The following is a 144,179-nucleotide window of genomic DNA, read 5'->3' on the forward strand; positions in this document are numbered from 1 at the left end:
TGTCACCTGCAGGCAGAGTGAGAGGAGGATGGGCTACAGGTGTGCTTTATAACCGAGCACACTGAGTGACGGAGACACAAAATAATGTGGACTCACCTTTAGTACATGCGTTGTTGTGTGAAGTAATTTGTGTTGTTTCACCTTTTTGTGTTTTTCCCAAATTGATGTTTCCCACACTTGATTGGATTGATACACACACACACACACACACACACCACACACACACACAGGCCTCTCAAGCATCTTGGTATAGCTATAAGCTGAACTTCAGGAGGGGAGCCAAGTGTGGTTGTAGGCTGATGGGTAGAACACCTGTTAATAAGGATCTGTCTTACAATGAGAGAGGCTGAGGCTTCAATTCCTGCCTCTAACACAAACTCAGGTGTTCAGTGGGCTTCATGGCTTCCTCATAGGTGTTTTAGCTTTACTGTAGGATGATCTAAACATGATGACATATAACAGAGAGCAGCTCTGTGGCTCAGGTGGGAACACACCTGTCCAGGGTGTCTGAGACTCAAACCTCCATCCTGTGATGGAAAAACTACACATTCAGTTCTTTTTATTGCTGATCACCTCAGAAAGCAGGATCTGTCTGGTCCGGTCTATAAACTGAGCAGCAGGCACTCAGGGGGCTGTACAGATAGATTACCAGCTCAGTCTTCCAGTGTTAGAGGTTCAGAGTTGGAACCTCATAGTGGACACAACATAGTTGTTAATGTTTTGCCCAACTTGAAGGGCCTGTAACCTCAGTGAAATATTCACGCCTTCATCAAGTTTATTATTGTATTACCCTGAAAATATACTGATCCAAAGTATCCTTTACACATTTAAACAAATGAAGTAATATTATTCAGTGGCCAGTGTTGGGGAGTAACGGAATACATGTACCGGCGTTACGTATTTAAAATACAAAATATTAGTAACTGTATTCCATTACAGTTACCGTTTAAAAAGGTAATATTCAGAATACAGTTACTTTGTTGAAATAAATGGATTACACTCCGGGATTTTCCTGTTTCATATGTTAAGCTGTCCCCTTTCTATTTGTGGTAATTCCACTTGTCATGGTTCGGATTTTGAGGAAGAGACTACGACTGGGATATAGTTTGGGTCAGCACAGATCATTTTATTAAAACACACATTACAGTGTGGGAAGAGCCGGACTTCTTCTTCGTTTGCACAAAGACAGAAAGCTTTATAGTCATTATGACGTCACACAGTTAGACCTTACTGGCAATGATAACAGTTCCTCGCACTCAAAAAGTTCTCCTTATATGGACATCAACTGCTACTTTAGAGAAAAACAAGTGTGTAATACATTGTGCATTTTGTGATAGTGTAGCTCTCAGAGAGACTGTCCTAAGACGACCTTTCTGTTCTTATTAAGTGTGTATGTGAACGTGCGTGTTTTACATAACTCTGTATGTGCATGTTTGTGTAAGCCTGCAAGTGACTGCAGGAGGCCCAACTGGACCCTCTAGCTCGAGAGGTGCTTTCGCCACATGATAGAGTATTACATCTAGAATGGGTTTTATCCTACGTGCTCTGAAATAAACAATAAATGATACATGATAAACTGAAGATAAGTAATACAGACTAATGAAGTAATGATGAAATAATGACAGTGCCTGTAAATGATAACCAAGTAACAGTAAAATAACAGGTTTTCCTCGACACACTCCAGTGGAAACCCAAACAAAACACACATTAAGAGGCTCTAATGCCTGTTTCTCAATCTCACGCCCATGTCACCCCTACTTGCGGCTCGCATTATGACGTGAAGAAATATTGTTTAAAATTATTATTCAAAAAATTATTTAATATGAAGGCAATAGGCAGAGTGTTACAGGCATATAGCCCTATACCCGTTATGTGCACACACAAAAAAGGAGAGTTGAAAAGTACAAGTTGGAAATATAATGATAGCCACTGCAACCAGAAGGAGTGCCTGACGAGCCCAGTTGTAAGTAAGCTATTAAGACTCGACTGTACACCGTGTTCGTGTTTTCCTCCGAAACAATAAGTTCCATTGGAGCAGTCTTTCAACGCCTCTCTCTGTCTCTCGCTAGCAAAGTTGACACAGAAAACAAAGTAAAGCTAGTTTTCGGCTACGAGCTGGACACAGAACCCGACGTATTAGCCAGAGGTCCCTTTACTACGGTTCGGAGCCGCAGACCTGTTTTATATACGCGCCGAATAGTTTTCTATACGATATCGCTGCAAAAAGTGCAGCCTTACCTAATGTCCACCTACTATTACTCATTTATATTAAGATTTAAAAATCTAGTTGGTATTGGTATGGCGAGTAACCTTCTGTAATAGTAATAAATCACACAGCAATAGGACATTCATGTAGTTGTAAAAGCATGATAATATATTAAGTAATCCAAAGTATTCAGAATACGTTACTCTCATTGAGTAACGTAAATGAATACGTTACAAAATACATTTTGAGGCATGTAATCTGTAATCTGTAGTGGAATACATTTAAAAGTAACCTTCCCAACACTGTCAGTGGCAGACTCTCGGGTCTGAGGTTCTTCACGTTTTGAATGTTTTCTGGTTTTTCTAATGTGAGCCTGGGGCATCGTGACAGGCGGCTTGAGCCAGCTATAGTTGCTGTCTTTATCTAAATCAAAAGCATCCAAATATGTAACTTGCACATGGAAGTCTGTTATAATCAGTGACACCTAGGAAGGGACTAGGTGACAACCAAGAATAGTTTGGTTACTACTAGAGAGACAGCTGACAGTACGGAAAGACAGCACCCAGGGCAGGATGGGCTAGCACCCCAGCTACAGAACAGTCCTCAGAAAGATACCCCCAGGAGGTCCCGAGGGGGGACGGGGGATGAGATCGCCACTTGGACAGACCAAGCGGTATGTACCCAGGCTAACGACATGACTATGAGATGTTTCTGCTGCAAGTTATGTAAGAACGTACATGGCCTTAAAGTCCATCAGGCCAGAATGAAATGCAGTGAGAAAGAGAAGGTGGTGCAGCCTGGCCAGGAGTCACCCCACAGAGCTCGTTCCTCCACGCACTGCAATCCCCAGATCCAAGCAGAATAGTTCAGCAACGACAACGGATCAAGTGTGTTGTGTTTTTATGTAACACTGGAGATGATGGCTCATTTTTAGGCACACTTTAATGTTAGTTAAACTGTTTACATCGCACACTTCCACTTCTTCTCTCTCCTCCTCATTTACCTGTTACACAGCGGCACCTCTGGCCTGAAGAAGTAATAGCACCATAGAAGCACATAACATTCAGATTCAGTCTATATAAGCTTGTAAACACAACAAAGTTGGCCCCAGCCAGTAAGGGAGTCGAATGGTTACAGTTTGACAGAGACATGATAAACTTGATCCAAACTACAGCAAAAGGAGATTTTGACTGCCGAGAGATTTGGCCTTGTCATGAAAGGTAACACCAAGCCCAACTAGACTATGAACCAAAGAGCCGCTAAAATCCACCAGCTGAGACAAGAGCTCCGCACTCTCAAGAAAAAATACAAAGTTCTACTGAGGAGGACAGACAAGCCCTAGCTGAACTTCGTGACATTCTAAGGAATAGACTGGCAACTGGAGACAGGTCAAGAAAGTGTACTGCATTCATTGTTAACCCCTTTGGTTGTAGAAAACAACTGCTTGGCAATCAACGTAGTGGCGGCTCGACTGCTCAGCAGAGTAAGTTCACGCTTTCCTGCATGACTTATTAAGCAATCCATCGAGAGAACAGGAGCTCAAATCCAACAGAGCGCTCATTAACCCAGCTTCCCCAACATCAGTGTTTGATCTGCCAAACATTCTGAAGGAGGCTTAGAAGGTGGTTAAGGCAGCTCACTCAGCCTCTGCTCCAGGCCCCGGTGGTGTGCCATACATTATATACAAACGCTGTCCTCAGCTCCGGCGTCACCTCTGGAAAATCTTGAAGGTGATATGGCGAAGGGGGAGGATTGTTGATCAGTGGAGGTATGCAGATGGAGTGTGGATCCCTAAAGAGGAAAACTCAAGGCACATTAGTCAGTTTCGGTCCATCTCACCACTGAGTGGAATGAAAGGTGTTTTTTAGCATCATTTCCTGGAGGCTCACTGAGTTTCTCTTCACATGTTTTGGATGTTTTCTGGTTTTTCTAATGTGACCTTGGGATGATCTGACAATGAATATGGTGGCCAATTCAGCTGAGGTGGAATGCAGTGGTCCTCTAACCAGGTCTGACGTGTTGCAGCCCCCCAGAAGAGCCCTTATGGATGTTACAACAACATCAGTCCCAGGAGGAAGGTGGATATTGCAAGGTCTCTAAAAACTTGTCACCTGGGCAAGGATGGGTTTCAAACCTTCCAAATCGAGATCTGTGGTGTTAAAAAGAGGGACAGTGGAGGACAATTCAGTTTTTCCTTGGCTGGAACGATCTAGAGATGGCACGATACCACTTTTTTATGTCCGATACCGATTCCGATATCATAAATTTGGATATCTGCCGATACCGATATGAATCCGATATAGTGTTTTTTAATCAACAAAACTGTTTTTTTAAATATCTTGCTACATTTTGTATAAGTTCATGCTCAAGTTTAAAACAACAACTACACTAAAGCTATTCTGTTATACCTGTATGCAAAAAAAAATATTTCATAGTTCAGCAATACTGATCAATCTAATAAACTTAAACCTGCACCATCCTCCCTATTCTGGTATTTTAAAGAGTACTTAGCGTAAATATTAAGCAACCTAACTAATAGGGTTCCAACTCCCAGCAACAACAAAAATAAATAAATAAAAAATAGGGAACCACCCCTCACGCTCCACCTCATGATGCTTAATCGACGTAATCAACCTTAATTTGATGCAGTGTGAAAAAAAATGCACAGAAATAAATTATTTTTCAAGAAATATTAAATAGATTCAACATCTTTCTTCAACAAAATTGCAGACTGCACAGATGGTACCTTCCCAAAGGAAAAAGTACTATAGCTTACTAGGGTATATATATTAGACTTAATAGTCACTATATACAGTAATTGACTTCTATTCATTTTACATCAAATTAAAACTTTGGGTGTAAGATTCGGATAATTATTTATTAAAAGCTAGACATTTTAAATGAGAATAAGAAAGAAAAGTATGTCTTTGTGCCCCCTTTTCCCAGTTAATGCCCTATCGGCCCCCCTGGCTAAACTTTGCTAGATCCGCCCCTGCACAGTTACCAGCCGTCAGCTATGTAGAAAAAGATCCTCGAGTAGAAAGTAATATTAAATAAATTCTAACAACAGCTTATCAAGCTTAAACGTGCTGCTGTTGTTCAGCCACTGGTTTCCTCTTTCTGGTGCAAAGTGAGCCAAAAACAAACCAGAGAGACGGACTCGCGACAGAAAAGCCGATCAAATCAAATCACTTTTATTGTCACATCACATGTGCAGGTACATTGGTACAGCACATGTGAGTGAAATTCTTGTGTGCGAGCTTCACAAGCAACAGAGTTGTGCAAAATACAATAACGTAAACAATACCATACCAGGTGGTGATGCATCCAGTGAGGATGCTCTCAATGGCACAGTGATAGAAGGTCCTGAGGATGCGGGGGCTCATGCCGAATCTTTTCAGTCTCCTGAGAAAGAAGAGGCGCTGCTGCGCCTTCTTCACTGTTTTGTTTGTGTGTACTGACCACGTAAGATCCTCAGCCAGGTGTACGCCAAGGAACCGGAAGCTGCTCACTCTCTCCACAGCAGCGCCGCTGATGGTGATGGGGGTGTGTACTTCTCTGCACCTCCGGAAGTCCACTATCAACTCCTTTGTCTTTGCGACGTTGAGGGTGAGATGGTTGTCTTGACACCAGTGGGTCAGGGCGCTGACCTCCTCCCTGTAAGCCGTCTCATCACCGTTGGTGATAAGACCCACCACTGTAGTGTCGTCCGCAAACTTCACAATGATGTTGGAGTTGTTAGTGGCTGTGCAGTCGTAGGTGTAGAGTGAGTACAGGAGAGGGCTCAGTACACACCCCTGTGGAGCACCAGTGTTCAGTGTGACGGGGGATGAGGTGATGCTGCCCAGTCTGACCACTTGGCGTCTGTCAGACAGGAAGCTAAGGATCCAGCTGCAGAGGGAGCTGCTCAGTCCTAGATCCTGCAGTTTCCTGTCCAGCTTCGAGGGAACGATGGTATTGAATGCTGAGCTGTAATCTACAAACAGCATTCTCACATACGTGTCTCTCTTCTCCAGGTGTGACAGGGCAGTGTGTAGTGTCAGGGCTATGGCATCATCAGTGGACCTGTTGTGGCGGTATGCGAACTGTAGAGGGTCCAGTGAGTCGGGTAGTGCAGAGCAGATGATCAGCAGATCAGCTGATCATTAAGCAGTTTCATGATTGAAGTAGCAGCAAGAAGAGGCAAGGCAAGGCAAATTTATTTGTATAGCACAATTCAACAACAAGGTGATTCAAAGTGCTTTACAGAGACATTAGAAACAAAAACAAATAAAAAGCATGATTTAAAATTGATTAAAACAAGCAAACAAACAAACTAACTAAACACACACATTTCACACCTGTTCGCGCGATCTGAACCCTTATCGTAAGGGGAGCTACCAGTCCTTCTGTGGACGAGCTACTTTCTATTTTAAATTCCCTGAATTTAAAATACTCTCTAGACCAAGTCTAGACCCAGCTGGGGAGCTACCCAGAGCTCTAAACCCACTTAACAAACAAACAAACAAACAAAACAGTATATAAAATCAAAACAGATAAAATCAGAACAATAGATAAAATCAGTAGTTAATGTAAGTTTTGAAATTTAAGCTTAACAAACAAACAAAACAGTATATAAAATCAAAACAGATAAAATCAGAAATAGATAAGATCAGTAGTTAGTGTAAGTTTTGAAATTTAAGCTTAAAAGTGTGGATTTGGTGCTTTATTCAAATGCAGCTGAGAACAGGTGAGTCTTCAACCTGGATTTAAATAAACTGAGTGTTTCAGCTGATCTGAGGCTTTCTGGGAGTTTGTTCTAGATATAAGGAGCATAAAAGCTGAATGCAGCTTCTCCGTGTCTGGTTCTGACTCTGGGAACTGATAAAAGACCGGATCCAGATGACCTGAGGGATCTGGAAGGTTCACACTGGGTCAGGAGGTCACTGATGTATTTTGGTCCTAAACCATTCAGAGCTTTATAGGCCAGCATCAGAACTTTAAAGTCTATCCTCTGACGGACAGGCAGCCAGTGTAAAGACCTCAGAGCTGGACTGATGTGGTCCACTTTTTTGGTCTTAGTGAGGACTCGAGCAGCAGAGTTCTGAATGAGCTGTAGTTGTCTGACTGATTTTTTAGGTAGAACTGTAAAGATGCTGTTACAGTAATCAAGCCTATTAAAAATGAATGCATGGACTAGTTTTTCCAGGTCCTGTTGAGACATCAGATCTTTTATCCTTGAAATATTCTTGAGGTGATAGTAAGCTGATTTTGTTATTGTCTTAATGTGTTTTTCTAAGTTTAGGTCTGCATCCATCACTACACCCAAATTTCTCGCCTGGTTTGTGGTTTTTAGATGTATTGATTGAAGTTCTTTGGTGACCTGTAATCGTTTTTCTTTGGCGCCAAAGACTATTACTTCAGTTTTGTTTTTGTTTAGTTGGAGAAAATTGTGGCACAACCAGTCATTAATTTCCTCTATGCATTTACCAAGAGCCTGTACAGGGCCTTGGTCTCCTGGCAGTCGCTTGTTAAGCTTAAGGCAGGAATGCTTTACAAACATTCAGAGATGAACTTACACACTTGCTTTACTTCTCTCGGGGATAACTTTGTCGGAGATGAAATGCCGGGTTGCTAGCGAAGCTCCACATGCTATCCAGACCACCGACAGGTCCCGCATGCCACAACCGCTCTATCACGTGATGCACACTGCTCCGACGTGCTAACATTCTGAGGTGAGTTACGGCGTGTTGCAAGTTTTGTGAGGTGCTTTCGTGATATTTAATGGATCAGATTACATTTTTTATTTTTCTCCGATATCCGATCCAGTAATTTAGGTCAGTATCGGACCGATACCGATACGTAATATCGGATCGGTCCATCTCTAGAACGATCATCCCTTCCATCAGTGAGCAACCAGTGAAGAGTTTGGGGAAGCTTTTTTAAGCATCTCTGAAAGACTCCACCGCCTTCCACAAGTCCACCAAAGAGCTGGATAACTGGCCCCCTAAGGTTGACAAGTCAGGCCTGCCAGGTAGATTCAAGACCTGGATTTACCTGCACTCCATCCTACCGCATGTCCCGTGGCCTCTACTTGTTTTCTCAGTTCCAGTCTCAGCTATGAAGTCCCTCGAGAGGAGAATTACTAGCTTTCTGCGCAAATGGTTGGCCTTCCCCCGCTGCCTCAGCAGTGCAGCCCTTTATGGAACCAGTAACACCTTACAGCTCCCATTTAGTAGTCTCTCAGAAGAATTTAAGATGGCACACACTAGAGAAGTCCTTCAGTATAGTGAGTCAAGGGACCAGAAAGTGGTATTGAGGTGAGAACAGAGAGGAAGTGGAGAGCGGAGAGAGAAGTGGAGGTGGTAGAGTCACACCTCAGGCAGGAGCAGCTGGTGGGGACGTTGGCCACTGGGAGAGCTGGCTTGGGTCTTTGGGAGAAGTCTTTGGGAAAAGACCCAAGCCTTTTCCCAAAAACCCAAGTGGGGAAGGCCCAAGGGAAGGAGAGACACCAGCTAATTCAGGAAGAGGTCCGAGCAGGCATGAAGGAAGAGCAAACGAGTAAGACTGTGGGGCTCAGGCAAAAGGAAGTATGGACAAAGTGGGAGAATATCTTACAGCGGAAAGTTACGTGGACAAAAATCATCAAGGCAGATTTCCATCGTTTCCATTTCCTTGTTCAGGTTGTATATGATGCCTTGGTAAGGTGTGGGGCAAGAGCTGGAAAGGAGGTCCTGTCAGCAGTGAAGATTACGGTCAGGTCTCCTCTATACACCTCGGACTAGCAGCTGTAAGCTGACCTAGGGAAGCAGTTGAAATTCCCTCAGCACATCGCTGAAACATCACTTCAGCCAGACATAATTATTGTCTTGGAGGCAGCAAAACAGCTTATTGTCCTCTAACTCACCGTGTCCTGGGAAGAGCATATGAAAGAAGCAAATGAAAGGAAACATGCCAAGTACAAGGAGTTAGTAGAGAAGTGCTGAGGAGGGGGCTGGAAGACGTACAGGGCTCTAGAGTGCGACCAATTTGGTCGCAAATGCGACCAAATTTTTCAGTGGTGCGACTTAAAAATTTTTTTTGGTTGCACCTGTGCGACCAACTGTTTGGGTAGCAAAAAAAAAAAAAAATCTGCAACCTTCCCTGTGGTCAACAACAGACACACATTATGCCCCTATCGTGGACTAGACCAATCAGAGATCATAAGGGGAGGGACCTCTCTGATTGGCCGTGGTCCAGTTGAAAGTGCAGGTGGAAGTGGGAGGTGAGTAGCTTGAATAAAGCGATATCAATTCATTAAATCCTGAATCGACTTTTAAATATAACCGTGTTTTGCCAGAAACGTCAGATTAAAGCTCACAAAACCATTTCAACAACAACCAAACAGCAAATGAGAGCAGGTACACGGATTGCACACAAAGACGTAAACACAGAACGGACCGACGCATCAGAATCAACTTTGTCTTTCTTGGCTTTCTCACCTGACGGCCCGTAGACGGACACGCTGTCGGAGCTTAGCGATCCTGATGCGTCCGGTCCGCGCTGTGTTTACGTCTTTTTGCGCTGATTCTGAGCTGCAGGTTTTGTCTCTCCAACCAAAATTCACCGAGCCAGCAGCAAAAGAAGCAGCAAACTGCGCTTCACATTTGATCAATGTCGTCATGAATTTTGCTGTTTTGCTTCCACGACTATTAAAATCACACTTCATGCACAGCTAGCTCTCTCTCTGTACTTCAAGAACAGTTTCCTGTCTCCAGTCTCTGTTTTCTGTATTATTCATTCCCTTATTACCCACCAGTCTACCGTTGTTTACAGCGCTGTGGCTGCTGTCTTTTTCTTTTCTTTTTTTCACTTAAATGACCTCGGACAAGAAAGCCTGTTTTTTCTGTTGTTCAATACTGAAGAAATTTAAACTTTATATGCAGAACATTGTAGAATATTTTTAAGGTTATCTGCTATAAAAAGCCAGACCAGGAAAATCTCCTTCATGTTTTTCTGTGTTTTATTCTCAGTTACTTTCACGCAAAGGCATCTGCTGTGATGTTCACAATTCTGATGAAGTCAGTACTGATAAATGATCAGAATTATAATATTTCTGACTGTCTGAGGCTAACTTGAATCGAATCGGGACTTTGAAAACCAGAATCGAATGGATTATAGAAATCAGTGATGATACCCAGCCCTAGTGAGCAGCCTAGGCACGACAGAAGTGGATGTAGCTGCAATAGGAAAAGAACTATTGCTAACTTTTCTGTTATGTTAAGGCCTGATCCTTCTGAAATTCATAGCCAGTGCTCTGACACGGTGTCATTAATCTTTGAATGCTGAAGAAGCACAGTGTATCCAGAAAAACACATTATATTATATAAATTATTATAAAATTTGTGTGCGCCTAACTTTTGTGCCGGTACGCCTAACTTTAAAAAGTTAGGCGTACCGGTACGCCCATGGCAAAAAGCTAGTCTAGAGCCCTGACGTACTATGAGCCAATAGAGGTGGGCTGCAGAGGCTTTGCAGGACGCAAACCAAACCAACTGAGCCTAACAGGAGTGGCTAGGAAGAGGGCCATCTGGTCTGTATGTGAAGCCACAGAGAAGGCCACAAGGTGGCTGTGGATAAAGAGGGCTGATCCATGGGCAGCTGGTGCTTGGGTCTGATCAACCTTAGCTGGGTCGCCTGGACGATGTTGAAAGATCAGAAACACCCATTGACCCCAGGTTAGATCATTGATGATGCGTCCCAGCGCATCCAAAGATGTATCTTGCACACACACAAACAAAATGGAAGAACATGTGCACAGCGTTCACTTTATTCAGGTCTTTCGGTCAGAGAAGTCTGTCTGTGTAGTGCTGACATTATTATAATACATAATATTTACCCTCAGCGACAAAGAAGCACGTGCACACTGTGAAAATGTTTCTACATACTGCTTGTGCTTCATCCTGCTGCTGTTTTCAGGTGATTTTATTAATGTTGCACATTTAAAAACATCAGGATTTGACCCAAAACGCTTCCCAGTCATAAAGTATACAAATACTGAAAAAAACACATGCATACAAGGTCCCTCAACGGGATTAATGCGTTATTGAGCTGTGTCAGACTTTTCTCTTTGTACCTGCTGAATCACCATGGTAACCAATGCTAAACAAGGAGAGGAGTGTCCAATCAGAAGGCTTCTTCATAGATTCACTGAGGATGGAGAGGTTCAGCCAGCATTTTAATGTGTCAGTTCAATCTGTCACAGTCTGACTGTGGCAGACTGTATGGAGTGACGAGGAACATGCAAATCAACAGGTGACCTGACGTCGAGTGACTGTAAACACACAGACTAAATGCATACAGGAGGTGTTCAGGGTAAGTGGAAACACATGGGGAAACAGCTGACACAAATGAACATAACAATGTCACAGGGGAAGAGTAAAACTAAACGCATTGACCATAGAGCACAAGACCTCTTCAAAATAAAAAAAGGAAACATAACCAGACGCAGACATGATAACATGAATTTGACAACATAAGACACACAGACATGAAACACGTGAAGGGCGAGGGAGACTTAAACATAGAGGAGAAGACACGGGAACTCTAAGAAACAATGAACTATAGCAACAACCTAGGCATGGCAGGAAAGAACTTAGATAACCTGAAGAACTTAAATATAAGCCATAAACATCAAAATATATTAACATTCAAAACGCTGGGCCAAATGGCCCAGGATCGTCACACGATCAGTTCAGAGTGTCCTCAGGTTTGTGCCCAGGAGCAGCACTTGAAAGGGCACGAGGTCACCTGACCTTTACGTCCAGAATTATCACTGCTGATGAGCGGTGGATGTGTGGCTGTGACCAGCAGTGACCGGACGAGCCCGTCAGCTCAGGAGTACAGCCATCGCTTCCAAATGAAACTACTCAGTGCGGTGAACAGGGGTAAAATCCTTCCACATGAAAGAAAATGGCCCTTAAATGCTCATTGTGTTCACAAAAGAGGCAGAGCGCTCCTGAGCAGCATCTGTATGAGACAAGCTGAGCACTCTCCATCAACAGTAACATGAAAACAAAAATACCAAAAACATTTCATAAATCTGGTATCAAAGCAGTGACGCAAACACAGCTTCCTTTTTATCCTCTGAGTCATTACATGAACCAACATTGAGTTCAAATAAGAAAAACACAGACTATGCTTCACCGAATGCAGACCTGCCAAACACGAGCGCTAACGTCAGGTTTCTGATTTCATGGGGTTTCTCTCGTGTTTACCTCCTCCTCAATCAATCAATCTTTATTTATAAAGCACTTTTCATACAAAAAATGTAGCACAAAGTGCTTTACATAGTTAAAAGCAGCCCACCCCACCCTCCAACTCACTCCCCACACTCTCATTAACATAAATGATGTGAATGCACACATATCCCCCCCCCCCCCCCACACACACACACACACACACACACGCGCACTTAAAGAGTAAAAATTGGGCTGGGTTCACATGAGCTAAGTGAGGAAACACTATAACAGGGAGCCGTCTGCACCGGGAGCTGGTCACAGACCGCAGCCTCCAGGCTGGGCACACAGCAGGAGGGAGGCAAAGAAGCCCCCCAGCCAGGCTGAGAGGACCCCCAGAGACCAGCAGCCACGGTCGATCACAGCCCCGGTGCAGAGAGCGCCCTCCGAGGAAACACTGGAGATATGACACAATAGGCTATATACAGGGTAAAATGATAAAATAAATAAGAACGGGATACAATATAAATATAAATATAAATAGAGTAAGAAGATTAAAAAAATGGATAAGACTAAAATCAATAAATATTAGGTAAATCCTAAATTAATAATAGAATAACAGGATAGAATAAATAAGCATAAAAAATAAATAAACGCTAAGTAAAAGCTAAATTAAAAAGGTGGGTCTTGAGCCTGTTCTTAAAAACATGTATGTTCTCTGCGGCCCTGAGCTCCTCCGGCAGGCTGTTCCACAGACGAGGACCATACCACTGAAAAGCTGCCTCTCCGTGAGTATGTGTCCTGACTTTAGGGACAATCAAAAGGCCAGTGCCAGAGGACCTCAGGGTCCGCGAGGGTTTGTATGGTAAAAGCAGATCTGAGAGATAAGAAGGCCCAAGACCATTAAGACATTTAAAAACCAATAAAAGAACTTTAAAATCGATCCTGAAACACACGGGGAGCCAATGCAGCGATTCTAAAACCGGTGTAATGTGGGCCCGCCCTCTGGTCTTCGTCAGCACACGAGCTGCCGAGTTTTGCAAGAGTTGTAAAGTTGAAATATTCTTCTTAGGAAGACCAGAGAGCAGGGCATTACAGTAATCAATGCGACTGGTAATAAAAGCATGCATCAGCATCTCCGTGTTGGCCCGAGAGAGAATAGGGCGGACTCTGGCTATATTTTTTAGATGATAAAATCCAATTTTGGTTACATGTTTAACATGTGGGATAAAACCAAGCTCAGAGTCAAAAGTAACACCCAGGTTTTTCACTTGTAGTGAAGGACATAGTGAAAATGCCTCTAATTTAGACAAGAGTTTCTCTCTCTGAGCCTCAGGACCGACGATTAAAACTTCAGTTTTGTCCTGGTTAAGCTGTAAAAAGTTTTCTGCCATCCAAGATCTTATATCCAAGATACAGTTAAAAAGGGCATCCATTGGTCTGGTGTCATCAGGAGACACGGAGATGTACAGCTGTGTGTCATCAGCGTAACTGTGAAAGTTCACTCCATGCCTCCTGATGACACCGCCGAGAGGGAGCATATACAAATTAAAAAGTACAGGGCCTAGAACCGACCCTTGAGGCACACCACATGTCATTTTATGGATTTTAGAGGAGCATGTATCCATACTCACCATAAAAGTTCTGTCAGAGAGATAGGAAGTGAACCAGTTGTGTACAGCACCAGAGAGGCCCACCATGTATTTCAGTCTGTTTAAAAGAATAGCGTGGTCTGCTGTATCAAAGGCTGCGCTTAGATCCAGTAGCACCAGGACTGAGAGCTTTTGGGCGTCCCAGTTACATCTAAGATCATTTAAAACCTTTAGGAGAGCAGTCTCTGTGCTGTGGTTCACCCTAAATCCAGACTGGAATATCTCCAGGATCTGTCTATCATTTAGAAAATCAGTAATCTGAGTAAAAACAAGTTTTTCTAAGATTTTACTTAAAAATGGTAAGTTGGATACAGGTCTGTAGTTATTAAAATCATTACAATCCAAATTGCTCTTCTTCAGAAGGGGCCTCACCACCGCCGTTTTAAAGGCAGCAGGGAAGACACCCAACTGAAGAGAGCAATTCATCATGTATAAAAGCTCAGCCTCAAAAAATCCATAAAGTGTTTTAAAGAGTGAAGAAGGGATTGGATCTAAAAGACATGTGGTGGGTCTCACTGTGGAGAAAACTTTCTGAAGGTTCTCAGCATTAACCAGGACAAAGCTGTCCAGTGTCTCCTCAGGTACAATCGAGCCCTCAGATGTGTTTACAATCATATCGCAATTAGATCAAATGTGTGATGTGTGACTCTGTGTCACCATTCATTCAACTCTTCCTCCAACATCACGCTCAGTTCCCTGTTTGTGATGTTTTGATCCAGAGACGGCCGTCTTTAATTAAGAGATGTGACGAAAAATTCCTGCCGATCAGCAGCTGGAGCTCTGATTGGCCAGCTGCTGCAGCAGAAAGAATAAGGATATAAATCAGCTGAGTAGCAGTAGCAAATTTCATTTCTCATCTTTCATCTTTTAAAGAAAATGAATTCTGAAATTCAAAAATTTAAACCCACATTTAACTAATGATGTTATGAAGCTGTGTTTGGACACACAGGAACATAAAGATCACAGCGCCCCCTCTGCTCAGTTCTGATAACACACTTTCACAACTACAAGTAAAAGTCCGGAATGCGGCAGGTAAATAATCAAACTAACAGTGCATATTATGTTAGTCCGATTTGCCTTATTACAAAACCTGCCATTATTGTGCATTTAGGTGACCATGATGAGAGAGACAGACAGAGTCTGGCTCAGATGCTATCAGTTCTCACTGCAGTCTACCGGTAGCATCTCCTTTTAGTCCAGGATAGACGAATGTCACCGAGCAGTGACTCAGTTTGTGGTAAAAGGCTTGCACCCATTTGCCACAGCAGATGCCCTGATTTTTGGTAAGTGAATGTGTTTAATTGTAGGCAGGGACATTACTGGATATTCTTGTGTAATTGCTACAGAATAATTTATGTTATACTCTGTTATTGCTACAGAAGAATATTTATTTTATTATTTTACATTTACAATTTTTTTTTCCTGGGGACCCTGTGACACCCCATTGAAGAGCCATAGGCTGTGGATCTCTTAAGATCTCACTGTTGGGTTTGTAAGGCCATGTTACTCCTAAATTTCTATCTTGTTCAAAGAGAAACTATAACACAAAGTTCTAAGCTAATCTACCTTAGTGTTCTCCTTTTTTAAAAAGAATCGATAAGAGAATCGAATCGTTAAACAGAATCGAAAATGGAATCGGAATCGTGAAAATCTTATCAATACCCATCCCTAGTGGTGACCTGACAAAATGTCTCTCCTGCTTTGTACGCAGCGCTCTTCAACACACATGACACTGTCGCTATGTCAGTGCCGCCCCTTCCTTGGATGGCTCTGATAGTTCCCTCCCCCTGCAGACTGAGAACGCCCACAGACCTACAGAACTGGAGATTTTCTGATCCAGTCGTGTGTTACATTCAGTTCAATTTTATTTATACTGCACCAAATTACAACAGCAGTCGTCTGAAGTTGCTTTATACTGTAAGGTAAAGACCCTACAATAATACAGAGAAAACAAAAACAACCATATGACCAGTTATGATCAAACGTTAGACCCAGTAATTTGAGTTTATTATGTTTTGGTTTACTTTTGCATCATGGATTATTCTTTATCTTTCTCTGGTACTTTGTGTTTCAGTTATCTTGGTGTTTTGGATTGTTTTCTCATTCTCTTGTTGTGATGATGATGATGTTTATTATTAGAGTTTCATGTTTCTGTTTATCCATGTTTTAGGAATTGTGGTTTCATGTATTGTTTGAGTTTCATGTATTATTTTCTGTCCGCCCCTCTGTGTCGAGTCCGTGTCTTTGAGTAGTGATTCATGTTTCCTGTTTTATTGTGAAAGTCTTTGTCTTATGTTAGTGTGTGCAGCTTTGTTCCCCCTGTCTCGTTAGCCCTGATCTCTCCCAGCTGTGTCTCCCTCCTGTTGCCCACTCCCTCATTACTACCCTGTGTCTATAAGCCCTGTGTTTTCCCGTGCTCGGTGTCGCGTCGTACCATCAGATCATGCCCGTGTGTTTTTGTGTCAGTTTATGTTCAGTACCATTGCTCAGTTTCATCTTTTGTTTTATGCCAGCAATAAAGCTGAGGTTTGAGTTACAGTTCAGTGTCTGAGTCCTGCATTTGGATTCTCCTCTCCGCCTGCCCGCACACAGAGCCCTGACAGCTTTGGCGACAGTGGGAAGGAAAAACTCTCTTTTAACAGGAAGAAACCTCCAGCAGAACCAGGAACAGAACTACAAGTTTTCAAAGTCACTGAAATCCTCATGCTCGCTCATTTTCCTGATTCTCACATCACCTCTGTGGACATGTTCACCTGCTCCCTGATAGATCCCGCCCCAAGTAACAGGTGCCATGATGTAGAGGTAATCAGTACTATTCACATCACCTGTCAGTGCTAACCCCCCGTGTCCATCTAGTGCGTGATTGGTTCTTGCTCCCAAACAGACAATTCAAGCAGCTGGTAGGTGTGGTTCATGCATGGCCGGTCCCCTCTCTGTGACATCATACAGAGCAGGGAAATAAAACTGTGATAAAGGCAGTGGCGGCTGGCCCATAGGGGGCGCTCGGGCTCCGCCCCCCCAAATGTGGAGGAGTAAAAATATATATTTTTAAAAAATTCATCAATGATAGTTTTACTATGTGTGTGCCCATATACAGCCAGGCGTATTTTAACATTTTCACCAGCTGACTCATTAAAGTTCAACCAACAAACGGTGTTTTTCTTCTTCTGGGGCGCTCGTCAAAGCGCCCTTGATATGCAGCGAAATAGCCTATCATTAAATGGTTGCCAGGGGAAAATAATAAATATTTGACCTATCAGCGTCGCTGAATTAAATGGTTTGGGGGCGCTTAAAATTGCGCCCCTGCAGAAAACGTGAAAGCTCACGAGTTCATATGGACAACAGTGTAAAGCTAGCTGTGCTAGGGAAAACTAGCATAGCGGCGCAGCTAGATGATGGACATCGGATTGCTTTAAGAAGGCACAACAAAGAGGTAGATAAAAACCGTCATATTTTATCTAAAATCATCGATTGTATTAAGTTTTGTGGTGCTTTTGAGCTAGCAATGCGGGGACATGATGAAAGTGATTCCTCAGACAATCCAGGGATTTTTAGAGGTTTAGTCGACTTGATGGCATCAATTGATCACGACTTGAGGCAACACCTTGAAAATGCTACTGTATTTAAAGGCACCTCGAAAACAGTCCAGAACGAGATCCTGGATTGCATGTTGGCAGTTCTGAGAGAAAGGATCGTGGAAGAAGTAAAGGCAGCGAAGTTTTTAGCCATTCAAGCTGATGAAACCACTGACATTTCTACACACTGTCAGTTAGTCATGGTGCTAAGATACATTGACCAACGAAACCGTATTCAAGAGCGTTTTTTTGAATTCATCAAGCTACCCAATGCTTGTGCAGATGCAATAGCCAGTGCCTTATCGGAGAGGCTGCGCTTCATCCTCCCCCAGGGACAAGAGAGAAAGTTGATCGCCCAGGCCTACGATGGGGCCGCTGTAATGAGGGGTACCACTGGAGGAGTGCAGCGTAAGATACAGGACATTTATGCTAACGCTCACTACGTACATTGTTATGCCCATCAGTTAAACCTGGTAATGCAACAAGCAACCTCCCACATCCCTCAAATCAGTCACTTTTTTCCCGACATAGCAGGATTCGCTTCTTTTTTTACTAAATCGAGCAAGAGGACTGCAGTGCTTGACGAGGTGGTGGCGCACCGACTTCCAAGTGCATCGGCAACCCGTTGGAACTTCAACAGTCGTGCTGTGAATACAGTGTATGAACATAAAGACGATCTGGTGAGGTGTTTTCAGACCATCCGTAACAGTGAAGGATTTGATGCCCCTACAAAGAGAGATGCCGGTGGTTTCGTGAGAATGCTGGAAGACGAAGCTTTCTGTTTTTTCCTGGCCTTGTTTCACAAGATAATGCCACATGTAGACATGCTGTATAACCACCTACAGAAGAGAAACATCGATTCTGTCACCATCGCAGGGATCACCCAGACATTCATCAGCCGCATGCAGGCTATCAGGTAGGCATAAAAGCATAAATATGTAACCTAGAATAAATGTTAATTATCTATGCATAGATTCTATCAAATTCTCTGCATATATTCTGTGTTCTGTGACTTAAATGTTTAATGGAATTCAGATAATTTTGATTTATATCAGCCTTTGAAGTAATTTTATGAAAAATATTTGATTAAGTATATTTGATGAAGTATATTCCCAGTAATGATTTGATGTAGCCTATACCATAGGCTATTTCCTGAAATTATGGCCAGGGCCTTTATTTACTTGCACTGGTTTTCCCCCAGCCATTAAACCAGGTCCGGTTATTAATTAAATCCGGTAATTCCCGGTAATTAGAACACAACCTTTGTTTGGTTTGTGTTTGGTTAATATATCCCTATTCAGTTTTCAGAAGCCATTAATGAAACTTATGTATTGGATCAGGGAGGCACTTCCTAATCTGGTTGTGGATGAGGAGTACAGGGGACCTGTTCAAGACCCACCCACAAAGAGACGGAGAACATTGGGGGAAGACAGGCAACACCATTTGGCACTGGAGGTAAGCACTAGCTGCTTGGTCTGATTTAAATCGGATCATCAGATAAAATCTAATGACGATGCTGTCAGATGTCATTTGATATAGTGGTCATGACTGTTTTGTTTTGTTATGGACAGATTTTTTTTTTCAGAATAATGATTAACATGAGACATGTGCCAAAGTCTTACCACTGAATCTAACTCTTACCAATTATATATTATTGGATAGGTGTGCGACACCATTATGAGCCATGCCAAGGAGAGGTTTTCTTTCACCAAGCACCTTGTCAGCGCCACTCTGTTGCAAGGAGACTTGTTCCAACAACACAGCAAAAATTTTCCAGATGCAGCACTACAAACCACAGTGGAAGCCTATCCCTCATTGGACAAAGCCAGACTTAAAACAGAACTGTCCCTGATCTACGACAACGAGGAGTTTCAGAGTTGTAGTGGTGCGCTGGCGCTCTATCAGGTTCTGATGGAAAACAACCTTCAAGACAGATTCACCGAAACTGTAAGTCTTCTTAACATCCTCATCACCACACCAATGACAACATCAGAATCGGAGAGGTGTTTCTCTACTTTAAAGAGGATAAAAACTTTCCTGAGAAACAATATGGCTCAGGATCGGCTCAACGCTCTGGCTATGCTGTCCATAGAGAAAAAACTCACACAAGAACTTCCTGATTTCAACACCAGGTTCATCGAGAAATTTGCCACTCAGAAAGACAGACGAGCAAAGTTCTTGTACAAATAAGAACCCTTAACCATATTTACTCTCTTTCTCCATCCCTCTCTCTTTCTCTCTTTAGCCCACCCCCCCAATCAGTTTACAGTTGTTGTTTTCAATAGTTATTTTTCATTCATTCAAAAAAAAAAAAAAATCTGTTCATGTTCATTTTTACAAATCTATACAAATGGCCAGAATATGGTTGTTCATTTTAAATTTAAATTAAAATTGTGTTGTTTGATGTACTCATTAAATGGGTCATTTTAGTCGATATCATAAAAATTGCCCCCCCTGAGATTTTTTTCAGGAGCCGCCACTGGATAAAGGGTTACTGTACACACACTGAGCTCATTATTAGAAACTACAGACATGTTTAACATGAATGTCCCTGTGGCTCTGACTGTTTGACTGATGGGCTAAAGAAGCAGAAGGAGCAGAGCAGGCTGCAGACCGAGTGTCAGATATCAGCCGTCATGTTCCTGGTTTCTCCTGATAAGTGGCCCTTGTTATATTTTTATACACACATTTGCAAAAACCCAGAAACCCTTTTTTTCTGAAAGTGAAAATACTGCTGTGATGGCATCATTAGCGTTTCAAATATATTAGTTCCCCATCTCACAGCCCACGTACTGTCATCCACAGTGTTTCCCGTAGGCTGGAGTGACACTGAGCACACATACAATAAATGTCAGTACTCAGACTGCCACATCAAAGCCTGAGAGTTACTTTCTGTCTCTTTTCATCCTTGTTTTATTAGATCTCACACAGTTTCTGCGTTTGTGCAGGGGTGGACAAAATGAGGATGTACCCAGCACACAAGGTTTAAGATAAAACTTTTAGGAAGCTCTGAGTCATTTCAAGCACAACAGAACAAAGTCAAACATGAGGAAGGAGCTGCTCTGGGCCTGGAATGAAGAAACGTCATGCTTATTTCCTCAGATTATACCAATCCACGTTCAACAACTATGCTAAAATCTAAGATCTGCTTCTCCTGTGGAGCTTAAACTGTGAAGCAGAGGAGTACAAAGGTGTGATGGTGGTACGACTGCAAAGAAGAACTGCTTTATTGCATTTGGGTTCAAGGAGAGTGACAGTTTAAATATCGTCTTGATAAAATGGAGCCTTAGATTGACCGACAGGGCGGTGCAACTTTACCAAATAATTTGGGTAAACAGGAAGGCAAAGGTTTTGATTCACGGGTCAGTAAATATGCCAAATTTCACTTACGGAGACAAGCTCCTCCGACTGAAAGAATGAGACTCCAGATACAAGAGGCTGAAATGAGTTCCTCCAAAAAGGGAGGCTAGACTGGCGCTTAGAATACAATGAGCAACTCAAATACTGAAGCATGTTATTACCTGTGTGCCCATGGCTCTGATGGAAAACAGATCTCTGGTCTTGGACTCAGGGTTTCAAGTTTTTGTATGAAAATGTTTTGAAAAGTAATTTAAGCTCATGTTTCCTGTTACTAGTGTTATTTTATATTTTATTGTTGTCCTTTGGCACCTGGCACTGGTTCTTTAGTTACCCGGACTTTTAGCTCTTAGTGTAGCTGTAGAGGACTTGTTTCTACAAAAATCAAATCAGGCATTACCGACTAACAGTACCACTCATTCGACCACTGATAGTCTGCTTTCTCTGTTCAACTCAGCTTGTCTGGAAATACTAGATTCCATTGCTCCTTGCACCACTAGGTATCTAAAACCTAAAACCCAACCGTGGTTAAATAATGACACCAGGGAACGCAGACGGACATGTAGAAAAGCGGAAAGACAGTGGAAAAAGGACCGTCTCCAAGTGTCATTTGAGGCACTTAGAGAATCCCTGTCAAGTTACCAGAAAGCTGTAAGAGCAGCAAAACAAAATACTTTTCCAAGATCGTGTCCAACAACTGTCATAAACATTGGATTTTATTTGGTATTATAAACTCAGTTTTTAATCCTCCCACTGCTGATCCTCATATAGCAGTGAACATGTGAGAATCTAATGAAATTCTTCATTAATAAAATTGTAGATACTAGATCCCACATTATTCCTCCCATTTCTGACCCAGGTTTTTATGCTCCAACCTTGGCTGTTTTTGATCTCTTCGAGCCAGTATCCCTTTCATTACTTAATGAAGTAGCCCTTCAAAATGTACCCTGGATATCATTCCACCTAGGTTACTGAAAGATGTTTTTGACACTGTTGGTACATGTCTGCTTTCTATTGTCAAAAGCAGTCTTCAGTCTGGGTCTGTTCCCTCTGATTTTAAACATGCTGTGGTGGAACCCATCCTTAAAAAGCAGAGTCTGGACTCAACAGTTCTATCAAATTACCGCCCAATCTCTAAATTGTCTTTTTTGTCAAAAGTTCTGGAGAAAATTGTCCTTCTGCAGCTCCAGACCTTTTTAGACCAACACGACATTGGTGAACTATTCCAATCTGGTTTTAAAACGCACCACAGCACTGAAACCGCTCTTTCAAAAGTTTCTAATTACCTTTTAACTTTTACCGACTTGGGAGACTCTGTTATTTTAATATTATTAGACCTCAGTGCTGCTTTTGGCACAGTAGATCACAGGATTCTTATCTCTCGACTAGAACAATGTGCCAGAGTTAAAGGGCTTGCTTTGGAATGGTTTAAATCCTACTTATCTAATCATACTTTCTCTGTTAGATTCAGGGATAAATTGTCTCCAAAGACGACCCTTTTTTGCGGAGTCCCCCAGGGCTCTATCCTTGGTTCAGTCTTTTTTTCAATGTATATGCTCCCATTGTGATCTATTTTTGAAAAATATGGAATTTTGTTTCACTTTTACGCAGATGACTCTCAGATTAACCTTCAACTAAAACGAAAATCTGTGAATCCTCTGAAGGGACTGTTTGATTGTCTAAAAGATGTCAAGGCATGGATGGCTCTAAATTTTCAAAATCTAAATGAACAGAAAACTGAGGTCATTCTCTTTGGTCCTTCTGACCATTATGACCTTGGCCCCTTAGGAAATTATAAAAAACCATTTGCAAGAAATTTAGGGGTGATTTTTGACAGCAATTTAACATTTGACAAATAGATAAATGTAGTCAAAACCAGTTTCTTTCATATTCGCCTAATTTCAAAAGTTAAGCCCTTTCTCTGTTTCAGAGATTTTGAGAAAGCGATCCATGCCTTCATCTCATCTCACCTCGACTTCTGTAATAGTCTCTACTCTGGTGTCACCTCTTCATCAATTGGCTGACTGCAGCTAGTTCAAAACGCTGCAGCACGGCTCCTAACTGCTCCTTGCTCCTCATAGTTAGAGGATGAGTTGCTCCCCTGACCAAATGCGGTCGGGAAACTTGGGGTCTTCTTCATGAAGGCTGGGACGGAGTGGGGAATGGAGAGGAGGGCAGTTGTGGGATTGATTGTGTTGTTGTTGTAACTGATTATCTCTTGTTGTTTATCATTGATGCATCACGTATGTTAATGAGCTCTGAGTCTGGATCTAAAGAGCAGGACTGTAGGCACATGTGGATGAACTGAGCCTTCGAGAGAAGGGCTGAGGAGCTGCAGCGTCCTGGTGGAACTCCGAGATAGACTTGAGGGATTATATTTCTTATCTACACCCCTTCTTGTCAGGATTCCCAAGGAAGAAGATTGGGATGACAAGGCCTGGCAGAAGGATGTCTGTGATACTCTTGTTAGCCTGTTAACTGAAACCTGACTTTCTGAAAGAAAAAATATAGTCAGTGAATGATGAAGTCAGTGTAGTTACAATGATCTTTATATTTGTTGCATGTAGAGAAAAGGTCACTTGTAACTGAGTGTTTTTTGTTTGTTTGTTTGTTTGTTTGTTTGTTTTTTTCAGATTTGACTGATGATTCTGTTCGTGCAGTTTTCATGTCATGCTGAGCAATGCTTGGCTTTTTCTCCATTCATTCACACAGGAGCTTCAAAATAAAAGCCCAGAAGCTGCAGAGCAGTGAGACTTTCCTCTAGAAGGATTTATAGTTTGTAGACATGGAGTAGCAGTGTTTAAGGTTCAGCTCAGCATACAGGACACAACCAGACAATTGACTAAACAAACTGGACAAACCAATGATGTCCATTTCTGCCCCATGTACCTTTGTGGTTTAGAGTCTAAACAAGCAAGTAGAAAACTTAAGAAAACAATCACGCAAGACTCAGTGACACAAATCCCGCTCTTTGATGAGCCATCAAAGCAGAAATCCTCCGGTTGGTCTGAAAGGTTTGACTAAATTCATAGTGCCAACAAGACTGCACAGCATGGCAACGTTTTTAAATGAGTCTCTAAAGAAAGACCAACAAACAAATTCACCAAAAAAACAAAGTTCAAACCAACATTTAAACCAACGTCCAAACTGTGAGAGGCACTTGTGTCTCAGAGGTCAGTTTGATCGGCTGTCTGAGTAGAAAGCACTTCTTTGGGTTCTTTGGGTTAAGAGGGGTTTGAACACAACCCTTAGCCCCTGATGAAGATGCTGCACTGTACCTCCCACATTCTGCCTGCCGATCAAACCTCGACCTGCCCGTCTTTTTCCTAACCTTGAGGCCAGCTCTGCCCTCTTGCTCTCAGGTTGTCACTGTTCGTTACACCGATATAGCTTGAAGTGCTCTTTTGTCTCGAGCAGCTTTCACATGTGTGAATGTGTCTGAAAACCAGGTCCTTCCTGAAAAAGAGAGCATTGCTCTCAGTAGCTGAGGCACTGGGGTGAGAAAGTTACTGCTGACCGTCATAGTCATCCCTTACCCAAACAGAACAAATGACGCTTCACAGACCCCCTTAGATCCATCATGAACATCCACCTTACTGAGGAAGAGACGGCCAGGCACACTGATAATTACCCAGAGGTCTCTCCCTCTGTGCTGAATGAAGAATTAGATTCCCTCTTTGTGCACGTTTGAAGGTGACTCAGCCATGCTGCCATGCAGGAAGCATGCTTTCAATTTGAAACCACCCGGGCTTATTTCATTGTTCCCTAAAAGTCAAAACACGAGTCGGCTTTGACAACGTGACAAAAGAAAATCCAAAGCAGAAGTGATCTTACAACACCAACGCAGAGTCCCCAGCAGACCTCAAATTTACCCTATTTTAAGGTTTCATCATCATTCATCAGTGAGCGTCACATCTATCAACATCTGTTCCCATCCATCAGCTGCATGACTGCAGAGCTGCACATGTAACCAAGCAACTGCAGGAGGGCTCTGTGCGTGACTGATCGTAAATGACAGAAGCCCAAACAAACATCAAAAAGCTGCCAGTCCACACAGAAGCTTGTCAGGCATCTTGAATGGAGCTGAGTTGAGCAGGGAGTGAAAACGCCACAGAGTGCAGTGTGGACCGGAATTGAGTTCTGGACCTGCTGCAGATGATCCGAAGGTCAAACTACAAATGTGAAAAGGATATCTGTCACTATGGGGACTTACCTGTACCCGTATGATCTCTACCTGCTGGAGGACAGTCTTAAAGCTCTGTGCTGTACTCTGTTCTGCACCTAAATGTAAAACTTACCTTTGAAATATCGATGTGTGATTGGGTCTAAGGGTGACGAATGATATTTGTACAGGTGAACAATGAGTCACCACTCCGGCTCTCCAAGCAGGTGCTCACAGGTAGCTGGATGACCTCAGGAGGTGTGTTTATCCCTGGAAGGATGTGCTGATATTTCTACGGCTGGGCGTAGACTCTGTAGTTCTGTTTCAGAGAAGAAGATGTCTTGCAAAGTTGCTCTCCTGTATTAATGGATCTGAGAGTTTTCACTGCCACCTCATGTCTGAGTTGCAGGGGAGAGTTGAATGCAGAGGTGCGTATGTACCCAAGCATCTGAAGGAGGGTTCGTCACACAGCAGATCTTAAACTACAAATACCTGCCGGTCCGCACAGAAACTGTCAGTAACTCAGAAGCAGAGATGCGATTAGACAGGAAGTCCAGAGACAGCAGTGCATTCTGGGAGCATCAGCAGTCATCAGAGCAGACAATCTCAGGAATCTGAATCGGTCCAGAACCTGAAATTTCTTCTTCAGCTAGTCTGCTGATGATTTCCTCATGTGCTTGTGACATCAGCCACCCTCTCTGAGCTTCAGCTGCCAGACTTTCCTCCCAAAAACATTTTCATCCACGTCTGGATTCCTTTTCCCAGCAGTAACTGCTCAGAGCACAACCCCTCATTCTTTCTGTACTGTGGAGGAGGTGCGAAAACTTTTTGGTGTCATTGAACTAAACACACACACCCGCCCTCTCACATCATCTATAATTGACTGAGACAGGACTCTTCCAGACACTAAACCAAGGCACAATGTACATTTCAATTCCTTTAATTTTAAATATGTTTATATTGTCTATCCTGTAAAATAGTCAGATGTCTATTCATATTAATGTACAGAATTCACCTGCTTGCTGCTACTACTGCACATTCACCCAGTGTATATACTATATGTCTGTATATATATATATATATATATATAATGTTCTTCCTCTACACACCCCCCCAATTTTTGCACATGTCGAGGAGCGTGTCAGGCTACATTTCACTGTGTGTTATACTTGTATAACTATGCATGTGACAAATAAAGAACCTTGAACCTTGAACCTAATATGTGAGTTTTTCTCCTTTCTTCACACATAATGTTGTTCAAGTGCACGATATCCAGCTGCTCTTTTTCAGTCTGTTTCATTGTTTCTTTTATAACAGTGTGTGTGTGTCTGTGTGTGTGTTTTACTAACTTGTTTGGAATAACTTTTTCCAGCTTTTGCATCCTTATAAACCTCCTGCTATAATCTTGTAAATTTATTGTGAACCATGGCTCAAACCATCCAGAGTGACTGTTAAACTTGCGTGTATGCCATCATTATAAAAGTCAGGCCTTTTTGAAACACTGCAGTGATAAAAAATGTATGAGCTTCCTTTGAAAGATAAATTCTCATTTCTTTGGCTACAACAAACCCCAAATGTGATCCAAGACAGGTTTCTGCTGACCTGGTTTAAGTCAGGTGAGTGTGAGTCACATTAAGTGTACAGAAATATGAGTAACTCTAAAGGCTACTCTCACTGTATCAGCGAGCAGCAGTCAGTTCGATGTCTCAGGTGGGCGTCCGTCTGCACTGCCAGGGTTAACGGGCTCTGTGTGCTTTAGTCACGATCTGAAACCCCTTCCATCATCCAAACTTCCCTCTGGATGCCAATGAGTGCAAAACCACAAATTCCATCATTTGTTTATTACTCCTGATCTTTCTAACATGGTCATCTGCCACACAAGGAGCTCTCCTTGTGTGACAGACTGCTGCATCCTCGATGCATAAAAGAGCGTTTCCACAGGTCCTTCCTGCCTGCAGCTGTCAGACTGTACAATCAAAACTGCTCCCAACAAACATAGATGTTTACATCAGCGCTGTAACTTGCACTATTTTATCAACCAATTCACACTATAACCAGGGTTTGCATCTTATCTGTATTTAATTTTATTTAACTTATTAACGGTACAGTACTCTGTTTTTGGCAACCATTGTCCTTGATGTCAATATGTAAAAATTGTGCATGTTTCTGTTCTGTCTTGTGTACTGTTTGTATATGTGTCTTTCTTGCTGCTGTTACACACGAATTTCCCCTTGTGGGACAATTAAAGGCTTCTTCTTCTTCTACTTCTTCTGAAACAATTTACAGGTCAGAGGGTTTTCCAGTTATCCCAAAGTAAAAAACAGTACCACTTTTTTTTATCACTCCTTTGTGTTATCAGCATGTACTCCCACTCTCTGAGTGGTTATTCAAGGGAAAGACTAGCATCTGCATTTACAAGAAGAAATAGCAAAATCAGCAGGCTGAGAGCCGAGGCAGCAAACAGGCACACGAGAAACCCACAAACAGACACACTAGGGTAACTGGCCTTATCCTGCTCATCAGTGTGAAGTAGAAGATGAGGTCAAAGGAGCGACAGACACACCGAACGGAGAGAGGACAGTGAAAGGATGTTTGAAAAAATTAAAGGTGAGGGAGGAAAGAAGAGGTTGATGGAGGGGGAGGAGAGGAAGGTGGAAATGGGAGTAGGTCCATATTAGTCATTCTGTCCATGTTAATTGGACTGCAATTATATGGCTTTTGGCCTTCTTAGTGCTTCTAAAGATAGAGCGGGGGGCCATCCATCACACTGTCTGTCTGGGCCTGCAGACGGCTGCTGTGATTGGCTGTGCAAAGAGAGTCTGAATAAACAGGCAAACATCAGCTCACTGGCACGTCCACAACTTCACAGAGACACAGAAACCTCCAACAACACCAACACCAAGGACTCAAAGGTTGAACCTGGACCTCGTGTAATTCTGACTGCATGACGGTTAAACAGAGGATGCTCCAGGGTCTGTTTGAGACCCCGGAGGGGGGGCCAGCGTGGCTGGGGAGGGTTAAACAGACCATAACAGAACACTGTTAACTTTATTTTATTCAGGCTTAAAATAACAGAAAAATACTGTTATTATTTTGATTTATTATGAGAGTTTATGTCACGGCCGAGGCCGCCTCAAAAGAGAAAGGACTCAAATGCTGGAAGCCGAACAGCACGTAAGTAGTTTTAGAGACAACGTTTATTTTGTCAATAAGTGTTCATAAACAGGAAACTGGAATGTGCGTTTAACAAGTGCAAAATGCCACAACTAAACCAAAGGGGTTTTAAGCAGCCTGGGCTAAGTAAGCAATCTGGTGTTGGTCAGTGGAAACAGGAGTTCCGGGGGTTGGGCTGGAGGGAGAGTCAAACTGGGTCCGGGGTTAGGGTCAGAGTCACTGTAAATAGAGTACAGACGTTCAGGTATGGTTCAGGAGGAATATGGGCAAACTGTTCGTTCTGAATTTTCCTTAGCACTGCGTACTTGCCGCGGGTGGTCTGTAGTGGCGTGGAGGGGTGGGTGGTCTGGGTGAGTGGTCCGAAATTCCTGGCGTTGAAGCAGGGAGGCAGGCAGGTGAGTCGGGTGAACAGCCAGTGGGACTGTCAGGTGGTCCAGCGTCCGGATTGGAGCTCATCGGCGGAGATTTGTGTCTGGCAACTTGGTGCGTGGCTGTGAGAGAAACACACAATGAGACAAGGCAGTTTACAAAGCGTGTGTGACCTCATAGTGGTGGCCTGCACTAACCAGGGTTAGCTGAGAATCTGGCGAAGAGAGGTTGAGTGCGCTGGCCTTATGAGTCCCCGGCTTAATTACCCACAGGTGTGAGCAATCAGCAGAACACTGAGGCCCCTCCCAGGGGTGGAGATGCCAACTCGGAGGGAGACAGGACACACCCGGACCATGACAGTTTATGTGAAACATGTTGCACATTTAATCTATAGTTCATGTCATAAAATGATATACCACCCATAAAAGGTCAAATACTGCAGTAAAAGCAGTACACAGGTATATAACTACACACATCTACTGTTCTACTGATGACATCAGCTGTACAGAAAACCATCAGATATTTAATAAATCTTTACTTTTAAAATGGTTTTCTAACTTAAGGAAGCTTTTTTTAAACAGCCAGAAGATGTTTTTGTAATTATTTCATACTGCTAATTACAGATCTCGTCGAGTATCAGATATGACTCCACATAAAATCACGTGTAATGATGTGACTGACTGAATACTGAATACTAGCTGTTGTGTGCTGGCAGCTTAAAAGGTGAAACATCTGTTCTTATAGATTTAGATCCAGTGTATTATATGTGGAAGCTGATGATCTTTAGTTTTCCTCCCACTGATTTTCCTATTTGATAAAAGTCATCACCTCCTCATCCAAAGAAAACTCCATGCACTCCCTCTGCTAACTCAGAGAGGCCACCCCGCACCACCACCCCAACACCACCGCATCACCACCACCCGCATTTCCATTTTTCTGAGTTTCTGCAGAACGGTTCCTGATTTAACTCCTACTGATATTTCTATATTAGAAAAAACTGAATAATGAAACAAAATATTTCTGAATGTCACTCTTATAAACTTTATTTTAAAACAGGTTTTTGTGAAATTATATTTAATGATATTCACTGAATTTTAATGATGCAAGCATTTAATTTTACAGGCATTTAACATTTATTGTTCAAAGTCATTAAATCTGTGAATATGTAAATAATAACTATTCATTTCTATTATTATCTTTCATTTAACCAGTTTTGGTCAATAATCCTACAAGTTACACAACCACTGTAAAATTACATCTTTGACATAATTTCAGATGTTATGTACTTACACAGGTATTAAAAAACTTCCATAGTTACACAACATATGTGTTAATTAACACACAGATCAGTGTGAATTTCACAATCCTTTTGCTATTTGTCACTTTCACTCAATGCATCAGATTTTAGAAATGCATTTTATTCCCTGTTACAGGTTTTTTATGTTCATTCACATTAGACGTATTCATTTACATTTTCGATGTACGGTTATGCTAACAGTAATCAGTGTACCTAATATTTCTAACACCACTGCACATGTGATTGAAGCTGCGCCTCAGCTGACCCCGATCTGTGGTTTTACTGCTTCATGGCCAAGTTGCTGTCATTCCCACTCACTTCCACTCTGTTTTAATTCCACTAACAGCTGACTGTAGAATATTTAGCAGAGGAAATTTCACGGCCGAACTTGTTGCACGGGTAACATCCTATCACAGTATCAATGCTGGAACTCACTGAGCTCCTGGAGAGGGAGCCATGTTGGTAGAAGCAGTCTACCTGTGGCTGTGGAAGTGATTGGAACACCTGAGGGTTGGCCGAGACCAAGTGGAGACGAGACCAAGACCGAGACCAAGTCAAGAGGAGACCAAGACCGAGACAAAAAAGTCTTTAAACTGCAGCCAGGTGCTGCTTCATTTATGGGTGTCGGGCATATTTATGTGTTTTTGCGATGCACTCGCACAGCCCTCCTCACCGCTGTCTCACTCACTTACTGAGAGGACAGACACACGCTCCACTTGACTGTTGTGTCTCTCACCCTCTCTGTTTTCCACATAATGATATTATCCTATATCCTCGCATGTGATTGGCCACAATATGGAGGGATTGGAGCATGGTTGAGCCACTGTGTGAGAGCTGAGCAGCGAAAGGAAATTAAGTGAGGAGCCGGCTCTCGCTCAATGGGAGTCGACTCTTCTGATTCACTACAAAGCACTCTCTAAGCACGGCTCTTAGAGCTGATGCTTTTGAAATGACTGAAAGATTTATTAGGCTGTGTTTTGAGTTTTGTTCAAAAAAGAATGACTTCATATAGGAAAAAATATATATATGACATATGCAGGACACTTTAAACTATTTTTTTTAATTAAGCAGCAAGGCAGAACAAAGTTGGGCTGTATCAAGACACGAGGACTAAACTCCAATTCAACCAGACCCAGAACTGATCCGGAATTAAAACAGGACTACAACAGTAACCAAGACAGAACCAGAATCAGAACTAGATGATAGTAGCACTAAAAATCATCATATACCTGCACTACACTTATTGTTTAATTCTACCAAAGTCCACTATTTAGATTCAGAAAAGTTTACATAATTATTTAGCCTTGTTGTGCAAACAAGCCTGCAAAACTTAATAAATGTAGAATTTGAAAAGTAACAAATGGTATCTAAAAAGAATCAGAATCAGAATCAGAATACTTTATTGATCCCTGGGGGAAATTATTTTTTGTTACAGTGCTCCATTTTAAACCAACATTAAGACAAGACAGACAATACACTAACTAAGAATAGTACAATATATACATATATATACATACATACATACATAAGCCACTCATAAATAAATAGTTGGAAAAGAAACATGTGTAGTTGTAGCAGCAAACAGTGTGTTAAGTGGATGCGTTGTACAGGGAGATGGCCACAGGCAGGAATGATTTCCTGTGTCGTTCAGTGGTGCTTTTCGGTAATCTCAGTCTCTCACTGAACGTGCTCCTGTGACTGACCAGCATGTCATGGAGTGGGTGGGAGGTGTTATCCAACATTGTCTTTATCTTGGACAGCATCCGCCTCTCCGACACCACCTTGAGGGAGTCCAGCTCCATCCCCACAACATTGCTGGCCTTACGGATTAGTTTATTAAGTCTGTTGGCATCTGCGACCCTCAGCCTGCTCCCCCAGCATGCAACAGCATAGAGGAACACTAGGTACTGGATTCATGTTCTCATGAGTTTTGACTAACATGTGTGTCTCACCTGCTCTTGTTCCCTCTCTCTCCCTCTTTGTGCTGACAATCATCAAATATACAGCTGAAACCAGATATTTACTCTTCAGATAAAAACACTTTTTTAATTGTAACATCAAATCAGACTAAATGTTTAATTTTGTTTTAGATTGATAAATATAAAAAACATATTTGTTAACTTTAAGAGTAAAGAGAGAAACTGTCTGTATTTCTTAATTGCAAATGGCACCAAATTGTATTCAAAAGTGAGCCACACTTATGGAGCTCCACAGTTCTTTTCCTGGTGTTTTGGTTGATATCTCTTGATTTTCCCATGTCACAGAAACAGGCTCTGTGTTTTGCCTTATATGCATCCACAGGTGTGCCACCAGTTTACTCACATGGACTCTACTGACCTATCAGAAGCTTCTTCAGCTCAGAATGGAATCGTCTGGAGTTTTCTTATTAATTAACAATAAACTTAGTGTATATGTACTCCTAAATTTGATGAAAGTGATAAAAAAATAAACAGCTCTGTCTCTCTTTATTCTGACATTTAACTAATTCAAAAGATATTTCAATATTTATTTATCTAAAACCAAACAAGTTTACTCTAAATTGATGTTTAACAGTAGAAAAATGTATTTTTCCATAAAGCCTATGTAAATATCTGGTTTAAACTGTGAATATACTGCTGTGTATTGAACTTCCTCTTGTTTTGCATAGAAATATACTGAACAACATACAAAGCACAATATATAAAATACTACCAGAGTTTTTTCTTTGAGAGAAGCTCCTTATGTCCATTCTTGTATATCAGTGCATTAATGAAACCGATTTATTTAGCCGTGGAGGGAAACAACTGAAAATATGAAATAAACACACATGTAAGCTAAGACTCTAAAAAACAGCATTGTTGTTGTTCAGTTTTTCATTTCGCCATTTGTTGATTCACTCGAAGAACAAGTAACGTAATATGGGTCAAGTGATCAGTTTGACATCAATCTTTCGTGATACACCGTCATATTTACATTATTTGTACAGTACGAATGATTTGCTTTGGTACCTGCTCGAACTTCAGTTCTCCTCTGTCTGCCTGGCTGTGCTTCTCCTACAGTAAACTCACAGGCAGCAGCTTCTCCCCCCTCGTTCACATGTGTAAGTGCTGAGCTCAGTCACCTAGTGTCTGAGCTCGGATCATACCAAATTGAGGGGGAATTTATGACTGTGCGCTATGTGCTTCGAATAATATGTGTAGTTTTTATTTTATACAGTTGTCAGTCAGGCATCTAACTATGAAACACTCCAAAAGACCCCATGCTTCTGAAAAAACGACGCGGGCTTAAGCCCAGTAAGCCACCCCCCCACCCCGCTCCGCCGATGTTTGACTCCAAATCTCCCAACCACTATGTCGATCTGAGAAAGCAAGACCGAGACAGCGAGACCAAGACGTGACCAAGACAAGACCAAAGTCCGTCGAGACCAAGATCACGTAAAAGTGGTCTCGAGACATCCAACTGTACTAACCAGCCACACATGCTCGCCATGGCAGCCCAGAAGGACCGACGGTCTGAGCCCAGCGTCTTCGTCTGTGCTGGTTAAACGCACAGCTAACAGAACAGCTGCTCTATAGACATGAACAAGGACCTGCTAACTCAGGTAAATTCCTCTGTTTCATCTGTTCTCCTAACGGTCATCCATTCAGGGTCCAGGTGTCCCCCACTCTCCTCAGTGGACAGATCGCCAGAGGTGGGTTATCTATGGCTCGCCCCTGGTGCTGCACACAAACACATCCATCAAGCACATGTCCAATCACAGCAAAATGTCCACAGCAGGTCGCTCTGTCATGAGTGGATCATTTAAACAGACAAACTCATGCTTATGACTCTTTAAACTCTCACAGCTGATCACTGATCACTAACACCTGGATCCGCTTACTGTCTTTAATAATAGGGGACCTCCTGTCTCACACAGAGCCATCTGTACGACCTGAACACTGCAGCAGGATGCCCTCTCCACTGCTGCCACGTCACTAAGGTGGTCCAAGCAGGGCTTTGTGGGGTTTTCTTAAATATTACAGCGTGTGCAACACGTCAATCAGCAACACCTTCCTACTCCACTCAAGCACTCAAAGCACTCCATACAGCATGTTTCAGGAAGTCATGACCAGAGATGGGCAGTAACGCGTTAAAACGTGTTACTGTAATCTGATTACTTTTTTCAAGTAACGAGTAAAGTAAGGGATTACTATTGCAAAAACGGTAATTAGATTACCGTTACTTTCCCATAAGCACGCTGCGTTACTGCGTTACTAAAACCGTCATTTTTTTGCGAGAATGTCTCATGACAGTGACGTAAACGAGTGCGACGTTCGTGGCAACAGCTGTGTGCAGATCAACAATGGATCATATATCGAGTGCGGGAGAGAGTATGAGCGTGCAGCGTTTAAAGCGTGGACGTACTGACCTTACTTTGAGTTTGATTCCATAAAAAGTGACAAAAACATTAGCGTCCGTTGTGCGTGGGAAGGAAACTTATTTTTACAGCGAAAAGAAAAAACCCTAAACTTCCAAGCAAGCACCGAGTGCGCTACGACGTAATGGGAAATTCACAGAGAAACTCGCGGATTCTTCCACTGACCGCTGTGGCACACCTGCACCAGGGTAAACCTCCGCCTACCCCACACCTGCTTTACAGGTGAAAATAGAGCAACAGGACCGCTAGTCTTTGATTTTATTTATGTTCTGCTGTGTTTTACTTGCATCTATTTGAAAGACTGAGTGTAAACACAAAAAATATTTTATTTTATGGGCTGGAATGTGCAGAAAATAGGTTTAAATGTTAAACTAATTTCTTCCAGTCAGAGAATGTTGCATATAATTAAATTTTTGCTTGATGCATAAAGTTAAAAGATTAAAACTAATAAAACAAGTTTTAAAAGGGGACCTTTCCATTTGATTACATTTTGTATGATGGATTATGCAGAAAAAGTAGAATTGGGCTGAAAGATCTATCACTTTATCACCTCTTCAGGTTGTAAATCGTGTTTTTAAAAAGTAACTAAGTAACTAAGTAACTAAGTAATTAATTGCTTTTGAAAATAAGTAATCAGTAAAGTAACAGGATTACTTTTTGGGGGAAGTAATCTGTAATTAGTTACTGATTACTTTTTTCAAGTAACTTGACCAACACTGGTCATGACTCCCTCACAGGAGGAAGTAACCTCACTGAAGCTCACCTGCTGATCCCGAAAAGCACAAAATCTTCATTGCGCTTTTACATTCTTGTGTTTTTAAATAGTCCCAAACTCTAACATACAGAATATTTCCTGGTTTTAAGAACTGTGTGTGTGTGTGTGTGTGTGTGTGTGTGTGTGTGTGTGTGTGTGTGTGTGTGTGTGTGTGTGTGTGTGTGTGTGTGTGTGTGTGTGTGTGTGTGTGTGTGTGTGTGTGTGTGTGTCTCCAATGCATCCATCAGAGTATGAATGTGTGAATAGAAACAGCATAGAAAAAAGTGCTGGTGTGAATGAGGTGCTTTGAGTGTTCAGAGTAGAATAGTGTTAGAACCAGTCCATTTACTACTTACAGGCCCACACAGGCATGCACTGATTCATCCAAACATGTTGCGCTCTCTGGAAGCTGCTGTTTGAAGCAACTGACACAAACGCTCGCAGCGTGCAGACACACGCCGGCGTAGAGGTTCGTCTGAGTGCGCGCACACCTTCACTCTTACGCCTGTTAGCCCTCTCAGAGCGAGCCGTGACCGGCTTTGACAGTGAGTGTTCTCCATTTATGTTTTATTCACAGTTTGGTCACCTGGAAAGCGACAGCCAGGAACAAACAAACACTTTAGGAGAGCTTTGCAGTAACCACAGGCTTCACGCCGCGCCGACTGACGTGTCATGCCGACCAAACATTCATCAGGGAAGTGCATCTATACACAACTGCTGCCACCATGCAGCATCAGTGACATGTGACAAAATGTGGCAACAATTAGGCTGTCTTATTAAAGGCAGAAACACAAAAGAGTTCAGGTCTTTAGTCTCAGGGGTTCGCCATCATTTATAAAGCGCCAAATCACAACAACAGTCAGTTTTATACTGTAAGATAAAGACCCTACAGTTATACAACAAAGAAAACCCCAACAATCACATGACCCCCTATGAGCAAGTGCTTTGGCAACTGTAGGAAGAAAAAACTGCCTTTTAAGAGGAAGAAACCATCTGCTGCAAACCATTTCACAAAAACAGAGGGAGCATGTTACAGCATTACATCATGTTACACACCTGGACTCACCTGAAACTTTCATCAGCCAGTCACATGATGACTGGTTGACTGGTGATGTCACAAAGCCCCTGTTTTATGTACAGCCCATGACCTAAACATGTCCTCCTCTCCCCACATGTTAATTGGCATTTCTTTATTTCCTTGGTTCCTTTACTTGTCTGCACTCTATTTGTTTCCTCTCCTCGTGTCCTTTTCTAGCTTCCTTATCTCTTCTTTTTTCTCCCTCTGGTTTCCTTTTCTCGTTTGCTCTCTTTGTTTGCTCTGCTCCTTCCATGTAAAGGAGACATGCAGACAAATAAGTGACATGACAGAGGCTCTTTCCATCTTTTATATACAGTGTGTGTCTTCCTGAGGACATGATCATAAATGAATGGATAAATTAATTAATGAAATGTCAGAGCAGTTTTTACTGATGATTTTTCCTTCAACCTGAAACGCATGCTTTTAGTTTCTGTTTTCAATGAGCTGTGAAACTGCAGGCTGACCCCACAGTGCCCCCTGCTGGCACCGTGGGTGGGGTCTCTTCAGGCAGCATGAAGCCCGTGTGAGGTGATAGTGACTGGACGTGGTTATGGCAGCAGTGATGCAAGCGTGCGACTCCTCAGAGTGAGCTCTGATGGTTGGCGAGCGTTCGTGCAGCATGTGAGGCTCACAGACTGAGAAGTGGAGAAGTAACAGGGAGCTCGGCGCCTCCATCATCTCCACTCCCCTCTGGCGGTCCTCCTGTGAGCCTCCAGTAGAAAAGGGCTGTTTGTTGTGACAGCCTCTGAAATTCGTTTGTACTTCCTGTCACACTCTGCTGCCGCCTTCACCTCATCAATTTCTTGAAGCATCTGCACGTGACAGGAAGTCCAAGTGCACAAACAGCGGACCAGGTCCTTGGGGACGAGCTGTAAAAGAGACCTCGTTAGCAGAACAAACCTACAGGATGGAGGCGAGCGAGGAGCAGAGGGAGGCCGGCATCGCGTCCAGGACCCCTTGATGAATGACTCTCGCCTCATTTCTTCCTTTCCTATTCTTGCTTCCTATCCTCTCTAAACTTTCTCTCATCTCCTTCATTTACCTCTACTTTTCTTTCCTTTCCTTGTCTTCTTTCCTCTTCTAGTTTCTTTTTCTTTCCTTTACGTGTTTAACTCTTTACTCTTTTGTTCCTCTCCTCCTTTCCTATCTGTCACGGCTGCCGGCGTGAGCCGTGTGGTGTAGGAGGAAAAGGACCCAAAATGCAGGCAGTTGACTGGTGATGAGAATGAAGTTTTATTTGCAGAAGTGGAGCGACTGAACAGGTAGTGAGACAAGACGAATGACTGAAAAAACCTAGACTGGGAAAACTAAATAACAAACCTAAGCATGAAACGGGGAGCGGAGACTGCAGAGAAACGTAGTTACACCGAGAAACACAGACGATCCGACGATGAACAGAAGCCAACACACACTATAAATACACACTAGGTAATGAGGAGATGACATGCAGGGGTGGACACAGCTGACACTAATGGACATGATGAGAGGCAGACCTACAAAGTAAAACCGGAAACACCCAGACTGTTTTGCAACAAAAACACAGGGACCTGAACGGAGCACAGAGGGGAGACACAGGTAGGGATAATAAACACGACAACCAACCCAAAGAATTAATACAGAATCAGAATAAACACCAAACACAAGATGAACCCAAAAAGAAACACAAAACGCTGGGTCAACGACCCAGGATCACGACACTATCCTTGTATCTTTCTTCTCCTTATGTCCTAGCCTGGTTTCCTTTGCTTAAATCATTCCCACCTGTGGACATCTCTGTACACCTCCTCCATCTATAGCACAGTACACAGTGCAACAGTTACACCATTTACACACCCACTGTGGAGAAAATAACAAAGTTTACTGAAATATATTTAATCTCTGAAATATTCTGTATATTTGTAATTGAGCTGTTTCTATATATTAGAATTGTTTCTTATATTTTGTAAACTTTGTAATATTATGTATTATTTTATTCAGTTCAGTCTGTTACTGTTCTTATTGTCGAAGCGACTCCAACCACATAATTAATATAGTATTCTGATTCTGATGTTTTCCCCATCCTTGCGTCCTGTTCGCTCAGTTCCTCTCCTCCATTCCCCTCCTTGTTCCCTTGCCTCATCTCCTTTTGTTGATTTCTTTCTTCTCCTTGTCTGTGAAGGTTCTCAGTCAACCAGGTCATTTCAAGTTACTTGAAAAAAAGTCCAGACGCTTTTCTTTGCAAGCTCCTTTGACTTTCTTCTCCTTGTTTCCCATCTTCAGATTCAGAGGAATGCTCAGTTATCAGCTGTGTACACGGCAGAAAGACTTTCACTTTCAATTTTGTTTAAAATCACATCGCTGCATACTGTCCACCTAACAATCAAAGAGGCCCCGCCTCTAAGGTCTCAAACTTTAGTCCAGTTTAAACAGGTGACTTATAAAAACATTGTCCCCCTAAAGGTGTTATAAAGGAGGACATCTACAAATTATCCATAAAGACCAAACAGTTTTTGTATCAGGCTGGAAACATTTTTATTTCTGATTTTAACATGGGAGTCTATGGGGACTGACTCATTGCTGCCTCTGCTGGACGTCAGAGGAACTGCCTCGTTGAAGGACACCCACCATCTCTGGCTGGGGATTTAGGTTTTTTTTTAAAGCCAGTTGATAATGGACATGTATAAATTGCTTCACAGCAGACCCTCTGGTATAATCTCAGTTTCTCTTTCTCTTCTTGTCCCCTCTTTCTTCCTCTGATAGTTTGCTTCCATTTCCTGTTTCCTGTCCTTGTTTTCTGTCCTTGCTCCCGGCCCTCAGCGGGTCTCCTTTATATTCCACACATCACCTGCTCACAGAGCTCTTTGACAGCTTCTGACAATCCTGCTCATAGAAATGCTGCACTTGGTCCCTTGTGGTTCACGCTAAGGCCAAGCATCACCCACATTCCCCTGCTGGATCTCTCTCTCACAGACACACAGGAAATGCAAAAATCCTACAGACCTGTGGGGAAAGACAGTGAGATCACTCCGTGAATAGAGAATAAGGAAATTTGAGCAGGATGGAGAATTTAGGCTTCATTTCGACCTTCCCACTGTTATTACAGACAGTGAAATATCTACAGACCCACAGCTCTACTTTTTCTGCCTCACTGATATTCTTTTAAACAGCTGAGCAGATGCACTGGCATATCTCAGGGTCCTTTCAAAAAACCCTTAATGTAAGCTTAGTAAATGCAGTGTTGCAGGTTAGTAAATGCAGTGAGTGTGTATGTTTTTCTGTTGCTGCATGCAGATAGGTGACAAATGACCAAACCATACAGAGTAACAGAGGAAGGAGAAAGTAAACTGGCACTGATGCACAAGCACCTGCGGTTCCTCTTACAACCACCAGGGGCTCCAGCATTGAGTCGGTCCCCGATAGAGTCACATGTTAAATGTCCAACTTTACAGCAGAAATAAACATAAAAAAAATTTTAAAAAACCTTTAGAGTTTTGTTCAGTTCCCTTAGTGCCTTCAGCATCTTCTATCCATTAGTTTTCATAAATGATGTTTTCACAGCATGCAGACGACATAAATTATTACTGCGTCTGTCACAGGACTTCAGAAATAATTCAGCTTCTGAGACCAGCAGTGGGAACAGTGGAGTGATACTGATGATAGCTGTCAGTTTGGATGTATGTGCAGCTGTAATCTATCAGTGAGGAAAAACAGAAACGCCTCACAGTGTGCCAGAACATCATCAGGACTGATTCAGGTGTCTCTGAAAGGATAGGCTGGCTGTGCTCTTTGCTTCATATTAAGGTTGAATCTGGAGGTTGGACCTGACACATATCAAAGGTCAGTGCTTCCTATATATGAAGACAACATGGCAGTACCAAACAAATGCAGTTTCATCCTCAGTTTTCCTCTGTGACCCGGAGCTGAATACTTATTAGAATAGACCCATGCTAGCCCAGCGAACATCTGGATGGGCTGGTGTTTTTTTGTCAACGTGTAGCCATCTCCAGAAATCAACACACTCGGCTAACAAGTGAAATCTTCCAGGTTTGATCCTGGGAGGAGACACACACGACTTAGGTTGGTTGCCCCTGTGACCACATTTTTGACACCAGGAACATGAAAAACACATTGTTGTACAGAACAAGTATTTTCATAGGAGTTACGGTCTTGGATTTAGTCAGCAGTTTTTAAACGGGTGCACTGAGGCAAATTGGCGCATTTGTCAAATCTCAGCAATTGGAGTCAGTTGATGACTTTTAGAATCATCTTTTGTGACAGGATGATTAGAACTGAAACTTTACATGTCTAGTGGATTCTCCCACATTTCAACTCATCTAGCCTAATTTCATGTCCCTATTTTTAATCTGTATAGTTTATCTCCCCACTATCACACAGTTAGTCTCAAAAAAAAAAAAAATCAAACAGTTAAAGATTAAAAACTATTTTACCTGCTCATTTGATGCCAGTTCCCCTCTTTCTCTTTATGCCACTTACTCACTGATACTGTAGCACACACACAAACACTCACACACACAGCAAATATTCAGATTTTTCATTTGAGATTCTTGAGTTTAGATATTTAAAATACTTAATTCCACTCTTCAAGTGATATAAAGAATATGAGCTTTCAATATCCATTCAGATTTTTTTGCTGATTCTAAATTTTCTTTTGTCATTAGTCAATTTTTTCTAATGTATATTTAAAGATGTTCAGCTACTATCCAACTTTGAAATTTCTTCTGCTGTGTGAACTTTAACTTTCAACAGTTCTTCACTTTGTCTTTCAGGTGAATGATTCGGCGTATTTAATATACACACCAGTGTACAAAATTAAACAATTATAAAAATTCAACTCAAACCATTCAGCTGTTAGCATTCACATTACATTTTCTTCAGGAAATGTATTCTCTAGTTTCATACAGGGAGTGCAGAATTATTAGGCAAGTTGTATTTTTGAGGAATAATTTTATTACTGAACAACAACCATGTTCTCAATGAACCCAAAAAACTCATTAATATCAAAGCTGAATGTTTTTGGAAGTAGTTTTTAGTTTGTTTTTAGTTTTAGCTATTTTAGGGGGATATCTGTGTGTGCAGGTGACTATTACTGTGCATAATTATTAGGAAACTTAACAAAAAACAAATATATACCCATTTCAATTATTTATTTTTACCAGTGACACCAATATAACATCTCCACATTCACAAATATACATTTCTGACATTCAAAAACAAAACAAAAACAAATCAGCGACCAATATAGCCACCTTTCTTTGCAAGGACACTCAAAAGCCTGCCATCCATGGATTCTGTCAGTGTTTTGATCTGTTCACCATCAACATTGCGTGCAGCAGCAACCACAGCCTCCCAGACACTGTTCAGAGAGGTGTACTGTTTTCCCTCCTTGTAAATCTCACATTTGATGATGGACCACAGGTTCCCAATGGGGTTCAGATCAGGTGAACAAGGTGGCCATGTCATTAGTTTTTCTTCTTTTATACCCTTTCTTGCCAGCCACGCTGTGGAGTACTTGGACGCGTGTGATGGAGCATTGTCCTGCATGGAAATCATGTTTTTCTTGAAGGATGCAGACTTCTTCCTGTACCACTGCTTGAAGACGGTGTCTTCCAGAAACTGGCAGTAGGACTGGGAGTTGAGCTTGACTCCATCCTCGACCTGAAAAGGCCCCACAAGCTCATCTTTGATGATACCAGCCCAAACCAGTACTCCACCTCCACCTTGCTGGTGTCTGAGTCGGACTGGAGCTCTCTGCCCTTTACCAATCCAGCCACGGGCCCATCCATCTGGCCCATCAAGACTCACTCTCATTTCATCAGTCCATAAAACCTTAGAAAAACCAGTCTTGAGATATTTCTTGGCCCAGTCTTGACGTTTCAGCTTGTGTATCTTGTTCAGTGGTGGTCGTCTTTCAGCCTTTCTTACCTTGGCCATGTCTCTGAGTATTGCACACCTTGTGCTTTTGGGCACTCCAGTGATGTTGCAGCTCTGAAATATGGCCAAACTGGTGGCAAGTGGCATCTTGGCAGCTGCACGCTTGACTTTTCTCAGTTCATGGGCAGTTATTTGGCGCCTTGGTTTTTCCACACGCTTCTTGCGACCCTGTTGACTATTTTGAATGAAACGCTTGATTGTTCGATGATCACGCTTCAGAAGCTTTGCAATTTTGAGACTGCTGCATCCCCCTGCAAGATATCTCACTATTTTTGACTTTTCTGAGCCTGTCAAGTCCTTCTTTTGACCCATTTTGCCAAAGGAAAGGACGTTGCCTAATAATTATGCACACCTGATATAGGGTGTTGATGTCATTAGACCACACCCCTTCTCATTACAGAGATGCACATCACCTAATATGCTTAATTGGTAGTAGGCTTTCGAGCCTATACAGCTTGGAGTAAGACAACATGCATGAAGAGGATGATGTGGACAAAATACTCATTTGCCTAATAATTCTGCACTCCCTGTAGTATAATCTTCACATGCTTTATCCAAAGCACATTATCTGTTGATTCCCTCGCTAATTATATTCACAGTATTCCCTCTGCGTCTTTAGGGATTCGCTAGCTTAGGTTAGCTTAGCTCATAGTTAACTCACTAGCAGCATGGCCTCTTCACCTGTCCCTCTTGCACTTTCCTGCTCATTGTGACAGGTGTTAAGTTAACCCTCTGCCTCCTTTAGCAGCAATGGTGCTTGTAATAAATTTAGCCTATTTGCAGCTCTGGAGGCTGGGATAACTGAATTGGAGAGTCTGCTTCACACCTTCGAAAAACCCGTAGCTAACCATACCCCTGTACATCCCAGTACATTACCAACCCATTCATCTGTCTCCAAGTGTTTTTCACCACTTTCACCACATCCGCAGGGTATCAAACTCCATAGTCAATTGTCTTCCAGGAGCCAGAGCAGGCAAAATTGAGGGAAATTTAAAACTTTGGAAAATTGTAAAAATTGATCAACAAACAAATGTGCTCTGCCTTATTGAAACAAGGTTACAGCAGCAACACGATACTGATTCGTTTAAACTACTGTCAGAATCCTCAAAGCACAGGCAGAGGAGCGGGTGTGGCAGCAATCTTCCACTCCAGTTTATTAATCAACCAGAGACCAAGACAGACTTTTAATTCATTTGAAAGCCTGATGCTTAGCCTTGTCCACCCTAGCTGGAAATTTTAAAAAACAGTCTTATTTGTTATCATCTATCAGTCAGCTGGGCCTTACACAGAGTTTCTGTCTGATTTCTCAGACCTTTTATATGATTTAGTGCTCAACTCTGATGAAATAATTATTATGGGTGATTTTAACATCCATGTAGATGCTAAAAATGACAGCCTCAACACGGCATTTAATCTGTTATTAGACTCAATTGGCTTCTCTCAAAATGTAAAGAACCCACCCACCACTTTAATCTAGATCTTGCTTTAACATATGACATAGAAACTGAACATGTAACAGCGTTTCCTGAAAACTCTCTCTTGTCTGATTATTTCCTAATAACATTTAAATTTACAATAATGGATTCCGCAGCAGTGGGGAGTAGATTTCATCACAGTAGATGTCTTCCTGAAAGTGCTGCTCGTTATTGTTTGTTACAGGCCCGTGTCCTCGGGTACCAAATGCAAACGAGAGTTCGTTAGCTGAACAAACTGACAGGAAAGAGGCGAGTGAGGAGCAGAGGGAGGCGGGTCGAGCAGTGTAATATCAAAGATCCCTCAATGAATCAGGACAAGCTCTCTCTTCTCCTGTCCTGATTTTATTCCTATCTTCTTTCTCCTTCACCTTATTTCCTTTTCTTTTCTCCTTTCCTATATTTGACTTCTTTCCCCTCCTCATTTGTTACCCTGATTTCTTTTGCTTATTCCTTTTCTATCCTGGCTTCCTTTGTACTACTACCACCATTTCTTTTTTCTTTCCAGTACTTCTTTCTATTCTCATGTTTTTCCTCTGTTCCTCGCCTTGTTTCTTTTCCTTATTTCTTGAAGGCTACTTGTTTGCTTTCCTAGGTTCCAGTGCTCCATTCCTATCCTTGTTCACTCATCTCATGTACTCATTTCATTTTTTGTTCTTTCCTCTCTTTGTTTCCTGTCTTCTTATTCATATTCTCATTTATTAGCTGTATGTCAGCACAGATAGATTTATAGTCCCAAATCACCTGAATGCACTTTATACTGTAAGAAGCTGTCATGTAGCTGTTTGCAACCATGCTCTAACCCAGGGGTAGGCAACTCCAGGCCTCGAGTGCCGGTGTCCTGGAGGTTTTAGATGCGTCCAAACAAATCAGCTCTGTAGTTAAGGGATCTTTTTATCATTTACGGATTTTAGCCAAAGTCAAGTCTTACCTTTGCAGGAACGATCTAGAAAGAGTGGTCCATGCTTTTATTACTTCACGGCTGGACTACTGTAATTCCCTCTATGCTGGCCTAGATCGTTCCTGTCTACATCGCCTTCAACTGGTGCAGAACGCTGCCGCTTGCCTGTTGACCGGTTCAAAAAAAAGAGACCACATCACTCCGGTTCTCTGCTCTCTCCACTGGCTCCCAGTTGCTTTTAGGATTGATTTTAAAATCTTACTGCTGGCTTTTAAGGTTTTAAATGGCACTGCACCTTCTTACCTGTCAGAACTCCTTAGTACTTATCGCCCCAGGAGATCTTTGAGGTCAGCCGATCTGATGCTTTTAGATGTTCCCAGGTATAAATTAAAGACAAAGGGAGAGAGGGCGTTTGCTGTGGCTGCACCCAGACTGTGGAACAGTTTACCTCCTCACGTCAGATTCTCCAAAAGCCTAGAAACTTTTAAAACTGCTCTTAAAACTCACCTCTTTTCATTGGCTTTTAGAAAGGTTTAATTTATTTGTTTATTTATTTTTTATTTGATCCGCGAGGTGTTTTACGAAATTGTGTTCTATTGTATTTTTATCTGTATTTACTGTACAGCACTTTGGTCAGCCTTGGTTGTTTTTAAATGTGCTCTATAAATAAACTTGACTTGACTTGACTTGACTTGATCCATCACAGCTGATTTAAAGGGCTAAATGACTCCTCAGCATTCCTTGAAGTTCTCCAGCAGAGGCCTGGTAATGAACTAATCATTTGATTCAGGTGTGTTAACCCAGGGTGCGATCTAAAACCTGCAGGACACCGGCACTCGAGGCCTGGAGTTGCCTACCCCTACTCTAACCACATTAGAAAGAAACACGTATGTAATTCATCCATTAAATAATAAACACCTGATTGATATTTCTCGCACTGTAAGAGACAGTCTAACTGGACCTGGATTCTACATGAAAACATCAACATCTACACTTCGACCAGATATGAAAGAATCGTAACTGTGCAACAGACGTCAGTTTGTTCATGTAAAAGTTCCACTGGGGTCAGTGCTAGGACCAATTCTGCTTCTCTTTGGCAGTTCATTAGAAGACATAGCATACACTTTCACTGCTATGCAGATGACACACAAATTTCTCTATCTATGAGGCCAGATAGCACACACCAATCAGTTAAAGTGCAGGAATTTCTCAAAGGCACAAAGACCTGGATGGCCTCTAATTTTCTGCTTCTAAATTCAGATAAAACTGAGGTTATTGTACTCGGCCCTGGAAATCTTAGAAATATGGTATCTAACCAGATTCTTACTCTGGATGGCATTACCAGTAACAATGTAAGGAATCTTGGAGTCATTTCTGTCCTTCAATGAACATATTAAAAAATATATAGGACTGCATTCTTCCATTTGACACTGAATCCTCCTTAAGCTAAGATGCAATAAGCTAAGGTCGCTCCTAAACTCTAAATTATTGACAGCTGTGGGAAAAGCCAAATTTCCTGATCGATTTTCACCCTCACCTCCTTTTTATCCTGTGAAAAGGACAAAAGAACAGAAATAAAGAAGTGACTGTCAAGCTTTTAACCAACATCATAACAAGTCACAGAAGATTAAAGTTTGGGAACAGCTGCTCCTGATATGAAGCTGCCAGTAAACACTAAAAGTACTTCTTATTCTAAATGAGCCATTCCAGTCGCATTAATCTCAGTTAAGATAGTCTGTAGCAGCACATCATGATGAGTTATTTAAACTCATCAAATATGCCGTAAACCATAAATGCTCTGCAGCATTTTCCTCTGAAATCAAGTGATGGAGCAGAAAAGTAGTCTGAAATGTTTTTTTTGTTCTGTTCTGTAATCTCAGACCGATATCTGATGTGAAGTGCTGTTTTTAAAATCCCGACACTTCACCGTGAGGGGGGATTCCTCTGAAGTGCCTGGCCTTGAGTGCAGGTTAATAACTTACACACACTCCCACTTCAGATCATCAGCCTAATGCATAGTGAAGAAAAACACGGCATTCTGGTTAAACGTATGGACTCTGACAGGAGGTGCGGTAGGATTTGTTCCCATGGAAACGCTCTGAAAGCTTCGTGACAACTACTGACGTCATCTGAGCTGTTTCTACTCTTTGAGGTGTCCCTTTTTTTTATTCTTTAATCTTCATTGGGTTCAAATCCCATTTATCCAAGCTGAACAGCAACAGGGTTGCAGCAGAGTGGAAGCAGTGGAGCACTGCAGCAACCTGCAGGTCTGAAAACAGTTTGCATTATTAAGGGTGTGGCCTCTCAGACTGATAGGTGGATGATGACACAGATGGTTGCAGCTGCTAGTTTCACCTGAACTGGGCCTCTGGACCATGTTTGTCCTGTTGGAGCCTTTTGGAGCATTTTTAATGACTTCATGTGACCAATAACATGGCTGCTACGAGGTTACTGTACTAACAGACTGTTGAAAATGCTAATGCTGAAGCTTCAGACTGCGACATCAGTGAAACTCATGGTGGCAGGTCTGTGATTATCATACTTTTCATGTTTCAAGTCTGGCAGAAATTCTGCAGCGGTCGAGTTCTTCAGGCTCTTTATTCTCTGCAGTGAGCACTTTTCACATTTCACAGATGTGGCGAGCTTTTAACTTGTGAAACAATTACCAACTCTTATAAGATTGTTGGAATAATAAAAAATACCTGCTCTTTCCTGTTACATCCTTAAACTGACAGAGGAGTGAAGGAGTGACAGACAGATGCCATACACTGATTGGACCACATTATGCTGCTATTACTGCAGCTCAACAATCATGAGCAGAAGATCAGCCAGTAAACTCTGTTTACTACTCTCTGTGTGTGTGTGTGTGTGTGTGTGTGTGTGTGTGTGTGTGTGTGTGTGAGAGAGAGAGAGAGAGAGAGAGAGAGAGAGAGAGAGCATGCACAGGTATTTTCATTTCACATCGTTATTTCAATTATACGTGTGTGTGTGTGGTGGGGAATACACAGTGACAGCTCATGAATAATTCCCCCCCCCCCCCCCCCCGTGCAGGAAGCCTGTGTTTATCTACCCTTTAGACTGCTTATTGACACAAACACACACACACACACACAGAAATACATCAGAATAAACACGCTGAGGCGGCCGGGTGGGAGTGCTGCAGACATTTATCAGACGGGCTAACAAAGAGAAGTCAGAGTGATGCTCCTGAAGATTAACAGGGTGGTTTCACTGCAGTCAGTGTCAGTTTACTGCCTGATGCATTCACTGACATCCTGTTCACAATGAAGTTTGAATCCACTTTCCTCTTTGAGGCTGCGTTTCTGTTCAGAAAAAAAAATTCTTTGTTTGTGCATCTGCGACAAGCTCAGATTGAACAACAGAGGCCTCGCAGGTGACGGGGGTCAAGTACGCGAGCACGGACTCGTGATTTGTACAACTGGAACACCAGCGTACTTGATGATGTCACAGGTCCGGAGTTTTTACTTCCGTCCCCTCTTAATTTAACTGTGAGTAATATGTTATGAAGCTTAACTTTAATCACAGGCAAACCGATTTACTCAGGAACAAATAAAACACTGAAATAAACCAAACATTAACATTTAGAAGTGATCTAAGTTACTTATATATCATGTTTAACCTCAGTAGTGAAATCTTTATTAATAAAAATAGTGTACATGTACATACATGTACATACCTTAATAAAAACAAGCAGGTGAGATGTTAGAACGCTTTTTATTTTTATTTTAGTACAATAGACAGCTGCTGGGGTTTGGGGTTTGTTTAACCTGAGTAGCGAAAAGACCGCGGGGGGGTTGAAAACGATGTGCCGAGAGTCCGCTGTTCTCGCCGGCTCTAATGATCCTCGACCTCGCTGTCTGCTATGGAGCTGGCGGGTCACAGACGTCTCCAAAAACGTCGGAGCGCGTTTGGAAATATATGATATCTTGATAAATCGAGCAGATATTTGAAGTTTACACAGCTACATTCTCGCTTGAAAATAACTTAAAAGTTTATTTTGTGACCCAGAAAGAGTAATATTTAAAAGTTTTTAGCCGCGCTCCTCCATCATTGCCGCGTTTGGGTTTTGGACGAAATGCATTCTGGGATATTTAGCTGTACCAAGTCCACACAAGTTACCACTGATGCATGCTAAATAAAACGGGCGGAGCGAGAACACATCCGGGACTTTTTCACGTTCTCGGCTTGATGCGTACTTTGAATTGGAACAGTACTTGGTCTCCGACTGATGACGTATCACGAGTACACAAGAACGCAAGTACGCACAAGTACGCATATTGAGAAAGGCCCCGCCTCTCCAGTCCCACCGTCCCACTGTGACATCACCATGTGAATACTCTGTTCACCCCTCCCCCCTTACACATGCTGTGTGGCCCAAACAGGGTTTAGTTACATGAAAGTAGCAAAGTGTGCTTTAACAGCCAGCCTTACCCAGCACTCACATCTCCAAAACACTGATGTCCAGAAACCGGTGGGTGGGTGATTGAGCGGATCATGCTTTGGATATAAAGCCTATAAAACAGAGAAGAAACTGTCTTTCCTATTAGTGATTTTTATTTAGTGATTTTGTTGACATCAATAATCATCATGGATTCATTTTTAAATCAGTCATTGGTTTATTTCTGTTATTACTGTTGTTGTGTAAAGTGCCAGAGATTCCTGTTTGATCCCAGGAGGAGACAATGATCTCAAGTGGTGTAAATCGAATACACACCCCTGCCGTGGGGATCTCTAGTGAATAACAGAGCGGCCGAAAGCAGCTTTTTGTCTCGCGGCTGAAGAAGTGTCATGAAAAGTCATTTGTATCTGATCTGCAAACATCCTTTGTTGTGTTTTTTGTGTTAAAGTTTCCATAAACTGCTGCGGTCAGTAAAACACTCAGCCGAGGGCACCACGAAGCACAGAGATGCTCTGAGGAGACGCCCGACCCTCCAACACCGCCGCCACACACACACTGACACACACACGTACAGACACACACACGTACAGACACACATACACACACACACAGTGACAGGGTGGCAGGGTTACCAGTCACTGTGAGCAATCAGAGCAGTGTGCAGAGACAGAGATGCCACATACCTGCCACCATCCATCAACATCACAGCCTCACACTTGTCCATTTAAATTCATGTCAACAGCAGAAGAGAAGAGAAGAGAAGAGGAGAGGAGAGTCAAACTGAAACCATGAAGCACTTTAATAAAAATGTGGTAATTTAAACAGGAACTCTTGTAGCAAAATCTGATATTGTAGTGGAAAAATAATAAACCCAGTTTTGTTAAAAGCACCAGGATTACAAGCAGGCCTCATTCTGTGCTGGAAATCACTGCAGGTGCTCAGAAATGCTTTTGAAAACCATCGCAGCTCATTACTGCATCCACACAGGAAGTTCAAACCCCACCATGCAAAGAACAAACAGACCCCCAGAAACGCTGCCCCCTTTCTCTGAGGTCATGTCAGATGAGGCTGAGTGGAGACCGTCCCACACTCTTCAGGCTAAATAGAGAAGAAACTATCCTGCCTGGTGTAAGCACACAGGTCAAAACGCTCTGTTAGTACAGTAACCTCACAGCAGCCATAGTGCTGGTCACATGACGTCATTTAAAAGATGCTCCAAAACGCTCCAGAGGTCCAGTTCAGGTGAAGCTAGCAGACAGCTAGCAGCAACAGCTGCCTGTGTCAGCATCCACCTGTCAGTCACAGAAGGCACGCCCCTAATGATGCAACCTCTAAGCATTAATGCAATTTAAACAGGTGAGTTATAAAAACATCCTCCCTCCATAATTCATAAGTAAATAACAAGGAGAGGATTTCCCGTCTGTCTGCGGCACTGGGAGGTGTCAGCTTAGTCCCACGGGGAGCTGCATGTAAATAAGCCTGAGTCTTTGGGCTGACATTTTAACAGGCCGGCTTCCTCGTCCCTGAGGTCAGTCGAGTCTTCGCTTTGACAAAGAGACATGCAAATAACTGCAGGCAGAGACACAAAATGTCATCTCTGTCAGCGCTGCATTTATGTCTCTGTGAAAATACAGAGCACACGTTAAACGGCAGGGAGTCAGTGCCCATAGACTACATTTTAAATCTTTACAGCAGAAATAAACATGTTTACAGCCTGATAAACAAACTGTTTGGTCTCTGTGGATAATTTAAACCTTCATAACACCTGTAGGAGGATATAACTTTTTTATGACTTACTTGTTAAAAGTGCATTGAAGTATAAGTACTTTAACTGTGGTAAAATATCTGGATATTTGATATGGTTCAGAGTCAGATAAAAATACTAAAGACACTTTTGAGTTTCACACAGAGAAACAAAAGTGTTGTGGATCAGTGAGCCCCAGACCTGCTGTATGTATTAGTGGATGATCCGATATCGTCGTGTTGGTGTTGTTCCCAGATCATCATGAAAATGTTGTTCCAGGTTCAACATTGCAAGTGACCAATCACATTGTTCTGACGTTATTCTTTTGCGCGCCAAGCCATTTGTGCATTTATGAAATTCCAATGTTGCAAGGACAATATCAGTTCGTTTATTAAAGGGTTACGGTTAGGGTTAGGGTCAGGGTCCGTTGATCGGCGGACAGAAGCGGTTTCTCGCAGCTTAAGTACAGTTTTTTGTTTTAAGGCGGTTTTTCCAGGAGTCGCAAAAGTATGACGTCACAACATTCTGATTGGTCACTTGTTGATCCTGGAACAACATCTAGTATGATGAGCTGGGAACAACATCAACACGAGGATATCAGATCGTGCAGTTTCTCCAGCCTCTGCCCTCCCACCCCCCACCCCCCGCCTGCACTTCCTCCTCTAGCCCTCAGTTTGATTATTCTGTTAAATCAAAGCATGTGAAGTAACAGAAGATAACAGCGAGTTCCTTTCATCAGAACAAAGCTGGTTTGTGCCTGGAGGATGGGAAACTGAAGATATGCAGCGGTCATGCAAAGGCACGTGTGAGTCTGCATAAAGAAAAAACCCTACCCTCTAACCCTCTGCTCAGGCTGTCCTCCTGGACATCTGCAGACCTGCAGGGCCACAAACACGCCTACAAACACACAAGCTGATTTTAAATTCCCAAACTTCTAAAGACATGATTATTTCTCACTGATTTGGTGGTAAACATATAAAACAAGGAGATGGAGCAGAGCAGCAGGAAACTTCAGGTGAAAAAAAAAAAGACAAAGATGTTTTTATAAAATCCTTAAAGCCACTCACAGGAACTAACGCAGGAACAATGGTTGCCATCATGTTGATGTTAATGACTGTTTGTCCTGTGAGAGCTGAGAGAGCGCACAGGTGTGGGAGGAAAACACAAACCACTCTTTGTCTGGCTGCAGGAGGATGGAGAAAGATGGAGACCGAGGACAAGAAGGATGATTGACTTAGATTTAAATATACTAAAGGGGCAGGGCCAAGAGATGGCCACTATAGACTGTATATGAAAGATATGTATATGTAGGTAGCTTCCAGGTGCCTGAAATGTTTTCTAATGACCATCAGGGGGCGCCTCCTCTGAAGTCTGACGTTGTTGAGGTCTGTTAACCATCATATCCAGCTTCCTAACCCCAACACACAGCAGTTAAAGTGCTAACTGATTGGTGATGTCACAGTGCCGTCTTTTATATACAGTCTGTGTATATTACTTTCTCTCCATGCTGAACGTGGAAAATACAGTCACTGCTCTCTCTCGCCTGCATATTTCCCCATTCGGACAAATGTCAGCATGTGTGCTGTAATGTGCTGTGATTGGTCAGTTAGGACGCCTGTTTCTTCACCACAGGAAGTGCAGTGTGGTCAGAAGCAGCAGCAGCTTGTGGTGGTTTAAGGTGATGCTCTCAGAGGGATGCAGGCAGTGATACTGGAGGATCACGTACAGGCCAACAGCACCTCCCTGTGGACCCCTGAAGAACTGCAGGGACTGAGTGGAGCACCAGCAGTTGATTCGTGTCTGTCACTGTTTTTAACGTGGGTGTTTGCTGCCGTGACGTCATCGACCTCTCCTGTAGCTGGTCGGCGTCCACGGGGACTCGGTGTGGATTTTTTTAGGCTTTAACTGGAATCTTCTGCTCTGACTCTTTTACAATTTTGCAGCACTTTTGTTCCTGCACTTCAAGCTGTGTGTTTGTCGTGCGCGTGCTCACAGAGCTCTGCATGAAGCTCCAGCTGTTCCCCACACAGTCCTCCACGGCAGCTTCAAGCAGTGCAAAGCATAAAGTTCCTGTTCAGGCTGTGCTGAGACTGAGGTTTAAGTTCAACAAACCATCTGGGCGCTTTGATAAAATCCTAAATTATAATGAAATAAGCAACACAGCAGGTGATTCTCATTCATTAAGAGAGATAAATTAACTTTTGTGGATTCATAACTTTCCCAGACACTTCCAATAACAGGTTCAAGCATCTGTTGGACTCCTTTAATTAAAGGAGTTCACCTGTCGCTCCCTAGGTAACTTATTGTGACTTATTGTGAATAAGTGATGTAATGAGTCTCAGGAGCTTCAGTTCATCAGTAAGATGTAAAAACAGTTTGATGGATGTTGATGGAGCTCTGTTTTGGTGGAGGTCTGGGCTCTGAGCTGCTGCTATGCCCTTTGTGTTTTCATGCACTTTACAGATTTCTGTGAATCTGCAGCATTAATAATGTGCAGCTGTGTGGACCCATGAGTGACGCATCCACAGGAAAGGTGACTCAGGTGTCTCAGCAGACTGAACTATAATTCACTTAGTGTACTGGGTTATAAAGCACACCTGTAGCCCATCCTGCTCTCACTCTGGCTGCAGCTGACGCAGGTATGTGGGAAACAGACTCACCTGGGGAGCAGCTGGTAGCAGCACTGGGCTGTCCTCGTGTAAACTTCCTCCCAGCTACCTGTGCTCACCCGGTGGTTGAGCTGAGCTGCGTTTGTGTGGATACACACACATATGTAGTGAGAGGAGTTTTCTGGAAGAAGATTCATGAGTTTAAGGATGTTTTTAAGAGGGTGTAGGTGTTTCCATGTCACACCATCCCGTGCTCCAGCCGTCCATCCACCACGACCTCCTTGCTGCTCAGACTCCTTCATGTTAACCCACAGCTGTGTTCATACACGGCATTAAACACACGACCACTCAGGAATGATGACACAGCAGCTTTTATTTCAGACTGCACTTCAGGCACCAACAGGAAACATTCAGCGGCGATGCATGCAGTTTGTACATCCACCAATGAGCACGCAGTGCCTACAAAGAACACACACATTCATCGTCACATCAAGCTTTTGGCATGAGAAAAAAAAAAAAAAAAGAGTACACTGAATCTAAAGGAACCACAAGAACCGCACAGAACGCACAGAACCTCACACCTGATTTAAAGACACAATAAAAATGGAATTTACACTTTTCTTTGGATGTGTTTGAATTATTATTTTGACCTTGATCAGAAGACATCAGCATTTCTAATGCGGCATGAAATGAGCACGACAGAACATCTGGATTCAACATCTGTCTCTGCTGAAGTTCTGCAGGTCCTCATAAAATAACCTCTGACGTTAAACTGACCACAGAGTGCAAATCATCATCATCATGAACACGCTGATGTGCAGGCTCCTCCTCCTCGTCTCCTTCCTCTCTGAGTGGAAGCAGGACATGAAGGTCATGAGTGTGAGAACGTCACAGCATCACATCACTACACTGTACGAACACAGCGAGGGCAGGAAGCAGTGTGTGTGTGTCTGTGTGTGTGTCTAGTTAGTGTTTGGCCTCTCGGGGGTAGAACTCGGCCAGTGTGCTCTGGGGGATCCTCTTAAGCATCTCTTTGGGGAAGATCCTCATGAGCTGCCAGCCAATGTCCAGAGTCTCAAACACGCTGCGATTCTCATAGGCACCTAAACACAAACACAGGGACAGGTGAACACCAGTGTCTGACATCACAGCAGTTTGATGTGGGTATCGGGTGGACAAAGAGTCACATGACCCGTGAAATGCTCCTCCTAATGTGAGGGCACTCAGAGCCTGAAGCAGATAACCCGGGTTAACAGAGAAAGCTGATAACCATCATCATCGTACCTGTCATCTCTGACTGGGAGTTAGGATTTATTAAAGTTTATTTAAGTATCAAAAGTCTGTTAAAGCTGCCAAATCTGCCTTTTTGTCTAGCATTATTATGACTAATAGCCACAACCCCCGAGCACTTTTTAATACTTTTAATTCTGTGATAAACCCTCGCACTACCACTTATAGGGATGCTTCCCCTGCTCTTTGTGATAAATTCTTAAAGTATTTCTCTGATAAAATCTCAGCTCTAAGGGCTTCTCATCCATCTCATTCATCATCAGTTTTAGACCCAGTTCCAGCTTCTGAATGCTTGACTGTCTTTCAACAGTTTGAGCCAGTGTCTTATTCTGCTTTAAAAGATATAATTGATCATCTCAAAATCTCTGGTTCCCCGCATGATATTCTTCCTTCTCGTTTCTTTAAGGAAGCTTTACATGTTATTGGTCCTTGTATCTTATCTCTGCTGAATGCATCATTGTCATCAGGTTGTGTACCGTCTGTCTTTAAGCATGCTGTTGTGCAACCTATTATGAAAAAGCAAAATCTTGACCCTAATGGTCTCACTAACTACAGCAACACTCCTCGGCTTCTGCCCCTATTTATTGTGGTGTGCCTCAAGGGTCCGTGCTCGGTCCTGCTCTTTTCTCTTTGTACATGTTGCCCTTGGGATTAATTTTTAGTAAATACAACATCTCCTTTCACTGTTATGCCGATGATATCCAGATTTATTTACCTTTGAAATCCAATGTGACTGCTTCTTTGCAACCTCTGTTCAACTGTTTGCATGAAGTTAAAATTTGTTTATCACATAATTTTCTTACATTGAACGAAGACCAAAATCACTAGACCAGTTAGCTGATGCCCTAGGCCCTCTCGCTAGCCATCTTTCGTCCACTGTAAGAAACCTCGGAGTGTTCCTGGATGGCTCTTTTAAACTCGAGAAACAGGTCTCCACTGTGGTAAAAAACAGCTTTTACCAGTTGCGTCAGATTTCCAAAGCAAAGCCGTTCTTTCCTTTAAAGGACCTTGAAAAGCTTATCCACGCATTTATCACATCCAGATTGGACTACTGTAACTCCCTCTACTCAGGCCTCCAACACTCTTCTCTTTGCCGGCTCCAGTTAATTCAAAATGCAGCTGCGCATCTTTTAACAGGTACGAGAATTCATGAACGCATAACTCCAATTTTAGCCAAATTACATTGGCTCCCTGTTAAATATCTCATAGATTTTAAAATTCTTTTGTTCACTTTTAATATTTTGAATAATTTTGCGCCCAGTTATCTTTCTGATTTACTCCATTCATACAATCCCAACAGAGCACTTAGATCATCCAACCACAGGCTCCTAGCACAACCTAGGTCTCGAATGAAGTCGAGAGGCGACCGGGCCTTGGCAACCGTGGCACCCAGACTTTGGAATAACCTCCCTGTTCATATTCGTACTGCCGAGTCTATCCAGTCTTTTAAATCACATCTTAAAACGTATCGTTTTACTTTGGCTTTTGATTCTAACTAGTTGGCTGTTTTAGCTTGTTGTGTTGTTACCTATTGTTTGTTGTCCTCTTTTATTGTTTGTTTTAACTGTCTCATGTTTTTATTGACTGTGAAGCACTATGGTCAACACTGTTGTTTTAATATGTGCTATATAAATAAATTTTGATTTGATTTGATTTGATTTTGATTAAAGCAATTAATAAATCCTAACCAGCTTTCCAAAGAAAGCTGGATATGTTCAACGTAGTTACATAAAGGTGAACAAACAAGCAAACAAAGAGTCCAATGGCACCTTGAGAGATGAAGTTTTTCTCAAACTTGGTGAGGAACTCCAGGTACAGCAGATCATCGGCCGTCAGAGCCTCCTCTCCCACCACTGCCTTCATGGCCTGGACATCCTTCCCTATAGCATAACAGGCATACTGCACACACACAGACACACACACACTTAGATTAAGCAGGAAGACAGGAGCGTGCAGCCTGGAGCAGGTGTATACGTACGAGCTGGTTGGAGACGTCAGAGTGGTCTCTGCGGGTCATTCCCTCCCCGATGGCGGACTTCATGAGACGGGAGAGAGACGGAAGCACATTGATGGGAGGATAGATCTGAGTGGAGGAAGACGGGGAGGACAGGTCAGGGTCACCTGATGGCTCTGACGTATGCCAGGTTGACTGACAGAGCCTGGCATTCCTCTACCTGAGGCCGGCTACAGAGCTCAGAGCTCCACAGGTGACGTCTGAAGGTGGAGCTTTGTTACCTGTCTGTTGTGAAGCTGTCTGTCCACGTAGATCTGTCCCTCAGTGATGTACCCGGTCAGGTCAGGGATGGGATGGGTGATGTCTGCGAGAGATGAGAACTTGCTGTGAAATCCACAAAATTCCAATCCTTTGTATGTGAGATGAGCACGTGTGTGTCTGAGTATGTGTGTGTACCGTCGTTGGGCATGGTGAGGATGGGGATCTGGGTGATGGAGCCGCTGCGTCCCTCAACCCTGCCGGCTCTCTCATAGATGGTTGCCAGGTCGGTGTACATGTATCCGGGGAAACCTCGGCGTCCTGGCACTTCCTCTCTGGCTGCGGACACCTGGCGGCGGGGAGCAATCACATGATCATTTCCAGTTTCCTGCAGCGATTTGGGGTTACGGTAAGTGAGAGTGAAAGAGCAGCTGACCTCTCTGAGCGCCTCTGCGTACGAGCTCATATCGGTGAGGATGACAAGCACGTGCTTCTCACACTGATAGGCCAAGTACTCGGCCGCCGTCAGTGCCAAGCGGGGGGTGATGATCCGCTCAATTCTGCAACACAATGGCCCGATAATCTGTGAATGTGGGCCGACCCCCGGTGCAGGTTAGCCTCAGCCATCACTAACTCTTAGAAGAACACAGCTCGACCTGCAGAGCACACCTGTGTGTTCCTGCAACGTTACAAAACTGCTGTTTGAGTGCCTGAAGGTGAACCCCCAAACACTTGACCCGCTCCCACGGCCCATACAGCAAATCTGACATCATCTATGAAACACCTGGAAATCTGCCTTCAGCTCTGTCTGTTTGTCTGTGTGTGTATGCAAGTGTGTGTGTGTGTGTGTGTGTGTGTGTGTGTGTGTGTGTGTGTGTGTGTGTGTGTGTGTGTGTGTGTGTGTGTGTGAGCTTTGTTCTTAATGTTTTGTCCTACGTCGGGTCATTGGCCAGGTTGAGGAACAAGCAGACATTGTCCATGGAGCCGTTCTCCTCGAAGTCCGACTTGAAGAACCTGGCTGTCTCCATGTTCACCTGAGGGCGGAGAGTAGATCACTGAGCTCTGTGAGTGGGAGTTTGCAGGTGCTGAGTGTGTGGGGCAGCTTTAAGACATCAATAAACTTGCTCTCATATTCAGAGGCTTCTGATGAGGAAGCATCTGAAGAACTCACCCCCATGGCGGCAAAAACAATGGCAAAGTTGTCCTCGCTGTAGTCCATCACGTCCTTTGACTTCTTCACCAAACCGGCCTGCCGGCAGATCTGAGCTGCAATCTGAGACAGAAGAAGAGGGATCTGATTTCCTTTTCAGTCATTACATCACAATAATGAAGAGGAGGTGATGTGTTTACCGACCCTGCCCCCTCTCGGAGTAGGGTGCGAGTACCTCGTTGTGCGGCAGCCCGGCAGCAGAGAAAATGGGGATTTTCTGCCCTCTGGCGATGCTGTTCATGCCATCGATGGCAGAGATGCCAGTCTGGATCATCTCCTCAGGGTAAATGCGGCACTGAGGGTTTATGGGCTGTCCTGAGGAGAACGTGGTTACAAACACATGTATGAAGGAACTGAACACGTGATCCACTGCAGCAGATAATAACAACTCCAAGAAGTCAGAGACAAGTACACGGAGATTCACAGGTGCAGTTTATGAGGACTCGAGGAAGTCAACATGAAAGCTGAAAACTGAATGTATTTTTCTATTTCAAAACTACAATTATAATGGATTGGATTTATATAGCGCTTTTCAAGGCACCCAAAGCGCTTTACAATACCACTATTCATTCACTCTCACGTTCATACACTGGTGGAGGCAAGCTACAGTTGTAGCCACAGCTGCCCTGGGGCAGACTGACAGAAGCGAGGCTGCCATATCGCGCCATCGGCCCCTCTGGCCAACACCAGTAGGCAAGTAGGGTAAAGTGTCTTGCCCAGGGACACAACGACCAGGACAGAGAGCCCAGGGATCAAACCGGCGACCTTCCGGTTACAGATGCGATTCCCAACCCCCTGAGCCACGGTTTAGCGAAATAAAGTTCCTAAAAATAAACTCATCATGACCCACAGCACAAGAGACTCTGCCCACAACTCTACGTCCTAAAACACATCCTTTAAATTTATTCTAATCACATTTTACTTAAAAACTCATAGAAAGCTGTTTTTATCGTTTCCCTCCTTCTGAAATCTGACTTTTCTCCGATTAAACCTCCAAACTTTTGATTCTGTGGGTCGTTCTTTGACCTGAACCGCATGTGAGTCCACGCGATCAAGCCCAGCTCGAACCCTGAGTGACGTCAGTGTGTAACCACATGTTCCACACTGAGGTGAGGTATTAATGAGAAGGTGGGCGTTACTGTGACTGCGAGTCAAACATACAGACAGAGCCTGATTTTGACCACGCGTGTCTCTATAAAACATTAAAACTGAGATCAGGTTAAATCTGCTGTGTTTTCTCTCATTTCTGACATTTTTCCTCCGAACAAGTCGAAGAAACTTTACTGCCTGTTTCAGATGTTTGCATCAGACTGCTGCACCAATCAGATCATGGCAAGTCTCCTCGAAGCAGAGACATACCCATGATGTCCAGGAAGTCTTCGGCCAGGACAGCGGGTCCTCGGTCGATGGGTTTACCCGACCCGTTAAACACACGACCTGCAAACACAAAAACACGCCTCAGCACACATCTGAGGACCTCATCACACATTCAACAGCGGACGGGGATTCATGAGGACCTTTGTGAACCTCATTCTGTCACGTGACGTACCCAGCATGTCCTCTGAGACCGGCGTCCGTAATATGTCACCTGTGAACTCGCAGCTGGTCTTCTTGGCATCGATGCCTGCAGTCCCCTCAAACACCTGCAGAAGGCAGAGCGGAGGAGGAAACAGTTCATCGGGGTCCTTCTGGAAGTGCCCACATTGTGTCAGACTGATGTGAATACCTGCACCACAGCTTTGGAGCCGGTGACTTCCAGCACCTGGCCGCTCCTCCTGGTTCCATCCGGCAGCGTGAGGTGGACGATCTCGGCGTACCTTGGGAACTGTGAAGGGAGACCACGAGAGTTACCAACCTCCACTATACACGTGTCAGAAAACATAGCACAGTTCACCATTTATTTGAGGGAAACTACATAAACGGATTTAAACGTGGTGTGAGGACGCTCCGACTGCAGGATCTGCTGGTTTTATTGAGAGACGCTTAGTAAAGAGGACGCTGAGACAAACAGCTGAGGAGGTTTTCCTCTTACCTTAACCTGGTCCAGGATCACCAGCGGCCCGTTGACTCCAGACACTGTTTTGTAGGCTGAGGAGACAAAAACAGCACAAGTCAGTACAGCGTGGGTGGAGCACAGGTGGAGCACAGGTGGAGCGCTGCACAGCTGCAGATCTCCACATGACAGCACCGTTTCTCCAACATGTGAAATCTTCTTTTATAAGCTCAAAGTCTCCACCTGCTGGAAGTCACATGAACCACAGTCTGACGGGAGATACGAGCCTTAGAGACTCTGCAGTGTGCAGAACCTAAATATGAATAAAAAAGTTTCTGTTCAACACGAGCCTCTGAAGAGCGTTTCCCTCTCACTTTAAATCACATCACACTGAAAGAACGGGTGTAATGAGCTCGCACATGTTCACCTGTGCAGGTGAGCCTCATCGCTAACACTTTAATCCTGCTCTAAACACTCCGTTTATCGCGTCTGTGCTCCTCTCAGGTCTATGTGATGTGACAGAGAGGAGGCCCAGGATCAGACACAGGAGCATTATTCTGAACTGTGACTGTGAACTGCTGTGAAAGAGTGCAGAAACAGATATATAGGTGAGCTGTCAGGAACATTTTTAATGCTCAGCATGTAATTTACAAGCCGACAAAAGTAAGAGATTACAACGCCAGCACCTGAGAGTTTTTTTCAGCCTCCATCATCGCCTGGTTTATTCCATTAACCCTCATCCTCCTCCTCCTGCTGCGGACCTCAGTCTGCCTGATAATGATGATGATGATAATGATGGTGGTGGTGGTGGTGGTGGGACTCACTGAGGCGCGGCTGGGAGATGTAATCCCGTTTGACGGCCATCACATGTTCCCGGGCGGCAGCGGTGGCGGAGGTAGGAGCGGCGGCCGGGGCTCTGCTCCCGCTGACGGCCGAGGACAGCTCGCTCATCGCCCCGTTCACCATCCCTCTGAGCGCCTTCATCGCCATGTTTCCCCGCAGCGGCGTCCGAGTCGTGACAGCAGCGGCGCATGCGCACGAAACTTCAGCTGCATCAGAAAGGACGCCGAGGAATGTGTCTATGGAACCTCAGCGATGCTAAAACAACATTATTATTATTATTATTATTATTATTATTATTATTATTATTATTATTATTATTATTATTATATAACAATGTGAATGAATAAAAGAAAAGCTGATGTTTGAAAATATTACATTTAACTGAGCTTTTTGTCAATAAATTATTTTTGTAATAATATTGCACTTTTTATCTAAACTTCTCATTAGAATAAAAACAATAATGTTATAATTAGAATACATATAAATGTATGAATTTATAAGACACGATGATAAGAGGTATATTTGGAGGAGTAAAGGTGAGGCTTCCAAACCGAAGAGCACTGAAGCATGGTGTTGGTAGCATCATGCTCTGGGCTGTTTCGCAGTCAGTGGCTTGAATAATGAAGGAGGAGGACTGCCTTCAAATTCATCAACTTCACCTCAAATCAACAGCTAGATGTTTGAAACTTGGACACTAAGGGTGTCCAAATTCATAGGCTGCATCCTCCTGAGACTACATTTGTAGGCCGATTATGTTACAGCGACGTGACGAAGGCTGTCCAAATTCATAGACTCCTCCAAATGCGGCCAACAAATGCGTCCTCCTTTTCCCCAGATTTGAAGGATGGGTCGGGTGTATCCTTGCTGGCCCACCATATCCCAGAATTCACAGCACAGCCCAGCCAATTCCAGTTTCCAACAATGGTGGCAGTTACTTAGTTTTAATTTTGCTCTTATTACTTTTTCTGGGTTACAAAATAAACTTTTAAGGCGAGAATGTAGGTGTGTAAATTTCAAATATCTGCTTGGTTTATCAAGCCATCACATATTTGCAAAAGTCCTCAGACTTTTTCTGAGACATCTGTTACCCACCCGCTCAATAGCTAGCCGGGGTGAGAACAGTGAACTATTGTTTTCAGCCACCATCCCCGCGGTCTTTCGCTACTCAGGTTAAACATGATACATAAGTCACTTAGATAATTTGAAAATGTTTTTGTTTGGCTTTTTTCTGTTTTATTTGTTCGTGAGTAAATCAGTTTGGCTGAGATTATAGTTATAGTTTTCACACAGCTGAATAAATGTCAAACAGAAAACTGATTAAACAGAAGTGTGACATGATCGAGAATTTACGCCAGTGTCCTGTTATATTTTACATAGCAAGGAGCAGGCAGCTGAGTTTTTATTAAACTCTACCAAGACACAAAAACTGAAGGCTAGACTATGAATTTGGGGCGATCGTGGCTCAAGAGTTGGGCGTTCGTCTTGTAATTGGAAGGTTGCCGGTTCGAGCTCCGACAGTCTCGGTCGTTGTGTCCCCTTGGCCAAGACACTTCACCCGTTGCCTACTGGTGGTGGTCGGAGGGCCCGGTGGCGCCAGTGTCCGGCAGCCTCGCCTCTGTCAGTGGGGCCGAGGGCGTCTGTGGCTACACTGTAGCTTGCCAGCACCAGTGTGTGAATGGGTGGATGACTATGTATAGTGTAAAGCGCTTTGGGGTCCTTAGGACCAAGTAAAGCGCTATACAAATACAGAGCATTTACCATTTGGACACCCCCACTGTGTTCCAGCAGAACAATGATCCCAAACGCACATCCGAACTGGTTTTGGATAAAGCAGGATAACATTAAGCTTCTGGAAAGTTCTTCTCAAAGCTCCGACCTCAACCCTGTGGAAAGTTTGTGGACTCTGGTTAAAAGCTAGCTCTGTGCCATGAAACTAAACAATTATCTTTGTCCTGTCTTCCTCCCCTCACTCCCAACCAGTCGGAGCTGAGCCTAATTCCCTTCCTGTTGAAAAGGGTGTTCTTTCCCACTGTCACCAAAGCGCTTGCTCATATAAAGTGCCTTCAGGTGACTGCTGCTGTGATTTCATGCTAAATATATCGATAAAACTGAATTGTGAACTTTATTTTGAAAATCCCAAATAAAGTCAAACTTGTTCTTTAAAGTCAGTAAAGATGTTGGACAATCATTCCAACCTGGAAACATAGCCACTCAAAGAAATCATTAAAAGCCCAAAGTGACCCTGATGTTGATGAGTGGATGGAAACTTTGCCCTCAGAACAGCTTCAGACTGTCTCACCCTGCTTTAAAAGTTAGCCTAAACTACGTTTTGTCCAGTTTTACAGTCTTCACTCAGAATTTTAACATGATCACACAGACAGACATTTCTCCATCAGACAGATGGATTATTACGCAACAAATTATTAAATGAGTTTATTCAAAGTGGGACACAATAAATGTTTCGCACACGCTGACAGCTTTCTTCTTCACAGACAGATGCAGAGATTTCTTCTACCTGTTCAGGTGCTACAGCCACAGATGTCATGGAACTGACTGTTTATGCACATGTTTGGCCACCAGGGGGAGCTGGAGCATCAGTGATGTAACCTGATGTCTTGCCCTGTTGCTGTGGGAATCAAACCATCAACTTCAACATTTCCTGCGCTGTGTCTGCGTCTCTGAGCTCAGAACCCAGCGTATCCTCTGAACGCCTGAAACATGTCTGATGTCACTTCCTGAAAAACTGCTCTGTGGTGAACAGACCAGACGCGCAGCTGCCGTGGACTATTTTAGGTGGCGGGTGTATATGGGTCTCCTGGGGCAGGCGGTCAGAGTATGTAAGAGTGTTTCCTGTGTGTGACAGCACAGTGGTGCTGACATCGTGGGGCAGAGTCTGACTGCAAGGTGAATAATCCCAGCTAACTTCAGCCTGCTGTGTCTGAGTCTGGCTCGCACAGCCCGCTCACAGCGTGTGCTTAGGGATGAAAAACGACGCGCTTAAACGTTTTTCAGTCTGACTGAAGGAAACATGAAATTGACTCGAGTCCAAATTTGAACCTTTTTAATGTTCAAATTTTGTAAAACATTAAATTTAATCGAATTAGATGAGTACTAAATGTTCAGTTTAATGTGAGCACATTTTTCTTAATGATTGATTATTTGGACAAATTCAGTTCAATTTCAATTCAATTCAATTTTATTTATTTAGCACCAAATCACAACAACAGACGCCTCAAGGCACTTTATATTGTAAGGTAGGCCCTACAATAATACATACAGACAAAAACACAACAATCATATGACCCCCTTAGAGCAAGTACTCTGGTGACGGTGGATAGAAAAAACTCCCTTTTAACAGGAAGAAACCTCCGGCAGAACCAGGCTCAGGGAGGGGCGGCCATCTGCTGCGACCAGTTGGGGTGAAAGAAGGAAGACAGGATAAAACACATGCTGTGTAAGAGAGACAGAGGTTAATAACAGATATGATTCAATGCAGAGAGGTCTGTTAATACATAGTGAGTGAGAAAGGTGACTGAAAAAGAAATACCCAGTGCATCATGGGAATCCCCCAGCAGCCTACAACTATTGCAGCATAACTAAGGGAGGATTCAGGGTCACCTTATCCAGCCCTGACTATATGATTTAACAAAAAGTAATCTTAAAAGTAGAGATAGTGTATGTCTCCTGAATCCAAACTGGAAGCTGGTTCCACAGAAGAGGGGCCTGAAAACTGAAGGCTCTGCCTCCCATTCTACTTTTAAATACTCTAGGAACAACAAGTAGGCCTGCAGAGCGAGAGCGAAGTGCTCTAATAGGGTGATATGGTACTACAAGGTCATTAAGATAAGATGGGGCCTGATTATTTAAGACCTTGTATGTGAGGAGCAGGATTTTGAATTCAATTCTGGATTTAACAAGAAGCCAATGAAGGGAAGCCAAAACAGGAGAAATATGCTCTCTCTTTCTAGTCCCTGTCAGTACTCTTGCTGCAGCATTTTGGATTAACTGAAGGCTTTTCAGCGAGTTTTTGGACATCCTGATAATAATGAATTACAGTCGTCCAGCCTGAAAGTAATAAATGCATGAACTAGTTTTTCAGCGTCACTCTGAGACAGGATATTTCTAACCTTAGAGATGTTGTGCAAATGGAAGAACGCAGTCTTACATATTTGTTTAATATGTGCGTTGAAGGACATATCCTGGTCAAAAATGACTCCAAGGTTCCTCACAGTGTTACTGGAGGCCAAGGTAATGCCATCCAGAGTAAGAATCTGGTTAGATGCCATATTTCTAAGATTTTCAGGGCCGAGTCCAATAACCTCAGTTTTATCTCAATTTAGAAGCAGAAAATTAGAGGTCATCCAGGTCTTTAAAACTTTCCTGCAGTTTAACTAATTGGTGTGTGTTATCTGGCTTCATGGATAGATAAAGTTGGGTGTCATAAGCATAGCAGTGAAATGTGTGCTAGACCTTCTGATGATACTGCCTAAGGGAAGCATGTATAATGTAAACAGAATTGGTCCTAGCACCTACAGCACGCTCTAATCATTCTAATAGAATATTATGGTCGACAGTATCGAACGCTGCACTGAGGTCTAGCGGGACAAGCACAGAGATGAGTCCACTGTCAGAGGCCATAAGAAGATCAGTTTTAACCTTTAACCTTAACCTAAAGCTGTTTCTGTGCTGTGATGAGCTCTGAAACCTGACTGACACTCTTCAAATGAGAAAGTCTGCGGGTCTCCGTGTAATCGGTTTACTGTTCCAATACTTTTAGCCCTCACTGTACTTCCATCTGTGACTTCACCAACATGTAAGAATAACCCGGAAGTGTGAGTACGCCATCTGTAATAGTGTGGTGAGCACATGAGCAGAGATTTCCTCCTCTTTGTGTGTCCTTGAATTGCATCTGCAGATGATCTGTTAGCTGTTTGACAGCTACTCTTTCAAGAATTTTTGATATGAAAGGAAGGTGAGAGAATGGCCTGTAATTAGCTACAGATGGCTTTTTAAGTAACTACAGCCAGCTTGAAGGCCTGTAGTACGTAGCCGATTATTAGAGAGAGGTTGATCATATTTAAGATTGAAGCATTAATTAATGGCAGCACTTCTTTGAGTCAAGTAATTACTGAAGTTAACTCAGAGAGATCAATTGGAGAAAAAGACTAGAGCCTCATAAATAAACATTTAATTTTACATATTTCAGTTTAGTTTCTCTCAGATTTACTGCTTCATGTTTTTCAGTGTCCTCATGTGTGAAAAATGAGTATTCTTAGAATAAACCACTGGTTCAGTTTCTTTGTGGTCATCTCCTTCGTGGTCACTAAATCCCGCAGAGCCATAAACTGTCCCTGATGCTCACGGAGGATTTATGCTTCAGCATGAAAACTGTAATCTGATCTTTTACCTCCTGGGAATGCCGTGACACGTCAGGCCAAAGGAGCTGCAGCTGCTGTGATTGGTCTGTTCAGCATGGTGAATTCCTGTTTTTGAATGTATCAATGAAAATAACATCATCATGTGAGTATGCGGAACAATAATCACAGCATGAACAGAAGGACTCCCAGACTCTTGAAGTCACTGAAACCATGCTGAGAACACGTTTGTCCTCCTGTTTCATTAAAGCGGATCCAGATGTGATTATCATGTGTTAAATGTTTCAGTGCTGTGACAGCGCCTGGAGTGATTCATGTGTAGATGGAGCTCTGCAGGAAGTGCAGCAGGAGAATCTGTCCTGTCAGACTCTGCAGCGATACTGCAGGGTCAGAGGTCAAATGATGGACAACTTTATGCTCATTAGCTGGATTGACCGGCAGCTGGACAGGCTCTCATCAGAGGAGTTAGAAGGACAAGAACACGTCAGATGATGCATGACCTCACAGAGGCGTCATGTGACATCTCTGAAGCACAAGGTCAATAACACGCTCAGCTGCATGCAGCACTGTGTTCCTCCTCGTCTTCATTACAAAGCTGCTGAGTCCACACAAATAGGTTGTTGTGGTTTGTTCCTCTTCCTGTGCTCTGATTGGACACTAAGAGCGTTAAAACTATCTCAGGTCACAAATCTGTGAACTATGTTCAGAAATAAACACCGGCTCGCCGCTTTCACTTTCAGCAAGCATCTCTCACACTCACAGATACCTGCTAATTAGTGACATCCAATCAAAACTCTCAGGTTTCACTCAGCAAATCTGAAGCTTTGCCTTATTGGACGGTGTGTTAATCCAGTAACCTCACAGCAGCCATTTTTATTGGTCATATGATGTAATTAAAAATGCTCCAAAAGGCTCCGAGAGCACAAACACGGTCCACAGGTCCAGTTCAGGTGAAGCTAGCAGACAGCTAGCAGCTGCAGCCACCTAGGTAATCATCCACCTGTCAGTCACAGAGGCCACGCCCCTAATAATGGAAACAGGTGAGTTATAGAAACCTCCTTCCCCCATAAAGGTGTTATGAAGGTTTAAATTAACCACAGGGACCAATCAGTTTGTGTATCAGGCTGTAAACATGTTTATTTCTGCTGTAAAGTTGTAGCATGGGGCTAACTCGCTGCTGCCTCTGCTGGATGTCACAGGAACTGCAGGTTCTTCACTGTCCCAAAGACAGCTGAGAACATTAGCTTTATGTTACAAATATCAGACCTGTCTCTTCATATCTGCTGCTGAGGAACATCCTGAGACTCAATCCAAACTTGCCCCCTTTAATCCTTTATATCAGATTTAAACCTAGCTTTAAGCCTGATATAATATTAAACCCTGCTTTAAACCTGATGTGATATTAAAACCAGCTTTAAGCCTGGCTCATTCATTGTTTAGCACAGCACTCAGATTAGAGCTGCTGCACTTGTCAAAGTTTGAGAAGAGGAGCTGAACTTTGAGATAAGCACTCTTTTTAACTCCTTCACGAGGTCCTAAAGTATGGACTCCCGTGTTGGACGAGGGTCTCGTCTTTACTTCGAGCTCCTCAAAACTCTTCCCTGGTTGCTTTTTATCAGCTTTTTATCAGCTTTTTATCAGCTTTGCTTAGGATCAAGACTTCTTCCAGATGATGGGTCGTGATACCTGAAGAGCAGAGGTGTGAGGAAGGCTGCTGAGTGTATGTCTGACTCCAGAGAGGAGCAGAAGAGGCAGGCGGGGATAGGACAGGATGCAGTGATGGGGGTGGCAGCTCATTGCCCCAGGGGCAGGTTGGTCTTCAGTCCATCAATCATTCATTCATTCCTCAGAGAAGCGCCTGCTGGGCCGTCACATTGCCGGGATCAGTGTGTTCATGTTAGATCACATGATGGCCTCAGCGCTCACTTCCTCTGTGCCCAGTTTAAACTTTGTGGATCATTTAGGATAGCATGTTAGTGCGGTGGGTTGGCCTGTGAAAACGGAGCTGTTATCACCTGTTGAAGCTGCGGTGAGGCATTACTAAACTGTTCATGAGCCCCAGCTGGGAACCAGTGAGCCGTCCTGGGTTTCTGTGGGAGTCCCAGGACCTGAAGCCCTGTCTCATGGGAAATGTCCTCTAAGAGAGCCAAATGAAACCTTGCTGTACTCACAGCTGATTGATTCTTTTCTTTTTTTTTATATCATATTTGTATATATTTTTTCCTTTATACAAAATAGAAAAAAAACAACTACCACAACAACAACAAAAAGAGAAAAAAAAACACAATAAGCAGTCTGAGACATGTAAACAGAAAACTAATACAGTATAGATAATTCGGTCTACCACGCATTACACATTTGTCCTGACAGACTCGACCCGCCATTGGAGTGGGGCTGCCCCTCTCACTATGGTTTTCTTCAGATCATCAAGATTTCTTTATACCACTGAGTTATTGTTGGTGGTTTTTCATTAATCCAATTGAAAACAATACATTTTCTTGCCAAAACAATCCATCCATCCATCCATCTTCATCCGCTTTATCCGAGGCCGGGTCGTGGGGGCAGCAGCCTAAGCAAAGAGGCCCAGACCTCCCTCTCCCCAGCCACCTCCCAGCCAAAAACAATAATTTACATAATAGTTTATATTTGTTTTTATCTGGAAATTTGTTCAGAATTGGCAGCCCCAATAAATACTGAGCTGGATCTTTTTGTATTCTGCTTCTAAATATACCTTTTAATTCTTTTGTTACACAGAGACAGAATTTTTAAATTTTTGAGCAAGTCCAAAGACAGTGCAAGTAGGACCCTGCCACAGATTTACATTTAGTACATTGTGCTGACCTGCTCGGATCAATTTTATCCAGAAAAATAGGCGTTCTATACTGTCTATGTAAAATGTTATATTGTGTTTCTTTAAATCTGTTACTAAGAAATAAAGAATGCACAGATTGTATGTACTCACTCCAGGCAAGATCATCACAATGACACTGGAGGTCACCCTCCCAACTCCTAATAAGTTTTCCAATATTATGTTTGTTATAACCTTGTAGTGTATTGTGAAACTGTCTTATAGTTCTATTATCTGCATTTAAGTTAAAAAGAAATTTTCCATGGGTCCTAGTTGCATTGTATTGTGCAAAGTATCAAAATTTGAAGTAATTAGGTGACGAGCCTTCAAAAATGCAAAAAAAAAAAATTAATTTGATGTATTCCATATTTTTTTTGGACCTGCTCAAAAGACATACAAACATTCCCATTAAACAGATCACCCACCACCAATGTTCCCTCTAAGCTGCGCACTGCTGGCACGGTCTCTGCACACAGAAAATCTGTGTTGCGCACAAAAAAATCTAACCTGAATTGAAATTAAAATTAATACTTTTTAATACAAAACAATTCTGTTTTGCAGTGTTAGTCAGTGAGTGACTGGCTGCTCCCGTATGGGATTAGAACGATGCCACCTTATCCCATAGTTCAGCCAATCACGCGATTAACATTCGTATATACGCAGCTAATCAGCGTCGTTGACAGGCTATGACAGCGTCCTTATGTGCCGACGCCGGTGTTTTAGCTAGCAAAGCGGCTGATGTGGAGTGAAGCCACATTAATGACAACGTGTACAACCATTGGAGATGTGAGCAGGACAGACGGAACAATTGACGGAAAAAGTGTGGACTTTATACCAGTTTTTAAATTCTGTTGATAGGCCACGTAAAACCAGAGTTATGATAAAAATATCTGCAATGTTTGGTTTTCTTCCTGAATACTGTCGTTGTTTATATTTACTGCGGGGAGAAACGGTAAAAACGGCGTTTTATACGAAAAAAAAGCTCGAAAGCCTGTGAGCAAAAACAAACTCCACCCCCTCTCCCTTTCCTATTCGTCCAAAAAAGTACCATGTCGACCAATCAAAAAATGATATGGCAACGTGGCATCTAGTTGTTAAGAAACGGGGGGAAGCTTTGAGATGTGAGAGATTTGAGACGTTTAGCGCAAATCTTGTGTAGTTAGTGTGTAGTGTAGTTTTGTTGTGTGTGTCAGAACAATGAGGCGACTGCTGAATGTTACAGGTGTTACGGGAGTGATACATCTCCTGTTGTCAGGCCTGCAGGTATCAGGCTGTTGTTCTCCTTTATCTCATAGTGGACAGAAATGATTTTTTGGAGTGGCACAAATAATTTGTGTGGCATCAAATTTGATGCAGAACAGCTGATTGTTCTGTAAATAGTTTGAAATGTTTATTTAAAAAAAAGCCTTGGCTGCATTTAAAAAAATAGCTGCAAAAAAACTTTGTTGTTTGCCAAACTGAGTCACTTTTTTTTTGAAGTAACTATATAATTAATTGCCCAGCTTTGGTGATTATATACTATATTTTGCAGACAGAGAGCTACAGGACTCTCTCCCAGACCACAGACTCATAATACCAGTCAGAGCTTTTTTTAAAAAGAAAGTTATGTTTTCAAAATTGGAGTTCAAGTTATTTTTACTTCCAATAGTGTTAACATCCTACACAGGTCAATGAATAGATTTTTTTCCTACATTTTCATTGTAAGTGGGCTAAGGCAGTTAATTAAAAGTAGTCTAACATAAGTGTAAAGGCTGTAATTTGATTATTTTAATAAACCATGTAACTTGGATGGATTAGATGCCGGCGTGACCACAGTGCACACGTCTGCTGTTGCTCACAGTGGTCCAGGAGACCGCTCAGGGAGTTTGTGTGTTCGCTCAGACACATGAAAAATTAGAGGGAACATTGCCCACCACATGTATTCCTGCACCAAACCATCTCTGAAATACTGCACTTTTCATTCCCGGTGTAAAGTGCCGATTATTTATAAAAGGTGTTAAATAACTCAGTATAGGATTACTTTCAATGTATTTGTTCATATCACGCCATGTTTTTAAGTAAGTATCAATCATTACTTTGTTATGTTTTTTAATATATTTACTCACTAGTTCGCTTAGGAGATTAAATGGCGAACATGTCCAGGCTTCTAGGGGGTTCTCTGTCTCTTTTATATATGCGTGGATCCATTCATGTATAACTCTACTATGACATGACCAGTTATACAGCAAAATGTTAGGAAAGGCAAGACCCCCTTTATCTTTGGGCAGCTGTAACGTTTTCCCCTCCAAATAAACTTTGACAGATCTTTTTCAATTTCTTTTACAATTTTTTTGGTAAGAGTTATCGGGAGCATTTGTAAAGGATATAAAAGCCGTGGCAACACATTCATTTTAATTTAAGTTATTCTCCCCATCCAGGAGACCAGGAGATCCATCCATCTAGAAAAATCTTGTTTGACACTGTTTCAATACACTTTTTATATTAGGTGAAATGTGTATCCCCAAGTACTTAAATCAAGAACCCGACCAGGTAAATGGGATGTTGCATGTCATAGGCAAATTTCCCAGTGGCATAGCAATAGTTTTGGTCATATTAACCTTATACCCGGACAAATATCCAAAAGTTTCTGTAATAGATAATACAGAGGGTATAGAATCCTGGGGATTGGTGACAAACAGCAGAACATCGTCTGCGTATAGTAACATTTTAAATTCAAATCCTTGAATTAGGTATCCAGATATACTTTGATTATTTCTAATGGCCTCAGCCAGTGGTTCAATTACTAAAGCAAAAATTAATGGGGAAATCGGGTCCCCCTGTCTTGTTGATCTCTGTAAACAGAATTCTGATGATTTAATACCATTAACTACAAGACATGCTCTTGGGGTGACATATAACAATCTGATCATGTCTATAAACCCCTTGCCCAAGCCATATTTCTCCATTAAAGCAAACATATAAGTCCACTCAACGCGGTCAAAAGCTTTTTCCGCATCAAGTGATACAACAAGTCCTTGTGTTTTGGTTACATTGGAGTGTTCTATAATATTCAGTAATTTTCTCATGTTTGTAATTGATTCTCTATTCTTGATAAAGCCCGTCTGATCTGCCTTAATAAGCTTAGGTATATAATTCTCTAGTCTGCTGGACAATATTTTAGACAAAAGTTTGCTGTCAACATTTATTAAACTAGCTGACTGATTCTGATTCTTGGACCTCACTGGAGAAGCTTTACATGATTTAGAGTCGAGAATAATCGTTCTTTATGATCCTCTGTCTAAAACAAGCTCCTGAGTAGGAGTCAGCTTTCTTTTCATGCTGACAGGCTTTTTTTTTTAAATGCTCTTTTTTTCTAGAGTGAATATTGGCCTTGAAAACAATGAACACCTGACAGCAAACCTTCAAACATTAACGGCCTGGAGGCCAACACAGTCACGACGATATGGCTGCTGTCCTGTTAACTGCACTATCAGAGCCTCCAAGCTGGCTTAGCTCCAGCTTTGGTGTGCTGTTAAATTTGAGGACTGTGATCGGATGTGATTGATCAGCAGGTCTGTGGGTGCAGATTCTCATGTGAACACCTCCACAAACAAGAATGAGCTTGTTTCTGGGCAGAACGCTAACACCAAGGCTCAAAGATACTTCCAAAACCAGTGAGTGGAGTCAGGAGAGAAGTCACTGAGAGTTGAGCTCACTGCATCTGTCATTTAAAAGTTATGTGCTTCAACCCTGAACTCTGACCTTCAGCATGGCTGCAGTCACTGGGGAGCCTGATCTGGGGTCCAGCAGAACGGAGGAAAGAAAGAGCTCCAGCTGCAGACTCAACTGGCAGCTGTTTCCTCCTCTGCGCCCCGCTGTCGATGACATCATTTCTCAGACACTTCATACACGCGCGCGCACACACACAAATGCTGCTCAGCGTGGTGTCTGAGGCTTCCATGCAGCCACTTAGAGAAACCCTCAGAGAGGAAGTTTCTGACTTTCACAGTAAATTAGTCCAGGGGGTGATGAAACGGCTGGAGTTCGGCTGTTACGATTCCTCTGTTTCTGGGCTGTGACGAGCTCAGAGCAGCACAAACACTCACAGATGAGCTGATAAACTCACCTGAGCTCTGCCAGACGTCCTCAATCTGCTGCAGTTTAATCTGCAGACGGCTGACAGAGGGAACGGGAGCCCACTTACCCCCTGAGTCCGAGGGAGGAGGAGTAGATGTTTAGACTTAAACTTTGGAAAAATGTCAAAGCCCACAGCTGTGAATTTAAAGAGCTGTGTAATAAATAGGATGAAGCTAAATCTCCACGTGTTGATGTTCCCTAGCTGTTTTTAATCTGCTCCCTGCGAGGCAGACACTCAGGGTTCAGGTGTTTTTTTCAACTCTTGGCTCAGTATGATGTCACACAGACAGGATATCCCTATATAAAGTGAGGTTTCCCCTCACCTGCTACACCTGCTTTATGCCAGCGGCCTCACAAACACCAGAAGTGACATCACAGCTGAAGATAGAGCTCTGCGGTTGTGTCTGTCTTGGCCACCATCTCGGCAGTATGTGAGGAGCTCAGAGGTTACAGAGGTTCTGCCCTGCTGGAAACCTTCTGCAGAAAACTTCCATAGAAACTTTCTCTCTCGTTTTCTTCTCCTGGATCAATGCTGCTTCACTTATTGTGACATGCTCACGGCCATGAAGCCCCACCTGCAGTCCAACCCTCTGTTTGTGAGGGGGAGCCAGTCAAAAGATAGGGGGAGGAGCTAAAACAGCTAGTGTAAGACAGGCTGCACTGAGGCCCAGGATCACATAAAAAAGAATTATTTTGAGCTGTGATCATGCAAAGCTGCCCTGAGGAGCCTGAGAGCAAACATGCATTCTGCTGTCAGTGATGAACGCTGTGGCTGCTTGAGGTTTAGGAAAACATATTTGCAATACCAAATTCAATGGCTTTGACCTTTTTCAGTTTCACTTCTGTATTTTCACCCACATGCACACTCAGACTTCCCAAATTTAACATTTGTCCTCAGAGCACCATCAGGATGAGCTCATCTCTGTGTGAGAAACCTTTAGCTTTATTTGTGGGTTTGTATCATGACACTCCACGCTGTTCTTTTTCTGGCTTTCAGTAAAAGTCAAAATGTGCTGCTTCCACATTTGACCTCAAATGTCTGGAAAGTTTTATTCTTTTATTTAAAGTGACTGTCAGATTAAAGTGCACAGCTCCAGACTCTCTCACAGAGCACCTGTGAATCATGCACACCTCAAATCTCTCATTCTGGCTCTTGGTGTAGCTCTGGTTTAAAACAAGCTGTTTAGACTCCACCCTCTTAAACTCAACTTTCTTTTGATTGGCCGCCACTCACAAACGGAAACCATGAGCTGCATGTGCGCAGAGCCTCTCCCTCTCCTAACAGCTGTGCCTTCCAGCTGTGGGCTGCTCTCTGAAGCTGCTGGTTTGTCTTGTGGTTGAGTTAAACTTCAGCTCTGTTTGTCAGAGTAATCTGTAATCTGGAGTTTTTGGGCTCTCTGCTGAAAGCTGCAGCTGGTAAAACAATGAGTTTGAGTGAGAAACCTCAGCAGATGTTTTCAGCCTGTTAGGATCCATCATCTGTGGATCTGATCGAGAGCTTTAGTTTGAAATAGCAGCAGACACTTCCTTCACTGCATGTCCTCACTAAGCTCCAACACTTTCAGAGTCTTCTTTCTCTGAGGAAGAAGTCAGAGAGCATGAGCACATCTGAAGGGGGGAGGATACACCGGGGTGTCTGCTTTCATCAGCAGGAAGCGGGGTTACGGACCTGAAGCCCTGTAAGGGTTCAGGTCTGATTCCTGGGCCTGTTTGGCTGTAGCAGCTGAAACTCGAGCAGCTGTGCATCAGCAGGAGGATCACAGCGAGGCTCCCCAGGGCTCTCCAGGCCCGCATACCGCCGCTCAGTCGTAACCACAGAGGCTGCCTCCCACTGCAGCCCGCGTCGTGAACCCGGTGACCCCGAGGACCGGGACCAGACACATATGTCTAACTCTACACGGTCGTGGGTGTGTGCTGAGCTTCCAGAGCGTCTCGGTGAGGAGGAAATCCCTCTTTTGTTTCCAAGGAAGTGGAGTGTGTGCTGTGTGTGAAGGAGGGTGAAGTGTGGCCGAGAGACGCTCAATAACGAGCTGCGCTCTGAGAAAGCAGCCACTTCCTCTGGCACAAGCAGGCTCACTCAGTGAGGACGAGAGGCTTAATCTGAGTTATGTTAGATGATGAACACATGTTCACTACTGTGTTAGCATATCCTCACAAGCACAGCTTTAATACACACACACACACACACAAGGACTCTTAAATATTTATCGATTATTTATTGAACATTCGATGAATCGGTGTGATTCTGTCAACAGGCTCAGGACCAGCTGTGTGTGTGTGTGTGTGTGTGTGTGTGTGTGTGTGTGTGTGTGTGTGTGTGTGTGTGTGTGTGTGTGTGTGTGTGTGTGTGTGTGTGTGTGTGTGAGTGGCTGCCTGCGTGTGTGTGTGTGTGTGTGTGTGTGAGTGAGTGAGTGTCTGCTTGTGTGTGTTCTAAGTGATAAAATTATTATTATAATAATCCAGTGATTAAGAAAAAGATGAAATCAAAAACAACAGGAGCTGCTCAGCTTTGCATGATTCACAGTTCAAAATAATTCTTCTTTGCATTATTCTGCACCTTCAAACAAGAAGCAAAAATTCTGAGTGAAATGCAAAGTCATAGATTATTAATTTATGCATGCATGCTTCATATAAACTGAATGTATACAAGCCAACATTAAATGTATGGTTTCACTACTACAGGTAATTTTACATGCTGAGCATCTCTGTGATAAGCTGAGTGTTTGGATCACTGCAGCCTCACTGGGACTCCTGAACACACACTGAACTCAGTATTCAACACTCTGCTCGTGGTTAACATCACACAGTATTAACGTGTCCAGTCAAAGTCGGGAATTTTGAGCGATTCGCCTGTAGTCAGAAGGATGCAGACGGAGGGATATGTGTGGTTCAGAGTCCTGTTTGGGAGTTTAAACTATTTAAAGAAGAGAAGAATCCCAGCATGCGTTGTTAAGTCTCCTCAGTGTGTGTGTGTGTGTGTGTGTGTGTGTGTGTGTGTGTGTGTGTGTGTGTGTGTGTGTGTGTGTGTGTGTGTGTCCAGACTCAGGGATGTGTTTATGATGGAAACAGGCTCTTTGTCTTTAATGAGAGCTGATTTAACAGAGGCAGCCTGTCATTAACGTGAAGGTAGTCTCTGTGAGGCCTCTGTATCACTCACATACTCAGTGTGTCTCTGCTTGGTCCTCAGACTTCCTCTGCAGAGAGCTGCTGTAATCTCAACATGCATGACCGTAATCTGCATGGTGCGAGGAGGGGGGACAAAGAGAGCCTAGAAAATGAGGAAAAAACAAACAAAAAGACAGAGGGGGAGGGGAAGGGGTGGGGGCAGTGGGGCCACCATGCTGCTCTCCACAGGGAGCACAGCAGAACTGTGAGTGGGCAGTAATGAGTGTGTTCAGTTTTTTGGGAGGGGATAGTACATGCCTCCTGCTCTGCTTCATCAGCACAGACAGACAGGCTGGAAACAATAATCAGCTCCTCAGCCCGGCTCTGCTGATGATAGCTTATTTTCTTTTCCCCATCAAACCCGAAGCTCCAAACCGGCCCTAAACGCATCCCAACGTTTCACAAACACACGCGCAGCGCTCGGGCCAAAACGGTTCTGCCTTCTAGAACCACAACCCATCACTGTGCTCATGTGCAGCAGAAACTGATACCGGACAGACGGTATCGGTGTGCCAGCTGTTTTTACCTCGTTTCCTCCAATCCAGAGCCAGATCCACACGATCCCACTGAAACAGAGACCTGTGAGCTGCAGCTCCTCTTCCGTCCAGCAGAGACAGCAGTGAGTCCGTCCCAATAGACTCCTAATTTTAAAGCATTTATACAACTTGCGCCATTCACCAATTTATTATTCCTACACTCACCTGTTTAAATTGGATTAAGGCTTAAAGTTTGCATTACTACAGCCGTGGCCCCTTTGGCAGGTTGATGGTGACACAGGTGGCTCTAGCTGCTAGCTGTCTGCTAACTGGACCTCTGGACCATGTTTGTGGCTCTCGGAGCCTTTTGGAGCATTTTTAATGACATCATGAGGCCAATAAAATGGCTGCTGTGAAGTTACTGTACTAACAGACCATCCAAGAGCTCCCGCTGGGCTCATAACACTTTTATATATGTGGGGGCGACATTTGGACAGGTACAGCTCTAATTAACAGACTTTCACTCATCCAACCCGGATTTCAGACTCTCTGGAAAGTCTGCTCCCAATATTGTTTATACAGATACCTGCTGAGATGAAGACAGCAGACAGCTAGCAGCCACAGCCGCCTGTGTCTGTAGTATTAAATGTTTGTAGTTTTTGTCCGCAAATAATCACTACCTTTTGATTAGCCTTGTCTCATGCTTTCGTGCTTTGTGGTAGATCTTTGTTCTGTCTTCACTGAGATATTTGAATGCTAATCAATCAAAATCAAATCAAAATCAAAATCAAACTACTACCTGAGCGGGACATAAAGTGGATATGGAGACTTCAACATAAAAGTTTTGCCTTATGAAAGATGTTAACTGCAACCCTGACTTTTACTTTGAAGGTGAACTTTCTCTATTTCCAGTTTACATCCCATTTTTTACAGTTTTGCTACTACTTAGGTAGTAGTTAGTGAATATTGGCAGACAAACAAGAAAAATATATTTTTGAGACTCAAAATGTGGTCTTAGTATTGGGGTTATGATATGAAAACAAGTGTGTGTGTATATGTATGTTTGCTGTAAACGCGTTTATTTCTGCTGTAAATGTCGGACACGTTAACACGGGAGTGTATGGGGGCTGACCCGCCGCTGGCGCCCCTGCTGGCCGCTGGAGGAGCTGCAGAGTGCGGAATTTGAGGCCCGGGGTCTGTGCTCGGCATCTGCGGTGGAAGTGTGTCCCGTTTCAGTCCGTGAGGGCACAAAGTGTCGAACTGCTCCTTTAAACTCTGAAAGTCTCCTTTTCTCCGTGTGAACTCCTCCTCCTCTGCGCGCAGATAGGATCAACCTGTTGTGCCTGATCCAGGATCAGCTCAGCCCGCGGCCCCGTGCACCCGGCTCCGGTCAACTGATCCGGGGCCAGTGCAGGTCTCCTGCTCCTCCAGCCTCCACCCCCGCAGTCTTTTCCTTCCACTCCACTTGAGTGCAGCCCGTCTCCGTTCCCACGCCTCCAGTGATCGTCTTGAATCAGCAAACTGCGCGATATGCGGAAACGAGCAGAGTAAAACCGCAGCGGTGTGCGGAATTATGCACGTTTCAGAGCGGACTAACGATGCAGGGATCACCGTGGGCAGGCCTTCCACTTTCTCCGCTGGAGCAGTAACTGCACACAGGGGGGACATGAACTTTTCGGGCTTGCTTATTAAGATGTCGACGGTCCGTTCGTGAAGGATTTAAAATTCTAGTTTCATGTTTGGTGGGACGGGGTGTTTTAAAATCATTGAAGCATCTGTGGCTGAGACTTTGCTTTTGTAAGGAGGTTTTTCTTGGAGGAGCTCGGCTGAAGGAGGACCGCGCTCCTCAGGAATTCGACGCCTGAAGCTGAAGTGTCCGTGAACGCCGCACGGAGCTAGCTAGCATGTAAGCTAGCTGTTGGGGGAGTTTTCTGTTTATTTAACGGTTTAAACGGATAGAAAAAGCCGTTAAGTTGGCGTTAACGCTGACTTTGAGGAGGTCCCGCACAGTTGACCTTAGCTAACTACTTTCCTGGGAGAGGGCTTCGGTGTTCCGGGACTTTTGTGTACTAACTGCGAGTTAGCCCTTAAGTCGCTTCTAGTGTTAGCCGTCGTTAGCGTCCAGCCATGCCGCAGCTGAGCCGGGAGGACGGCGACGACCTGGGAGCCAGCGACGAGCTCATCGCCTTCAAAGACGAAGGTGAGCAGGAGGAGAAGCGCAACGTGTCCGCCGAGCGAGATCTGGACGACGTCAAGTCCTCCCTGGTCAACGAGTCAGAGACCAACAGCAGCTCGGACTCAGAGGTGAGTCAAAGCGGGGCCACAGCGGGGCAGCCGGGACCCCAGCGGGCTATCGGCGCTGTGTTTACCCTCCCCGTGTGCTCCTCTGTGCAGGCAGACCGGCGCCCCGAGCCCCGTCCAGGTGTGGTGAGCAGGGGCAGGCAGAGCCAGCTGAGCGAGGAAGGTAAGAGCCACAGTGCTGCTTTATGAAGTTTATGAGCCCGCTGGGAGGGAGATGGTCTCCAGCAGCAGAACACCTGGACACGGAGCTCTGTGTACCTGAGACCAGGTGAAACCTCCAAGAGACACACCTGTAAGAGTCCAGGTGTTTCTGGGTACTTTATTGACATAATCCTCTATTGTCATTTAGATTTGTTTTATTTCTAGCCCTATTTTACACCCATGTTTCTGTATTTGTAAACATGTCTGACCTTTCTTATTAATATTTTAAGCACATTTTTTCTGCATTTAAAGGATAATGCCACATTTATGTTTACATTATTTATATAAATATTTCTGGGTGTCTCAGAGAGCTATTAGCAGTTATATTTACAAACACTTATTATGTTTATTTGCTATATATTTTAGTTCATTGCAAATATTTTGACTGTTTTAATTGTTTTAGAAAATTTTATTGGGTTAATGTAATTTCTTGGACAACTTGACTTGTCTTCATGTATTTGCTCCTGACTTTGTTGGAATCTTATTTTAATTATATTGAGTGTGTTTCATGTCTTTTAGACATTTAAGTACATTTGGAATGTAACATTTTATATTAAATTTAATGTAATATATACAAAATAATAAATATTAATATTAATTAAAATTATTGTTTTATATTTAAATATTAATATTATTTCTCATGCATATTTCTGTCATATAATGTTTGTTTATTTTTTTAAATATTAATCATTTTGGGGGGGTTTAAATTTTTGCTACAAATATTCAGTATTTTATATCTCTCTCATTGGCTCTTTTAGAACACTTTATTTATTTTAATTAGATATTTTAGTAATGATAAATTACTTAAAAGAAATTTTTCATTAGCTTGGTTTAAATTTTGTTTTTGGCATTGATTTATTTTAGCCGACATTTTTGTGCTTACACGTGTAAGCTTCCTGCTTCCAGCAGTGCGGTGAAGTCAGAGGGTGTTTGGCATCATAAATTCCTGATCTTAATCAGAATGAGGGTTTCACTGGAGATGCAGCTGATTAATAATCTGATTCAGGTCTTGGGCTGTAAAAGCTGAACTGAATGTGAGCCTGAACTTGAACTGGTCTCAGGTCAGCGTGCACTGTTGATCCTTTTTATCTATTTCTCAGCTCTGAGGAAGCAGCAGCGTGATGGAGGCGTCCTCCAGCCCTCGCCCTACGTCGGGTACCCGTTCTTCATGTTCCCTGACCTCGGGAACCTCTGCAGCCCGTACCTCGCCAATGGAGCCCTGACGGCAGGTGCCCGAACGGTAAGACACAGAGATGCTGAAAGTGTTTTTTCATTTGGCTTTCATTTTTCATTTTCATTCAGATTTTAATTACATTTTTTTTTTTTAGATTTTTGTCAATGCTATCTGAAAAACATAAAATGTTATCTATAGAATTTTAAATTTTATTATTGAATTTTTAAAATAGATTTTCTGTTTTTCAAATATTTTATATTTTTATCAATTTGAGCATTTTTATTTATTTGTTTATTTATTTATTTACTTTTTTAGGTGATTTATTTTTAGATGTGTACTTACAGTTGGTACAGCTCAGTCATGCTCATGCACATGAAGCCATTCACGTGACACACTTTAACACGACAGAAGGCCGCAGCAGAGACGAAAATCACGCTGACTCACCTGAAGGCTGCGTGCACGAGCGTGTGTGTGCGCGCGCGTGTGTGGTTGGGCAGGTCGAGCTCAGTGACGAGCTGCAGATTAGCTGCTGTAGCTTGGGGTTGGCGAGCTGGGATTAGAGGTTAATGCAGTGTGACGGTGAGGGGCTCTGATCTGAAGGCTGCTCTTGGGTAGAGGCGGGGCTTAAAGCAAACCGTGGTTACAGAGCAAAGTGGATGATGACGAGAAGGTGGTTTTACGGTTGTTCAGCCTGATCTGGAAGTTTGTGATGCGGTTTAAAAAGAGTCGATATGACAGACTGGAGGAAAGATGGATGCTGTTTTAGGGACCACTGTGTTGGGAGGGCAGAGTTGTCCAGTTGTTATCCTGGCACCAGAGGTGGAGGATGATTGGTGCCACTCCCTGAGGTTGTCACAAATAAATCATTTTCCCCCTGAGGCCACATTTCATGTCAGTTTTACAGCCGAGTATTCCCAGGAACCCAGGTCTGGGGTTTCTTTCCTTCTCCTGTGTGTTTAAAGTCTGAAAGCTCTCAGGTGGGTTTGTTATTGTTATCATTACCCGAGAGCTGGTTAGCTAAGTCGCAGTTTGGCCTCCGGCTACTGAAACGTCTTTTGACAGAAACACTGAGAAAAGAGCATCAGGATAAAACTGACTCCGCAGTGGATTTCAGGTTCAGAAAAATTTCATTTTTGTAATTTCTCTTCAAATTATTTTACATGTGTGATAACCAAAAGTGGGTTATGTTCATTGTTGAGATTACACAAGACAGCAAAGGAAGCCTTTATGCAGCTGCTGAAAGACCAGAGCCGGGTCCAGGTGTCGGGTACGAGCCACACCTGCAGTCTGGTGATGCTGCTCAGGTGTGAAAGAGCACAGGTATCTCTGCTCTGCTCACAGTTCAGACCTCCTGCACCCCTCTCAGGCTACGTCCACACTAGCACAGATAGATTTGAAAACAGCGTTTTCGTCTGAAAACGCTCCGCGTCTACACTTGCGTTTTCAGTCGTTTTCACAGAGTTGTGCGTCCACATTGAAACGGCCCAAAACGCTTATGTTCCAGTCCTGCGCATTCGCAAAAGTGAGTGAGAATTAAAGAATTTGAAGAAAAGCTACCTGGAGCATGTACAAACTGATATTAATCTTTTTTTAGGGCTGTCAAAATTGAGAGCAATCAAAGCAACTGCTGTATAATGCCCTCCGCTATCTTTGTTTAGTTGGTCACATGACTAAAATGCGTCATCGTTTTAGAAAGTCTGCATTTTCCAGTGTCCACACTGCGACTGGACAGCTCCGTTTTGAAATGTATGCGTTTTCGAGAGCGTTTTCAAAACGCTGCATTTTTCCTTGAGGAAAACGCCGTCTCAGTGTGGACAGGAGGCCGAAACGGGGAGAAAACGATGCGTTTTCAAACAAAAACGCATTAGTGTGGACGTAGCCTCAGTGTTTTGGAGGAGCAGGAGGAGGAGGTGTGCCTGGCAGTCTGAGGGCGGGTCAGAGGCTGTCATTAATCGGGCACTGCAAACATGCGCATGTGCACACACACACACACACACACACACACACACACACTGCATACATAGACACTGCAAATACACTAGCTTCAAGGATCTGAAAGAAGGTGTGTGTGTGTGTGTGTGTGTGTGTGTGTGTGTGTGTGTGTGTGTGTGTGTGTGTGTGTGTGTGTGTGTGTGTGTGTGTGGGGTAATTTGAGCGTGTCAGTCCTGTTTTTTGGTAACACGTGCATGTTGATACATGCGAATATCTCCATTTAAAGCTGCCCACACACTCAGGCCCTTTGCAGGTTAGTGCATAGACTGTATACAAAAGATTGATGGGGCACTGTGACATCATCATTGGTGTTTAAACTGGTGATTTATAAACGCCACCTGGCAGACACAGGACACGCTGGAGAGATTATATCTCTCAGCTGGCCTGGGAACGCCTTGGTGTTCTCCCGGACAAGCTGGAGGAGGTGGCTGGGGAGAGGGAGGTCTGGGCTTTCTCTGCTTGTGCTGTTGTGCTGCTGCCCACGCAACTGGTCCCAGATAAGCAGAAGAGGATGGATGGATTTATAAACACGTGACAGGAGAGCAGGTTTGGAAGCATGTTCATGTCTGCTGTACTGTCTTGATGATGTTCAGTCAGCCAGTCCCAAAAAAGTGAATGTGTTCATCTACACATGAATTTTCAGTCACTCATCCAAGTGACCAATCATTTCTCCCAAAGTTGGACATTTCAGTGTGGGCCACGCCTGCTGGCCGTCAGAGGAACTGCAGCTTTCCGACTTTAATCTTTTAGCCTGAGGTTACAGCTGGTTCTCCACCTGCTCTGTGGGGTGGTGTCTGAATGTCTGCATAGAAGCCTCTGCAGAACAGAAAACAACACGATGATTATATTTTTATTATATCTATATTTTTGTGTGAGCTTTGGATTTAATCCCAACTTGAACCAGTTTAACCAGTCTGATGTGCTGTTTTCAGTGTCTCTGTTTTGAGTTGAATCTCAGACCTGTGGGGACACGCTGGTGAAGTGTTGGTGATTCTTATTTTACACACAGAGCTTCTCGTCTGTTTGCAGTGCTGTAATCAGCATCTGACTGATTGGCTGAGATGGCTTGCAGTCAGTCACACCTGAGCTGTAGTGAATGGAAGCAGGAGGACCGAGGGGGCTGGGCTTTAAAAGGTTGTTGATAAAGCCGGCCGTGTGTGTGTGTGTGTGTGTGTGTGTGTGTGTGTGTGTGTGTGTAGTTAAAGTTGGTCCCTCTCAGCAGGCCAGACAGACCCACAGCTCCTTTGTTTTCCTTCATATTGTCTGCAGAGTCTTAAAATACCAGGAGGACAACCTGTTTAAACACCCTCACACACAGAGGGACACACACACTAACGCACAGTCACACACAGTCACACACACACAGTTCTGCTTTCTTCACTGTGTTCCTGTACACAGAACAGAAACAGTTTATTCCCAAACGTGGAGGAAACAGGAAGTTCTTGCTGCTCGCTGCAGATCTGGGTCAGACTGATGGTTCATGACACACGCTCTGACATCATCAAACTGAAGGCGTCTCCTTCATCTGATCCCGAGGCAGAACCCGGACCATCAGGACCAGAACAGGAAGACAAGGCAGCAGCTTGATAGATGTCTTCACCTCCCAGACTCAGATCAGCAGTCAGGGTGGACTGCTCCTCCCAACCTCGCCCTCCAGGAAACGAAGGCCATTACATCCATAAGAAAAGACCACAGCACCATGGTTCTGCTTCAGCCAATCATCGCTCCAGAATAACCTCCAATAGCTGGACAGCGAAAACCACCTCGACCACAATCACTGCCTCCTCCATCCCACAGCACGGTGTAGGTGGACCCCCAGAGACCTACAGAAAGGAGCTCCATTCAGGCTGGAATTGCAGGTTGAAGTGGAGCATCTTCAGGACCCTAAAAGCAGCTGGATGACTAAGCAACTGACGCAGCTGAGCTGTGGACGTAAGTCAGGCCAAACATGTCTGCTGTGCGCCATGAGCCAACGCTTCTGAATCCACCCAGGGCATCCTGCCACCATCAGCACGCCTCTTTTTCACTCAGGGTTATGCAGCACTACTTCCCTGAGAGGGGGAGGGGTCTGCTTTGTTTATTTTGGAGTGCCTCGGTAACCCTGAGGTTGGACTCTGGAAGGAAGCTGCCGTCATTCTTCTACCCGGAGATCGCAGCAAGTCATGGAGATGTTCAGACTCTACTGCTCTGGCTAGTCTGCAACAGAAAGTCCTACTCAGTAACTTCCTGTTATGTTATGACACTGCCTACCACTAGGTGTTGCACCGCTCTGTGTAAACAAGCGAGGCGGAAAGTGAGACGATGCAAAGGAAGTCATCTCACTGCAGTGTGTGTGTGTGTGTGTGTGTGTGTTTACATGCTTGTTACAGAGCGTGGGAGCAGATAAGAGCTGTGTTCTTATTGGTGGTTCATGGTGTTTTGTGGACTTTGAGCACGTACTGCTCACCTGCTCAGGTGCTTGGTGGTGATGTCACTGCAGTCCAGAAGGCACATCAGTCACAGTGGTCCTGTGGTTAAGGGTCAGGGATCACAGCTGATTGGAGGACTGAGCACCTGGGGTCTGTTTACATTTGATAAAGTGAGGGGGATGGGGGTGTGAGTTTGTGGAAGGGGTGGGGTCAGAACAACTTTGGTTTAGATCTAATCTGTCCCTCTTCTTCCTCCTGTGTAAGCCAGGTCATTGGTCCATTCATCAGTGGGTGTGGCCCTGTGTTGGTGTTTCTGGTGTGCAGGAATGTAAACATGCGTCACAAAGTGCGTTGTCTCATCTTGGTGTCAGTGTTTCCTGCAACACTGACACACAGAGCTTCAGATCAACACACCTGGACAGGTCACACCATCACCTCCATCACTGCACATTATCAGCATTCACCTGAACATCCAGGTGGGTCAGAGTGCTTCAGTGCAGCTGTTAAAGTAAAGATGCACCGTGTGTGTTCAGAGCCCGGACACACACACACTTTGGTGCCGCTGCAGCAGTGAGTTTGTTCATCCTGATGTGAGGAAACGAGGTGTCCAGATGGTGTAATATGACTTCCTGTGAGCTGTTCTCCTGCAGACATGAACCTGATCTGTGAACGTGTTCTTGGACACACGTGTTGAAGCTTCACTTGGATGAAAACAGAAGTGGGAGTGTCGGGTTCTCCCTGTGTGGCGTTGCTCAGACGAGGCTTAGGTGAAACGTGTCTGAGCAGCTTTCGTTCCAGCATTGATGGAGTTTGGTCAGTTATGACAGAGCTGCTGGAACACGCGGTGCTCAGCCAGCTTAGCTAAAGTCTGCAAAAGTCTGACCTTTCAGTTCCTCCACCAATAAGTTTGCTTCGTTTTCATAAGATGGGCGACCTCGGTGATGAGTTTACATTTCACGGTGAGTTTGAGGCCGGAGGCTGCTCCTGTGGGCGTTCTGTGGATTAGTCCGACCTGCTGGGAGGAAACTCAGACGTGGCCTTCAGCAAAGACTTTATTAGGCTGAGGAAGATGATTTCCTTCGGGCTTTAATCCCTTCATCCAGATTTGTGTCAGTGCTGGGATTACTGGTAAATATTGCAGCGAAATCATGACCAACGTGTGTGTGTGTGTGTGTGTGTGTGTCTCCACAGTACCTGCCCTTTCAGTGGCCGCTGCTCGACGTCCCAGGAAGAGCATCCGTCAGAGACACAGCGACTCCCTCACACCTGGTAAGAGCTTAGAGATGAAACTAACATCAGCTCCGTCCTGATTGGTTCTCAGGCAGGTGGAGGATGATGTTTCTCCAGTTTATCATGTTGTCACGGAGATAGTCACTGATTCAACATGTGAGGTTAAAACAAGCCGGACTGTGCTCCTTCTCATCCTCACCATCACCACGCTGTAAATCAGGGCGATGTGCACAGCCTCTTATGGAGAGTGCACTTATTTATTTACTGCCCCGATCAGCTGCTCGGCCTTTGTAGTTGTAGTGCGCCCTCTGGTGGACAAACACAGCCATTTCATCCATCTCTTCTTCACTTCTTTGAGTTTCATTCTTCTGATGTTGCAGTTTTAATGATATCCTGGTGGATCTGCATACAGAAGAGCCGTCAGAAAGCTTTAATCCGATCATTCTGTTCTTCCAGCTCTGCGCTAATCCCGCTAACTGCTTCCCTATTACTGAGTCACCCTCACATAGCAGTATTACAGTAATGTCACAGGTAGAGTCAGACCAAGGCCTGGGTCGGGGAGTCGCCCAGAAGCATCAGTAACACGAAGAGCTGTTTATAAGAAAATAATCTGTCCTTCCTCTGATACAATAATCCAGAACCCTGAGATTATAATCTCATATTCATCTTTGCCTCTTAGCTGCTGTCTCTGTCCATTTGCAGTCCAGCAGTGTGCCGATAGTGCAGCATCCCCACGTGTCCCACCTCCACCCACTGCTGTCCTATAGCCCCGAGGCCTTCTCCCCACCGAGGACCTCACCTGGCTTCTCTCCTGAAGCAGGTAAGCGGCATCCCTGCCTCCATCTTTAATCCTGTGGGCATGATGGTGAAGCTGAAGCATGAAGCTGAGTTGTCTCTGCAGCAGGGGTGTCCCGGTCTCCTCACGCCTCCTGCTACCCGGTCTCCCCTGGAGCCATGCCTCAGATCCCACACCCTCTGGGATGGCTGTGAGTACCACACACACACACACACACACACACAAACACACACATACACACACACACACACACACGGTTCAGGGTTTCCATGGTAATCTCACAATTACATCACAGCCCTCAGAGGAAACAATGATGCTGTTTCTGAGGGCAGAGAAAAAAACTCAGTCACATGGAAGCACAGAGGAAATGTACTGAAGTACCACTGCTGACATGGATCACTGATGCTCTGCAGTGACCCTTTCAGCCAATCAGAGCTGAGCTCTTCTGGCACAGTTATGAATGAGGAAGCGACAGAGCGAGTGCGAGGAGCTGAACTTTCTGTTTGTTGATCCAGTTCAACCTGAAGGCTCCCACCGACCAGGAAGTCATAAAAACACGGCATCACGACGATTCATGTGAAACCTGCCGTACCTGTACAATCAGCTGCTGAATAACACAGGCTCGTGTTTACCTAAAACTGGTAAAAGCTGGAGAATCAGAGCAATGCTTCCAGGAAAAGCCCCGGCCTTAAACACTGAGGGGACACGCCCACCTCCTCGGCCGTCCTCATCGGCAGATCCAGTCGTGGGGCTGGCGAGAGGTTTCTGCACACGTTACACGGCTGTCAGCTAACAAGAAGTCCTCACATCTGCTCGTGTTTCTGTCTGCAGGCAGGGCCAGCATATGTACCCCATGGCCGGGGGCTTCTCGCCGGCAGCACTCGCCATGAACGCCTCCATGTCGAGGTAAGTGACCGAGACTAAACACGCCGTTTTGATGCTCATGTGTATTTTGAATCAGCTCCACCTGCTCACTGCGGCTGAAGTGAAGCGTGATCCTCGCACCTTATCGCCTCATGTCAGAGTTCCTCGTATTACTCCTCAGGCTTCAGGACACCTTGAGGGATCACGATGTTGTGTTAGCAAAGTAAAAGCTTTACATTTCGAGTCAGTTTGGATTATTGTGGGTTTATTTTGTTAAAATGACAAATAAACAAAATAAAACAAAACCTAAAGAAAAAAAATCCAGATTCATATTTTAAAAACAGGTGAGCCAGGCCAGTTTTCTCACATTGTTGAAAGTGTTATAGCTCAAGCTGATTTAATTAACATATATTATCCTGGACTCTTCAGGGCAAAGTAGGTGTTAAAATAAACATGTCCATATTTAATGCAGTTTCTTGTTTTTTGTGGTATTCAAAATATGTGGTTCATATTTCCTCAGTTCAGCATGAAAGTTAATGGAAAATAGCATTTTCTTTGTTGTCGTCTCATTTTCTATTCTGCGTGCTTTATTTCACTGTTGGAATTCAACAATATACCAACTGTATACCATTCATAAACCATTCTGTCTGTGTGACGCTTTTATTAGTACATGCTCAGATATGGGACGTAGCAGCACTCCTTGAATTGTTGCTTTGTTAATGATCCAGTAGTATTTAACCTTTCCCTGTTCTGTTCAGTCTGGTGTCGAGCAGCTTCTCTCCTCGCTTGGTGCCCACCCCTCAGTTGTCCGTCCCCCACCCCGCCATCGTCCGCACCAGAGTCAAGCAGGAGCCTGAAAGTGATAGCTGCGACGAAGGCGGGGCCAGCAGCGTTCAGCCAAGGTAAAAATAAATGGCCTCACAGTTTAATTCCAGCAGCTGCTCCTCCCACCCATTTTGTCACCAAGGTTACACTCACCCGTCTCACGCCTGTGTCCCCACAGGAAGGCGACGCCTGAAACAAAGCGCGAGGGCGACGAGGACAAAAAGCTGCACATCAAGAAGCCGCTGAACGCCTTTATGCTGTACATGAGGGAGGAGCGGCCCAAAGTGGTCGCCATGTGCAAAGTGAAGGAGAGCTCGTCCATCAACCAGATCCTCGGACAGAGGGTACTGCACCAGGGGGCGGAGCTTAATTTTTAGTCTAATGTCTTTACGCATTTTAACGTTCCAGACACATTTTATTCACATATTCATGTTCAAATATTCATGTTTTCATATTTACATTTATTTCACATTTAAAATGTAAAATGATTGACAGCTGTGATGTTTTCAGAATAAATCAAGTTTTTATTCTTGATTCATAAATCAAGACAATTATGAATAAAATACATTTGAATAATTAAGTTGTCATTTGGACAGAAAGTTGGAGGTCAGAGGTCACTCTTAGTGACATTATGGAGAAAGTGATGTCAGGTGTAGCGTCATAAAGCCGTCGGGATGAATTGAAGAAACTGAAGTTCAGAAAGGATCAAATCAGTTTCATGTTTGAGATTTAAACTTTATCAAAATTACATAAAGGAAAGTTGTAAGATTCTCTGAATCATCAAACATTCAAAGTTATGATGAAATCATTTCATCACAGCTAAAATAATGGTAAAGTCATGTGATGAGGTAGATTGTCCCTTCTTGATCCTACTTCCTGTTAAAAGAGGGTTCTTCCTCCTCACTGTGGCCGAGTCCTGCAGGGCTGTAAATAAATATAAGTATATATAAATAAGTTTAGATTGAATCTGATTGGTGGGTTGTTTGTTTGTTTGTTTTCCGTGTTCGTGGATTCGTCATTTTTCACGTGTGTGCTGTGTTTTTTCCGTCCTCAGTGGCACTCACTGACGAAGGACGAGCAGGCCAAATACTACGAGCTGGCACGCCAAGAGAGGCTCCTGCACTCCAAGCTTTACCCCGGCTGGTCGGCCAGAGACAACTATGTGAGTATGAAAGTCGCGTGATCATGTGTCACATGTTCGTGTCAGCTGACGTGCTCACGGCTCGTTTCCTGCAGGGGAAGAAGAAGAAGAGGAAGAGGGCGAGGATGGAGATGAAGCTCGAAGGTGAGGCAATGTTTGCTGTTTTCTTTGTGACGATGTAGAAAATGTCACAATGATGTCACTTTTGTGCGTCTGCTCCTCAGTTGCCGCGGCGGCACCGTCAGACAACTTCCCCCCGCAGCTGAAGAGGCCTCGTGTCTCCGTGGGAGCCGAGGACCCACCGCCGCCTCCACCGCACACACAGACTGCACACGCGCGCCATCACCTGACGCAGCCGCACACCGTCTCTCACCTGACACACACCCACCTGTCACAGGCGAGCCCCGCCTCCTCCTTGGACTCTCCCGCGACTCCCACCACGTCGCTGGCCTCGCCCGCTGCCCCGGCGCCGACGCACACGGAGCACACACACTCGTCGTCCTTCAGTGGGCACACGTCACCGTACCCCGAGCAGCTGCAGCCGCTCTCCCTTACCACCAAGCCCCAGCGGCCACCACTGTCCCTGAACCGCGCCACCATCACCACGGGCCCCTCCACGCCCTCCTCCAACACCGCCTCGTCCCCTCCACAACGGCCCCCTCCTCTACGCTCTCAGCCTTTCCTGGCCCCGCCTCCTACCTCTTCGAGCTCTCACGGTGCCTTAACTCAGCAGCTCCGAAGAACCAATCAGCCGTGACGAACGGCGTGAGAAAAATATAAATTCTGACCTCGTTTTTACCGCCACTGTTTTTTATGCTCTTTTCTATCCGTGTCATGTTTGTACGAGAATAAAAGGACGTGTAATTGGTCAATATTTGACTGCACCTCGGACTCCAAGGAACTATTTTTACACTTTTTCAGGAAGTAACGGTGAGGGGGCGGGGCTTAGTTTGTTTAACATGCTTTTTTTACCTGGTAGTTTTGAGTGTAAACAGATTTCCTGTTTCCTCCTCTTTGTCAATAAACCTTCACTCAGCTCTCACCTGAAGTTTCAGAGCTCTCTGTGTGCAGCGTCCGACAGGCTCTGACTCTGGGGTCAAAGATCATCATCGAAACATCACGCCCCATTGTTTTTTATCTCGTTTACTGTTTGCAGCAGATTATCCGAGTCCCTATGGAATCAGAGTCAGGAATATTTTGAAAGAATCAAGCCTAGATAATGTCCGACATTGACGTCATGAATTATAAAGAAAACGAGCTTCATCTCTGAGACTAAACAAGAAAAATAAAGGTGCACACATACACGGTACTTTACTACACGCAGGCTTTTTCTTTGTTGCTTCCAGAGTTTCAGTGTTTTATGTGTAGACGAAGGAAAAAGAAAACTTGGCCTCTGTGCCGTGTTTTTGGATCAAGCTGAATTATTTGTTGGATATGGTTATGTCACCACCTACTGCTCTGTCCAGCTCCACAGACCTTGAGGTTATTTTTTTGTTTTGGTTTTATGAGGACAAAAACATTTTCCAAAACTAATTTGGGAAAAATAATAAACTCGTGTACATGTGGTCATAGCCTTGATTCCACTGACGTTAATGTCTTGGAAAGATTTAGGAAAAAGGTTTTGAGAAACACTCAGCAAAAGAAAATATACTTGGAAAATCCAACATTTAAATACAGAAATTTATCACAAAAAAGGGCGACTCTCTCAGGAAGTAACGGTGAGGGGGCCCCAATAATCTGTGCCACATTTTAACAGTGGCTGTTAAAGTGTGGCAGGTGACAAAAAAGGTAGATTAAAGTCATCAAAAGTTAAAACCTTGGATAATGTGTAGAGATGATCCAAGTTTTCCTTGTAAAATTATAATCTGTACAGAAACTCAAATTTAAAGAGCTCTGCTGTGTTCTGAGATTAAAGTCATTAAAACATTAACATATCTGTAACTGCGTTCACAGGAAGGTAAAAAAGGTCCTGAATGTTCTTTAGAAGTGTGGCTCCTCTCCGTGAGGTTGTAAGGAAAAACATGGACCCTTCCTGAAGGTAAGATTCCTGAAAATCCGTGTTTGGTTAGAGGTGGGCAGCATATCGATACCAACACTGGTGCCAGTATCGGATCCATGCTTTGTTTCTCAAAGTCCAGTATGTATCCCACCGCCCACCCATACCTACATTGTCTTCTGCAGGTCATGGTCATGGGGGTGGGGCGTGAACCAATCACTTACATTCACACCTACATGCATTTAGAATCACCAATTAACCCAACCACACTGTATCCCACTGAGCTGTGTTAAATTAATGTTTTAATCTTTTTCTGAAAGAATAAACGTCAGTCGTTTACAGTCTTTAGCACATTTAAACAACAGACGCTGGCCTTTAAAAACGGGCACATTTACACCGCAGCTCTACAAAACACACAGCATCAATATGTAAGAAAACTGTTAACTAATCATAAGTAGTAAAAATCACAATGCTGTCGTTGTTTAGTGTTAATTAAAATGTGTTCAGAATTTGGCAAATGTAAAAGAAAAAAAAAGCTCATAAATAATGACACACTGCTCTCCCCTACATCAGCTGGTTAAAAGTATTAGAACCAGAAATACTGCTCTTAGTTTGCTTGGTATTGGATCAATACCAATGTTTGCAGTGTTGCACAGCACTTCCAGATTCAAAAGCTCAACCAGGAGTCCAGTCATGAATACCTGAACCTGCTGGACTGAAACCAACCATGATAAACTTGTTCATTACATTTCCTCCAAACTCAGAGCCGCTGCTGGACCATTACATGAACATCACTCACCAAATATTTCAGAGGTTTGAGTTTCTGCCGTTTTAGGTGCAGTTGTGCTCTGGAAGGTGCCCAGTGCTCTCTGAGCAGGTAAGAGTTTCCTGTGTCACCCTGTTCCGACAAAGACCCGGCAGAGGAGCTCGAAGGAAAGACCTTGACTCTAATCTGGGCCTGAACACTGAACACAATTCACACAGCTGAAGGTACATCAGCCGCATCATGCTGCTTCATGCTGTCAGGTAAAAACCCTGTGATCATGGACAGGAAACCCCATATTAGCTACACTTGACAACAACGGGGAGGAAGAGGTTGATTTAAACAGCAAGAGGCCTCCACCCGAAGCACAATCATGGAGAGTTGAGGGGGTAAGGTCTTGAGGCCTTAATGTAAGTTAATGAAGCTCTTCCATCACCTGACCTCTGGAGGGCGCCGTAGATCATGGAGAACAAAGATGTGCAGACGTCCTGGTGAGAGATCAAAGACGTCCTGATAGCAGTAAACCTGATTCTGCTAGACTGAAACTGACTTTCACTTTTTCTTTCAAGGAAAAGACCATCTCTGAACCGAGAAGGGGGCCTAAGGGTTCATTTTTCTTACAATGCTGTGATTGCAGCCAACTCTCTGTGAATGTACTCATGACCAATGATCAATGGTGTGAGTACAAAAAAAATCATTATTACAATATAATGTTTTAAATTTGCTTAGATCAGAGGAATAGGGAAGGATTTGTCTGTGTTTCAGTTTGGCTTAGCTTTAGGCCTGAGAGTGTGTGTAATTGTTTAGAGGGAAATAAATTTATTAACACTGGAGGTCTGCTGTCATAAAAGGAGACAGGAAGCTACAGTTGGGGGTTGCTGATGCTGATGCTTGTACCTTTAATAAAAACTCATAATTGTTATGACTTAGAAGTAGGTTTGCAGGAGACTCTCCACATGATCTGTAAATGTAAGACAACAAGAGGCCACTGGCCCAGTGGATGCAGAGTGGGGGTCTCAGTGTTTGAAATATGTTAACTCTGTTTTCTATGTTGTGTAGAGGAATTTGGTGTAGCTTGGGTGAGATTACTTTTATGACCGGCAGGATGTCATGTACACAGAGACACACACACACACAGTGCTTAAACTGTTACACTCACACATACACACAGGTACGTGCACACATTCACTTACGTGCACTTACATAGACATACGGATACGTGCACACACAGGCACTCACGTGCTCATGCATACGCACACAAACACAGAGTTTGCAACACACCATGGGGTCGCTTCTATAAAGCTGACTGTAACAAACAAAGGAGTGGAAGATCTGCAGAGGGACACCAGCCTTGCACGTCTCCCCTTCTAGAAGATGCTTAAATGAAGATGAATGAAGATGAATAAAGGTTTTGTGAAAATGACTACTGAGTCCGGTGCTGTCTCTGGATGCCTCGAGGAATAAAAAAGAATTGATTTTGTAACAATGGTCATGACAATTTGCATATGAATGATCATAAATTGACCTCATATTGTTAGTGTGCTAGTTTCAGTCATTATGCAGATGTCCTGTTTATAAGGTTGGAAATCTGCAGTTAGCTGAGACTGAAGAAGTCACCTGGATAATGATGAAACATTTCTCCCACTGATATGGCATGTAGATTCAAGATTTAAGGTCTTTATTGTCAGTACAACAATATACACAATATACAGCATACCAAAATGCCGTTTCACCCCAAGCCCCCTCGTTCATTATAATTGTGTGGATGCTTTAAGCATCCACACTATTGAGTTCCTGTTTCTCTTTATTGTGTGGATGCTTAAAGCATCCACACTATTGAGTTCCTGTTTCTCTTTATTCTTTATTGGGTGGATGCCGTAGGCATCCACACTATTGAGATCCTGTTTCTCTTTATTCTTTATCCTTTATTATTCTAGTTGCTCCGTTTCTTTGCCGCTTAACTACTCCCTCAGTTTTCAGCCGATTTTTACCATTCAAACTCTAAACTGTTCTGCTATTTCTGCTTTCGACTGCTATATCTTTTGGTACTTATTACTATTATACTTTTTAAAATATTACACTTTTTTCCTTTAATTTGTCCCATTGAAATGAATGGGAAACTTCTACAATTCTGCTAAAACTTGCTTGTCTTTGAAACTTAACTACTTCCTCATACTTTCACCTAGAAACTCCATTCAAACTTTAAAACGTTCTCAGATGATTGGGCTATTCCTGTGTGATTCAGCTTTTTCATATCTGTTACCGTTTTCATGTAATGACTCTTTAAGTTTTCAGTTACAACTTTGTGATTTTTCAGAAAATACATGTGTTGCTATGGTTGCTATGCAATTAACTCCCACTGCACACTCGTCCGTTCTGAATTTTCTCTTCATGTCTGAACAACTCCTTGCTACTCGCTCAATTTCCACTCAACTTCCACAAATTATACATCAAAACGTAGGTATTTTTGCTGGCTTTAAGACAGTGTCACTATAATTATTGTGAGAGTTACGTTTTTTTCACAATTTGCCTCGAAGTGACACATGGTCTAAAAACTCCCCATTCAAAGTCTATGGGGAGGTTGTGAAACTCAGAGCTGAAATACTGAAACTGAAGGCATTTTCAAATCGTCATATCTCCTTAACGAAGCAAAGTTAAGACATGAGGCTTGTCCCTGTATATCTTCAGACACTCCTGACACTCACAATTCAAGAATTATTTTCTCACCTATTACCGTTCTGAGATGAGTTAGACTTGTTTGAGGGGTGGAAATCTGTCCTCCTCTCATTTTTCAAATTCCGAAAATGAAGCCGTTTCTTCTCTCGTCATATCTCCGCGACGGAGATACAAAGAGCTATGTAAATCGCAGTCAAAGTACACCAAAGTCCGCTGATTCACCCAGTGCAAGAATTATGCTTCTATCCCACCTAGTTTTTGAGTTACACGACGTTTTGTAACTCCAAAAAACGGCGTTTTTCGCGTCTCACCGCGATCTAATTCTGACTCCTCATCACCCTTTTTTTCAAAGCGCCCGCCCCCTTAGAGGTGGCGCGATTGGTAATGACACCGCTCTTCAGACCAGAGGTCGTGGGTTCGATTCCACCTTGGCCCACATGTTTTTTTTTTAACTACAAATTTATACACTATCACAGACCGGTAATTCATATTGATAATTTATTACAATTCTGCAAAGTTTAATGATTTTAGCAGCTTTTCTAATATGGACCTCAGATTCTGGTTAACAGTCTATGGCAGAAATACATACAAGTACACAGCCTGATGAAGCAGACAGAAGCAGTACCTCTGATTGGTTCCGCAGTTTCACCTCTTATCAGCACAAATCTCACCCTCTTCTGCTGTTTTCACCTCTTTTCTGCTAATTTGAGCTTCTGTTCCACAGTGCACTCAGCCTCTTCTGCTGTTTTCATTAGAATTTTAAGCTTTTCCACCTTTTTTCAGTTACGTGAGAACCAGTTTGGCTCAATGAGTAGCTGAAAAATATCAGCCTCTTCTGCTGTTTTAGCAGGATTTCAGAGTTCAGCTTTTTCACTTGTTTTAAGCACAAATTTCAGTTTCTTTACCTCATTTCACAACAAAGTTCTTCCTCTTCACCTCTTTTCTGCTAATTTGAGCTGCTGCTCCACAGTGCACATTTTCCCTCTCATCATATCTTTGCTTGTGACCAGAACTCATTTGGCTCAGAGGGTAGGGCATCTGTCGTGAGACCCGGTGGCAGAGGTTCGAATCCTACCTGTGACAGCTGCTACACATGTTCACTGCTTGCATGCGCTCTGCTTTCTTGACACTCTCCAGTGTGTCATTACACATACAGCCATCTTCAGCAAGCACTTCTGCTTCTACACTTCTTTTCAACTCGGCTTTTTGCTTCTTTACCTCTTTTCAGCAGAAATTATTCCTCTTCACCTCTTTTCTGCTAATTAGAGCTCCTGCTCCACAGTGCACTTAGCCTCTTCTGCTGTTTTCATTAGAATTTTAAGCTTTTCCACCTTTTTTCAGTTACGTGAGAACCAGTTTGGCTCAGTGAGTAGCTGAAAAATATCAGCCTCTACTACTGTTTTAGCAGGATTTCAGAGTTCAGCTTTTTCACTTGTTTTAAGCACAAATTTCAGTTTCTTTACCTCATTTCACAACAAAGTTCTTCCTCTTCACCTCTTTTCTGCTAATTTGAGCTTCTGCTCCACAGTGCACATTTTCTCTCTCATCATATATTTGCTTGAGACCAGAACTCATTTGGCTCAGAGGGTAGGGCAGCTGCCGTGAGACCCGGGGGCAGAGTTTCGAATCCTACCTGTGACAGTTGCTACACATGTTCCCTGCTTGCATGCGCTCTGCTTTCTTGACACTCTCCAGTGTGTCATTACACATACAGCCATCTTCAGCAAGCACTTCTACACCTCTTTTCAACTCATCTTTTTGCTTCTTTACCTCTTTTCAGCAGAACTTCTTCTGATTCACCTCTTTTCTGCTAAATGTTTAGCCTTTTCACCTCTTATTAGCACAATACTAAGCAGCTTCTGCTAATTTCACCAGAATTGTCAGTCTCTCCACCTCTTCTTTGTAAGAATCAGTTTGGTCCAGTAAGGTGAGACGCCGCCTATAGATCAGAAAGGCCAGGTTCGAATCTCGCTCAGGGCAATGTTTTTTGTTTTTTCAACTTTTTCTGCTTTTTTCAGCAGAAATCTTCAGCGTAAGGCATCCACACTGCATTTTCGCAGGAAATGCAAATTTTTCTAGTTCTTTATTATTCTTAGGACTTCCGTACACTTTTCGCCGTTTAACTACTTCCACAGTTTTTGTGCTATTTTCACCGTTCAAACTTTAAACTATTCTGCTATTTTTGCTAATTCCTGCTATATCTTTTGGTATTTTTAACTATTATACTTTTTAAAATATTAAGCTTTTTTCCTTTAATTTGTCCCATTGAAATGAATGGGAAACTTCTGCAATTCTGCTAAAATTTGCTTGTTTTTGAAACTTAACTACTTCCTCATATTTTCACCTAGAACAACCATTCAAATTTTAAAATGTTCACAAATTATTGGGCTATTCAGGTATGATTCAGCTTTTTCAAATCTTCTACTGTTTTACTTTTATGCCTCTTAAAGTTTTGAGTTGCAAAATTGTGATTTTTCACAAAATACATGCGTTGTTATGGTTGCTATGCTCTTGGCTTCCAGTGTGTCACTGAAGGTTTTGCAGTCTTCTCTTCATGTCCGAACAACTGTTTGCTACTTGCTCAATTTTCACTCAACTTCCACAAATTATACATCAAAACGTAGGTATTTTTGCTGGCTTTCAGGAAATGTCACTATCATTGTTGTGGGATTTATAGAATTTTCGCAAATCTCCTCAGACCAACACAATGTCAGAAAACTATCCATATAAAGTGAATGGAGAGCTTGTTCAAAATCACCGCTGGATTTCTGTAATGAGAGGCATATTCGAATCGTCATATCTCCTTAACGAAGCAAAGTTAAGACATGAGGCTTGTCCCCGAATATCTTCAGACACCCCTGACGCTCACAATTCAAGAATTTCTTTCTCACCTATTACCGTTCTGAAATGAGTTGGACTTGTTTGAGGGTAGGAAATTTGTCCTTCGCTCAGATTTCTTCAGATTTCAAACTGTGGAAATGAACCACTTTTTTCTCTCGTCATAACTTTTTGTTGGATTTCCACAGAGACCTGAAAATTTCTATGACTGTTCACCAAAGCCTGCTGTCTCTTACGGTGAAAGAATGATATCGATACTCCAAATAGATTTCGAGTTAGAAAGCGTTGTTTGAGGGCAAGTCAAGGCAGTTTTTGCTTCGCTCTGCTCAGTTATGGTGCATTAGAAGTCTAATATCTTTAATAATTCATATTTTAATGATAAATTGTTAACACTGGAAGATTCCCCCATCTCTTCTGAACAAAACGATGTAAGAATGACCGCTCTAGCCCCTACGGTTAGGAAATTATGGTCATTTGTTTGAGAGGAGTCCTCACTATGAGAAATAGGCTGCAATAATCCTGTGCCTCTCTGTCCTGCGTGTGTAAAAAGATGCACCTGTTTTGGCGGGAAAACGTAAACAGCCACTCTGATTGGTGGATTTAAATTCGGCAGCTCTCTCCCTCTGTGTCTGTCTGTGTGTGTGTGTGTGTGTGTGTGTGTGTGTGTGTGTGTGTGTGTGTGTGTGTGTGTGTGTGTGTGTGTGTGTGTTTAGTGGGAGAGAGAGGACCCTGCCCTTATTTGGCAGCATGTCATTGTAGGATTTAAATTGAATATAGTTAGACTGGTTGACTGGATTAGAGCCTGTGTTTGTGTGTCCCTCTGTGCATTTGTGTTCCAATATGCCTGCATATTTGTAATTTTGTAAGTTATTACTATTCTGCTAAATCATACTATTTCTGCTTTTCATAGGATTTGTGCCTAATATAGTATTTCTGCTAAATATAGTATTTCTGCTTTTTATAGGATTTGTGCCTAACATAGTATTTCTGCTTTTTATAGGATTTGTGCCTAATATAGTATTTCTGCTTTTTATAGGATTTGTGCCTAATATAGTATTTCTGCTTTTTATAGGATTTGTGCTTAATATAGTATTTCTACTAAATTATAGTATTTCTGCTTTTTATAGTATTTGTGCTAAAACATAGTATTTCTACTAAATGTAGTATTTCTGCTTTTTATACTATTTGTGCTAAATTATAATATTTCTGCTTTTTATACTATTTCAGAATCAGAATCAGAATCAGAATACTTTATTGATCCCTGGGGGAAATTATTTTTTGTTACAGTGCTCCATTTTAAACCAACATTAAGACAAGACAGACAATACGCTAACTAAGAATAGTACAATATATACATATATATACATACATACATACATACATAAGTCACTTATAAATAAATATTTGGAAAAGAAACATGTGTAGTTGTAGCAGCAAACAGTGTGTTAAGTGGATGCGTTGTACAGGGAGATGGCCACAGGCAGGAAAGATTTCCTGTGTCGTTCAGTGGTGCTTTTCGGTAATCTCAGTCTCTCACTGAACGTGCTCCTGTGACTGACCAACATGTCATGGAGTGGGTGGGAGGTGTTATCCAACATTGTCTTTATCTTGGACAGCATCCGCCTCTCCGACACCACCTTGAGGGAGTCCAGCTCCATCCCCACAACATTGCTGGCCTTACGGATCAGTTTATTAAGTCTGTTGGCATCTGCGACCCTCAGCCTGCTCCCCCAGCATGCAACAGCATAGAGGATCGCACTGGCCACCACAGACTCATAGAAAATCCTCAGCATTTTCTGGCAGATGTTGAAGGACCTCAGTCGCCTCAAAAAATAGAGACGACTCTGGCCCTTCCTGTAAAGTGCTGTGGTGTTTTTAGCCCAGTCCAGTTTATTGTCAATGTGTACTCCAAGGTATTTATAGTCCTCCACAATGTCAACACTGACCCCCTGGATTGAAACAGGGGTCAAGTGTTTCCTGGTCTTCCTGAAGTCCACGATCAGTTCCTTGGTCTTTGCCACGTTGAGCTGCAGATGATTCTGCTCACACCACGTGACAAAGGAGTCGACCACAGCCCGGTACTCTGTCTCATCATCCCTGCTGATGCATCCAACCACCGCAGAGTCATCAGAAAACTTCTGAAGATGGCAGGTCTCTGTGCAGTGGCTGAAGTCTGTGGTGTAGAGGGTGAAGAGGAAGGGGGAGAGGACAGTCCCCTGTGGTGCCCCTGTGTTGCTAATCACCTTGTCAGACACACACTGTGGGAGACGTACATATTGTGGTCTTCCTGTCAGGTAATCAACAATCCAGGACACCAGAGAAGCATCCACCTGCATCGCTGCTAACTTATCACCCAGGAGGGTCGGCCTGATGGTGTTGAAAGCACTGGAAAAGTCAAAAAACATGACCCTCACAGTGCTCGCCGGCTGGTCCAGATGGGTGTAGACACGATTGAGCAGGTAGATGATGGCGTCCTCTGTTCCGAGACGAGGCTGATAAGCGAACTGAAGGGGATCCAGATGTGGTCTTACTATGGGTCGCAGCTGGTCCAGGATGAGCCTTTCCAGGGTCTTCATGATGTGGGAGGTCAGTGCCACGGGCCTGTAATCCTGGGGGCCACTGGGACGAGGCGTCTTTGGTACAGGGACGAGGCATGATGTCTTCCACATCACCGGGACCCTCTGCAGACTCAGACTCAGCATAAACAGTTTATGAAAGACTCCACACAGCTGGGGGGCACAGGCCTTGAGGACAAGGGGACTCACTCCGTCTGGTCCAGCAGACTTGCCTGAGTGAAGTCTCCTCATTTGCATCTCAACCTGGTATTGAGTGAAGGTGATGGGTGGGGGAGGGGTGTCAGGAATCTCACAGGAGGCAACATGTGAAGAGAGAGGCTGGCACAGTGGTGTGGCTCTGGATTCCAGGCTGACTGCAGGTGAGGTTGTGGGGGTGGGAGCAGACACTGTGGTGTCGAATCTATTGAAAAACAGATTCAACTCGTCGGCTCTATTCTCACCTCCCTCAGCTCCCCTGCTGTTGGTTGGCCTGAATCCAGTGATGGTCTTCATGCCCCTCCACACCTCTCTCATGCTGTTCTGCTGGAGTTTCCACTCCAGCTTCCTCCTGTAATTGTCCTTAGCCTCTCTGATCTTGTCCTTTAGTAACACCTGGACCTTCCTCACCTCCTCTTTGTTGCCCCCTCTGAAAGCCCTCTTCTTGTTGTTGAGGAGGGCTTTGATGTCCTTAGTCACCCACGGCTTGTTATTTGGGTAACAATGAACAGTCTGAGCTGGAACAATGGAGTCGGTGCAGAAAGTTATGTAGTCTGTGATACACTCAGTAAGCCCATTGATGTCCTCGGCGTGAGGCTCACAGAGTGTTTCCCAGTCGGTCACCTCGAAACAGCCCTGTAGTTCCGCTATTGCCTCCTCTGACCACCTCCTAACAGTCCTGGTGGTCACAGGTTCCCTCCTCACAATTGGCACATAGCGGGGGGTGAGGTGAATCAGGTTATGATCTGACCTACCAAGTGGGGGGAGGGAGGAGGAGCTGTATGCATCCTTGACGTTAGCATACAGTAAGTCTAAAGTTTTCTCTCCCCTGGTGGGACAGTCCACATATTGTTTGAATGTTGGTAGTGTATTGTCCAGTGATACATGGTTGAAGTCACCCGAGATCACAATAAAGGCACTCGGGTGCTGAGTCTGTAGCCGAGCTATGGCAGAGTGGATAGTGTCACATGCAGCTGTGGGGTTAGCAGAGGGGGGAACATAAACAGCCACCAAGATGACGTGAGAGAATTCCCTGGGTAAATAATACGGCCTGAGTCCAACAGCACACAGTTCAGTGTCCGGGCAACAAATCCTTTCTTTGATTGTTATGTTGGCAGGGTTACACCACCGGTTGTTAACTAAAACAGCAAGCCCACCTCCTTTACGCTTACCGCTAGCGATGCTGTCCCTGTCCGCCCGAACAGTGTGGAAGCCTTCCACGGAAGCATTCTCATCGGGAATGACCTGGTGCAGCCATGATTCGGTGAAACACATCAGGCTACACTCTCGGTATTCCCTCTGACTCCGTACCAGTGCTGAGAGCTCGTCGATTTTACTTGCCAACGATCGCACATTTCCCATCACGATAGACGGCAGACACGGTTTAAACCTCCTCCTCGCTTCGAGGAGGAGGTGCTAAATTATAATATGCTAAATTATAATATTTCTGCTTTTTATACTATTTGTGCTAAAACATAGTATTTCTACTAAATGTAGTATTTATGCTTAATCATACTATTTCTGCTTTTTATAGGATTTGTGCCTAATATAGTATTTCTGCTAAATTATAATATTTCTGCTTTTTATACTATTTGTGCTAAAACATAGTATTTCTACTAAATGTAGTATTTATGCTTAATCATCCTATTTCTGCTTATTATAGGATTTGTGCTTAATATAGTATTTCTGCTAAATTATAGTATTTCTGCTTTTTATAGTATTTGTGCTAAAACATAGTATTTCTACTAAATGTAGTATTTATGCTTAATCATAGTATTTCTATATATTTCTGCCAGGTCCCCAGGCAGCCAATCCTCTGTGAGGACTTAGACATTCAAATTTTCAAATCAGGGCCTGCACGGTTTCCCAGCCAATCATATATGTGTCCTGAGGCATTCAAATTTGCATATTGGGGCCTTCATGGCTTCTAAGCCAGCCAATCATATCTGAGGGCTGAGGAATTCAAATCCACAAATCAGGGCCTGCACGGCTTCCCAGGCAGCCAATCATATATGTGGCCTCAGGCATTCAAATTTGCATATTGGGGGAATTCGTGGCTTCTAAGTCAACAAGTCATCCATGTTGTATATCTCTAAAAATTCACATTTTAATGATAAATTGTTAACACTGGAAGATTCCCCCATCTCTTCTGAACAAAACGGTGTAAGAATGACCGCTCTAGCCCCTACGGTTAGGAAATTATGGTCATTTGTTTGAGGGGAGTCCTCACTATGAGAAATAGGCTGCAATAATCCTGTGCCTCTCTCTGCTGCGTGTGTAAAAAGATGCACCTGTTTTGGCGGGAAAAAGTACACAGGCTCTCTGATTGGTGGATTCAAATTCAGCAGCTCCCAGGCTGACCTAGAAACTTACTTCTCTCTCCCTGTGCATTTTTATGCTGATTTTTTCATTTAACAAGTATATTTGAGGGACCCTCAGCATGTTCAGCATTTTTTCAGCTGTCCATTTTGCTTTTCCAATTTTTCTGTTTAACTTATTACTATTGTGCTAAATCATACTGTTTCTGCTATTTTATAAGATTTGTGCTTAATATACTATTTCTGCTTTTATAGGATTTGTGCTTAATATAGTATTTCTGCTTTTTATAGAATTTGTGCTTAATCATACTATTTTTCCTTTTATAGAATTTGTGCTTAATATAGTATTTCTGCTTTTTATAGGATTTGTGCTTAATATAGTATTTCTGCTAAATTATAGTATTTCTGCTTTTTATAGAATTTGTGCTAAAACATAGTATTTCTACTAAATGTAGTATTTATGCTTAATCATAGTATTTCTATATATTTCTGCCAGGTCCCCAGGCAGCCAATCCTCTGTGAGGACTGAGACATTCAAATTTTCAAATCAGGGCCTGCACAGTTTCCCAGCCAATCAAATAAGTGTCCTGAGGCATTCAAATTTGCATATTGGGGCCTTCGTGGCTTCTAAGCCAGCCAATCATATCTGAGGGCTGAGGAATTCAAATCCACAAATCAGGGCCTGCACGGCTTCCCAGCCAGCCAATCACATATGTGGTCTCAGGCATTCAAATTTGCATATTGGGGAATTCGTGGCTTCTAAGTCAACAAGTCATCCATGTCATATATCTCTAAAAATTCATATTTTAATATTAAATTGTCAACACTTGAAGATTCCCCCACCTCTTCTGAACAAAACGGTGTAAGAATGACCGTTCTAGCCCCTACGGTTAGGAAATTACGGTCATTTGTTTGAGGGGAGTCGTCACTATGAGAAATAGACTGCAAAAATCCTGTGTCTCTCTGTGCTGCTGCGTGTGTAAACAGATGCACCTGTTTTGGTGGGAAAAAGTGCACAGGCTCTCTGATTGGTGGATTCAAATTCAGCAGCTCCCAGGCTGACCTAGAAACTTACTTCTCTCTCCCTGTGTGTGTGTGTGTGTGTGTGTGTGTGTGTGTGTGTGTGTGTGTGTGTGTGTGTGTGTGTGTGTGTGTGTGTGTGTGTGTGTGTGTGAGAGAGAGAGAGAGAGAGAGAGAGAGAGAGAGAGAGAGAGAGAGAGACTTTTAATGGGATGATCTCATTCTAAGATTTAAATTCAATATATTTAGACTGGTTGACTGAATTGGATCTTGTGTGTGGGTCTCTCTGTGCATGTGTGTTTCCTCATGTGTACATATTTGTGATTGTGTGGCTGTAATAATTTTTTTTGCAGATTTTTGTCATTTAACAAGTATATTTGAGGGACCCTCAGCATGTTCAGCATTTTTTCAGCTGTCCATTTTGCTTTTCCAATTTTTCTGTTTAACTTATTACTATTGTGCTAAATCATACTATTTCTGCTATTTTATAAGATTTGTGCTTAATATACTATTTCTGCTTTTATAGGATTTGTGCTTAATATAGTATTTCTGCTTTTTATAAGATTTGTGCTTAATATAGTATAAATGTAGTATTTATGCTTAATCATATTATTTCTGCTTTTCATAGGATTTGTGCTTAATATAGTATTTCTGCTAAATTTAGTATTTCTGATTAATTATAGTTTTTCTACTAAATCATAGTACAGTATTTCTGCTTTTTATGGGATTTGTGCTAAAACAAAGTATTCCTACTAAATGTAGTATTTATGCTTAATCATACCATTTCTGCTTTTTATAGGATTTGTGCTTAATATAGTATTTCTGCTAAATTATAGTATTTCTGCCAAATTATAATATTTGTGCTAAAACATAGTCTTAATTTAAAATTACAATATTCATAGTTCATCACAGTGTCTCTGGTAAATCACAATATTTCTGCTCTGTTGTACTATTTTTCTAAATCATAGTGTTTCTGTAATGTTTAAGTATTTTTGGCTAAATATATTCTTTCTGTTATCTTATACTATTTCTCCTAAATTCTTGTATTTTTGAGAAGTTATCATGTTTCTGGTAAGTTACAATATTTCTGCTAAATTCTGCTATGCTATTGTATTTCTGCCAAGTATTATGTTTCCTCTAAGATATTGCAGTTCTGCTAAGTTATTCCATTTTAGCAAACTTCTTTTGCTTCTGCAAAGTTTTTACAATTTCTGCAACTTTTCAGCTTTTTCAGCTACTTTTTGCATACAGCTTCAGCTTTAAGCATCCACACTGCATTTTCGCAGGAAATGCAAATTTTTCTAGTTTATGTTGGTTCACTCTCGGGGGAAATCAGTGGGTTGGACGGTACTCACTCTCATCCTGCGACTCAACTTCCTTTTTCTTTCTCTTTAGTTCAAATCCCAAACTCTCACACAGTTGATTTTTCTCTCCTGTCAGAGCTTCTCACAGTTCAGAGTTTTTGATTTTGTTCCATAAAGTAACAAGTAACTAATGTTAACTTTATATCAGCTGCCAGTGTGCATAATTCATCATTCAAACCCTTTCATCCACCTGTCTTCTGATTGGCTGCCCTTGCCTTTTGCCCCTTGTGAAGCATAAATACAGTCATGACTGCAGTCGTCCACCAGAGGCTGTGAAATGTTCAGGGCTTGCCGTCCTCACCAGCTGGCCCTTGGCCCACAGCTTTCCTGAGTAATACAAAGAGTTGTAGTTGAGCAGTGCTGTATGTACATCAATAACTTCCAGTGAATGCAGCACAGGGGAGTCCTTGTTTAGTTGTCGGCTCTTCAACAGATTGTCACCATGGGCTGAAATGAACAGTAACTTTTGTCCTGATTTTTATTGATTTTTTTTTTTTTGTCTGCAGCGAGGCACAGGTGCTGTATATGCCAAGACTCTTATGATGTCTCTAGAAAGCGAGACAATGATTCATATGTGGATATGACTCAATCCCAGGACACCCAAGCATGTTCACACATACCAGACTGTCAGGTCTGTCGGCTGACACGTAATGGTTATATAACAGGTGCCACACCAGAACGTTCATGTGGGAGGATCGTTCCCCCAGATACAAAAACCTAAAAAAAGAAAAGAATGTGACTGACCAACAAGCTTCAGAAGGAAATAACACAACCTCTGTCCCTCAAACCACCAGTGCACATGAAAAATATTCAAGACTGAAAAATGTCCAAAATATCCATGTTCAGCTCTTCAAACTCGGTTCAAAGATTTTTTTTATTATACTGACTTTGCCAAAGATACCTCGACTACCTCAAGTGCCAAGTTTTAATGTCTTAGAGCAGGGGTGTCAAACTCCAACCCTCCAATAAAAAAGGTCCACACCTGAATAAAATTCATAGGTCATTAGCAAGACTATAGAACCTGACTGCATGCTGAGATGGTAACCCCTAACCCTACGCAAATAAATTGAAATAAATGTAAGTGTTTAGAAAAATGGACTTCTAAAAGTCTTTTAATTGCACCACATTCAGTCACCGATGAGCTGCTGTAACATGAATCAAATGGCTCACCTGCCATCTCAGCATGCAGTCAGGCTCTATAGAGTCTTGCTAATGACCTACTAATGTTATTCAGGTGTGTTGCAGCGGGACACATGGAAAGGTTTCAGGAGTTTGACACCTGTGTCTCAGAGAAACGTTATTAATCCCAGAGGGAAATTGAGTAATTGAGTGTGTCTGGTTACTATGTTTTTAAGTATATTTTCTTTTTACCTCCTTTGTCTAATTATCTCTGATTAGTCTCACCTGTCCCTCAGCCCAGCTGTGTCCACTCCCTCTGATTATTCTCAGTGTTTGTATAAAAGCCCACTTTTACTTTGAGTCTGTGTGTTTACACCTCAGTGTCAAATAGCTTTTCTTTAGGCCTTGTAGTAGCTGTCTGGACTCTGTTTGCCTGCTCTTATGGACTTTTGTTGCTTCTTGGACTTTATTTCACATTAAAAGTGTTGTTGAAAGTCCTCCTCCAGAGTCTTGGACTTTAGGTCCTCTCACCCTCACACTGCCCTAGTGCCTAGCAGCATTTAGCTGTGTCATTGTGAGGGTGTATCTGTCCTGTAAACATTATTTCTTCAACAAGTGATTCATTTACATCCGTCTGCAATGAAGCAGGTGGATGCTGTTCTTTGACAGGCTTCAGGTGTACTCATGCCAGCATCCCTGCAGTTTGTGCTCCAATGAAAGAATGCAGACTAGATGTAAAATGCCTTTCCGATGAACCATCCATTATGTAGGGTTACAGGTGCAACACTGCCACATGCAGTCATACTCATTGGTAAATCATTGGATTATAAGCCTGTATTACTCATTAGTACGTTCAAACATACTGCTGGGTTTTACTAGAAACCCTGCTCTTTACCCACAAGCCACAGGGTCAACAAGCCAGTGCCCTGATGAAGTGTCTCCACACACAAAGTCTTGTTTTGTAACGGCGTAAGATGAAAGACGGTATATTCATGCTCGCTGTAACAACAAGGCATAATGAGCTGTTTGTGTGCATATCAACACTGTGAAACTGGTGAGCTTACATTCTGTACTTGGAGTGAAAATAACATGTGCTTAATGTCTTTTAGTGTTTTATTTTCTCTTCTCCTATTATCATCGGCTGCAGAGCCAGAGGCTCGCCAAAGGGAAATGTTTTCACAGGAGGCTAAATTTCTCCAGCACAAATCTAACCTGCTACCTCAAATTTCTTTATAACCCAGCCAATCAATTCAAAAACACTGCCAGCTCCTCTATGTGTATGTAAATATGTCACCGAGTGTTTACCACAAGGGCTAAGCTTTTCATATTAGTACTGATATGGTACTCTGCATTCTTTATAGCAGTGCCAACCGCTGGCTAGAACAGAGCTGACACGTCCGCGTCTGTGTAAATCTTATCACCGTTTGCCATAGGGCCAAATGTAGCACATTAGAATTGATGCTCGACAATAGCGGCATTCATCGCCGTGGTGGTTTCCAAATATTGCAAATCAGAGAACAGAGGGAGCATGGCAGAGCAGGAGGTAGGAGACAAATACATATAGAGAGACAAAGGTGGTAATCAGTGCAGAAGGTAACAAGGATATTAGAAAACAGAAAAACCAGAGGAATACGACGAGAGAATGAGGAGGGTGGTCCAACGGGAAGACCTCGTGTTAGAGATAAAAGATGAATTTAAAAAAGGGAGATAAATGGGAGTAAAGGGTAGAGCTAACCTCTAGGCTCTAACACCTAAAATGAGAGCTCAGCTCCATGATTCAGTCTTCAGTGCGAGCCCTCACCATCCTCCAGTGTGAGAACAGTGCTGGCTGGGAAAGACATGAATATGTAGTCAGGTAAAATCAAAAAATATGTTCATAAATATACATTATAGTGTAAATGTTTCCAATGCATTTTCATAAACTTAGAATTAAATCATTGAATATATAAAGGAGTGTGTTTGTGGAAGCTGCCATCTTGAAGACAGTGGTGCGAAACAGCATCACCATCCCAGTTTATTCATCGTACACTTTAGGTACCCAGTGTCTGTACGTTGTGGTTATAAAATATTACTTTAAAAATGCTTCTCTCACTCAGGTCCGTCTCTAACCTTCATTCAAAAAGAAACAAATAAAAACTCATCAGTTCCAACTGATTTCACTCCAACAGCACAGCCACACGCCTTTGCACATTTGTGTCTGTGAGCCAAGCAACATCCTACAGTGCAAAGCGCTCTCAGGCTGACATGCTGTCTTACTGCGTTCATGTTTACCTCTGTCGTCCAATTAAGCGCCAGGATCAGCGCCAACCCCAGGAAACCCGGTTTCCTATACTAAAAATAGAACTTGGACAGGTGAGGTGGAAAGATCAATAAAAGTTCACCAGAGTGCTGCTCCCACAACTATGTGTCAGTCTGGAACCAAATTTAGAGGCTACAATTTTCAGCTGTGTTTTATGCAGAAGCTCGTTGTGAATTATCAGTCAGGAGTTTTGTGTTGATTTTGTTAGTCTTGCTCAAGGACACCTGGCAGGTACGAGGCTGACAGTGAGACCTGCTGGGTACAGGAGCCTCTCTTTACCTGCTACTCTGCCTTTCGTGCTTGTTTCATTTCAGAACTCGGCTGTAAAAGTGTCAGCTTTTAGAAAAAATATCCTGCCATCTCTTACAAATGACTGCAGGCAAGGAAGCAGAGCACAATAGGGCTGTCTGTTAAAGTTCAGTCATTTTAAAGTAATAATCATGACTTTTTTCCTAGTCTGATACCAGCTAGTGGAACAATTACATTTCCTAATTAAACATGAAAGCTTTAACATTGTATCCTCTAAACATCAGGATCCTTTAAACACTGATTTTCAAAATGTAACATACTTTATCCACAAAGACAGAGGATACAGGAAAACTACGGTGATGAATACAAGGACAAGCTTTCCAAACTATTTAAAGGACGAGTAATCCTAACTGTCTTTGATGACAAAACATAGAATTAATCTAATTCAACAGGAAGTCAAAGTCTTGTCAGTGTTTCAGATCTGATCTAAGATCTGTAGTTAATAGTCTTCTCAGTCCCATCCTTGAGCTCATGGCATATACTTCCTCCAACGTATTTGGGATCATCTCCCAGCTAACACAGAGAAGATGCTGAACCACTTCATCCGTCTCCCCTTTGAATGTAAAAGTTCTCCTTTAAGCTCTTTCTCAAAGTCTCTGCTCACCTGTGAGTTCTTCATATGAGACACATTTCCACCTGTTTGAGAGCGATCTAAAGTTTTAAACCCAGACTAGACTGTGCAGTACAACCAGGGATTGCAGCGGGAGAGTAGCTGGTGGCTAAATCGGTTACAGGGAACTGCAGGTGCTTTTTTCAGCTTCCTCTCAGAGTTCCATCATATGGTCATTCTGCTTGTAGAGTGATTGGAATAACAACCCTAACCCCAACATGTTATCCAGCACTGATGTGGACGTCTGCTAAGCAAGGTTTTGTAGTTTGAGGGTGATCTCAGTTAGAGGAGGCAGACAACAAAGGAGAGAGCCCAGGGACCTTTGGCTGCCACAGAGGAGATCAAACAGAGAGCAGTCCCGGCACTGCAAGCGCTGGGAATACATGAATACATATACTGGTTGTGGAACGATGGATAAAAGGGTGGGAGGGAGTGGGTTTGGAGATGTATGGACAGGCGACCCTTATCAGGATAAACTAACAAAAAGCAGCCAATACCAAAATGTGATAAGACCTGAACCACATACTAATCAAAGCCCACAGTGACATGACTTCATGTCGATGTGTTAATAGCTAACATTTGTGCTCGTAACCATCTGAAAGGTTCATTTAACATGTGTTCTGAATTCTGTCGTATACTATTAATTTAAACCCAGTTTAAGTAATTAAACCATAAAGGTAATAGTTGTTTTTTTTTTTATTTTATTTTTTTATATCTGGAGTGACCATATTTATAATTATTAGCTAACACAAACAAGTTGTGCTGACAAGGCGTATCCACAGATATATCAGTTCATTGCAGAGACACAGATATCCGCTAATTAGTGCAAAATAAGATTCAAATAAAATAGCAGAGTTTCACCTACCAGCACTGGAGCTCACGCTGTTTGGGTGTACTGTTAGTACAATTAACTGCAAAAATAGTTGCATTATTTTGTTAGTCTAAGGAGACTAATTAAAATTGCAGAATGACAGCACAAACATGGCAGAGGGGTCCAGTGACCGACACTGAGGCAAAGTTCACAGACAGCCAGCAGCAGCCTTTAACATTTAAACAGTTAAGTTAAAAACAAATCCCCTCCACACATTTATTATGAAGCTGTGAGTTTGCTGTAAAGTGAATGCTGTAAGCATGTTGAAATCTGCTGTAATGTTGAGCTTTTTAACATGAGTGTTTTATGAGAACAGACTCAGTTTTGGACAGTTTTTGGCCCCCATGGGTACTTTCCACCTTCACAACAACTCTGAAAAAGTTTTCAACTTCCTTTAATCCTCATGGATGCTGGAGCGAGGTGGAGCTTTGGAGCTGATCAGTAGGCTGAGTCACTGAACTGGACCTCTCACTGTGCGCTGTTTATAAATTAGCACGCCAGTCTCTTATCCAAATATGGTCATTTCTGCATCCAAAACACCAGCGTGGTGGGGCCACAATGCTGTGAGACACGATGATGATGATGATCTCACAGTGGACATGTATAGTCATTATTTAGCTCTCTTTTAGCATAGCCCACATTCATTTTAATGCTAAATATATTTGTGCAGCCATGTGGGGACGTGATGCAGTCTGCATGTGCCACATGACAAAACCTTTAACATGTCAGTATGAACATGATCTAAAAACGTCTGCTGCTCACTGTTAGCCTCAAAATGTGTCACTGGTGATGTCACCTAAGGCTACACCTGCCTCTTTTGTGACCATGGGTGGAATACAGAAGCGCGCACACGCATGCACAATATGTTGGGTGAAAACAATCAGCTTTTACAAATCTGCATTTATTTTTGTTCAAGGTATCTGCATCGTGCCACACAGGAAGCAAGAGACATCCCCTTGACACACAAAGAAAAATACACACTGAGAGACACACACACTTTGAGAATCACATGTTGAAGTCAGAAGCTGAGGTGTAAATGCAGCCTCACAGTCTAAAGAAGACCTTTCTCTGATATCACACTGAATAATTTATACAGCACAGGTGAGTGAGTGAGTGAGTGAGAGAGAGATCTCCTGCCACACAGCAGGTATGAGTCCTAGCAGTGATTCATGTGCTGCATCCTGACATGCAAACAGGAGGGGGAGCGACAGAGGGAGGGTGAGAGGATGATATCCTCCCAAATGTATTCACACTCATTCTGTGAGGCAGAGCAAATATGGAAGGGAGACTGTTGAAGTCATTTGGTGCTGTGATGGCTCTACACAAATAAACAAGATTGAAATACATCCGCAGAGAGTCATTGAGACAGAGGCACCAAGTTTTGTGTGTCACTACACCAGTCCAATGGTCAATCAAAAGCATGCCCAGAGGTGATATCTCAAGGAATTACAGCCTGTCATTTATGATTCGGTAGTGAAATTGTGGCCCAGGAAACATGTAGAGATCCCGGAGACACTAAAAGACACTGCTTCACTTACTGAAGCACATGTGATAAATGTGATCACCGATGCTGCCCACACACCTCAACGCGATCAACTGCAACACGCAAAAGAAATGAAGCACTCACTGTGATCATCACCCACAGACAGAAAGGTGGCATGAAATTAAAAAAGCATAATGGATAACTGATGATTTGATACGGGGACTCTCAGAGTGGGAGGACTTAATAAGCTGAACACGTCTCCTTTGACAGGTGTGCGTGCGTGAGGAGGGACGGCAGAAAGCGTGTTCGGGTTCAGCCAAATTTTCTGTATTCGTGACTCGCCCTGATGACTGCTGCCGTAGGCGACCGCTCCTGATGCTGAGGTGTCCTTGAGCAAACCACTAAACATCCTGAGAGGTGACAAGAGAAGAACAAGACGTTGGGAAGAGATTAGTGGTGAGAAGGCGAGGGGAGGATTCAGAGAGGAGTTTACTCCTGAGATTTGTCTGACAGTGAAAAAACAATTTTCGCTTTCACCTCTTTAGTCAAGCACAGCTTCTGATATTTTTATCAGGAGCTGTGTGTGTGTGTGTTTGTGTATTCTTACATTACTGTGTCTGTGTGTCCAGCCTGTGGCAAGGGTAGCGCTTACACTGAATATTTAGTGGTCCTCTCTAAATTACACGGGGAGCTTAATATGCCTTCTGTGCATGTGTTTGTGAGACAGTACGGTACGCTGGCGCGATATGGCAGCCTCGCTTCTGTCAGTCTGCCCCAGGGCAGCTGTGGCTACAACTGTAGCTGCCTCCACCAGTGTGTATGTGAGAGTGAATGAATAGTGGAATTGTACTTTGAGGGCCCCGAAAAGCGCTTTATAAATGCAATCCATATTATTATTATTATTATTATTATTATTATTATTATTATTCATGCTTGGGAGATACCTGGGTTTCCACCTCTGCAAGTCAATCACGCACTCGCACGCCTGTGTTGCAGCCTGCACGGTGTTTTGGAACTGAGATGTCACTTTATTTTTAGCCGATTTAATAAGGCAAGTTGAAACAGAACGCACTTATCTAGAGCAGCAGTCTGGGGACAGACGCAGGCTTACAGAATATATTAGGAGGTGTCATTTGCACAGAGCTGTGAGGAGCAGTTTGTCCAGCAGTTTCATTACAATCCATGTAATCTATTACTGTAGTCTAACAAATGTTAATAATTATAATAATAATAATAATTGTTTCCTTGCAGAAACAAAGCCGTGTCTAAGTGAATGAGGAGCTGTAGCTTTGATTTCAGTAGTTGCTGGGACATTGGTGCGGTGCATGCATGCAGCTTTGCAGCATCACACCTTCGCTCTACAATGACAGCTCTGACCTCAGATCTGTCCTCACAGTGCTTCTGCTGTGCACCTGCTTGCTGCGATGATGCAATGCACTGTATTCAGAAAGCAAGATTTCTCCCATATTAGCTTCTCACACTCTGTGCTGGTTAGATGCAGGTCGACTTTTTTACTCTTGTTTTTTTTAGCCTTTTACCTTTTTAGGCATTCAACATTTGTCTCTGTGATGTGATTTTGGGTTCTTTCGGTTGAACGTGTGACCTTAATTATGTGTCTGCCTGAACTTTTGCTGCTGGTCTCAGACAAGGTGGTGCCATAACAAGCATGCTGCTCGTCCTGCATCTGAACCTGTGACCTGTGATTCCTGCAGAGGTCACATTTTTGCACCAGCTGTGCCAAACACAGAACTGAGAAAACAGTAATTTACCTAAAGAGTTCAATCTGTGAAAACATGCACGAACAGGACAGAGTAATGAGCGCTGTGGTGTTTGGGTGGAGCAACGATGTAGCAAACCAAAAAGCCAAGAAGAGTTGGTTAGAAGGAGAGAGAGCAGCAGATGGACTAAAATACCTGTATTTGATTACAGTTGCTATAGTATTGCATACTTGACATGTCAGATGATGCACCAAGTTTGAAAAAACGAGCGTCCCAACCATGCCGAACAGTTACCTGAAAAACACGACCCTCTATATGCAGGTGGACAGAGCGGGAATATAAATATATATTATAAACTTCCAACACCTGACACTGAGACATCAAATTAGTCCCTGGTGAAATACAACAATCCCCCCTAAAAAATGATTCCTACACTTTCCAGATTGCCTATCTTGTCAGGAAGCTCCATCTCATGTCTTGGATTAGAAACTTGAGCCAACATAACGTCTGACATCATCAGGGTTATGATTCCCAAATCCCACAAACCTCCTTCAGAAGACTAAAGCGGTATTTACGTGATGTGTGAACTGACATGTCATCTTGATCCCAGTGTAATATGAAAACCGCAAAAAGATTACAGTAGCATATTTTTACCTTATTGTGTATTCCAGGATGTCCCAGAGCAGATTATTTCCTGCTCTGGTTTGAGGCATCTTTGGAAATGGATAACATTTCTGCATTATTTAAAAGGAATAAGACGTGGTGGTTGGGTGAGATCCATCATCCTTTCTCCTGTTTGTTTCCCAAAAAACAAATGAACCACTAAATCAAGCCTCAGTCTCTCTGGCTGCCAGCGTCCCTGAGTCAGGCAGGATTTTTACACCCACGTCTCCAATCTTTTGCTCTTTTGAGGGGCACACCAGGTTCAATGCAACACAGAGTGAATTTTGTTTAGCTTTATGCTCGCATATCTCATAAATATGGCAATAAATCAGTCATGCTTTGCTGCAGAGTACCCAGGGTTCTGAAATTTCAATTTATTAGGTTTACAAATCAGGTCAGTGCTCAGTAGAGGTGAGAGCGGAAGCTTACCGACCTGAACGCTGCAGGTTCTGCTCAGTGAGAGTCTGTTTATAAAATGAATCTCATCCCACAGCAGAGTTTCCCTTTTGATTTCAGTTTAATGCACAATTGTACGCTGCTAAAGCTGATCCTGTCAGGAGATGCTGCACACTGATGCTCTTTATCTTCCTCCTGTGTTGCCAGTGAACTGTGGAAAGAGCTCTGTCTGCCTGAAGCATGCAAATCCTTTAAAATCACCTCCACAATTCCACACTTTATTTTAAAATACTGATCCTTGATTATCGCACAAGTTGCCAAACACCAAATATAATGGATGAGCGATTATGAACACTTTCACCAGATGCACACAGTATGTGCAACATCTTTAAATCAGTCCACTTTCCAGTGTTAAAATTAAGCTATCCAGTGCGCTTTTGCAGCCATTTTCCCAGCAGTTTATCTCGATCGCACTGAGTTTTTCGAGCTGTCAGAAACCCAACCACTCTGCTTAAATGGAGCGAAGCCGCTGTTCAGCTCAGCGGACAAACGGCGATGCAAGTGAAAGGTTGGCTCCAGCCTCACAGTCAAGTGAGTTAAACAGAAGGGAGTGGCAACACAAAGCTAGTTGAGCTCACTTGAAGCTGGGTAAGACATATGCACTGTTAGCAGCTGGTGCAGTTCTGCAGGTGGGTGGAGGAGGACAAATGTCAGCAGTCTGGTTTCTTAAATAGTAGTTCTTAAAATATCTCCAGAGATGAGATTCCCTCATGCAGGCAGGCAGGTTCTCTTCTGCCTCACAAATGTTTCTTAACTGCACGCTGTCCTTCTTTGAGTGTAGTTAATTTGAAGGTTAGCCATCTTCACGTGTCTCGCTGTGTTTTTATTCCCAGCTTTTGTTCCTTTTCCTGCACTTGCTTTTGTCTTGATTGAGTTCACCTGTCTCCCATTATCATTCTCCCTGGTGTGTACTTAGTATGCATGTCTCCTCTCAGTCTTTATTTCCTCATCCTCCTTGCAGTCTCCAGCTGGCTTTGTCTGTTTGGTTACTTTTTTCTCTATTGTGAACTGTGGATCTCCTTCCACTGCAGTGCCTTTTGTTCATCACATGACTTCTGAATGCAAGTTCCTTTTACTGCCTGTTTATTTTTTCCCTTGATGCCAGAAACCAGCTCGCTTTAAAACTTTGCACCAACCATGGCAGGTAAATGAAATGAAATGTCTCAGCTCTGGTTCTTACTCATTCGAGCATTCTGATTGTTATTAATCTCACAGTTTAGTATTCTGAAGCTGTGAGCACTAAGTCATGATGAGTGATAACCCTAACTGTAAAAACAGGAAATGTTTTCAACTGCATGTCAGTTAGTTTGTCAGAATCTTGCTTAACCCTCTGCTGTTTGTTTTTGGCACAGCTGTTGGCGATCAGGAGACAAACATACAGTCAAAGTGAAGGGACAGACATTTACATGTTGCAGCTTCAGAGCACTGCAGCTGGTTTACACAACAGCTTTAGCAACATTGACTGTATCTAAAAGATGGAAGTGGCTTCTGGCTTTCAGAAAAGCAGTCATTGGTTGCAATGCTCTGAGCTCAGTGAACACGTGCCTGATGGGAGTGTGGGCCAGTGTAGCACAGCATGACAGGTTGCTAGCATATAAGCACTCAGTGCAGTCTCAAGTGGGACTCTGAGAAACAGAGGAAAACTAAGTATGAGTAATAACTGCTATGCACACCATCATTCATATACAGTCTATATTTAATACTAATTATGTTTCCACACACTGATGGTTTAACAGCTAATATGAACAAAGTTCTACTTACAAGCTTTTCTTTTTAAATGAGGTAAATCCATGATGTGATGAGACCGTCCCACTGAAAAACATGTTATTATATATTAATATATAGTGTTTTGTGTGTGTCTACACAAGATGCTTTCAAGCATATTTTGAGATGTTTGGCAGCTCTTGGAGCCCAACACACAGTAGCATAGCATCACACTCCATATGTCTGTAATGCATCTCCTCCTAGTTCATCTCTCTCTTAATGCATTAGTCTGCAGTTATGGTTATGAGTGTTTCAACCTTAAAACTGCATTACTTATAAAAACATCAGTGTAGTATTTATGGTTCCTGTGGTGTAAAAATGCTATTTTAGTTTTGTAGCGCTTGTCTAACATGCTCCACCCTCTCCTCATCACCCTCAGAAAAACCTTCACTTTCCTCTCCCTCTTCACTTCCATCATCTCTCACATCCTCTCGTTCACTGTCTGAACTACACGCAGACCTCTGTGTGTGAACGAAGCACGCAGCATCGACGTTACCCTCAAAACCTGCCAAATGTTTTCAACCTGTTTGCTGTTGGGCACATCAGAGGTCCAACCAGATCACCAAAGTGCACCAGATTCATTGTAAATAATGTCATTAACATTACATAACATAGATGGCTACCTCTCATAGTGTCCTGCAAACCTCATTGCACATCAGCTGAGAACTGCTGACCCCGCATACAATAAAGTTTAATGCTGCTTTGTGTTAGTGCTGCTAAGCTTCTATTTGAAACTGTTATTGATTTAAATGATTGCTCAAACAACCTTTAGCTGCCACTATATGAGCTCACCTCGTGTCACATGGTTTGGAGAGAGACGGGCTGCCGTTGTTTCACTCTGTGGCTGTTTCTGAAATTAAAGGCGACGCGTTTCATGGTGCAAAGTTGTGCTGAGTAGATATATGGTCACACATGATGCTGGCTCAATGTTTTTAACAGCTGCTGTTAGCTAAAATATTCTTAACCTGTTAATTTTGCCCTGCTCACCTCATTTGAAAGAAATTCTGACTTCCTTCAGTTTGCCTTCTCTTGCCTGAATTTGGTTTCCTGCGCACAGACATGAGTCGTGGTGGCATTAGCTGTCAGCTGGATATTAGAAATCAGCTGTGCTGTAAAGGAGAGTGGGAGTGTGGGGTGGGCTATACCATTTGTCATTTGTAAGGGCTGAAAGTGGAGTCAATATTCAATTGCAACCAATGTTTTTTCATGAACTTTAATTATGACACTAATAACCTAGAATTTAAAAAAAGTAAAATAAAAAATCCAATGAAAATGGAATTTCATTCCTGGCTTGTAAGGGCTCATCCCACCACTGAGACCCTGAGTAGTATTTATTACTTCTCCTCTAAGATGATACACTAGCTGGCTTTGTCTGGACTTTGTATTCAAATCCTGGTGGTCAGCAGCGCTACCCCTCAGCCTCCTGTAAACTCTTTAGGTGGCACAAATCATCAATAAAGACATTCCCCTGAAACACCGAGGTACCCAGAATTGAACATAACTGAAAAAACCTTAATGTACCAATGTTCTCTTAATCTCAGTCACAATCACAGCGCTATGTGAACAAAGAGTGAGTATACTTCATATTGCCTCGTATTTGTCCATTTAAACACATCAACACCTCATTTATAATTCAGAAGAAATACATAAATATATATATTAAAAAATACACACTTTGATCTATGAAGCATTTGATTGTGATTTATCTGTGATTAACATGTATCTGAAAAATGCTTCCTGTGTAGTTGTTGCTGTTTGGAATTAGTCAGCTGTGAAGATTTTAGGAGATCCAAATGAACCCACACAAGTTGTTGATGACTCATGCAAAGTGTTCTGCGTCCACAGAGGAAGAAAACATGTCCCGAACGCCTTTGATGCATAAACAGAGCAGGTTTAAATAATTTCAGAGTTTGGGGGTAGAATAGCTTTGTCTTGCTCTGTTTAATGATTTTATGCCTCTCTCTTATCCAGAACAGGGGGGGGGTGGGTGTGTGTGTGTGTGTGTGTGTGTGTGTGTGTGTGTGTGTGTGTGTGTGTGTGTGTGTGTGTGTGTGTGTGTGTGTGTGTGTGTGTGTGTGTGTGTGAGTGAGAGAGAGAAAGAGACCAAATGCAGATCTGTCAAGCAAGTTTTCCTCTTGAGGAGAGCAGATGCTGAAATCCCACCTGTTCTCTCTCTCTCTCACTCGTTTTCCTATCTTAGTGAGGACATCTAAGTGACATAATGCTAACCCTGACCCTGAGCCTAAACCAAACTATGACCTTGTTGTATTCCTGACACTAAAACCAAATTATGAGCTTCAAAAATGTCTTTAAACTCTTGAGGATGTCCACTTTTGTCCCCATAAGAGCTGTTGGTCCCACCAAGAATAGTAAACTTCATTTTTTACGTCCCCACAAAGATATGTAAACATGGCACACGCACGCACACACGCACGCACACACACACACACACACACACACACACACGCGCACACACGCACGCACGCACACACACACACACACGCACACACACACGCACGCACACACGCACACACACACGCACGCACAGAGCCGATCAGCTCTGTGTTTTAGCAGAGCAGGCAGAATCATTTTGTGCGCTGCTGTCTGGATGACTTTTGTCAAATGTTCTAAAACTTTGAAGCCCTGAATTAATGTGGAAGATTAAAGGAATCTCGGCTTGTAGATAAAACGGTCATTTATTGAAGAAAATAACGCTGAGCTTAACTGGCCTTAAGCTCATTTAAAATGGTTTAAGTGGAATTGTCTCAGTCTGCTGTTGGAGATCGCTGCAGGCTGAAGTCACACAGAGATAAGAGCTCTACTTTACAGATCCACAAATCAGCTTGATAAAAGACAATACCTGCTCGCTGCTTAGTTTATGTCTGTAGTGAGACCGAACAGGTCGGTGTGCAAAATTGTATAAAGGGCTGAATGTGGCGTGAACCAAAGGAAAGAAAGAAACACGCAATTTATTTATTAATTTTTTTTTTTTTTTTTTTTTGAGAAATGAAAAGAAACATTAAGATGAAAAACTGGGAGCTGTAAGGAGTTGTGAATATCACAGAGTCAGCATCTATCTTGGGTTTAAATATTCACAGAAAAAAGTGGAGCCGATCTCTGGAGAGGAACGACAATAAAACCGCATCATCTTTGCACTGAGGCCCACAAATCCCCGAGGAGACTTGCATGCAGCTCTGAGTGTGTGTGTGAATGTTTGCGTGTCATCACAGTCTAAATCCCTCCTAATCTCTCTGAATAATTAGCAGAGTTTCTAGATTTAATCATGAGTTTCAGCACTCAAATGCTTAACAGGGTTTTTTTTAAGTGTTTGTAAATGGATCAGTTTGACAGAAACTTTTCAAGTCTGTGTTTCTGTATCTGTGAAGAAACACAATGAAGCAAATACAACACACAGAAGCTTTTTCCTTATCTGGCATCACTAAGCTTAACATCTTTAAGTTCTTTGGTGTCTTCCAACTTTTAAATACACCCATAAATAAAATGTACTGTCATAAATTAGGCTAACATGAATGTGGTTATCAACTCTGGAAAAACCAGGGTTGACTTACTACCTATCCTAGGACCAAGTTTTCATGAAGGAGGTGGAGTTTGCAGCACTGGACCAATCAGAAACAGGGACAGGTTTGTCTAAAGCAGTGTTTCCCAACCTTTTGGAGCCACGCCACATATTTCACACTAGAAAAATCACTCAGCACACCATCAAACAAAAATGGCACAAAAAGCATATTGATCATTTTTTCCCTGCACACCAGGCATAGTGGACTTGGCTCAGTTTGTCCCCTGTATACCTTTTTTGCTTTCTTCGGACCACTACTCAAGTTAGAACCTTCACCTGGGTCGGAATCTTCTCCAGGACCAGGTCAGACTGACTACTTTAGCTTTTCAAATATTCATCTATTGCTGTTACGCGCTGTGTTGTCTCACAGTATGACTATTATGTAATTTTATTCTTCGTCTTCTTCTGTTCTACTGGCAGCTCTCGACACTTTTAATTAGAGCAGGTGGTTGTACTGCCCTCTAGTGGAAGAGAAAGTAGTCATTGTGCCTCTTACAAAGAGTACTAATCAGGTGGAGCCAGATAATCTTCCACGGCACACCGGTTGGGAAGCACTGGTCTAAAGGTTGTGTTTTCCAAGTTAAAGTCATAAATGAAAGCTGGCTAAAGGTCTGTCTCTGCGCCAGCCTAATCAGCCTAATCAGTATTATGCTAACTGCTGCTCCACAGTCACATCCCAGCCATCAACTCTTCCATCTATCCATCATGAGCTCCTCATTTCTCCATTTACAGTTTTGTGTTCGTGTTGCTTGGAAGTTCTCCGATGAAGGGTAATGTTAGAGTTTGTATTGTTGATTGTCATTTATGCTTAGAAATATTTAACCATAGATGCTTAGAGGTGTATAATCAATTGTGTAGTGATAAGTTGTGTGATCTTTAACAGGCTACAGAGGCTTGGTGTGCATTCCACACTAGAATGCACACCTACATCCTGGGAGCATGGGAAGAGGTCGCATCTTGTTTTAATTGTTTTATGGTAGGATTAACGTAGCTACGTCTGTTCTAGTCTAAGTGCTTTTCTGTTTAGATGAACTGCTGGACTTCCTCACCGGGGGGGGGGGTCTAGTCTACCCTCTTCCTGACCAAGGATGTTTGACCCTTTGATCAGCAACACACACACACACACACACACAAACACACACAGGCAAGGTACTCTTTGTTTGTATGTAGACGTCGTATGTTAATGAACCTATGCATATTCATGTAACCTCAATAAAAGGACAGTGTTACGGGAGGACGGACGAGAGCGACTGGGGTCAAGCGAAGTGACGGCGCTCTGTCCGGTCTCTCCCGTGCACGAGTAACATGAAGAACTTTGCCTGTTTGTGTCTTGCTTAGCAGTGTAATTATATTGTCTTCAACGTTCCAGCGGATGGGTTCAAGCTACAAACCTATCAGGTAAGATAGTGGTTTCAGGCTGCAACCCCAACAGCATCTGATACACAGTAAAATAATTATTAACCTGAAAAAAACCTCACTAGCTGAGTCTTTGTAACAAAGGTTTGTTTGGATTTTTCTGTTTTGTTGTTTTGTTTTGGGGGTTTTTCCCTCTGAGTCCTCATTGTGTTTTATCAGCCGTTGTTTTTGTCCTGCAGTTTTGGTACACAGAAAAATACCCAGACATACATGAGTCGGGTTGTTGTTGTTTGCTGATTGTTTAATTATGTGTACATATTCATGGTAAACAGGAATTAAAAAGTTGTCTTTGCATTCCTGTGCGTGTTTTAGCTGATTTCTTTTTCCTTTTGACGTGCTTGGTCGGTCACAGATGGATCATCGCATGACACGGAAACATTTTTGATATTAGAGATTAGGTGAGAAGGGTCACGTCTGAACACTTTCCAATTTATAATCTTCTCTTGAAAAGACTCCAAATGTGTTATAGTTTGAGTTTTAAGGCCAACAGTAGCTCTTAAATCTGGTTATCTGCTGATTTTAGCCGAGATGGTAAAAGTTCAAATCCAGCTGACACCTGGATTATATTTCTCCCAAATGATTCCATCTGTAATTAAAACAATGTAGTTATTTGTTTTGGTTTACACAGTATATTTTTCCATTTCAATATTCTTGCCTTTTCCAGTGATGTTGATCCAGGAGCAGGCTGTAAAACACAGTGAGAGTAATGGGAGAGGTAGTCACACTCAGCTTACTGTCCAAGTCATCAAAATCAGTAAAACTAATTTCACTTCGACCATAATCCCAGCTGTTAATGGTGTAGCTGCTCCTCTGATGAGCATGAATTCACAATTTTCTGCAACATCTTATTCGAAACAAGAATTTTTAAAATTTGTATAGATCTGTCACACGTGAGAGTTTGTGCAGCTTGTGTTCAGTTCATCATTTTTTCTCAGTTTTTGTGCTGAAGAGTGAAATGACCACCACTTTGCACCAGTTATTGCTGCTATCTGTGCCTACGTGATCCAGGTGTTAGAGTTCTGATCCACTAAACCAGATGTAGGCAACTCCAGGCCTCGAGTGCCGGTGTCCTGCAGGTTTTAGATGTGTCCATGATCCATCACAGCTGATTTAAAGGGCTAAATGATCTCCTCAGCATTTCTTGAAGTTCTCCAGAGGCCTGGTAATGAACTAATCATTTGATTCAGGTGTGTTAACCCAGGGTGCGATCTAAAACCTGCAGGACACCGGCACTCGAGGCCTGGAGTTGCCTACCCCTGCACTAAACCGTCCTCAGTGCTGACAGTCAAACATGATGACACGTCTAAACGTCATCTAGAAGAAAAATTAAGACGTGCTTTTCATCAGAGATTAGTTTCACCAAACACAGATTTTGTGATGGCATGTGTCTGTCCGCGGGCATGTTTAGACATCTTTGTGAGGACAGAATGCTACTATACTTTTGGGGACCAACAGTCACTTAGTGCAGCCGTCTCCAACCTTTTTTGCGCCACAGACCGATTTATGTCCGGTAATATTTTCACAAACCGGCCTTTAAGATGTTGCGGATAAATACAACAAAATAAAACCATTACCAAAAAAGAAGATTTATTCATAACACACGGGAAGAGTCCCAGGGAAACGGAGTTAACGATAAAAAATATTTTAAAAAATAACGATAAAATCCCTGAAAACCATACATTTCACACCTGAGCCTCAACTCTCATGGCCCGGTACCAAACAACCCCCAACCACGAACGCCCGGGGTTGGGGACTGCTGACTTAGAGGGATGAAATCCTAGTCCCCATGAGTTTGAAGGTATTTTTGAGGCTCGAAATGTGGTTTTAGTGTCAGGATTACAGTTAGCCTAAAAGGGTTATGCATTCATTTTGATGGTTAGGGTTAAACCAGCTCTTTCTTGCTGCTAGGGAAAGCATTATGATGTCCCCACGAGTCTGTTTCTATATGCTTCAGCTTTTCTTTTTTCATTTTCAGTTTGTGTGTGTGTGTTTGTGCTGCAGTTTTTTTAATCAATAAAAGCAGGTGGAACTGCTGATCGAGTTTCTCAAAAGGCGGTGGGTTGCATTTTTAGATCCACCCTGCGTCTGCTGCGTGAGCCTTCAGGCTGAGAAGGGTTTGACTTTCCTCTTCAGTGCTCCAAATATGTATTTTGTGAAAAGCACTGTATATATGCTTTCCTGCTGTTCAGCCACACAGTATCTTCAGCTGATATTTAGAACACTTATGGTTACATTGGGATGGAGAACAGCACAGAATGTGGAATAAAGTATTTTATGCACGCGGTTGCCCTTAATTCAAACGTGTCAAAAAATAGTAACTTCTGCACCGAGTGGAAAATGTCCCGTGGGATTTACTCAGCATGTGTGTGCACATTTACATACCTGGCACTGAGCGCATTCAGCTGTTATATATATATGCAGGGAATATTGCATATTCCCTGGTGTCAGGACTGTACAGTTCATCCCTGCATTTCTAATACTCATGCTGTGGGCCGTAAACCTGTTTACACAGTAACTCTGCGGGGACTCACGCCCCTCTTCTTTAATTATTTTTTTTACTTTAACTTTGGGTTTAGATTAGATTACAGTAGGGGCAGGATTATGGCTCGGGAAGTAGCAGTTATGATTAGCATAGGAAATGAATGCAAGTCAAAATGCTGTGTGTTAATGGTCTCTGAGCTGCAGCTGGTCCACTCTACAAATCCCCAGGTGTGATTGGATTTTATACAGTGTTTAAATACAGACTGTGCATTTGTGTGCATGTGTGTGTCAGCATGCCACTGTTTATTATTTTTCATCATCAGCTGACAGATGTGTTAGCGTTTGGCTCCGTGTTCATATGTGCACATACATGTGCTTCAGCCTCGGTGTTCCAGCTGAGAGACGCAGATCAGAGCTGCCTTTGAATTAGCAGTAGAAATGTGTCTGTCATTGATCAAAATACAAAGTCATAAAAGTGTAATCATGTTTTCTTAATTATTCTATTGACAGATTTTGTCCAAAAACCTCACATTTTGCAGTTTTTGCAGTAAAACTGTCCAAAAAGAACATGGCAGTAATTTATTTGCAGAGTTTCTCCTGAAATCCCTTTAAAGCCAAACTTGTTCAGTCTTTTTCTAATTGAACTGTTATGAAATTTACCCTTTAACACACTAACCGAGGCCTTTAGAGTCTAAGATGGAGCTCTTGGGTTTTTCTGAGAGTTTCATGCTCCGACCGTGGGGTGAATTTACAGACACTCATGAGGAGATTGTGTTAACACACCTGCAATAACGTTTTCTTTGCACCTGGTTACCCTCCTATTTCCTATGGAAGCAATAAGGGTGTGTGGTCTTAAAACTGTGTTTTTCATATGACTGCACCTATATAATATAAAATATCTATAGTATATGCATATGAAAGGCTCGGTCAAGCGATGGCCCATCCATCTTCTAAAGCACCAGGGTAGAAAGTTCAGCGCTCACACAGGGAGTGATTTAGCTTATTTAAAAGAATGAGTTGGGGACCTTTGGCTGTTTATTCATATTACATTCCAATTTTTGGTGAATATTTGGAATTTAAAGGCCGGAGTGTAACAGTGAACTGATGTTAGGTAAAGCAGGACCGGGTTAATCTGTCTCTCTCTCACACACACACACACACACACACACACACACACACACACACACACACACACACACACACACACACACACACACACACACTTCTTGCAGGCTGTTATCTACAGTAAACAGCAGAGTTTATATTTCTTTCTCTGGAGAGAAATTCAGTGTGTTTTCGTGCGTTTGTAGTTCAGGTTAAGCCCCAGTTTGCACCATGATGGGCAACCCTAACACAAGTTTAAAAGGCCAGTGGAAACAGAATCAGCATGAGCAGAAATGGAAAGAAAGTGCTGGAAAAACAAACATCTTTAACTTATTCTTGGTGGTTGAATAACAAAGCCAAAGCCATAAATTAAAATGGGACGTTTTGCAGAGTTTTAATGAAACACATTAGCCAAAGAGCCATTTGCAATCCTCTTAGTCTGTGGTTTCACAGCGCTGCCGATAAATTAGCAAATGTTTCTTCTTCCGGCGTCTTTGAGACAAAGAAGCCGCTCTGTCACAATTAAAATGAACAGTTAGTTTTGGACGGCCATGTTGGGCAATTTTCCATATGTGCACACAAAAACTGTATCCAGCATGCCTACTGCAATTAAAACTGGAATAATTTATCCTCCCAAACATGGAGTGCTGCAGTTCAGCACATCACATTCACATGTTGAGTAACGTTTTCTCAGGTAACATTGAAATAACAGTTTTCCTCTGAAATCAAATATTTGGAAAATGGTAAATAACGCTGTAAAAGGTATAATTTTTAGATGTCACGCACTGAGCTGGACTTTGTGATCCTTGATTGTAACACCTCGAGGAACAGACTCATCTCCTCCTGGTGTTAGTTTCCTTTGGACCTGAAAAATAACATCGTGTGTTAAACATGATGCTAATGGGGTAAAGAGACAAATTATTGTGTTTTCTGTTCTAGTTTGTGTCCAGTGTTGGGTAAGTTACTTTAAAATAGTAACTCAGTTACATTACTAGTTACTTCTCTCAAAAGTAACTCAGTTACTTCAAGTTACTTGTTACTTTCAAAGTAACTAGTTACTAGGGAAAGTAACTTTGGTTTTACCCAGAATTCTCTTATTAATGTGTTGCTTCTCTAACTGGATACCCAGCAAGGATGCCAGTCTTCTAGCTTGCTTACATGTTAGCACTATCCAGCCACAAGTACACTGTGCCACCTAATGGCCTGAACCTAAAATAGTTAAAATGGCAGTGTAGTAGTTCGAGTGCAAGTCAATGATGAAATGAATGAAACTAAATTAGAAATTAACAAAGTTTGTTTTATGTGTCACTTTTTTATCTGTGTGTTTTAATCTATTTCTAATGTTTCAACCCTCTACAAATGCAAACTCATCATTCTCGGGTTGTTACAGCAGTGTCTAATCATTGTACGTAGTATCACTAGGAAGAAGCAGTGGATCACAAAACAACATACAGTGTGTTGAAACTTTTGAAAGATATTTATTTTTGCCATTTAAATGGACAGAAAGTATGCTTTTAGCAGTGCCAACATTAAACTGTACCTCAGACAATTTAGGACCTGTAGGTATCAAAGTAGGTATCAAAGTGCAAAAACATGTAGTGCAAAAAATTATTTAACATAAACACGGTGAGGTTTGTCCATTCTTTGTAAAGTTAACTGAACTTAACTTTGTAAACTTAACTGCTGAATTCCACCAACTGGAGACCTCATGTTCAGTAATAAAAGTATTTTCAGAGAAAGAGAAGAGAAATAAAATTAATTACAAGTATGTTCAGCCCCACAAACAGAAATAAAATAAATAATAACTATTTTCAGCTTCATAAACAGTCAAACCAAAATAATATTGCCTCCATACAGGCCATGTAGATAAATAAAATATAATGGTATTTTAAGTGCTTCAGAAGCCCAAGTTTCACTTGGAAATAACCCTACTTTACCTTGTAGAGCACCACTGAAGGCAACACATCATCATCATATGAGCACTACTCAACTTTGGTTTCCATCAAACCAACGATTGTACCTCAAGAGGAGAAGCTTCTCAAACTTATGATCAGTCAACTTGTTCCTCTTTGGAGTGAGAATCAGGTTTCCCAGGCTGAAAAGCCTTTCAACTGGGGCACTTGAAGGAGTAGCTGCATTACGTTTAAGAGAGAGTTTCTTTATCATTGGGAAATGATTCAGAGAGTCTAACCCTGTTGCTCCTGATTTGAGGTACTCGGCTACCTCACCTTCAGCAGTGGCATATATGTCCTCATTCTCTTCAAAGGAGAAGAACTCATCCTCTTTGCTAGAACCCGCGTGCTGTGTTGTGTTGGTGGCGCTGGTACCTGGTTGTAGCTGATCTTGCTCAGGGAGAAGTTTTCGACACTCTACCAGCAGACGTGCCTTTGCGAGGTCCTTCCGCGCCTGGTCATGTAGCCAACGAAGCTTAAATTTTGGTAGTATCACAGCAGCCAGCAAAGCATCTTCACTTCCAAGGACATGTGCAAACCTTGTTTTGACTGCCTGTAATAACGACACAGTAAAAGTGCAAAAAACATGTTTGCATGAGAAAGTATGCATTGTTTCAACATTAAATTAATTAAATATTAACAGCATGCTGTAGTTTTATATAGAATGTATTTTAATTTGTAAATAGTGTGTATTTTACTACGTTGTATTTATTTTATTTATTTATTGGGGTTAAGTATCTGTAACTGTAACAGCATTCACTTGCATGTGAACAGCACAGCACAATATAAAAAGCAATTTCATTAAAGATAAACACAAATGAAAATATCATCTCTTACCTGGACAACTGTATCTGGTAGCCCAACAAGAATTTGCAGACCATTTTTTATAGCCAGAGTCTTGGCCATTAGCGATTCCAGTGTGGGTAGGAGTGTGCCATAAAAACAATGGTCTTCTCCTTGAAGAATGTCCAGTGCCACAGTAAGTGGTTTCATGACTGCACAGTACTCTCTGATACACTGATGCTCCCTCTCATTGAAACATTTCAACTGTAATGTGGTTGAGATTGTGTGCAGCTCCACCACAGGTATCTTTGAAATTCTCTCCAGAGCATAATAGAACGAGTTCCACCTTGTTGTGCAAGGTACTAGTAGCTTCTTTGCAATAATGTCGTCCACAATCTCAGCAGCCACTGTGGAACGACTGGCCTTGTTCCACAGCCCTGCACATTTTGTGGTGGCACTTCTGTAGATGGTTTTTGTTGCAGCTTCAGACAATAGCCACTTCTCCACATCAGTGCAAGAGATAAGATTCATTGTGTGCGATGCACATCTCTGATGTGGCGGTAAAGAAATTGCATCATCAGCATCATCAGCAGCATTCTGCAGCACATCCCCAATTGAAACAAAAGTCACCTCATCCTCCTCAGATTCAGAGTCATCTGACTCAGGTGCTGGCTGGTACACTTTAAAAGCCTTGACAAAATTGGAGCCATTATCCGTTACAGTTGATGTGATTTTAAACGATAGGCCATGAGATGAGTTAATGTTGTCCAGCTCAGATGCAATACTGTCATACGTATGTCGACCCATAAATCGCCTGCATGCCAGCGCTGCTTTCTCACGTTTCATGTTTTGTGCATTTATCCAATGCGCGGTCACACCAAGAAAACTTTTATTATGCACAGTCCAAATGTCTGCTGTTGTGGAGATGTATTCTACCATGTCAAGTGTATTTTTGATCTCTGACTCCATGGCTACGTTCACACTGCAGGTGAAAGCGCATCAAATCTGATTTTTTTGACCCTATGCGACCCATATCCGATCATGCTATGACAGTGTGAACGGCGCAAATCCGATATTTTCAAATCCGATCTGGGTCACTTTCGTATGTGGTACTGAATCCGATACATATCCGATGCTTTAGAAAGCGACTGCTGTTTGAACGGTCAAGTCGCATTAAATCCGCCTTTTACGTCACCGACACAAGACTGAAGCCAATTATCAGCGCCCGAGAAGACATCGCGAACGCTTCCTAACCATCCAGTGTAGATGTCAGTGAAACTGTTGGGAAGACAACGTAAACATTTTATTTGTACTGTATAATCTGCAGATTCTGACAGAAATCTGCAGCTATCCTTTGAAGCACCGCTCCTCTCTTAAACAGCAATAAGGATCATTATTAGGTTATTTACATTATTATGTAAATAACAAAATAACTTAAAGCAAAAATTGGGAAACGTGAAGACCGAAGTCTTTATATTAACGGCCATCAGTCAAACAATACTGTTTGTTCTTGGTCTAAACAGAGCGCGTTGTGTGTGACATCTTCTTTTGCGCATGCGGGCCGCTTTGAGCGTTCACACTAGAGCGCGTTTGCTGTTGCATTTTATTTGTAGTGTGAACGAGCAGACAAAAAAATCGGATTTGATCAAAAAATCGGAATTGAGCATTAAGACCTGCAGTGTGAACGTAGCCCATGTTGGCATATTCTTGGTCTAGGAAAGTGGAAAATGTCTTTCTGGATGGTGCCTTCCCAGCTCTCCCTCGCACAGGTATATGACTAATCAGTTGTCTGAAAGCATGGGACTCAACCGTTGAGATGGGTTTCATGTCTTCCACAACATACCTGGCAATCAGCCTGTGTAGCTGGGGCTGGGTGATGGACTGTGCAGCAGGCTGTCCGAAATCAAGCTTTCGTTGTTTTGCTGGAATAGCATCAACGGAGCTAGAGTCACCGACGTTGCCTTCAGGTTCTTTTTCAACTAAGTTGGTAGATGCATGCTGTTTCTGAAGATGTTTCATCAGATTAGAATTGCTAGTCTTTGATGTCGAAAGAGTTTTAGAACCTCCACAGAGAGTACAGTTCATGACAATATTCCTGTCTTTTTCCAACACAAAGGAGAAATAATGTGAATATTTCCAGGAAGAAAACACATGCCTGGACCATCTTCGACTGCCGCCATGATTGTAGCTTACGTCACAGTGTCACGTGCCCTTTTTACGTCCAGCACGGAAACTGCAGTCGTGGTGCTTTCCTTTGTACTCGGGACTCAGAAATTCGGGACTGCAGATGAGCTGCATATGTGTAGTAGTAATTTGTTTTTGTAGAGAGCTAGCAAAACAAGCGTTTTCGAGGGCGTCGCCATATTGGAATCCAGACTTCTCCAACGAGGCTAACCAGAACACCGTTTACTCGAGTGTGACATTATTCCCAGGTTCGTGTTCCGATTTCCGAGGTAAGTTAAACGCAACACACGAAGTAACGAGTAACGACCCTATCTAAATCCCAGTAACGAGTAACGCGTTCCTGATTTTGGCATAATAACTAGTTACCGTGCTCGTTACCGCAATAATAACGTAGTTACTGTAACGCGTTACTTAATAACGCGTTAGTCCCAACACTGTTTGTGTCTAATGAAAAACTCTGAGGCGAACTAGAAATGATGGACTGAGATGGAGGTATGGATGGAGGAGTGCAGTGCAGATGGAGGGATGCCAGCCGTCCTAGCATGGATGAGAGGCTCCCTGCTGTGTGTGTTTTTGCACCACTTTGTTTGTTTGTTTATCTCCTGTGCATTTGTTCAGTCTTGTTGTCTTTCATTTCCTGTTGTACAGCGAGGCTTTGATGAAAAAGCAGCACATCTGCGCCAGCCCTGTCGCCCGTTTTCTCTCTCATGATATCTCTTTGAGACTCTTCTGTCATTTATTATCCTCTGAGTGACCTCTGACCTCTTTCTCTGTCACCCAGTTTTATATTTATAAAGAGATATGGTGAAAGAGCAAATTAAAGTTTTCATGTATATCAAGTTTTGTAATCATTGTCAGTCAATATTAAATTCATGCCTGATTCTTTCTAACCACCAATTAAAACTTGTCTCTCTGAGACAGTTAAATGTTTTCAGAGGACATCTGAACCACAGCAAAGACAAAACCACAGCACGGTGTGAGGCAGGCTCATCTGGTCGATACGAGGCTGAATAGATTTCAGGGAGGAAAAACAAGAGAAAGACAGATTGAAGAGCTAGTTTCATTCATCTACTCGTGGCCTTTGGGTGACAGACTTACAGGTGGAGAGCTATAAAAAGGAAAAAATCTGCCACTACCCTCACCCTGCAACAAAACAATAGTCAGCTTGTCCAGAGGGAAGAAAAACACTTATTTTAATGCTACCATACAACAACACCAGAGGATGGTGGTGGTGATGGTAGGGTGGATGGATACCAACCTTAATCCTAATGTCCAAGATGAGGTGAAGATGACGAGGAGACGGTCAGAAAGGTGACACAATAGTGCTGAAGTGGAAAAGAGAGTGATTGGCTGGGAGAAGGCAACAACATGTTTGGGTGGGGATGATGACAGCAGAGCTGAGGCTCAGGATGATAAATAAATCTCATATCTCAGAAGCCTTCCAACCCAATCTAATTCAATTTCATGTCTAAAGCTCATTTAAAACAATAAAATTGACCGAAGTGCTGCACATAACAGAGGGTTACGCAATAAAATAAGACACACACACAGAATTACAAGACAAAATACGGCCTAAGCTTTTTCTCTTCTTCACATTTCCACACTGTGCTTCTCACCTTACCTTCCTTTTTCTCTCTGTCCCATTGTCATCAGCTTCCTTCTCCTTCCTGCTCTCAGGGTAGAAGATAAACCCACAGAGCGATAATCTGTAGCTAAATAGACAGCTGATCCCTTTAAAAGCCATGCTACGGAGGGGAGGAGAGTGTTTACATGGCCTCCAGCAAATGCGCTGCACTACTGGGAAATTAATTAGCCGGTCCAACTCTCAGATGCTTCAAATTCCTCCTGCATTCGTCTCTCTGCACTTTTCAAGTTATCGCTGCTTTTCATTCTGAGATTCTGCCTGTTGTTTTGGTTCCACACAAGCACATTTGTTGCCAATTACGTTGTGGTGAATTCAAGAAAGCGGAGGGAAAATAGCACATTACAAAGCAGGGAGAGCAGCTTTTCTTCATTTCTTGCCATTAAACATGATAAACAATGATAGAAGTGCATCTGTTGAAAAGGTCTTTTATTTCTGATGTTTCCACATAATTCATCCATTTAGATTCTTCCCATAGTTTTTACATTAGTACACTCACAAGCACAGTTACCTTCTCTGTGCCTTCAAATGTGAGCATGAAATTCCTGAAAATAACCACAGAGGACCTCGCTCACTGCAGGCAGATTCTCATGTGATGTGGAGGCAGTTTATTTATTTGCTTTAATATATGTGTGACAAGTGTGCCTACCCTGTCAAAGCAATCGTTCCAACTAATAGGGATTTTGTACACAAAAATAAGCTGCAGACAGCAAAACAAGATAAATCACAGTGTGAGATTGCATAAAAATAACATAATGTGTGTGAGGTGGAGCAGGATCCAAACGCTGAAGTTTCAGCTCTCTCAAGACAGCTACAAACTTGTCTCAGACAAAAGATGAACTCAGCGTTACCCTCACTCTGGGCTCTTGGTTAGCTTTGTGTTAGCATGCCGTCTGTGCAGGTGCCTGCAAAGCACCAACGTTGTGTTAGCAGGATAATGCAGTTGTTTCTGTCCCGGACCCAGTTTACCATCTCATCTTGTCCTTTTTATGCAATGAAAATTAAAGTGATGCCTTTATCTCCTCTCCTTAAAAGTTGTTCATTTTCCTTTTGCCAGCACATGAAATAAAATCAGCTGATTGTAGCAGGAAGAAAAAAGGCCTGTTTGATTATTTTTTTTATATCCACTCAGCATGCAGATGACTAGGACTACAAAGGGTCTTTAGTTAAGATATAATTGTACCTGGAATGTAATTTAATTAATTCAGAACATTAAAGCATTACATTACTAAGAAAAATACAGAAAAATGTAATGTAACACATTATATTACAGTGAGCGCAGCAACCCAGTAGCACCAACTTCAACAGTGTGTGTGTAGACAGAAGTACAGTTCAGGACTGCTGGTTCCTGTTTCTGTGCACAGTGTGTAGAACACAGGTTTCTTTGTAACTCTGTTGGACACAGCTGTGACGTCTTAATATGATTTGTTTGGTTCAAATTGTCTTGAGGCTCATGAACTAAAGGTTACATCGTCCTTGCAGCCAGCTGTCCATCCTAAATGACTGCTTTCAAGTTTCTACCCTTCACAACTTTCTTAAAGTTCAAAGACTGTGTGTGTGTGTGTGTGTGTGTGTGTGTGTGTGTGTGTGTGTGTGTGTGTGTGTGTGTGTGTGTGTGTGTGTGTGTGTGTGTGTGTGTGTGTGTGTGTACTTTGCTGCAAAAAACACCTTTTTCATCCGAGGACACCAAATAGTGCTTTTCTTTCAGACGTGTTGCTGTTACAGAGTTTGTCCATTTAAAGTTGGGGCCGTCGCACAAACAATGACCGTAATGATGGCAGGAAGGCTGACAGACATTACCAGACTGTCTACAAGACATCTGCGGTTTTTGTCCCGTTTTAAACTTTTCTCTGTTCAGTCATGCTGTGATTCGTTTTTAGCACCAACAGTTGGGCTTCAGCACCAAAACAACTCGTCTACGTTAAGTCATCAATCTTGGCTCAATTTTGCTTGTTTACAACATTAACCCTGTATGTTGAAAGAAACAATACTTTGTGGTCACCCAGTGTACTTAAACGTGTCACCAGGTGGTCCCAATCAACTGTTTAGATGTGATGAGATTCACAGCAGGTGTATCTCACCACTACAGTGGACAGCTATTCAAAGGCTGTGTCCTTGTATTTGTGTCAGTGTTGATGGTATACTTGCACATAAACCACAACATTGGACACTGAAGTCAAAATGTTGTCCACCTAATCAAAAATCCTGATTGAGGTTGTCTTTTTTTTTTTTTTAAATTTACCAAATGGTCTATTTGATTCACCTTTTATTGTTTATTTTATTTTATTTTCACTTGCTAAATACAGGACAGACTTGACTGGGGAAAAGAAAGAGGGAAAGAAAAACAGCGGAGAAGAGGAACGGGGATAAAGGGCAAAAAACCAACAAAATAAGCAGACAAAAAGACAAAAAAAACTGATTGAGGTTGTCATAATTCTGTGGGGCCCGCCCCCTAGAGTCCCACACTTTGGAGGGGGGGGGTATGAAAAAAATAAAATAAAATCATCATGGACGGGTTGTTGTCGGGGCACCCACACAGACGCAAAGCAGGAGATGAAGCATCGCTGAATATGTTTCCAAACCAACCCTTTAAAAAATCTCAGTTTTCGGTGATTCGAAACGCCGTTTACGTGGACGAAACAGCTGCGTGTTCAAAAATACCCGTGTAGGTGCGGACGCAGCGTAAAAGAGTTAGTAGTTTATTTTCTTTACTAAATGTTTGAGGTGTGAAATAAACCGCAATGGAGTTTGAAAACCAAATATGGGCGTTTGGGGGGGGGTTAGGTGGTGGGAGGCTGCGAACATTTTTCTTGGAAAACAAGGGGGGCCTAGGAAAAGAAGTTTGGGAACCACTGTCATAGTTCATGCATGAAAGGGTTAAGATCCAACACATGTGGTGAATCTAGCTGTCCTGGGAGAAAGTATGCCTCCCACCTTCCTCTTTATGTATTTATCTTCAACATCTGTTCATGTCCAAGCTTTATATTCATACATATCATGGTAAACGTAACCCTTTCATAACTCAGTCCTTGCCTGTGAAAACTAATAGCTCATAAACCGACAGACTAGTAAGTGACCCAGTCTCACTGAGCAAGAGAGGCCGAAGCAGCGAGCGAGAGGAGACCTGCTGTGATTTGAACAGCTGGAGTGTCATGCATTTAATTTAAGCTCCTTTTAACCTTTCCCTCCTGCTCTCCTCACAGTCACCCCTCCTGCTTCACTCCAACAGGTCTGTTTTACCTCCTGCTCTGTGTGTTTGTCACTATTTACTCCCTGTTAGATTATGCTCAGGTTTAGCACGTTAGCAATGTATCACCCGAACTGAAAGTTATTGTGGTTCAGCAGTTCTCTCACCACTGTGTCACTGCAATAACATCACCGGGAGTTGACGAAATCAGAGTGCCGACGGTTCGGCTTTTATTGTAATTGTATGAACGAACGTGTCTGGGATGCTTGTTTATGCTTGTATGAGAGGAGGTTATTAAACTTCAGCCAAATTGAGTCCAACTCTATGATACAGTGGCATAAAATAAATATCAGCCGCACCGTTAACTACTTGTTGGTTGCCATGTTATTAAATTCTAACACAAACCAATAAAGAGACAAACCAGTGAAAGATTCCCATAGGCAATTAAAGCACATGCCTTTTACATAAGAATGCTGTTTTCAATGTTCTATCACATGAAAGCACAGACGGAGTTTAAGCAAGCTGCTGTGAGCTAAACGGGAAAACAAATCCAGCTGTTTTATGTAATTATGTGATTACAGAACACTTTCACAAAATTTTGACATGATCAGGGCGGTACGGTAATTACCACTGTTGCCTCACAGCAAGACGTTCCTGGGTTTGAATCTACCGGCTTTCAAGAGTTTCCATGTTCACCAGGAGCCTGTGCAGGTTGTCACCAGGTACCCAAGCTTCCTCCTACAGACCAAAGACAAGCATGGGAATGCGAGCATGAATGGTTCTCCGTGTCCAAGTGTTCGCCCTGCAACCTGCCCAGAGTGCACCACACTTCTTACAGCTTTGATAGGCTCTAGCCGCCACAACCCGGAAGAAAATGGGTGGATGAATAACCAATCAGTCAAACAACCATGAGTAACATAATGCATCACATCCTATAGATGAAAATAAAGTTGCTGAAGCCCATCCAAGCCATCACAAGGCAAGAGGACACCAGTCCTTCAGTCTTTTTTATAGGGCTAACACTTCACATGCACACCTATGGCTAATACGAAACACCAGTGCAGCATCTCCTAATGGCACGAAGATGCAAAAGTCATCACTGACAGTGAGTTCACAGGACTCCTCGTTATCTCTTAACTCAGCTACAAAACTTTGGGATGTAGTAGCAGAACAGGAAGTTGACAGCATGAATGGTGTGATACAGCCGTGTCAACATGAAGCAGAATCTCAGATAAGTGTTTCCAAATAGAAAAGACCTGAGGCTATTTGAGAACAGAAGGGGGCCAGAATTAGTATGCTGTTCCTCAGTGTTTCAGTAGGAACTAATACGCTCGGAGATGAGAGCCACTTACATGATAGGAAACTGATAAAACATTTATAGATGGGCAAACACATTGGTGCTTTGGGTATTTTAATGGGATATATATTGGTAAGATGAGTATTACATAAAATTACTTCATATTACAGTCATATTAATTACATTTGGTTTAAACTTGTTAAGAGGAGATTATGCTTTCATTGTCATACTGCTGCTTAATGTGGGCAAGAGGATTTTTCAAAGGGAGAAGCTTCCAGACATGTCATTAAAGATGAATGCACCATTTCAGTCACACTTATTATCTTATAAATCATTGATTTAAAAAGGGGATAGGAAACTGTGTGTGTGTGTGTGTGTGTGTGTGTGTGTGTGTGTGTGTGTGTGTGTGTGTGTGTGTGTGTGTGTGTGTGTGTGTGTGTGTAAAAAAAAAAAACCCCAAAAAAAACAAACATATTTACATTTATAGAGTAACGGGCAGAAAACTAGACATTTATCTAAGAACTGCTAGTATTAAGAGTTCCCGTTTCCTTTGTGATAATTACAATATAATGTTAAATAGTATTGGCAGACTTTTTGTGTACCTGCTGTCATCTGAAACAGGAGCTGTGAAAACGCTGTGCTGTATTTAATACAGATTTTTAAAGTACAATAGTATAAATAGTCTTTGCTACAGATTGCAGTCAAGTGCATTCTGTTGTCTCGCTCCTAATTCAAGTGCACAATCCTAGCTATGATGGCTGTTTAGGACAAACATGGTTTTGCTCAGACAAGAGAGATCAAAACAATAAATCTAGAATGTACCATCTAATGGCCACGGCTGCAAGTTTCTGCTATTGTTTGGATCCACACCAGAGTTTTTCCCCATTGGTGAAAGCCTGTCGATTCACTGTTTACCTCAGCTGTCAAGGGCGGGTGAGAAGCTTCTACATCTATTTACTCTGGAGGAGGCTGTAAATTGTTGTGAAGAGTCCCGTATGAGCCCATGAATCAGAGAAGCTCACCTCTGACATTTGACAGTGATACTGAGGCTACGTCCACTCGTGCATGGGTATTTTTGTAAACTGAGATTTTCCGTTCTCGTTCCACACATCAATGCCAAATCTCAGTTTTCTAACATCTCCACCCTGGCAGGAGTTTTTAAAAATCTCTGTTCTACCGCTGTTAGTCTCTGTTAGCTGCTGTTAGCCAGTGTTAATGAAGCCGTATTTGAAGAGACTGAAACTTGTTGGACTCTGATGGTTGTTGGATAAATTCTCATATGAGAAGGCAGTTAAACAGTTTAGCTGTGAGAGAGTGACTTTTTGTACACTCACCTAACATTAGCTGGCGTAATGTTAGCTTATAACCAGCCATTGTTGCTGTTTAGCTGGCTCGCTGTCAGCTGATGACATTTAGTTATTGTAACAGTATCAGGAATAAACACATTTATGTGCATTTCGTTGTGTTATAGGTCCTGTGTTCAGTTCAGGAGATGAGGCTTGAGGTGTGGCAGAAGAGAAGGACATTTTATTAAGATCTTGTTGAAGCTGTGTTTTTCTTTGTGTGTTGGTCTATATTGTAGAGTCTACCTTACAATACAAAGCACATTGAGGCGACTGCTGTTGTGATTTGGTGCTGTATAAATAAACTGAATTGAATGGTCTCTTTGGTGAAGGGGACTCCACCAACAATAAAACATCGGTATGATGCTTCATATCTTGAGTCTGAAGGTGTAGGCACAAATTTAAAAGTACCTCCATGCAAATGGGTAGGACTTTCCTTCTCCTCCACCTTTGGTATAACTCAGTTAGTCGTAAAGGAGATGTTCTTCCCAGCCACTGTATTTAAACATGGTGGGGAAACATGGTAGTTCCACAGATTCACTGTATTTTCATGGATTAATTGTAAGTTCATGAGAATCGATCAGTTTGTTGCTCGATGTAATTACACACTAATCAATATATATTTGAGGATAATCTCTTTTTCTGTATTAAATGGGATAAAAAATGACTGACTGAACATTTAATACTCTCACTTTATAACTGTTAAATAAAACTGAACGCAGCTTCTTGTCTTTCCTGTTCTCTCTGCGAGGGCTGAAGGAAACTGCTGTATTCAACAATTTACCACCCAATGTACACACTATGTACACACTACACTTGTGAAGAGGTGTCTCGGCCAAACCTAAACACAGTTTTTATCTACACAAACAATGAAAATGGCATTAAGTGCAGCCTATGCAAAAGAATTGATTTTTTTAAATAAATTTTAAAAAATATAAGCAAAATATTTTCCCCCCCTTAAACACATCAGCAGTCACACTGTGCAACAGTATGTACAAAGAATTTTACATGACAGTAGGGCTGTTCGATATAACGATATATATCGGATGACGATATAAAATCGTTTCATTTTATGCTATCGGTTGTTTCATGGTGTGGCAAAATAAACTGTTTACGGCAGTAAACTGTTTACTGTATTGGCTATATTAATTTCTTCTTTCTCTCTTTCTCTTATATTTAATATAACCACACTATGGACGGACAAGCGCCTGTTTTTATGCGTTGTCGTTAGCAACAACGATGGTAAAACCATCGCGTGTCCACTTGTTTATTTTCCACATAAACCTTTCAGAATAAAGCTCAGATCCTGTTGAGACTTTTCAAAATAAACTGAATCACGTGAAAGAGTATGCAGAGTATTTACGGATGAGAAGCAAAAAATAGCCCCAGGTGCTAAAAAATAAACCTTAGACTCAAACATTAGAACAGGCTTTTCCCCGCAGCACGCCGTGTAATAAATACTCACAAAGAAAACAGCGGCCGTTACAACTCATGTCTAAAAATGTATCGTTTCATGCATCGGTTAAAACACTCGACTCCAGCTACATGACGCCCAGCTGGAAACACTTCACGCAAGTCGAGCTGCCCGAGATTCACAGAACTTTCAGAAAATGTTACATTTTTGTGATTTATATCGTTATCGGACGATAGATGTCTTATATCAGGATATGAGATTTTGGTCATAACGCACAGCCCTACATGACAGTATTCAGTTTCAGGTCATTTTAGTCACTTGTTGAAGTTATCCTTCAACAAGGGGCGATCGTGGCTCAAGAGCTGGGCGTTCGCCTTGTAATCGGAAGGTTGCTGGTTCGAGCCCTGGCTTGGACAGTCTCAGTCGTTGTGTCCTTGGGCAAGATACTTCACCCGTTGCCTACTGGTGGTGGTCAGAGGGCCCGGTGGCGCCAGTGTCCGGCAGCCTCACCTCTGTCAGTGCGCCCCAGGGTGGCTGTGGCTACAATGTAGGTGCCATCAGCAGTGTGTGAATGGGTGTGTGAATGGGTGGATGACTGGATATGTAAAGCTCTTTGGGGTCCTTAGGGACTAGTAAAGTGCTTTATAAATACAGGTCATTTACCATTTTATCCTAATGCAAACATGCCTCTGTGCATCTTTTCCAAACAAAAATAGCATTACTGGGTAGGAAAGTGAAAATGTAATATCTATTCATGTGGGGGGATTTTTATTGAGGTTCATTTGCAATATAAACTTAATATGGCATTTACAAACAGCTTCATTAACAAATGTGTCATTCTTCAGTAAATTCAAACAATGTGCACCACAGGAGACTTTGACATGCTAACTGACTTTTGATGAAAGTTCTCTCTCTCTGTAATCCTTTGTGTCTTCTCTTTTTCCCCCATTATCACACATAAAGAAACTGATTTCACTGACTGAGCGTTGTTGCAGAAACAGTTGGCTGCCTGAGTGAGCTCCCTTTCTGTCTCTTCTTTTTTATTTTATCTCATGTCTTTCGCTCTGTTTGTTCATTTAACCAACAAAAAATATGACACAAAAAAAGCCACTGAAGATTTATTTTTCCACATGCGCTTTTATTTCAAGGTTATCTTTGCCCCTCAACTTCCCATCAGTGGAACAATAAAGATAACCTTAAAATAGAAACGAACAAATATAAATGTTTTCAAGTGATACAGAATAAATATCATTACTTTTGTGGCCATCTGCTGCTCTGCTCTGCAGCATAGTGCGCAGATAGCAGTAATGCTAACACTCACACTGGCTGTCGAGAAAGTACGAGAAGCTGTTTTCTTCAGTTTTGAAATACTAACTGGATTCACTGAGGAAATTATACACTCACCAATCACTTTATCAGCTACATTTGCATACTTTCTCAAACATGCCATTATCCACTCAGCCAATCAAGTGGCAACACTGGAATAAAAACCTGCACATAAAGGTCAAGAACTTCAGGTAATGTTTAACAGACATCTGAATGGAGAAAACAGCAACATTCAAAGTGAGTCACAGGGAGCTGATTTTTTTTTTTTTTTTAACTCTTTATTTTGTACTTTTTCCTTTGTATTACATACGGACAAGACAATAATAATAATAACACAACAACAAACACACAAAAAAAAAAAAAAAAAAAAAAAAAAAAAAAAAAACACGAGAGGTCCCGCCCTATAAGGCTGACTGAGACTTATAAATTATCCATTTTGTCCACTGTTTTCGGTGTTTGTCAGATTTCAGTCTCAGAGTGTAAGTCATTTTTTCCATTGTATATATGTCCTCGATTACGTCCATCCAGTCTTCCAGTTTTAAAGGATCGCTTTTCAGCCAATTCTTTGTTATCACCTTTTTGCTTGACAACAACATAATCTTAAACAAATACCAGTCCTCCTTTTTTACATTTTCCCATATTCCAAAATACATTACTCGTGCCTCACACAGTACTTCATACCCCAGCACCTTCGTCATTGTTGCCGCGATTCTTTCCCAATATGATTTAATATATTTACACTTCCAAAACACATGTGAGTGATTGGCGTTCCAGTCTCCACATAATCTCCAGCATTGTTGGGGTGTTTTCAACTGCTTGCTTTTGATATACGGAGTAATAAAAAACCTAATCACATTTTTCCAGCCATATTCTCTCCATCGTCTAGAGCTAGTGGAGTTATGCTGTGTGAGACATAAGGATCGCCAATCATCCTCTGACAACTCAATTTGTAGTTCCGATTCCCACTTTTGTTTAATATATAATGTTTCATTCCTATTCGAATTTTGTAGGCCATCATATAATTTCGACAGAATTCCTGATGGAAGATTTTTATATGCACCTGTTATTGTTCCTATTATACGATTTCTTTCTCTCGAGAGCTTCTTTCTAATTTCTGTATTGTAAAAGTGTCTTAATTGAAAGTACCTAAATAAATCTGATTTATCCAATCCGAATTGTTTCTGTAGATTCTCAAAAGATTTAAATGTTGTCCCATCTATTAATGTACACATTGCTGTAATTCCTTTATTGACCCATCTTAAAAATGTGCTATCCCATTGTCCACTTTGGAATTTTCGAGAGAATGCAGGCCAAATCAGCAATTTACAATCTTCTGTAATTCTATATTTCTTCATTATTGTCCACCAGAGTTTAATAGTAAATTCAGTGATGAGATTTTTGTTCGTGGGCTGGGTAGTTTCTTCTCCCAATCTTGCTTGTGGATGACATGATAGGCAATAATTTAACTCTATATGCTTCCATTTTGAAGTATATTCTGATGAACACCAGTAAACAGTATATCTCAGCTGGGCTGCATAGAAATATTCCTTGAAATTCGGGAGGGCAAGTCCTCCTTTTTCTTTTCCTGATTGGAGTATTTTAAATCTTATTCTTGGCTTTATCCCTTTCCAAATAAATCTACTAACTAATTTATCCCATTTACCAAACTGTGCATCTGTTATTTGGACTGGTAATGAGGTGAATAGGTACAATAACCGGGGAAGCACATTCATTTTTATTACCTCTATTCTTGAGCTAAGGTCCTTGACAAGCGGAGCCCATTTAATCAGATCTTTTTGGATTGTGTTACTAAACTTCACATAGTTTGCCTCGTATAAAGTACTTGTATCACTAGTTAAATAGACACCTAAGTATTTGATCTTATTTGAATCCCATTTTAGTTTAAGTTCATTTTGTAATAATTCTTTGGGGAAATAATTCAGACAGAGTACTTGAGTCTTTACGATGTTTAGTTTATATCCTGCGTTTTTACCAAAATATTTTAATGCTTTAAACAGCCAAGGAAAGGTCGTATCAGGATCCTGTAGATATATAATTATATCATCTGCAAAAAGACCTATTCGTTGTTCAAGTTTGGAAACAAAAACCCCTTTTAAGTCTGTACTTTGCCGTATATACTGAGCCAAAGGCTCAATATACAAAGCAAAAAGAGCTGGACTCAAGCAGCAACCTTGCCTAGTTCCTCTAAAGAGCTCAAAGCTGTCTGTCAAGTCCCCATTTATTTTAACTCTAGCCATTGGCCTATGATACAGGGATTGTATACACTTGATGAAGATACTGTCAAAGCCCATTCTCTTCAAAACAGCAAAAAGAAATATCCAAGAGACTCTGTCAAAAGCCTTTTCAGCATCTAAACTCACTAAGGCTGTTGGGATTTTTTCTCTATTAACTTCATTAATTATATGCAATGTGCGTCGTATATTGTCTTGTGTCTGTCGCCCCTTAATGAACCCTGTCTGGTCTTCATCCACCAGGTCAGGAAGGAACAGCTCTAGGCGTCTTGTGATTATAGATGTAAATAGTTTATAATCAACATTTAAGATGGAGATTGGGCGATAAGAATCACAGTTTTCCTTGTTTTTACCTTCTTTCGGTAAGACTGAGATGATGGCCTCTTTCCAGGAAGGTGGAATTTTAGCGTGTTTTATTGTCCAATTAAAAGAATCTATCAAAATAGGGGCCAAAACCTCTTTAAAAGTCTTATACCACTCATTGGGGTACCCATCACTCCCTGGACTTTTATTCGTCTTCAATCTCCTTATTGCCTTATCCAGTTCTTCCTTTGTAATTGGTTTGGTTAATAGTTCATTTTGAGTTGTCCCTATTGAAGGGAGGTCTAACTGATCCAAAAACTCTACAATTTCTGGTCCATTTTTCTGATCCGGTTGACTATACAATGTTTTATAATATTCTTGAAAGGTGTTTTTTATCTGTGTTGGTTCATATAGTAGTTCCTTGGTATTTGGATCTCTAATCTTGTTGACTGCATTAGTTATTTGCATTAATTTTAACCGTTTAGCCAATACTTTAGTTGCTTTGGAGCCAGACTCATAGAATGTTTGTTTTGTGAATCTCAGTTTCTTTTCTATTTCCTCCATAGTCAAATCACTTAGTTGTTTTCTTACGTTTTTGATTTTTTCAGCCAAATCAGGACTCAAATCTGTATGCTTTTTTTTTTCCAAATCCCTTAATTGTTGTTCTAATTTGGACTGTGTAAGCTTCTTCATTTTTTTGAGGTAGCTGGTCCTTGATATCAAATACCCCCGAGTTACTACTTTCACAGTATCCCAAATTATTGTTGGGTCTATCTGATCATCCTTATTGTGGGCAATACAGGTTTGTATTTCTTTTTTGATCTCTTTTACCTCAGATTCATTATTGAGAATACCAATGTTCAATTTCCATAATAATTTCTTATTCTGATTATGTAGGTGAATGGTCAAATGAATGGCGTTGTGATCCGACAAGTCGGCTATACCGATATTGCATTCTGTGACTCTATGTTTATCACTTCTATTTATCAAAAAAAAATCTATCCTAGAGTGAACCTTATGGGCTGCTGAGAAATGGGTATAATCCTTCTCCAGAGGGTGTAATTCTCTCCATACATCGCAGAGATCCGCTTCCTTTATTAATGAGTTAAGAGATTTAGATTTATTAT

The 144,179-nt window shown here is 42.5% G+C and overlaps 3 protein-coding genes and 1 long non-coding RNA gene across 5 annotated transcripts; 2 read left to right on the forward strand and 2 right to left on the reverse strand.

Moving 5' to 3' along the window:
* Positions 1 to 17,625: 17,625 nt before the first annotated feature.
* LOC113024931 (zinc finger MYM-type protein 1-like) lies at positions 17,626 to 19,819 on the forward strand. The gene is made up of 3 exons (XM_026172235.1): positions 17,626 to 18,545; positions 18,970 to 19,084; positions 19,292 to 19,819. Exons 1-3 carry the CDS (start codon positions 17,626 to 17,628, stop codon positions 19,817 to 19,819), a joined length of 1,563 nt encoding a protein of 520 aa, XP_026028020.1.
* An 8,562-nt stretch (positions 19,820 to 28,381) lies between these two features.
* On the reverse strand, positions 28,382 to 28,903 carry LOC113025296 (uncharacterized). The gene is made up of 3 exons (XR_003272783.1): positions 28,889 to 28,903; positions 28,628 to 28,813; positions 28,382 to 28,541 (listed from the first exon to the last, which is right to left on the reverse strand). It is a non-coding gene; the product is annotated as an uncharacterized LOC113025296 (long non-coding RNA).
* A 24,745-nt stretch (positions 28,904 to 53,648) lies between these two features.
* On the reverse strand, positions 53,649 to 61,024 carry atp6v1b2 (ATPase H+ transporting V1 subunit B2). Its single transcript, XM_026174695.1, has 14 exons — positions 60,823 to 61,024; positions 60,038 to 60,093; positions 59,732 to 59,830; positions 59,555 to 59,648; positions 59,365 to 59,442; positions 58,181 to 58,320; positions 57,967 to 58,068; positions 57,732 to 57,829; positions 57,232 to 57,355; positions 56,994 to 57,144; positions 56,819 to 56,901; positions 56,562 to 56,666; positions 56,353 to 56,482; positions 53,649 to 54,396 (listed from the first exon to the last, which is right to left on the reverse strand). The coding sequence occupies exons 1-14, from the start codon at positions 60,986 to 60,988 to the stop codon at positions 54,260 to 54,262; spliced, it is 1,563 nt and encodes a 520-aa protein (XP_026030480.1). The 5' UTR covers positions 60,989 to 61,024; the 3' UTR covers positions 53,649 to 54,259.
* Positions 61,025 to 77,786: 16,762 nt separating this feature from the next.
* Positions 77,787 to 91,062, forward strand: LOC113026196 (transcription factor 7-like 1-B). Of its 2 annotated transcripts, none has more exons than XM_026174698.1 (12): positions 77,787 to 79,125; positions 79,216 to 79,285; positions 80,424 to 80,563; positions 86,089 to 86,166; positions 86,830 to 86,947; positions 87,032 to 87,113; positions 87,755 to 87,829; positions 88,546 to 88,689; positions 88,791 to 88,956; positions 89,667 to 89,774; positions 89,849 to 89,897; positions 89,978 to 91,062. In XM_026174698.1, the coding sequence occupies exons 1-12, from the start codon at positions 78,949 to 78,951 to the stop codon at positions 90,508 to 90,510; spliced, it is 1,740 nt and encodes a 579-aa protein (XP_026030483.1). In that variant the 5' UTR covers positions 77,787 to 78,948; the 3' UTR covers positions 90,511 to 91,062. The 2 variants fall into 2 exon arrangements, with proteins under 2 accessions (XP_026030483.1, XP_026030481.1); XM_026174696.1 differs by having other exon boundaries at positions 77,795 to 79,125; positions 87,029 to 87,113.
* Positions 91,063 to 144,179: the final 53,117 nt, after the last annotated feature.

The sequence above is a fragment of the Astatotilapia calliptera genome, chromosome 7 (genome assembly GCF_900246225.1).
Source record: "Astatotilapia calliptera chromosome 7, fAstCal1.2, whole genome shotgun sequence".
NCBI lineage: Eukaryota > Metazoa > Chordata > Actinopteri > Cichliformes > Cichlidae > Astatotilapia > Astatotilapia calliptera.

What these genes read in the sequence shown, in the direction of transcription:
- LOC113024931 (XM_026172235.1), top strand. Translation starts at nt 17,626, where the DNA reads ATGGCATCAATTGATCACGACTTGAGGCAACACCTTGAAAATGCTACT. An exon ending in AGCCGCATGCAGGCTATCAG is followed by an intron (nt 18,546 to 18,969) that starts GTAGGCATAAAA and finishes GTATTGGATCAG; the next exon opens with GGAGGCACTTCCTAATCTGG. An exon ending in AACACCATTTGGCACTGGAG is followed by an intron (nt 19,085 to 19,291) that starts GTAAGCACTAGC and finishes ATTATTGGATAG; the next exon opens with GTGTGCGACACCATTATGAG.
- atp6v1b2 (XM_026174695.1), bottom strand. Translation starts at nt 60,988, where the DNA reads ATGGCGATGAAGGCGCTCAGAGGGATGGTGAACGGGGCGATGAGCGAG. An exon ending in GGTCTCAGAGGACATGCTGG is followed by an intron (nt 59,443 to 59,554) that starts GTACGTCACGTG and finishes TTGTGTTTGCAG; the next exon opens with GTCGTGTGTTTAACGGGTCG. An exon ending in CCGGGCTGCCGCACAACGAG is followed by an intron (nt 58,069 to 58,180) that starts GTACTCGCACCC and finishes CTTCTGTCTCAG; the next exon opens with ATTGCAGCTCAGATCTGCCG.
- LOC113026196 (XM_026174696.1), top strand. Translation starts at nt 78,949, where the DNA reads ATGCCGCAGCTGAGCCGGGAGGACGGCGACGACCTGGGAGCCAGCGAC. An exon ending in ATGAACGCCTCCATGTCGAG is followed by an intron (nt 87,830 to 88,545) that starts GTAAGTGACCGA and finishes TGTTCTGTTCAG; the next exon opens with TCTGGTGTCGAGCAGCTTCT. An exon ending in GCCAGCAGCGTTCAGCCAAG is followed by an intron (nt 88,690 to 88,790) that starts GTAAAAATAAAT and finishes GTGTCCCCACAG; the next exon opens with GAAGGCGACGCCTGAAACAA.